Consider the following 144,179-nt stretch of genomic DNA (forward strand, 5'->3'; position numbering starts at 1 on the left):
AGTGAATTCATCAGTTATAGTGGAGAATGTTTAAGGTTTGGAATGACAGCTGAGGAGAATTAGAGAGGGACTGACCAAGAAAAAATGAAAGGATTTCCAAGTTGTGCCAAGTAGTGAGATGAGAAACTAAATCTGTGGTGGCATCAATTTACATTAAAAGGTCAGAGTGATTTTATTCAGAAAAGCTGGAATGGAAACAGGGAACGAGGCTAGAGGGGATAAAGCATATTGATACACAGGGTTCAAGTATCTGGAATTCCAGGAATTACTCCAATAAAGGAGACCCCTTAAGTTATAGGTCCAGATGGAATCTCCAAGGAGCTTTCTCAGAAACTTTATCTAAAGTCTATCCCCAATCCGATATCCTCCCCTTCAAATATGTCTGTCAATTTATAGTATTTCATTTATGTTAATTATTATCTTGCTTTCTTGCATCCAGCTCTTTGGGGTTGGAGCACTGTCTAATATTTGTGCCAGATCCCGAAATCAGTACTAGTACATTGCCCTATTTTAGCCATCAGATATAGACCTTTTCCAAACTTTCTGGCATGGCATTAAAGGCATTTCACAGTTTGTCTCCAATCTACTTCTCTATACTCAACTCCATTACAGCTTATGCTGCTCAGCTCCTAAATACAGATATAGTATGTGTTAAGTCAAACTTTTCTACTTTCAATAAACATATCATGTACTTTCACATTTTCTTGACCTTTGAACATACTTTTTCCTTTGCATAGACTATACTTATTCCCTTCTGGAAAACTCCTACTCATCCATCAACACCCAAAGCAATGAATGCCACCTCTTCTGTGACTTTCTTATTTATTTAAGAAAGACTTTCTCATGGTCTGCTAGGTACCATCTACTGTGTCAACACCGAGTTGTTTTTGAAGAACTCACTGAACTGTAAAGGAAAATATAGGCGAGTAAAGGAGGAAAAGGCTGTTTTCTTCCCCTTCACTTCTTAGAGTGTCTTTTGTGGGGATATAGTGGACATGAATCCTTTCTCTAACTTTTGGAATGTAGGTAAATCATTCCAGGGACTAGCTCACTCTCCTGTTTTATTATGTAGACATGTTCCTAAAGTCATGAGAAATATTCCCCTTTGAAATGTAAAGACAGAATTAATGTGGGAGCACATCTCCAAGTGTAACTGTCTTCCAGGAAGATTCAAGGTATATTTTGGGGAGATAGAAGTTTTATTACTCTTTTGGAGGAATTCAATTAACTAGACAAATAGCCACCTCAATTCCCAAGTAAATTTTGTATTGTTTTACTGTATAAGTTGTGTGGAACTTTATCCTGACTTTGCAGTCTCTTAAGGGCTACCTATATGCATGTACTATGTTGTGCTTACTCAGTAATGAATGTTTTATTTCTTCCCGTATTGATGTGGCTAGGTCTCTTTGTTGATAGGAGTTTTTACTTTGCCAGCATTGTAGAGACAGATATATTGATGTGTACAAAAGGAGCTCAGATTTTATATTAAAACCTCAGGAAAAATGCTGAAAGAGTTTAAGTGCTGCAGTGACACAGTTCTGTATCTAGAATGGAAGAATTAAGGGTGAATATTTCTCTGTTTCACTGTAAATATAATAAATGTGTGCTATAAAATGTAATGAGTTCAATAAGTTAACAGAGAATAAAGATTTTATGTGACTTAATAAAGATTTAGAAGACCTAAGCAAATTGTGTTAGAAGTCTGTTGCTGTGATTTGTTGATGGCTCTTGGAAAAGGACAAACACTAAAGAATTATCTTCTTTTGAACCTGAAAGGCATGTCTATATCATATGAAAGGAAAGGTATGATCTGTGTGAGAACTCTATCCAAGCTCACTGCCATATTCACAGTTGTAATACATATTCCCTAACTTATAGTCTTCCCTGTTAATTAGTTTATCAATTTTTTTCAATCTGGTACTTCCGTTTAATTAGTCTTGGAGTGAGTCACTCTTTTTCACCTTTCCAATTGTTTTTCTCTTTCTTCAATATTTTCTGGCTGTCTGGTCCTCATAAAGTTGCAATTTAGTCTTATATTCCATTTGAGATTCCACTAATGTTTCATTAGCAATTCTTCTGTGGCCTCTCAAACTTCTTACACATGGTACAGCTATTTTTATACTTCCTAAAATGTTTAAAACTTTTATTAAATAAAAATCCAGAAGGGCACAATATGTTTGTAAATATGTTTATGCATTGTATTAAGTTCAAAATTGGTGACATTTTTAGTCATTACACATTATAGAAACTCTAAGCCCAATTTCAAAAAGATCAAGTAAATAAGCCCCCAGAAACCCACAATTTTTGTAACAGTCACTACCTACATGTCAGTTCTCAGTGTCAATAGTTTAAAATTAATGTGTAATTTGGGAAGGACCACTGGATACATGGTCACTAATTGGAGGGTTTATGTAGAATTCTTCCCCAAATGAACCTTGGGGAAATATATCTAAGCACTTTCTAGATCTAAATGTGTCTCAAAAACTGCAGGGAATGGTCTGTTGCTGGGTGACCAAGGGAGAGTGAAAAGTAGCTAAGGGCTAGAACAATACAGGCAAGATCTTAGAAGACCTTGAATGCTAAGCTAGGGAGTTTGTACTTTATTATAGGCAACAAGATCTACTGAAAAACAGCTCTAATTTTTACTGAGTGCTTACTCTGTGCCAGAGTAAGCTATGTATGTTAAATGCTTTACATGTACTCTCTCATTTAATCCTCATAACTAGTCTATAGGCACTATAATTATCCCCATGAGGAAACAGATTTAGAGAAGTTAAGCACCCTAGCTCAAGGAAACATAGCTACTCGGTGGTGGGGCAGAAATTAAAAATTGGCTCTAACTCCAAAGCCCATTCTCTAAACCAGTGGGAAGTGAGAATAGATCTATGTTTTACAAAAATTACTCTGGTAGAAATATGAGAACAGATTGCAGGGAGACAATCTAAAGGCAGAGACCAGGGAGGATGCTGTTACAGTAGTAGTCAAGAACTGTTAGGCCCTATTAAGGAGGCTGTCCTTAACAATCAGAGTTATGCAAACGAGTGACATTGTCAGGTAAGTTATTTAGAAAATTCCTCTGGAAGCCCTTGTGAAGTATGGATTGAAGGAAAGGAGACAATAAGTTAGGAGATTGTTGGGACTGTCACTCTCAACCATCAATGTGTTTGTGGAGGGGCCGGGAGACGGTCATAACCAAAATCCTTTGGCCTATTGCGATCTGCACAGCAGCCTAACCTCTCCCCACCTCACCCCTACCCTGACGTAGCCCCTTTCAGGCCCTAGGAAGTGGGCTTTTGCGCACTTTTCTAGGTCGCGCGGACTGAGCACCAACAGCGGCGCCAGCGGTGACGGCGTTCGCCAGCGGGGGTGGGGCGCATGCGCGCGGTTGCTAGGCAACGGCGGTCGGGGCGCCGCGGCTGTGTGTGTAGGCAGCCGCTCCAGAGAAGGAGGAGCACGAGGATGTCGCTGCGACCGCGGCCCCGAGAGGGAGCCGCTGCTGCTTTGTGGCCGCGGGGGCTGAGGGACGGGAATCAGGCCTCCCGGGGGTCGCGTCCCTGAGGGGACCGGGGGCGGCGGTCCCGCCCGAGCTCGGGCCTAGTACCCGGGGTGGGTCCGGGCCCTTGGGCGAGGGCCTCTCCCCCATTGCCTCCCCTCGCCCCTCCACGTCGATGGTGGTGAAGTTGGCAGCGCCAGGGAGTGCAAGGCACCAGGCTGCCTCCGTTGCACCCAGCTCCTTCTGGCGTGCGTCTCTCGTTCTGGCTCACGGACACCTGCGCCGCTGCCTCCTCTAGCCCGCTGAGCCCACCCCTGGCGGCGGGCGGGGGAGGGGCTTCCCCCTGCAGGGACTGTGTCGAACTGGGCAACGACGGGACCGTAGGAGAGTAGGGGTGAGTAGTGGTCCCGCACTCGCCCGGTGCTGGGGCGCCTTTTTGGCCTCCGGGGCCCCGGGAGGCGCCTGAACCGTTGCTTTCTCCTGCAGAAGGTTCTGATGCCTCTCCTACATCTGTTCGCGGCTTCCCATTCCCTTCGAGGTAGTCTTCCATCTAAAAAGCATCACTCTCTGGTCTCAACCCAGGCGTCTAGGAACGCGGGGTCGGTACTTAAGGCCTGGCTTTGCTTCTTAGATGCCATAGATGTTGATAATTCTACGTACCATCATGCAGCCTAGTCCCTGATTTGGAAACAGACGTTCCCAGAGCCATGCTCATCCCTTTTCCCTCACTCTTTCTCTCGTGAGGCTCAGCCTAACCGCATGCTTCTCAAGAGCCGATTCTCAGGCTGCTGTCGCTCCATGCCTTAAAGCTTGATAGGCAGCTAGCATGGCCCCTTACTTTTGTTTTTCTGCTACTCGTGTGCTGAGAGTTTTTAAAAGCTGTGTGCCTGGCTTCTGAGTCCTGATGTGTAAAAGTTAGGAAGACAGTACTTATATTAAATAATACTAATAAAACAAACTAGCAAACACAAACTCCACTTGATTTCCAAAGTGGAGTCAAACTTAAAGAGTAGTAGGGGAAGAGTGGCTGATTGATAACAGGCGAGACAGGTTTTACGAACTAACTACTCTTTATCCGGAATGACATACCTTTTTAAAAATAGATAATGATGAGGAAACCTGAAATGTCCCTAATAAAAACTAGGATGTGTTATGATCTATCTGTTCTTCCAGGGATAGCCTGTAGTCGAGAATAGTTGCTTCAAAAAGCATTTGACATGAGGGACCTGAAGTGATTTTTCTGGCAGGGTGATTCGATGAGGATATAAAGTTATAAGGTACTTCCTGAAAATTAGCAATATTATCTTTGAGGAGTGAAATTTCTGTAAAAGAAAATGGTTGAAAAAAGTTGCAGTTCACAGTTGATCCCTTTCAAAATAGACAATTTAGATTAACTAGTAATTTTGATTGTAAGGTACTTCTGTGTGCAGACAATGAAAGATGGGTTCCTTCTTTTATTTGGCTCCCTTCCCTCCCTGCTGGTTTTTAAGCCATTTCAGGTTTCTTTTATTCAAAAAAGAAGAAGTGAAGAAGAAGTGCAATAATGGGAAAGCTAAATTTAGTTTTGGGTAAAAGCTTTTAAGCTAAAGATTTTTTAAAAGGATATGGGATGACAATTTTGATTAGATAACTTTATCTAATGAATCAGTCAAGACTGATAACTGTGGTAGTTTTTGATAAAATGCTCTGCTTTAGAAGCTTTCACATTGTTTGAGGTTCTCTTGGGTATGGTTTAAAACACAATATAATTCTGGTATCACTTCAAAATCATCTTGGACCTCAATTAGTATTGTTTGTTTTGTGAATTGGCAAACTGACAGGCTTTTAGGTGCTAGATTCCAAAGTTTTTCTTTTGGAAAAGTTCTTGATGAATTCAAGTCTGAATTATTTGAAATAATAATGTACCATGTGGATGCTTGCTGTTCACTTTCACATACTTTTAGAACCAGGCAATAATTTGGATCCAGCTTAAAATTCTGTTGTAATGAGTATGGCTATGAAGGTGCCACATACGCAAGAGCATTTATCCAGATTGTCATAACCACATTATAAGATAATGTTAATAGTTCATTTTGCAAGGCACTTGACCAGTGAACTCTGGAATGAGTTAGGTTTTTTAAAATTGACTTTCAACAAGCTTTTACTTTCAAGCTTCATTAAAGTACTCATTACTATACTAGATGCTATGGAGAATAGAACAGAAACAGATTCCAGGAATTAAATTGCTTACCCATTGGAGAAAGAAAATAGATACATGAGACATTGCAATCAACAACTGAAACATAGAATAGTACAGAATAAGAACTAAAAGAATTAAGAGTAGAAGGAGATCTTTGAAGGCTGGTGTTCATCTAAGAAGGCATTATAGAGAAAGTCAGACTTGATTTGATAGAAGTGTAGGCTTTAATGGAAGGGCAGGAGTTCATACCATGACCTAAGGCACTTGATTTTCTAATCATTGTAAATATTACTCTCCTGGATAAACCTAAAAGAGGAGAGGACTATTGGTGGCAATTAACTGCATTATAGTGGGCATAGGTTTTTTTTTAAATAATAAATTACATACTAAATTATTAAATTAAATGTAAATAATTTTTCAAATGTATGTACTATAGAAATCAGACTTAAAATAATCATAGTATTTTTTGGGGCAAGTAAGAATGCTTTCTAAGCAGATATAGATAGATTATTAGGTTCACATATTTTTATAACCTGTAGATTTTCACTGTCTCTCAGGATGTTTAAAATCTGTGTTTTGTACAAGACTGTTCTGATTAGTACAATTTTAGATTATTAATACGCTCCAAATACTATTTCTTGATAAAGTAAATTAAGGAAATTCTATAAACAACATGAATTTTAGTCCATTAAAATATATGATAGCTTAGTTTTTAGTACTGCTAATTTGTACTGCTATTTCTATTATTTTCTGAAAACCAAGCAGGGTGTATTACAGTCCTGCAAATTGATGTCTAAGTTCTAAAATAATGTTATTAATAGCACATGTGTTAATAATTGGCAACTAACATCAGTGTTTAAACTGCAATTACAAACCTCTGCAAAACTTACAGTTTTTTTCTAACAACTGTCTGCAGTTTTGAGAATTAGTTATGTGACGAGTCTTCTGGATTTTTCTCAACCATTGTAAGTTGATGTTTTATATAAAAAATAATGGGAAAATATACTGCAATTGTTACATAAAAAAGAGGCATGCCCCTCTCCCCAACAGGAATTCACATATTAAAATTCTAAACACAAAGAATTCTTGAGGTAATTCACAAATTTACTCTAAGGAACAAAATACCCAAGCCTGAAATTTTTTGAGGCTTGTATAGACCATATTGTATTTTTCATTTGGTATCTTTTGCTACCAGCAATAGTATTCTCTGATTATAGTTATTACTAATCAACTTTAACTCAATGTAGCTAATAGTTTCAACAAATATAATTGTTTTGGGCATCCTCTGCTTAGGATATTAGCTGTTAGTTAAGTAAATAAGTTATTAATTAGACAACAGGATGATCCACACAGACACAGCCAGTGAATATCTGATCACTGTTGGAAATTAACCAGTTAACAGATAACAAAATATTTTCAGAAGACATTGGGGTTAGTCTCCTTTGCTAAGCATTATTGCACGTTTCTGTTCTTAGCTGCTTATGTGGTATCAAAAGGAAAGATATTTGGTAAGAGAACTGGTGAATTCAAATGATGGGGAGACTGTTGAGAAAATTAAAATTTCCTTATGTATGTCAAGTTCTAAGTATTATGGTGGTTTAAGGCAGGTACACATCTTAGGTGTATTGTTAAATCTGACTGGTAGCAGCATATGAAATAGGGTAAGGAATTGTCCGTTTTGTTACTAAATAATAGGTAACTCAGTATTTTTACCACCGTATTACTGAGTCTGAAGGTAGAGCAGCATTACACTGAGTATCAATGATATATCTGTAAGTTATAATTTTCTTTACATATGTATTTTTAAAGGTGTTATCATGTGTCTTAAATATGATCTTTATTATGTCAATGGATTGAAAAATTTCCCAGCTGAGTACATCTCTAGATTTTATTGTAGAAGTTTATGGGAAGAAAATGGCTTTTACCCAACAATTATTTTTGGAACATATTTTCTGGAGCATAACCTTTTTAATTAAGTGGAAAATGTAGGAAGAAAAGTGGAGAGTAGAATTCCTTCTTAAAGTGTGGTACCTATAAACAAAATAAAACAAAACCTTCATATATGAGATAAAAACTAATATTTACAGGAACTGTCTCATACACAGTTATCATTCTCTTAATATTCCCATCTTATGTTATGAATTGTTAACTCTCCTTGGACTGTTGACACCCAAAAGTTTCCCTGTGGTCTAATTCATTCCTATTTTCCTAATGACAAATGTACCTCAGGGATTTGATGGTGAGACTGTTACTGAAAAAGAAGCTTTTTTGTAGCAATTTGAAAATGCAATAAATATTAACTGAAAAACCTGAAATAGAATTTTGATATAATTAATAATGAGGAAAATGGACATTTTCTAACAATCTTCATTAAAACTGTTATACAGTATTAGTATCTCTGTAACCTTTCACAATTCTGAATTATATGGGTCCTCATTACGTTCACTTTCTATATCTTTTTTCCACTTTTCCTAACCACTGTGGATATTGGTTTGTTTTGTTAGTTCTGAGCTACTTCTGTGGCCCCTAAATGAGTTTTATAAAATATATTTATATTTTTAAAAAGTTATCCAGGAAAGATTTTCTGTCATAGTCTCAAAAACTGGATCCATATCAGATAAACTGCATTTGAAACCAGTTGATATGACTGGAAGTAGCAACAAGAAGAGTAGCCCAAGTTATTTTAAAATACTGTATCTATCTCAGGCAACTTTTGCGTCACTAGATTTTTACTTCAAAAATAATTTTCTTTATTGTAAGAAGGAAAAAGTCAGAAGTTAGTTACTTCTGGAATAAAAGTGTGGATCATTTCATTCAGATTGATTCAGAGTTCTTCACTACATTTTTATCATCTAAACTGTGTGTGTATATATATACACATACATACTTATTTTTTTAAAAAATTGAATAAAAAGGAATATCTTCCCTATTTTTCCATTCTGTCTTATTGTTAGACTTTATACAGTGTCTTTCAACTGAGGAATTCAAAGCATTCTTTTTACATTCTGTGACATTTCTTACCATCCACCTGAAATTACTTTTCTTTTTCTTTTTCTTTCAAATTGAAAACTAGTTGACATATCAGATGTGACACAAGTAATAAGTTTTATTCCTCAGGTCATATGTAAGCCAGTCTTATTAGTTTCATTACTTATTAGTTGCTCTTTGCCCTTTACAGGGCTGGGCATATATCATATACTAATTCATTTAATTGTTCTTGCTGCATTTAACCTCTCATATCCACACAGACTTATATTGTTTCTTTTCCTGTGTACTTTCAAGGCTGTCATTATTAACTGGGTTGGGTTGTTTTTGCTTATCATCAGTAGATTTAATTATCATGGATTTTGTATAGATACCTGTGATTCCATAGAAGGGAAAAAATAAGTGTATAAGAAAATGGGTATTTGTATGTTTCAAAATTTTCTTAATTTGCAGTAGCTTTGATAGAATATGTCTAAAATGGTTGAAGTTTTGAAGTTTAGAATATTTTTTATGAGCTGCAGTTTTTATGGCTTCCTTGTGCATGTAGTAGCCAGAATTAGATTAACAAAGTGTTAGGTATCTTGCTTTAATAAATAGATGGGAATGATTTGTAGTTAGTATATCCATGAATTATATGAAAGACATATTTCTAAGGTATTTAAAGGTGTAAGCACTTTTTCTTTTAAGTAGTTTAATATCTTCTCTACTATCTTGTTTACACTGTTAGTTTGGTTAGCAAACTCTTTGTTCATAAATAATACTAAAGTCGATTTAATCTCAGCCCCTGTCTGAATTATCACAAATTCTGAATCATTGGGGCCCAAATTACAGTGAAACAAAATTTCCTTAATTCAGGTCCCCCTAATCAAAATATTGTTATAGCCTGGATGTAGTAGTCATGCTAAAATATTTTTTTTAGAGTGCTTACTCCATGCTGTTGATGGATTACACCCTACAGGAGAAGCAATCAAAATCCTATCAGAGATTAGGAAATATCAGATCTTATTTACTGGCTACCAAGCACTGATATTTCATTAAAGTAAGTACTAAAATGAATGTAGGAATATCTAGGTCTTATGTATGTAAGAAGTCTTCTAAATGCTCTATTGAATATATGAGAGTTAAGATATTAATAGCATTTGTCTGTTCACAAGAAAAGAGATTTGAATATCAGTTAATAGTTTAAACAAAATTAGAGAAATAGTTATGGTGAAGTGCTTTTAGATATTTTAAAAACTGCAGTAGCAGTATTATTTGCATGTAAATTCTTGCAGTTACAGATTTTTAATTCATCAGAGTAAGAAAGTAAAGTGTTAAGTTGCACTGAGTAGTATTAATATGTTAATGATGTTGCAGAAACTCTGAAAGTAGTAAAACTTCAGGTCCTCCTTCACTGGTTCATATAATACATACATGCAAATGGATGCAGATTTGTTCTATTTATGTTATGATGCAATAAATTCTAAAACCCAGAATTTCTTGTGTTATGGAATGAAATTCTAACAAGAAGCTGGAGTGAATGTCAAAGTTAACCGAGACAACACAGCTACATCTAACAATAGAGTTGCTAGAGGCTTGTTATTTACTATTGATTCTCTTTTGGAAGAAGGATAAAACCTAGTTCTCTGCTTCAAAGCCTTTTACAGTAATGATAATTCACCTCTATTGTGTAAATCATTGCTCTTCATTTATAGGTCTTAGATCTTAGGAGTAAGAGCAAAGGAAGCAATTAACACAGAGGCTATTGGATCAAGTAGAATAAAAAAAATAGTTCTCTGGAATTTTTCTCATGCCACTTTGCCATTATGGATGACAGGAAGAAAGACTAAGTATTCATGTAACACTTTTCTCATAGCCAAGGATCCAATGCAGAATAAGAATTAGCAAAATCTATTTAATTAGTAGCCTGTGCTAGCAGAAGCTTAGGAAAAAATTTAAAACCGTCTGATTTTGGAAAGTAATTGTATTTCCATTTGAATATGAACATTTCTAATCTGGGTGGTCCCAGCGACTTCAGTTAACTAAAGGCTATTGAATAAAATATCTTGGTTAATGAATTTTCTAATTAACTAAGGATTAATTCAAGTATGTAATGGAACTGGGGCAAGGATGCTTTGCATAAGGTGTCTAGAGCTTTGTTGTGCATAATTTTGTTTGTTGACCACTGACCCAATTGTGTCTGTGTTGATTAAGGATTTTTGGTTGCAAATAACAAAAATCTACCTCAAACTAAATGGAAACAAAAAATAAATTTATATTAAGGTTACAAGAGGTTCTCATGGAACCCAAGGGCAGAAAATATAGCCCAAGCACGTGAGGGAGTATAATAACTAGGACTGAAAAGCTGTCCATGGCTAGGGGAGCTTTCTGCCCTCTTTCTCTCCTCCCTCCCCTCCCTGGAGCCATAGGGTCTCCAGTTTATTTCTGTTTCTTTCAGCTTCTCTGCTTTATTTTTCTCACTACCTCAGCACCTAGCCAAACAGGGCTTACCCTAGAACTCCCAAATTTATGTATTCTAAATTCAGGTGATCAGCAGAGACTCATTAGCATTTCTGAATTCCAGTTCTGATTGACCCAGTTTGGACCAGATGTCAACCCAGTTATCTTATTATCTACAGCTGGAGAGGCATGATCATGTGGTATAAATATGGCTATTAGACCTCAACTCTAAGTGAATGGACATAAAGTTCTTACAGAAAGTGAGGCTGTAGGCTGAACACAATCTCAAATGGTATGTACCATGGAGTGTAATTAGAAATAGAGCACATTAGCCATATGCTTATCTTCATTCATAGAATAAGAAGGAATATTAGATATCATATTATCTAGTCTCTTCATATTAAGGAGAATAAATTTGAGGCCCAGAGATGATTTTAAAAAATTACTAAAGGTCACATGAGAAGCTATGACTAGAATCCTAAGTTTGTGGTTTCCAGTTTTTCCGAAATACTACCAGCCAATTAACCAGAGTATATAATAAAATGTTAATATACTTTAAAAGAGACCTCATAAAATATAAAGTAATATTTGATTAATATTTTTGTCTAATCAAAATGAATGCAGAGAAAAAGCAAAATAATTATCCAATGTCATTACAATGAAGCAGAAAGCATCAGAAGTCCATGGATAGCATCCATTTGTTTTCAAAAGTAACATTTTAAAAGAAGTGTAAAAACAGTGATTTTGAAGAACAGACAAATAATTGGACTATCTGGCTTAATGTTGTTAGACTTAAAGGAATAGTCATAAATATGATATTTTGGCTACTGGGAAATCTAGATTATCAACTAAATCTGGTTTTCCCCTTTTGATCTATTCATTCATTTAACATTTATTTATTGAGTATCTGCTATATGCCTAGCCCTGTTTTAGGCACTGGGGATATAGTGGTGGAAAGAACAAAGTTCCTGCACTCATGGAGTTTGCATTGTAGAGAATGATGCAGGCAGTGAGTACACAAATGATATATAATATATAATGTCAGAGTGATAAGGGCTGTGAGGCTGATAAACCAAGATAAATATGGGGATAAAGAATAATATAAATGGCATTGTTTTAGATAACACTGGTCAGGGGAGGAGCATCTGATGAGGTGACATCGAGCAGAGACCTGAATGATTCAGGACATGTGAATATCAAGAGGATGTACATTTCAGGCAGAGGCTCTGATGTGAGAGCTTGTTTGACATGTTCAAGGAACAGCAAGGAGACCAGTGTAACTACATGTGTGTGTGTGTGTGTGTGTGTGTGTGTGTAATTTTGGAAACAATTTTAGATGCATAGGAAGTTGCAATAAATGTCTAGGGAGATCTTGTGTACCCTTCACCCAGCCTCCCTTAGTGTTATGGTGCATAGCTATAGTATGGTATCAAAACTTAGAAAATTTGCATTGATCTTATTCATATTTTCTTAATTATAGAAGCATTTGTGTATGTATGTATGGGTGTAGCTTCATGTAATCACTGCCATGATACTTAACTGTACCATTATAAGGCTCTCTCATTCCCTTTACAAAGCCACACTCACCTTTGCCCTGCCCTTTTCCCTAACCCTGACTTCTAATCTGTTCTTTATCTCTATAATTATTTCATGAGTATAGTGTAATGTTCCTCTTTATTCCTAGCAATTTTCTTTGTTCTGAAGCCTACTTTATACAGAAGTGCTTTCTAAAAAAATTCATGCTTCAATGGTATATCTTTTTTCCATCCATTTACTTTCAACCTACACGTCTTTGTGTTTGAAATGGATTTCTTGTAGATAGCATATAGTGGACCAAGTTTTTTTTTAATCCACTCTGCCAATCTCTGTATTTTAGTTAGTGAATTTAGATTACATATTAAAATAATTATTGATATGTTAGGACTACTTCCACTTTTTAAAATTGTGGTAAAATACATATGAAATGAGATCTAATCTCTTAACAAAATTTTAATAGTTCAGTATTATTAAACAGGAGATCACTAGAACTTTCTCATCTTGTATGACTGAAACTCGATACCGATTTAACAGTAACTCCCATTTCTCCATCCCTCCAGCTGTTGGCAACCACCATTCTACTTTCTGCTTCTATGAATCTGATTACTTTAGATACATTGTATAAGTATAATCACGCAGTATTTGTCCTTCTATGATTGGCTTATTTCACTTAGCACAGTATTCTTAAGATTTATCCATATGATAGCATCTTACATGATTTCTTTATTTTTTAAAGCTGAATAATATTCCATTGTATGTAACTACCACATTTTCTTTAGTTACGTATTTGTCAGTGAACACTTAGCTTGTTCCCACCTCTTGGCTATTGTAAATAATGCTGCAATGAATATGGGAGTGCAAATATCTCTTCGTGATCCCATTTTCACTACTTTTGGATAAATACCCAGAAGTGGGATTGTTGGATCATATGGTAGTTTTCAAAAAAATTTTGAGGAACTTCCATGCTATTTTCCATAGCAACTGCACACTTTTACATTCCCACCAACATGGCACAAGGGTTCTAGTTTCTAGATGTTCTGTCCAACACCTGTTATTATCTGTTGTTTTGTTTTAATGTTGGCCATCCTAACAGGTATGAGGTAATATTTTTATGTGGGTTTTGTTTGCATTTCCTTGATAATTAGTGATGTTTGAACATCTTTTCACATAATGTTGACCATTTGTATGTATTCCTTGGAAAAATGTTTATTCAAGTCATGTGCTTCTTTTAAAATTAAGTTGTTTTATTTTTTTAACTATTGTTTGTAGGAGTTTCTTACATATTTTTTAAATGAACCCCTTGTCAGAAATATGGCTTGCAAATATTTTCTCCCATTCCATATGTTGATTTTCTACTCTATTGATCATCTATTTTGCTGTGCAGATGCTTTTTAGTTTGACATACTCCCATTTGTCTATTTTTGCTTTTGCTGCCTTGTGCTTTTGGTGTCATATCCAAGAAATCATTTCCAAGGCCAATGTTATAAAGCTTTTTCTCTGTTTTCATTTAGGAGTTTTATGGCTTCAGGTCTTATATTTGTCTTTAATCCATTTTGAGTTGTTTTTTGTGTATATATATATATATATAATGTGTCCAGTTTCATTCTTTTGCATGTGAACATTCAGTTTTCCAACACCATTTACTGAAGAGACTGTCTTTTCCCCACTGTGTATTCTTGGTGCCTGTTCCTGGGCTCTCTATTCTCTTCCATAAGTCTATGTGTTTGTCTTTATGCTAGTACTATACTGTTTTAATTTATAGCTTTGTAATGTGTTATGAAAAGTAAAAAAGTAAAAGTAAGTGTGAGGCCTTCAGCTTTATTCTGTTTCTGTTAAAAAATGCCATTGGGATTTTGATAGGGATTGCATTGAATCTGTAGATTGCTTTGGGTGGTATGGACATTTTAACTGTATTAAGTCTTCCAGTCCATGAACACAGGATGTCTTTCCAGTTGTGTCATCTTTAATTTCTTCCAGCAGCATTTTGTAGTTTTCAGTATACAAATTTTTAGACTCTTTGCTTAAGTTTTTCCAAATTATTTTATTATTTTTGATGCTGTTCTGAGTGCAGTTATGTTCTTAATTTTCTATCAGATTGTTTATTGTTAGTGCATGGAAATCCAACTGATCTTTAATGTTAATTTTGTGTTCTGAACTGTACTGAATTCATTTATTAGTTCTAACAGGTATTTATGTGTGTGCGTGTATGTGTGTGTGTGTGTGTGTAATCTTTAGGGTTTTCTACTTAGAAGATCATGTCATTTGTGAACAAAGGTAATGTTACTTCTTCTGTTCTGATTTGAATGCCTTTTAAATTTCTTTTACTTACCTGATTGATCTAGCTAGCAATAGTCTTCAGTATGGGGTTGAAAAAAGTGGTAAAAGTGGGCATCCTTGCCTTGTTCTGATCTTAGAGAAAAAAATTTCAGTTTTTTACTATTGAGTGTGATGTTAACTGTGGACTTTTTATATATGGCCTTTATTATGTTGAGATAATTTCTTTCCATTCCTAATTTGTTGAGTATTTTTATAATAAAATGGTGTTGAAATTTATCACTTTTTCTGCAACTATTGAGGTAATCATATTTTTTTCCCTTTGTTCTGTTAATGTGATGTATCACATTGATTGATTTTTCTCTGTTGAACTATCCTTGAATCCCAGGGATAAATTTCACTTGTTTGTGGTGTGTGATCCTTTTAATGTTTTATTGAATTTGGCTTGCTAGTATTTTATTCATGATTTTTGCATCTGTATTCATTAGGAATACTGACCTGTAGTTTCCTTTCTTTTTATGACTATGGTATCAGGGTAATGCTGGCCTCCTAAATTGGGTTTGCAAATGTTTCTTCTTTGATTTTTTTGGAAGAGTTTGAGAAATGTTGGTGTTCTTTAATATTTGGTGGCATTCATCCATTAAATCATCTAGTCCTGGGCTTTTCTTTGTTGGAACATTTTTGATTACTCAGATCTGTTCAGATTATCAATTTATTCCTGATTTAGTCTTGGTAGGCTGTATGTTTCTATCAATTTATCCATTTCTTCCAGGTTATCCAGTTTGTTGGCATGTAATTATTCATACTGATCTTTTTATAACTCTAACCCTTTTAACTTATGTGACATCAGTTTCAGTTGTAATGTCTCCTCTTGCATTTCCCTTTTTAAAAATTTATTTTTCCTTGTTACTCTAAAAGTTTTTAAATTTTGTTTTCATTTCAACATCACCAACTTTTAATTTTTTCCTATTATCTGTTTCATTTATTTCTGCTCTGATATTTATTATTTACTTCCTTCTGCTAACTTTGGGCATAGATTGTTCTTTTTCTGGTTTCTTGAGGCATAAAGTTGTGATTATTTGAAATCTGTTTTTTAAACATAGGTGAAAACTGCTATAAAATTCTTTCTTAGTACTGCTTTCGCTGCATCACATATGTTTTGCTGTGTTGTGTTTTCATTTTCATTTGTCTCAAGATACTTTGTTCTTGTTTCCCTGTTTTTCACTTTTATAACCATCTTTATTAATTTTTTGATGAAGTATAATTGACATATAAGATCGTGTAAGGTTTGGGTGTACAACATGTTGATTTGATACATGTTGCAATATGATTGTTACCATAGTGTTAGCTAACATCTCTATCATGTCATATAATTATTTACTTTTTGTAGAGGAACAACTAAGATCTAGTCTCTTAGAAATTTTGAAGTTTATAATACAGTATTGTTGACTATAATCACTATTTTGTATATTAGTTCTCTAGGGCCTATTTATCCACTAGTTTCCAGTTTGTACCCTTAAACCGCATAACCCAATTCCCCCACCACTACTCTCTGGTAACCATGATTCTACTCTGTTTCTGTAAGGTAGCTTCTTTAGATTCCACATTTAAGTGATGTCATACCATATTTATCTTTCTTTGTCTGACCTATTTCACTTAGCATAATGTCCTCAAGGTCCATCATGTTGCTGTAAATAGTAGGATTTCCTTCTTTCTCATGACTGAATAGTGTTTCATGTGTGTATGTATATATGTACATGTGTATATATAAATATATACATATATGTTTATATGTCTATATATTATAATTTCTATATCTAATCATTATTGACAGACACTTAGGTTGTATCTTGGCTATTGTGAATAATGCTTCAGTAAATATGGAGGTGCTTATTATCTCTTCAATATTGTTTTCACTTCCTTTGGATATATACCCAGAAGTGGAGTTGATATTGGTAGTTCTATTTTTAATATTTTGAGGAATCTCCATATAGTTTTCCATAGTAGCTGAAGTAATTAATGTTCCTATCAATAATGTGCAAGGATTCTCCTTTCTCTACATCCTCGCCAATACCTTTTATCTTCTTGATACAGTAACTATTCTATCAAGTGTGAGGTGATAGCTCATTGTGGTTTTTATTTGCATTTTCTTGATGATTAGTAATGTTGATGTTTTCATGTACCTGTTAGCCATTTGGGTGTCTTTGGAAAGAATGTCTATTTAGTTCCTCTTCTCATTTTGTATTGAATTTTTTATATGGAGTTATATTAATTTGTTATATATTTTGGATATTAACTCCTTACCTGGTATATGCTTTGAAAATATTTTCTCCTATCCTGTAGGTTGCCTTTTCATTTTTTTGATTGTTACTTTTGCTGTGTAGCTTTTTAATTTGGTGTAGTTCTACTTATTGATTTCTGCTTCTGTTGCTTGTGCTTTTGGTGTTAAACCAAAAAGTATTAGCCAGTCCAATGTTAAGGAATTTCTTTCCTATGTTTTCTTCTAGTTTTATGGTATCACGTCTTAGGCTTAAATTTTTAATCCATTTCCAGTTAATTTTTGTGAGTGGTGTAAGTTAGGGATCCAATTTAGTTTTTCTGCATCTAATTATCCAGTTTTTCTAATATCATTTGTTGAAGAGACTATTCTTTCCCCATTGAGTGTTCTTGGCTCCTTTGTCAAATATTAGTTGATCATATATGTGGGAGTTTATTTCTGGGCTCTCAATTTTGTTCCACACATCTCTGTGTGTGTATTTTATGCCAGTCCCATACTGTTTTGATTACTATAACTTCATAGGATAGTTTGAAATCAGGAAGTGCAATGCTTCCGCCTGTATTCTTCTTATGTTTGCTTTGGCTATTTGTGGTCTTTTCTGGTTCCATACAAATTTTACATTTTTTTTCTATTCTGTTTAAAAATGCCATTGAAATTTTGATAAGGATTCTGCTTAAACTATAGGTGGCTTTGGATAGTTGGGCATTTTAACAATATTAATTCTTCTCTTTCATGAGCACAGGATATCTTTCCATTTGTGTCTTTTCAATTGCTTTTATTAAAGTCTTGTAATTTTCATTGTACAGATCTTTACTACAGACAGTTGACCCTTGAACAAAATGGGTTTGAACTGCTCAGGTCCATTTATACATGGATTATTTTTTCAATAGTAAATAATACTACTATATTACATGATCCACCGTTGGTTGAATCTATTGATGTGAAACTGGGGATACAGAGGAATCATATACATGGAGAGCCAACTATAAGTTATATGCAGACTTTTTACTACACAGAGGGTTGGTGCCCGTAACCCCCACATTGTTCAATGGTCAACTGTATTTTATTGTTTTTAATGCTATTGTGAATAAAGTAGTTATATTTCTTTTGTTTTAGATGTTTTGTTGTATAGAAATGCAACTGATTTCTGTATGTTGATTTTATATCCTACAACTTTACTGAATTTGTTGATTAGTTCCAATAATTTTCTGTTGACTCTTTAGATATTTTTCTAAATGTAAGATCTTATCATTTGCAGATAAAGACAATTTTTTTTCCTTTCCAGTTTAGATGCCCTTTCTTTTTTTTTCTTTTTTTCTTTTTTTCTTTTTTCTTTTTTTGCCTAATTGCTCTCTAGGGAGGACTAACAGTTCTGTGTTGAGTAAGAGTGGAGTGAACACCCTTGACTTTTTCCTGATGTTGGTTGAAAAGCTTTCAAATTTTCACCATTGAGCATATTAGCTGTGGGTTTGTCATATATAGCCCGTATTATATTAAGGTATGTTTCTTCTATACCCAATTTGTTGAGGGTTTTAATAATGAAAGGATGTTGTATTTTGACAAATGCTTTCTCTGCATCTTTTGAGATAATCATATAATTTTATTTTTTCTGTTAATATTGTATGCCACATCTATTGATTTGCATAATTAAACCATCCTTGCATCCTAGGAATAAATCTCACTTGGTCATGGTATATAATCCTTTTAATGTATTATCGAGATCAGTTTTCTAATATTTTGTGAAGAAGTTTTGTGTATAGATTCATCAGGAATATTGGTCTGTAGTTAACTTTTCTTGTGGAGACCTAATCTGGCTTTGGTATCAGGGTGACTGTGGCCTTGTATGATGAATTTAGAAATGTTCTGTCCTCTTCAATTTTTTGAAAGAGTCTGAGAATGATTGGTATTAACTCTTCTTTTGATGCTTAGTAAAATTCACCAGTGAAGCCATCCGGTCCTGGAGTTTTCTCTGTTGGGAGATTTTTGATTGCTGATTCAATCTCATTATTCATTATTGATCTGTTCACATTCTCTATTTCTTCCTGATTCAATCTTGTTTGCTTGTATGTTTTTGAAAATTTATCCATTTCTTCTAGGTTATCCAATTTGTTAGCATATACTGTTCGTAATAGTCTTTTATGATCATATGTATTACTGTGATATCAGTTATAATATCGTTCATGTCTGATTTTATTTGCATCTTCTTTTTTTTTTAGTTTAGCTAAAGGTTTGTTGATTTCATTAATTATTTTTAAAATAACAGCTGTTAGTTTCATTGATTTTTCTTTACTATTATTTTCCTGTTCTGTTTCGTTTATATCTGCTCTGATCTTTTGCTAACTTTGGGCTTAGTTTTTTCCTCTTTTTATACTTTCTTGAGGTGTAAAGTTAAGTTGTTTACTTGGGATGCTTCTATTTTCTTAATGTAGGTATTTATTACTCTAAACTTTCCTCTCAAAACTGCTTTTACAGTATCATATAGGTTTGGTATGTTGTATTTCTATTTTCATTTGTTTTCAGATATTTTTGTTTTAATTTTTTATTTCTTCTTTGACCTATTGGTTGTTTAGAAGTGTTTTTTTTTTTAATTTTCACATATTTATAGATCTAGCTTCCTTTTTGTTGCTTTCTACTTCCATACCATGCAGTCAGAATAGATATTTGGTGTGATTTCAGTATTCATAAATTTTCTGAGACTTGTTTTGGGTCCTGTTATACTAGTATCCTGGACAAAGTTCTGTGTGCAGTTGAGAAGAACATTATTTTGCTTGTGTTGGATGGAATGGTCTATAAATGTCTAGTAGATCCATTTGGTCTAATGTTACAGTTCAGTTCCATCATTTTCTTCTTGATTTTCTGTCTAATGTTATATCCATTGTTGACAGTGGAGTATTGAAGTCCCCTACTACTCTTGTATTGTTTTCTACTTCCCTTTCAGATCTGTTAGTATTTGCTTAATACATATAGGTGCTTCAGTGTTGTATGCGTATATATTTGTGATTATTATATCTATTGATGAATTGACCCATTTACTGTTATATAATGACCTCCTTTGTCTCCTGTTACTGTTTTTGGCTTAAAGTCTATTTTGTCTGATTTAAGTATAGCTGTTTCTACTTTCGTTTGGTTTTGACTTGCATGTAATATCTTTTTCCATCCCTTCACTTTGAGCCTATGTGTATCCAAAATGAAGTGAGTTTTTCCTAGTCAGCATATAGTTGTTTTTTTTTAAAAAAAATTCATTCAGCTGTTCTGTGCCTTATGTGCCTTTTGATTGATGAATTCAATTCATTTACATTTAGAGTTATTAGTGATACATAAAGACTTAGTAATTCTATATTATTAGTTGTTTTCTTAGTTTTTTTTTAATTTCCATTGTTTTTTCCCCTGTGTTTCTTCCTACCTTTATAAATTGGTGATTTTCCCTGGTAGTATGCTTTGTTTCCCCTCTGTCTATCTTTAGTGCATCTGCTCTAGGTTTTTGCTTTGTAGTTACCATGAGGTTTACAGAAGTTTTATAGATAAAACAGTACATTTTAAACTGATAGCAACTGAACTTGGATCATGTACAAAAGTTTCACCATTTTATTCCCAACTTTTAATATTTTTGCTGCCCTTATTTGCCTCCTTTTATAATGTATATTCATTAATAGATTGTAATGGCTATAATTATTTTAGTACTTTTTTTCCTTTTTACCTTTATACTACAGTTAAGTGGTAAACCACATCATCCTATTTCATATTTAGAACTTTCTAGATCTGACTGTGTATTTACCTTTACTGGTGTGTTGTACACTTTTACATGTTTTCATGTTACTAATAATGTCTTTTCATTTCAGTTTGAAAAACTCCTTTCAACATTTCTTCCAAGGCAAGTCTAGTGGTGATAAACTCTCTCAGCTTTGGTTTGTCTGTGAAAGTCTTTATTTCTCCTTCATGTTTGAAGGATAACTTTGCTTGATGAAGTATTATTGGCTGGCATTTTTCATCTTTCAACACTTTGAGTATGTCGTTCCTCTCTCCTCTGGCCTGAAGGGTTTCTACTAAGAAATCTACAGATAGCTTAATGGGGGCTACTTTGTAGGTTAATATTTTTCCTAACTGCTTTTAGAATTCTTTATTTATTCTTGATTCTTGACAAGTTCATTGTAATGTGTCTTGGAGAAGGTCTTTTTTCATTAAGATAATAGAGTGTTCTCTGCACATACTTCAGAGATATTATAGGTTCAGTTCCAGATCACTACAATAAAGTTAGTATCACAATAAAGCAAGTCACACACATTTTTTGGTTTCTCAGTGCATGTAAAAGTTATGTTTGTACTGTACTGTGGTCTATTAAATGGGCAGTAGCATTATGTCTAAAAAATGTATATACCTTAACTAAATAATATTTTATTGCTAAAAATGCTTATCATTATCTGATCCTTCAGCAAGTAAATCTTTTTACTGGTGGAGGGTCTTGTCTGAGTGGTGATGACTGCTGACTGATCAGGGTGATGGTTTCTGAAGGATTGAGTGGCTGTGACAGTTTCTCAAAGTAACAGTGAAGTTTGCCACATCAATTGACTCTTTCTTTTGTGAACAATTTCTTTGTAGCAATGTTGTTTGATAGCATTTTACCCATAGTAGAACATCTTTCAAAATTGGAGTCAGTCCTCTCAAGCTTTGCTGCTGCTTTATCAACTAAGTTTATGTAATATTCTAAATCCTTTCTTGTAATTTCAACAGTATTCATAGCATCCTCACCAGGATTAGATTCCATCTCTAGAAACCACTTTCTTTGCCCATCCATGAGGAAGAACTCTTAACTGCTAAAGTTGTTTCATGAAATTGCAGCAATTCAGTCACATCTTCAAGATCCACTTCTGATTCTAGTTCTCCTGCTATTTCCACCACATTTGCAGTCATTTTTATCCACTGAATCTTGAACCCCTCAAAGTCATCCATGAGGGTTGGAATCAACATCTTCCAAACTCCTGTTAATGTTGATATTTTGACCTTTTCCCATGAATCATGAATGTTCTTAATGACATCTAGAATGGTGAATTCTTTCTAGAAGGCTTTCAATTGACTTTTTTTAGTTCTGTCAAAGGAATCACCATCTATGGCAGCTATAGTCCTATGAAATGTATTTATTAAATAACGATACTTGAAAGTTGAAATTTCTCCTTAATCAATAGGATCGAGAACACATGTTGTATTAGCATACATGGAAACAGTATTCATCTCATTGTACATTTCCATCAGAGCTCTTGGATGCCCAGGTGCACTGTCAATGAACAGTAGTATTTTGAAACAAATATTTTTTTCTGAACAGTAGGTCTCAACATTGGGCTTAAAATATTTAGTAAACCATGTTGTAAACAGATATGCTGTCATCCAGACTTTGTTGTTCCATTTATAGAGTACAGGCAGAGTAGATTTAGCATAATTCTTATGGCCTTAGGATTTTTGGAATGGTAAATGAAAATCGGCTTCAACTTAAAGTCACCAGCTGCATTAGTTCCTAACAATGGTCAACCTATTATTTGAAGCTTTGAAGCCAGGCATTGACTTCTCCTTTCTAGCTATGAAAGTCCTAAAAGACATCTTCAAATGTAGAACTGTTTTGTTTACATTGAAAATCTGTTGCTTAGGTAACTGCCTTCATTAACTGTCTCAGCTAGATCTTCTGTATAACTTGCCACAGCTTCTACATCAGCGCTTGCTACTTCATTTTGCATTTTAATGTTGTGGAGATAGCTTCTTTCCTTAAACCTCATGAATCAATCTCTTCCAGGTTCAAACTTTTCTTCTGCAGCCTCCTCATCTCTCTCAGCCTTCACAGAATTGTGGAGAGTTAGGGCCTTGTTCTGGATTAGGCTTTCGCTTAAGGAAATGTTATGACTGGTTTGATCTTCTCTCCAGACTACTAAAACTTTTTCACATCAACGATAATGCTGTTTCACTTTCTTATCATTCGTATGTTTACTGGAGTAGTACTTTTAATTTCCTTCAAGAACTTTTTCTTTGGACTCACAGCTTGGCTAACTGGCACAAAAGGATTAGCTTTTGGCTTATCTCAGCTTTCTTTGGCTTATCTCTAAGCTTCCTTACTAAGCTTATTCATTTCTAGCTTTTGATTTATAATGAGATATATATGTCTTTTCTTTTCACTTGGACACTTAGAGGCCATTGTAGAGTTATTAACTGATATAACTAAATATTGATGTGTCTCAGGGAATAGGGAGACCTGAGGAGAGGAAGAGAGATGCAGGAATTGCTGGATGGCAGAGCAGTCAGAATACACACATTTATCAGTTAAGTTCTCTATCTTACATGGGTGTGGTTTGTGGTGCCCTAAAACAATTATAATCACAGATCCCCATAAGAAATACAATAATCATGAAAGAGGTTGAAATATTGTAAGAATTAACAAAATGTGGCACAGAGAAATAAAGTGAGCAAAGTGAGCAAATTGCTGCTGGGGAATCAGCACCAGCAGACCTGCTTGATGCAAGGTTGCTGCAAACCTTCAATTTGTAAAATACACAAGATCTGTGAAGCACAGTAAAGTGAAGCACAATAAAACAAATTATGCCTGTATTAGTTTCATGTGTTTGAATGTCCAGTTGTCTCCCCAGGTTTGGGAAGCTCTTGGCTACTATTTCTTTAAATAAATTTTCTGCTCCCTTCTTCCTCTCTTTTTAGGATTCTTGATTATTCTAATATTTGTTCTTTTATTGGAATCCATATATCAAGTAGGTTTTTTTTTTTTTGCTCTTTTTCATTCTTTTTCTCTTTGTCTGCCTCTAACTGGGTTATTTCAAAATACCTATCCTCTAACTCACTTATTCAGTCTTCCATTTACTCTGCCCCACTGAATATGCTTTCTATTGTATTTTTCATTTCATTTATCATATTCTTCAGCTCTAGAATTTCATTTTGGTTCTTTTATATGATTCCTATCTCACTGGTAAAAAAAAAAGTCATTTTAATTTTTTTTGAATTGTCTTAGTTTTCTTGTAGCTCATTGAGTTCCCTTAAAAAAGCACTTTTGACCTCTTTATCAGCTAGACCACAAAGTTCCATGCCTTTGAGCTCTATTATTGGCAGATTTTTTTTCTTTGTTGATGATATGTGTCCTTGATTTTTCACATTCCTTGTAGTTTTTTATTGTTGACTTTGCATTTGAAGTAGAAGATATCTCCTTAAATCTTGCTAGTTACCTTCAGGTGGGGTATTCTGTTTGATGGTGGTGTTATTATCTGTTTTTTTTTTCTGTTTTTTCTATCAGTATACCTGCACCACTTTTCTTGTTCTCTTATGGCAGAATTCTTAAGCTTTTTGTCTTCTCTGGCTTTTACAACTCATCAGACTGGCTACTGGAAACATCTCTTTTATTTTCCAGAAAGTGAAACTATTGCTAAAGTTTGTGTTTTCTCCCTTTCTCTGGGACCTGTTTTCTGTGCGCACTCCCTTGTCTACTGGAGTTCTGTATCATGCATTGCACAGGCACACATACAGGAACTGGCCTCAGAGTGGGAAGAGGTGTGGGTTTAGCACTCGGGATGTTGGGGTGCCTGTGGATCCAGAAGGGAAATCCTTCGGTGTGGTACTTCCAAAGGCTCATATGGGGACTTTCTGCTGAGCACAATCCCCTTAATGCCCTCTGAAATTCTTACCTGCCTCTTTCCCAATATCCTTCCTCCTAGTCATGGAAGTGTCACCTCAGTACTTTGGATGCTCCTGGAGAAAAATAGGTTTCACCAGCTGCATCCCATACAACTGGGGGAGCCACACTCACTTGCTGCTCTCCTTTTCCTCTGAGGGAGAAATCACTGCAGCCAGATAAATAAGCCCCATGCGTCATATCCTTGGTGGAGGGAACACTTTTTTTTTCTTCAATACCATGCTGAAATCTCCTTTCAGGAAGTTTGGACTTCTGCGAATTCTCTCTTGTGAGTGGGAAGCTGTCTAAGTTAGCACGCTCCATGTTTTTTCCTGACCATCGTGAGAGGGATCTGGGCTGGTTTGTTGTTTGCTGGCTTTGTGGGTTCCAAAGCCTGTACCGAGGTGTTTCTGCCTATTTACTAGATGCACAGGTGGGCGAGACTCCTCCTGGGTCCATTGGTGTATGGTGCTAGATCCCACAACAATTCTTTTTATTCATGGATAGGTGTCTAATCCATTGTCAAAAGGGAGAGATTTAAAAGGAGGGATGTCTTACACCACATGATTCTCTAATTTCTCTTTTGATTTATTCTTTGACACATTGGTTGTTTAAGAGTGTGCTTATTTATATCCACATATATGAGAATTTTCCAATTTTCTTTGCACTATTCATCTCTAGTTTTATTCCATTGTGGTAAGAATAGATAACTTGCTATATTTTCAATCTTAAACTTGTTAAGACAATGTTTGTCACTTTACATATGATTTACCCTGAGAATGTTCCTATGAGTTGTATATGTGTCTGTCAGATCCACAGTGTTCTAAAGTGGTCTGTTGTTCAAGTTCTCTGTTTCCTTATTGATCTTCTGTATTCATTATTGAACTTGTTGTATTGAAATCTCCTACTGCTGCTGTGTTGCTGTCAATTTCTCCTTTCAGTTCTGTCAGTGGTTGCTTAATATATTTGGGTGATCTGATGTTGGGCTCATATGTATTTATAATTATTATATATTTCTGCTGAATTGACCTTTTTATTATTATAAATGCCCTTCTTTGTCTCTTGTGACAGTTTTTAACTTAAAGTCTATTTTGTTTGATAAAAATATGGCTATCTCTACTCTTTTAACCATTTCCATGGAATATATTTTTCCTTTTTTTCTCTTTCAGCCTATATGTAGCCTTAAATATAAAATGAGTGTCTTGTAGACAGTATATATTTAATTTTGTGTTTTAAAATGCATTCAGCCACTCTTACGTATTTTGACTGGAGAGTGAAATCCATATACGTTTAAAGTAATTATTGATAGAGAACTTACAATTGTCATTTTCCTAATTGTTTTCTGTCTAGTTTTTAGCTCTTTTGTCCCTCTTTTCCTCTTGCTAATTTCCTTTGTGTTTCCTTGATTGTTTTTGTGGTGACATGCTTTCATTCTTTTCTCATTTTCTTTTGTGTATTTTTATAGGTTTTTTTTGATTGTCATGGGAATCATATAAAACATCTTATAGTTATAATAATCTATTTTAAGCTGGTAACAGCTTAATTTCAATTACATACAGAAAGTCTATTCTTTCACTTCTCTCCCATACTTTGTTATTGATGTCACAAATTATGTAATTTGTATTCTGTATCCATTAACACATTTTCATAGTTACACTTTTTATACTTTGGTCTTTTAACTTCTATACCACAATTAAGTGATTTACACACCACCATTAGAGTATTAAAATATTCTGTTTTGTTTATATATTTCTCTTTGCCAGTGAGCTTTATGCTTCATATTGCTTTTTAGCATCCTCATTTCTCATGTTGAAGGACTCCCTTTAGCATTTATTTTAAGGCAAGTTTAGTGCTAATGAACTTCCTCAGCCTTTGTTTATCCAGGAAAGTCTTTATCCTTCCTTTTTGAAGGACAGTTTTGCCAGAAATAATTTTTTTTACTTTTTTTATTGAGTTGTAGTCATTTTACAATGTTGTGTCAAATTCCAGTGTAGAACACAATTTTTCAGTTATTCATGAATGTACATATATTCATTGTCACGTTTTTTTCTCTGTGAGCTACCACAATTTTTATACAACTTTTAAAGGTTACTGTCCATTTACAGGTATTACAAAATATTGGTGATATTCCCTGTGTTGTACAATACCTCCTTATAGCCTATCTTAACCCCAATAGTTTGTACCTCCCTCTTCCCCATTACTATACTGCCCCCTCAACATTGGCAGTATCTATGAACAGACCCCCATTCTTAATCACTCTGTTCTACATGGTGTTCAGCTAGGGTACAACTGGTCACATTCTAAAGGATGCCTTATTGCCTCTCATGTACTATTTCTGATACATATCCCATGCTTTTGAATTTAGTCACTTCCTACAACCTGCCCCACAGCATCCCTGGCTACACACACACACACACCTGACACTTGCTTGAACCCTCTCCACCATTAACAAGAGTGGCAAAGCAAGGGTGAACACTTCTCATTCCCAAGCTGGACCTCTAGCTGTTGAGGAATAACTGAGCTTCTTGCCACTCAAATATGGGAAGGTCTGCACTGCACAGCCCTTCTTGTGTCCATCTTGCATGTGGTCATGTCCGGTCTCTGCTTCTTGGTGCGCACATGTAACCCATCCTGCTCTAACTTTGCTGCCGGTTCTTCTGACTGTCTTATTCTGTCCTTCTAAAGACTTTTGAAATTTGCAGTCCATGGCTTCTTTTCCCAAGTGATTTAAAGTCCAAACCAGAATAGATTTTTTTTTCTTAAAATCCACGAAGAATAACAAGTTCCAAGGACAGAATTTTAAAAAAATATTTTAAAATCTCTGGTACTGATCAGTTCATCAGACTGTGGATTTTTTTTTAATTTAAATCTCCACTTTCATGTCATGCTTTCACAAAAGCAAATGCAGTCAGCAGAAATATACCTTTATTTGACTACTGTAGTTTTTCAGATTTGACACAAGTAAATCTTTTTTTTTAAAGGATCTTTATACAGTGTAAGCAGTCAGTTGTCATATACCAAGACAAACCCCCCAAGTAGAACAAAGGTAAATTGCAATTAGTTGTTTTGTAGGCATTGTGCTCAGAAAGCCCAGTGTTTATTTTGGCTTTGCATGTCCTGTATAATGACATAGTGCATCTGGAACCACACACGTTTAGAGACTATAATTATAGCAATTCTGCACTTATCTCCCTTATTCAGAAATAATATTCTTGATTGGCAGTTTTTGCCTTTCAGCACTTTGAATACATCATCCCACTTTTATTGTCCAGCAAGGTTTCTGCTAACATATACCAGTAGTCTTACAAGGGCTCCCTTTACCTGACAAGTCTCTTTTTTTTGATAGTTCAAAATCTTTGTCTTTTTCATGTTTGACAATTTGATTATAATGTGTCTCAGTGTAGATTACTTTGAGTTAATCATAATTGGAATTCACTGGGCTTCTGAATGTAGGTGTCCATTTCCCACTTTAGATTTGAGAAATTTTGCCATTATTTATTCAAATAAGCTCTCTGCCCCTTTCTCTTCCTGTTTCTTCTGGGACTCCAATAATGACTATATGAGTTCATTTGATGTTGTAAGAAGTCCCTTAAGCTTTCTTCACTCATTTTTTTATTATCCTCTGGATAACTTTAAGAGACTTTTCTTTGATTTGCTGATTTTTTCTTCTATTTGATGAAGTGTGCATTTTAACCCCTCTAGTGAATTTTTCAGTTCAGGTATTATATTCTTTAGCTCTGAAATTTGTTTAGTTCATTTTTATATTTTCTCATTGTTGATATTCTCATTTTATTTATGCATAGTTTTCTTAGCTTGTTGAATATTCTTATGATGGTTATTTTCAATTCCTTGTCAGTTAATTCATATAAATCTTTTTCTTTAGGGTCAATTTCTTTTTTTTTTTTTTCATTTGATTGGGCCATGTTTCCCTGTTTCTTTGTGTACCTTTGTAACTTTGTGTTGGAAAATACACGTTTGAAAAGCAGCCTCTTTGAGTCTTTATCAATTGGTTTTGTACAATAAAAGACCTTTATCAATCAGTCCAGCTAGAGATTCTGGTAGTCTCTCAAGTATTTTCTGTGGATATATTTTCTCTGGACTTACACATGTAAATTCCCTATTAGAGAGATTTGCTGGACTCTTTTTTTCAGGAGATAATTTCTTACTCCTAATGTCTGTCTGTGGTACTGCAAGTTTTCTAGAGATACAGTAAGCTGTCCAGCTCTCTTTTGTACTTAGTGGTCCCCAGTCTTCTAGAGTATGCCAGGTCCCATCAGTGCTCTGAGTCTGGGAAACAGGAACCAGTCCCTGGGGCAGCCCCCCACAAAAAGCTAGAATAGTATGTGCTCCAGTCTTCTCTCTTTCCCCCTGCCCCAGGGTAGGGAGGGCCTCTGAGCTGTATCAACCTGTCTGCTGTACAGTGGGCCTCTAGAGCAGCAGCAAACCACGCAGTGCTCTTTTGTTCTCGGCAACCTTCAGGCATCTAGTGTATGCCAGGTCCTGTCAGCATTCTGGGACAGGTGAGCTAGTGACCAGCCCCTCCAAAAGCCTGAATGTTGGACACATGTTCCAATTCTTTTCCTCCTCAAAGAGAAGCTGGAAGCTCAGGATTTTCTCCCCCTTGCTCTGTTTTTTTTTTCAATTCTCCCACCTTTTTTAACATTTTTTATTGATATATAATCATTTTACAATGTTGTGTCAAATTCGTGTTCAGCACAATTTTTCAGTCATTCATGGACATATACACACTCATTGTCACATTTTTTCCTCTGTGATTTATCATAACATTTTGTGTATATTTCCCTGTGCTATAAAGTGTAATCTTGTTTATCTATTCTACAATTTTGAAATCCCAGTCTATCCCTTCCCACCCTCTACGCCCCTGGTAACCATAAGTCTGTATTCTCTGTCCATGACTCTTTAGATTCCACATATGAGCGATCTCATGTGGTATTTTTCTTTCTCTTTCTGGTATACTTCACTTAGAATGACATTCTCCAGGAGCATCCATGTTGCTGCAAATGGCATTATGTTGTCAGTTTTTATGGCTGAGTAGTATTCCATTGTATAAATATACCACATCTTTATCCAGTCACCTATTGATGGACATTTAGGCTGTTTCCATGTTTTGGCTATTGTAAATAGTGCTGCTATGAACATTGGAGTGCAGGTGTCATCCTGAAGTAGATTTCCTTCTGGATACAAGCCCAGGAGTGGGATTCCTGGGTCATATGGTAAGTCTATTCCTAGTCTTTTGAGGAATCTCCACACTGTTTTCCATAGTGGCTGCACCAAACTCTATTCCCACCAGCAGTGTAGGAGGGTTCCCCTTTCTCCACAGCCTCTCCAGCATTTGTCATTTTTGGATTTTTGAATAACGGCCATTCTGACTGGTGTGAGGTGATACCTCATTGTAGTTTTGATTTGCATTTCTCTGATAATTAGTGATATTGAGCATTTTTCATGTGCTTTTTGATCATTTGTATGTCTTCCTTGGAGAATTGCTTGTTTAGGTCTTCTGCCCATTTTTGGACTGGGTTGTTTATTTTTTTCTTATTGAGTCGTATGAGCTGCTTATATATTTTGGAGATCAAGCCTTTGTCGGTTTCACTTGCAAAAATTTTTTCCCATTCCGTAGGCTTTCTTCTTGTTTTATTTCTGGTTTCCTTTGCTGTGCAGAAGCTTGTAAGTTTCATTAGGTCCCATTTGTTTATTCTTGCTTTTATTTCTATTAGGAGAAAATTTTTGAAATGTACGTCAGATAATGTTTTGCCTATGTTTTCCTCTAGGAGGTTTATTGTATCTTGTCTTATGTTTAAATCTTTAATCCATTTTGAGTTGATTTTTGTATATGGTGTAAGGGTGTGTTCTAGCTTCATTGTTTTATATGCTGCTGTCCAGTTTTCCCAACACCATTTGCTGAAGAGACTGTCTTTATTCCATTGTATATTCTTGCCTCGTTTGTCGAAGATGAGTTGACCAAAGGTTTGTGGGTTCATTTCTGGGCTCTCTATTCTGTTCCATTGGTCCATATGTCTGTTTTGGTACCAATACCATGCTGTCTAGATGACTGTAGCTCTATAGTATTGTCTGAAGTCTGGGAGAGTTATTCCTCCAGCCTCTTTCTTTCTCTTCAGTAATGCTTTAGCAATTCTAGGTCTTTGATGGTTCCATATAAATTTTATTATGATTTGTTCTAGTTCTGTGAAATATGTCCTGGGTAATTGGATACGGATTGCATTAAATCTGTAGATTGCCTTGGGCAGTGTGACCATTTTAACAATATTGATTCTTCCAATCCAACAGCATGGAATATCTTTCCATTTTTTAAAGTCTTCTTTAATTTCCTTCATCAATGGTTTATAGTTTTCTGTGTATAATTTTTTCACCTCCTTGGTTAGATTTATTCCCAGATATTTTATTACTTTGGGTGCTATTTTAAAGGGGATTGTTTCTTTACTTTCTTTTTCTGTTGATTTATCGTTAGTGTAAAGAAATGCAACTGATTTTTGAACGTTAATTTTGCAACCTGCTACCTTGCTGAATTCTTCAATCAGCTCTAGTAGCTTTTCTGTGGACCTTTTAGGGTTTTCTCTATATAGTAACATGTCATCAGCATATAATGACGCTTTTACCTCTTCTTTTCCAATTTGGATCCCTTTTATTTCTTTCTCTTGCCTGATTGCTGTGGCTAGGACTTCCAGGACTATGTTGAATAGGAGTGGTGATAGTGGGCATCCTTGTCTTGTCCCAGATTTTAGTGGGAAGCCTTTGAGTTTTTCACCGTTGAGAACTATGCTGGCTGTAGGTTTGTCATATATAGCTTTTATTATGTTAAGATATGTTCCCTCTAAACCCACTTTGGCGAGAGTTTTTATCATAAATGGGTGTTGAATTTTATCAAATGCTTTTTCTGCATCGATTGAGATGATCATGTGGTTTTTGTCCTTTCTCTTGTTGATGTGATGTATTACATTGATTGATTTGCGTATGTTGAACCAGCCTTGTGTCCCTGGGATGAACCCCACTTGGTCATGATGTATAATCTTTTTTATGTGTTGTTGGATTCTATTTGCTAAAATTTTGGTGAGGATTTTGGCGTCTATGTTCATCAGTGATATTGGCCTATAATTCTCTTTTTTTGTAGTGTCTTTGCCTGGTTTTGGTATCAGGGTGATGGTGGCTTCATATAATGGGTTTGGGAGTATTCCCTCCTTTTCAATCGTCTGGAAGAGTTTGAGAAGGACTGGTATGAGTTCTTCTTTGTATGTTTGGTAGAATTCCCCGGTGAAGCCATCTGGTCCTGGACTTTTATTTGTAGGGAGGTTTTTAATTGCTATTTCTATTTCCTTTCTAGTGATCGGATTGTTCAAGTGTCCAGTTTCTTCTTGATTCTGTTTTGGTGGACAGTATGTTTCCAGAAACTTGTCCATCTCCTCTAGGTTATCCAGTTTGGTTCCACAAAGTTTTTCATAATATTCTCGTAAGATATTCTGTATTTCTATTTTGTTTGTTGTAATTTCTCCATTTTCCTTTCTTATTTTGCTAATTTGTGCTCTCTCTTTTTTCTTCTTTGTGAGTTTGGCCAGAGGTTTGACCGTTTTATTTACTTTTTCAAAAAACCAGCTTTTGTTTTGGTTGATTTTTTCTATGGTCTTGTTGATCTCTATTGTATTTAATTCCTCTCTGATCTTTATTATTTCCTTCCTTCTGCTGCTTTTTGGGGCTTTTTGTTGTTCTTTTTCTTATTGATTCAGGTGGTGGGTTAACTTCTTTATTTGAGATTGTTCTTCTTTTTTGAGGAAGGCCTGTATCGCTATCAACTTCCCTCTTAGCCTTTGCTGTGTCCCATAGATTTTGAGTGGTTGTGCTTTCAATATCATTTGTCTCCAGGTATTTTTAAATTTCAGCTTTGATTTCCTCATTGATCCATTGTTTGTTCAATAACATATTGTTTAATCTCCATGCTTTTCTTTTTTTCTCCTTTGTTTCTCTGTTGTTGATTTCCAGTTTCATGGCATTGTGGTCAATAAAGATGCTTGAGATAATTTCTGTCTTCTTAAATTTGTTGAGGTTTCTTTTGTGTCCAAGTACATGATCGATCCTGGAAAATGTTCCATGTGCACTTGAAAAGAATTTATCTTCTATTTTTGGGGGGTGTAATGCTCTGAAAATATCCACCAAATCTAGTTTTTCTATTGTAGTATTTAATTTCTCTCTTGCCTTGTTTATTTTCTGTCTGGAAGATCTGTCTAGTGATGTTAATGCAGTGTTAAAGTCTCCAACTATGATTGTATTCCCAACAATATCCCCCTTTATCTCTGTTAGTAATTCTTGTATGTACTTAGCTGCTCCTATATTGGGTGCATATATATTAACGAGTGTAACGTCTTCATCTTGTATCACTCCTTTAATCATTATAAAATGTCCTTCTTTATCTTTCTTTATGGCCTTTGTTTTAAAGTCTATTTTGTCTGAAATCAGTACTGCAACACCTGCTTTTTTGGCTTTTCCATATGGATGGAATATCCTTTTCCATCCTTTCACTCTCAATCTATCTGTGTCCTTCTCCCTAAAGTGGGTCTCTTGTATGCAGCATATTGAAGGTTCTGACTTTATTATCCAGTCTGCCACCCTATATCTTTTGACTGGAGCATTTAGTCCATTAACATTTACAGTAATTAATGACAGATGTGTGTTTATTGCCATTTTGAACTTATCTTTGCAGTTGAATTGGTATATCCTCTTTGTTCCTTTCTTCTTCCTTTTGTGGTTTGGAAATTTTTCTTTGTATTATCATGGATTTTATTTAATTTTTGTGACTCCCTTGTAAGTTTTTGACTTGTGGCTACCCTTTTTTGTAAATCTATTAACCTATACCTGTTTTTATTAAACTGATAATAACATGATCTCAAACCCATCCTAGTGTTAAAAAAATTTAAAAAAGAAGGAAAAAGAATCTATATTTCCCTGCCTCCCTCTCCCACTCTCAGTGATTTGAATGTCTCCTTTTATAATTTCGTGTTTTCTTTATTTGTAATTCATGAGTTATCACCTTTCCAGTTGTGAGGTTCTCATTTCTGAAGCATCCTGCTGCTTTTCTATTTAGAATAGCCCTTTCAATATTCCTTTTAGCATGGGTTTAGTGTTGCCAAACTCCTGCAGCTTTTTTTTTTGTCTGTGAAACTCTTTATTTCTCCTTCTATCCTAAAGGATAGCCTTGCTGGATAAAGTATCCTAGGCTGCATCTTTTTTTCATTCAGGGCTTTGAATATATCTTGCCACTCTCTTCTGGCCTGTAGTGTTTGTGTAGAGAAATCAGCTGAGAGCCTTATGGGGGTTCCCTTGTAATTCACTCTTTGCTTTGTCTTGCTGCCTTTAGAATCATTTCTTTATCCTTGACTCTGGCCATCTTGATTATGATATGTCTTGGTGTGGGTCTATTTGGATTCTTCCTGTTTGGGACCCTCTGAGCTTCCTGTACTTTGATATCTGATTCCTTCTTTAAGTTTGGGAAGTTTTCAATCATGATTTCTTCAAAAACCTTTTCAATCCCCTTTGACCTTTCTTCCCCTTCTGGGACCCCTATTATGCTAAGATTGGGTTGCTTTATATTATCCCATAGGTCCCTTATGCTATTATCATTATTTTTTATTTGCTTATCTTTTAGTTCTTCTGAATGGGTGCTTTCTATTGCCCTGTCTTCTAGATCACTAATTCGTTCCTCTGCGTTAACTAGTCGGCTTTGCACAGCTATTAGATCATTCCTCATCTCTGTCAATGAGTTTACCCATTCTGCTTGGCTCTTCTTTATAGCTTCAATTTCGTTTTTGACATATTTTATCTCTCTAAGCACTATCTCTTTTAATTCCTTCAGCAATTTGATCTCTCCTTTTTTGAAATCTTGATCTAGTAGGCTATCAATGTCTATTTCATTGATCTTTCTTTCAGGGGATTCCTCTTGTTCTTTTAATTGGGAAAGGTTTCTCTGCTTCTTCATCTTGCTCATACCTCTCTGGCACTGTGGTTTATGGAGTATCAGTTGTCTATTTTGGATCTTAAGGATTTTATCTATCTAATGCCTATTTATGAATAGAACTTAGAAAAAAAAGAAATAATAAGAGAGAGAAAGATTTTTAAAAGAAGGGAGAAAGTGGGTTTGAAAACAGTGTATAATGAATAATAGAAGAGCGAGTTGAAGCAGATTATTAATCGGGTTGAGACGTCCTTTTAAAACCTTTAAAAAAAAAGAAAAAGAAAAAAAGGGTGGGGAGATGAATAGATGTATTTGAAGCCTGTGTCTAATCAATAACAGGACATCAAAACCCAAGAGAAATAGAAATGAATTAAGAAGTAAAAATTAAGAGAGTAATTGAAAATAGGACAGGTAAAAACAGATTTAAGAACAAAACAAAAAACAAACAAACAAAAACAAAACCAAAATCAAAACAAACAAAAAAAGGGGTTGGTGTTCTCCTTGAGTCTGTGTGCTTGTAATGTGAAGTCCTTCTGTCTTCGTCCTGTTTTGGAAGCTCAGCTTGTTTTCATAGGCCCTCAGTTGGCGCCCTCTTCTGTGCTGCTCCCAGCACCTGTTGGCAAGCAGATCGCGTCTCCTCCTAACACGGGGTCAGGTGCAGCTCTCCTCTGCTGTGGGCGGGCGGGTCACTGCCCTTCCGGATGCCGCAGTCAGATGTTGCAGACTGGCCAGGCAGGAGGGCGGGTCGTGCCCCCTCCCAGCACTTCAGTCAGGGGCTGGTTTCCTGCCCGACAGGCGGGGGGGGTGGGGGACGCTCTCCCTTTGCCTGCTCCACCGGCAGCTCCGCTGCTCTGTGCGGCTGCTCGCTCTGCCCTGGACGCTATCTGCGGGTGTGCTCCGGGAAGACCAAGGGGCAGCCTTGTCCCTACTCAGAGCCACGACCCAGCTCATTGTTTGTCTTTGTGGAGCAAGTTCTCTGAGGGACCAGGATGGAAGGATCCCACTTGCCCCGGGCTGTAGGCCAGTCTCAGTCTGGTCCTTGTGGCTGCTAAGCCCTTCGGTGCGGAAGCAGGTTTCGCCTCTGCCCCTGCTTGGGTGCTCAGCCCCGGAGAATATGGCGGCTCTGCCTGGGCCCCGCCTCTATTCCTCTGAAAAGTTTCCGCGGGTTTTCAGAGATGGGGGTATGCACCCTTCCCCCGAGAGCACATCAACCTTGCTGTTTTATGGAGGGCCCAGGTTGTTCTGTCCTGTACACCCACAGCCACGGCGCCCAGCCCCTTGCAGTCCCCCGGGGCTGCCTCTGTGCAGCCGCCCCCGTCCTCTGCCCGGCTTGTGCAGCCTGGCCCTGCCCGCCGCTGCCGGCCTGCGTCTCTGGCTGGGTGTCGGGTGGAGCTCTGTGACCGTTTAACTTAGTTCTGTCAGACAAGGGCTGCTCTGTTCAGATCCAAGCCTCGGAGGCTCCCCCTCCATCCTGCTGGCCTCTCAGTTGGAGAGGGGAGACCCACGGAGCGAGCGCCAGTCCTCCTTTGCCGCTCCCTCCCTACGGGACCCGACCCGCGCTGCTTTGCCTTTTGTTCTTTCTTTGTTCCTTTTTTCCTACCAGATTTTTGGCGTCTTTATCTTTTGAAGAGGGCGATGTTCTTTCGGAGTTCCGCAGGTGCTCTGGTTGGCTGAGTGAGTCTGTAGATGTGGATCTTGGTGTATTTGTGGGAGAGGGTGACTTACAAGCGTCCTTCTACTCCGCCATCTTACCTCTTCTCCTTCTCCCACTTTTATTTTATTTTTTTCAACATTTTTATTGATTTATAATCATTTTACAATGTTGTGTCAAATTCCAGTGTTCCTCACAATTTTTCAGTCATTCATGGACATATACACACTCATTGTCACATTTTTTTCTCTGTGAGTTATAACATTTTGTGTATATTTCCCTGTGCTATACAGTGTAATCTTGTTTATCTATTCTACAATTTTGAAATCCCAGTCTATCCCTTCCCACCCTCCACCCCCCTGGTAACCACAAGTCTGTATTCTATGTCTGTGAGTCTATTTCTGTCCTGTATTTGAGCTGAATGCATGGAACTATAGTGAGTGAACACATGCTAGTCCAGATTTCACCCTGGGGTGAAGCCCAGTGGGCCCCAACCTGATACCTGTTCTCATCAGTGCCCAAATGCATGCAATACAGAAACTAGTACCTTGGGTATTTCCCTGAAAATTCTAAACATTGGCTATATGTTTCTACCTTCTTTCCCTCAGGAAGAAATCAAATGCTGGGAGTTTTCTCTCACTTGCATTACACTGAGACCGTTGAGAGGGACTGTGGTAAATGAGTGACACAGATTTTTCTGCTGCCTTTGATGCAAATGATTTCACACTGAACTAGAATGCAGGAGCCTTTTAACTAATTTCTGGATTTCTTGCAAAGTGTATTTGTGTATTTTTGAAATGGTTTATCTGTGTTTGGGAAGGAGGATCTGGGGTTTCCTATTCCACCATCTTGTTGATATAACTTGTCTCCATTTTATTATTTGTTTTCTGTTTGTTCTCTGTTTTTATTTTCTCTTCAAATATCTTTTCACGTCCACATTCTTTTTTATCTCCTTCTGGGTCTCCAGTGACATAGGTATTAGATCTTTTATTATTGTTTCACAGACCCCTGAATCTCTCTCTCTCTTTTTTTTTTCCTTTTTTTCCATTCTATTTTCTCTCTCTTTTCAAACTGGGTCAGTTGTACTGATCTGTCCTGAAGTTCACTGATTCTATTCTGTCTCATCTGTACTCTAGTATTGACTTCATCTAGCAATTGAAAAAATTTTGGTCATTTAACTTTTTTTCAGTTCTGTAATTTGCATTTGACTCTTTTCAAAAATAAGCTCCTTTTCTCTAATGAGATTTTTTATTTTTTTCATTTTTTCAAGATAATTTTTAATTGTCTGTTGAAGCATTTTTATGATAGCAACTTTGAAATTGTTTTTGGGTAACTTTAACAACTAAGTAATCTTGGTATCGGTATCAGTTAATTGTCTTTTTTTAATTAAAATGTGGTTTTCCTGGTTCTTGGTATGAGGAGTGATTTTTGATTGCCACTTGGACATTTTGGTTACTATTTTAGGAATTTTTTGATCCTACTTAAATCTTCTAATTTAGCAGCAGTCATCCTGTTTAGGTCTAGAATGTAGGTCCTTGCCTATTTTTGTGGACTTTAGGTCCTATGACATTTTAGTTGTCAGTCATTTCAATGTTATTCTGATCTGCTTTGTTTTTCTAATGCTGCTGCAGCTCCTGTTCATTCCACATTGGTACCACCTGCCAAGCATAAAACTTTCTTAGGCTACCTGGTGTCACTGGGCCGCCGTCTTCTGCAGGAGTTAAGGCAGAAGCCACTGTGACTGTATCTTCTCAGCCACTGGATAGAGAACTGGGACATGGTGGTGCCCAGGTGTGGAACAGGAATTGGTTTGGCCTAGTGGATTACTGCTTCCACTGCAGGCAGGCCAGTCTGCAGTTGCCATCATTATTGAGCTGGGGCTGGGTTGCTGTGCTTGGGCTTTGATGATCCTACCATGGGACACCAGTATCGTTTTTTTGTGAAGCAGAAGGTAGGATGACTCATTAGGGTTTTAAAGTTTCTACTGTGGGCAGATCAACCCATGTGCTCATGTCCTGGTTGTGGAGTAGTGGTTGGGTCTGGCAGGGGCTTTACAGCTACCTTTGTGTCCTGATCAGATCATCCTCTGGTAGCCCAGTTGTGAAGCAAGGGTTGGGGCTCCCGACTAGGTCTCTATTGGACTTCCCCTTTCTCAGCACCTTGGCCAAAGAAAGCTGTCTTTACTTTCTTTGCTATGCCTATTGGTAGCTGTGGATTGCAGGCCTCCTGGTGCCTAGTCTGGGATATTTAGGAAGTAAAATGAAAACTCTGGGAACTCACAGCATTGTTGTTCTTCAAAGCTTGAGGTCCCTATCCTGTTTACCTTCTTTCCATATTATGGAATCATTTTTTCTTGTCTGTTTATTATTTCCAGAGTATTTACTTGTATTTAGAGTGAGGGAGCAGGGTGAAAATGAATCTACACTGTCTTGTTCCAGCAACTCTAGGTATATTTTAAAGGCCAAACTAACAAGTTTGCTGATGGGTTTTGCTTGGCATGTGAGAGAATAATCAAGGGTGGTCCCTAGGATTTTAGCCTAAGCAATAAAATGAATGGTAACACCATATACTAAGAAGGGAAACACTGGTGGAGGACTGATTTTGTGAGGCTGGGACTGGGAATTAAGGATTCTGTTGTAGATATGTTAAATTTGAGATATTCAAGTGATGATGTCTAGTACACAGTTGGATTTACAAACTTGGATTTCAGAGATGGAGATATAATTTTGGTAGTCATCACATTAGAAGTGATATTGAAAACCACAAGAGTGAATAAAATCACTTACAGAATGAATGTAGATAGAAAGGAGAAGTCCAAGGACCAACCCTGGCACAATCCAATGCTGAATGTTAGGGAAGTAGAGAATTTAGTAAAGGAAACAAAGGGAATAGTCAATGTGATAGGAAAATAAAGACAGCTTGTCATGAAAGCCAAATGAAACAAGTGTTTTCAGAAAAAGTCAGTGATGGATTGTAACAAATGCTGCTGAGAGATCAAGATGAGGACTGGGGATTTGGTAATATGATGGTAATATGAAGATTATTGGTGATCCTAGTGAGAGATATTTTAATGGAACCCTGAGCTCAAAAGATTGATTGGAGTGGTTCTAAGAGGATGACAGGAAAGGAAATGGAGTCAGGGAGAATAGAATTATTTGGAGGAAATTTCTAAATTGAGAGCAAAGAAATGTACATTAGCTGTAGTTTTTTTTTCTTTTTAATGAGAGATAGTAGAGTATGTTTGTATGCTGGTGGGAATTATTTAGTAGAGAGGAAAAATTGATGATACAGGAGCAAGAAGAATTGCATCAAGTGTTTAAGAGAAGAGTTGGCCTTAGTAGAAGGAACAATTTATCCATAGTAACAGGTAGGGGGGCAGAGTATATCAGTACAAATGCAGGTAGAATGAAGAACTTGTGGTGAAAGGACAGGCAAGTTCTCTTTTGATAGATTTTTTTTTCCTGAAACTAAAAGAAAGGTCATCAGCTTAGAATGAGAAGGGAGGAGTGTTGAAGGAGAGAGGAGAGATAAGATGTGAAATAGCAATCTCAACAAGTGGGAAAGTGAACCAACCAGGGAAACAGAATAGGACTGTTGGACAGCACTCATTGCCCACTTCAGGCTTGTGGTTATAAATTTAAAGTGAAACAAAATCACCATGGTTTTGTGGGTTTCACTTTCATTCTTAAAATTTTGAAAACAATCACAGATTTAGAGAAAAATTGGACATATATAGTACAAAGATCTTTTAAAGACTACCATTTGAGAATAAGTTGCTGACCAGATACCACATCACTCCTGAATACTTTCATGTGTGTTTCCCACAAACAAAGGCATTCTTTTATACAGCCACAAAGCAACCAGCAAAATATAAAAAATTCACAATGATATTATAGTACAGTCACATCATTAGAGCTTATTCATGTTCTAATAATTGTCTCAATAATCTTTATGGAAAAAAATAATTGAGAATCTTGTGTTACATTTAGCTGTCATATATCTTTAGTCTTCTTTAGTCTTGGAATAGTTCCCTACTCTTTCCTTGACTTGTATGACTTTGACACGTTTGAAAATTACATAGTTATTTACATCTATGTTTATTTATATATCTATAAATATTAAAACTCATGAATTCTAAAGCCAATCTAATACCATAGGATTTATTCTATTTTTTTCCCTTTATTTGTAACAGTAAGAAACCAAGCTTCCATTATCTTTAATGAAGCAATCCCCTTGTAACCAATCTCCCATTTCCACCATCATTCCCTTCCTAATGGGGATGGTATAATTTTATTCAGGCTTTGACTTCTCATTCCAGACCACTCCCCCAACAACACACGTGGACACCTACCTCACCATGTTTGGGCTCTAATATCCTATGTCAAGCTACCCTTTGGCATGTACGCCTCCCTCATCCTGCTTTGGTTCTAAGCCCTGGCCATCCCCCTCTATGTGGACTCATTTCCCCAACACACTTCAGCTCTGAGTCTCCTCTCTAAATCTAATGGATACCATGCTTATTACATTTGAGTTCTGATACCCCACAACAGGTACCCACCCCTATACTCACCCCCTTGGGCTCTGACATCACACACCAGGATTCCCTCTGGTTAGATGCCTTCCTCACTCTGTCAAGGCCTTGACATCCCATGACAATCGATCATAGATAACTCTTTCCACTTTGGACACCTTTCTTTTTCTTGTTTTATCCCACTTACTGGCTTTAGGACTAAATTATTTGAGAAGAGGAAAGGGATAATTGAATTCAACTTGGGTTGGTATTCTAACAAGGAAGTACAGTTGTCCCTTGATATCCATGGGGGGATTGGTTCAAGGAGCCCCCACCAGATACCAAAATTTGCAGATGCTCAAGTCCTTTATATAAAATGGCATAGTATAACAAATATAGTTGGCCTTCCATGTCCACAGGTTTCACATCAGTGGTCTCAACCAACTGTGGATGTGAATCCCGCAGATACGAGGGAGTTGAATGTATGACAAAGGGAGAGAGAGGCAGGGGAGTTGAGCTGATACATACAAGGAATGAGTATGGTGATAGACTGTGGGATCTAAGCTGCATAAAGACAGAAGAGTCAGAGGTGATGGAGTGCACAAATTGGATGTACAAAGGATTTTAGGAATAGTGGTTTTCTAGATTCAATAAAGAGGTGGGTGATGCTCAGAGAGTAGTGTGCTTGAAAATGTGATTTTAGATGTAGTATCATAGGTAAAGGTCTAGGATCTGACCATGGGAGATGGTAGCTCAGGTAAGGTGGAGGAAAAAAAATCACTGTAGGTGAAGAAATGCATTAAGGAACTGAGAATACAGAAAAATGTTTATATGCAAACAGTGAATGTATAGCATTAGAAAAATTTAGGAATACTAGGGAAACAACAAATAAATACTATTCTTAGCTTAAATTTTCTATACTGTTGGGTGAGAAACCATTGGTGCTATCATGAAATTAATTTCATGAGTTATGCTCAGTAACTTTTAAAGACATGAAATGGGCAAGAATAGAAAAAATTAGAATATGTGTAAAGGTAAGTGTTATTTATGAAACTCTTTTGCAATTAGTAATGTATTTCTTATTGTGGCTCATGGTTGAAAATGTTTGGAGACCGCTGTCTTAATATAATCTGTGGCCTCCAGATGGCAGGCATATTGTAAAGTAGTAATGGCAGCAAAGTTTGAATTAGGCTGTGGAAGTTTCTTGGGCTGCTGGATAAAACTAACATTTATAAAGTCTTCCAGTTTACTGCTAAATCTTACAAACTATCTTTAGAAAGCATCTGTAATAGTGATTCTCAAGAGGGAGGTACTAAGAAAGCCCTTTGGTGTGGTGATGGAAGATTTCCCCTAGGGGGCTTTTGCAAAGTACACAGGCCTCCTTTCCACCTTGACTGCACTAGTGAGCTTTCCTTAGGGAGCTGTAGTCCTCACCACTCCATCCAGTTTCTAGAATATCTTCAACAGGTGTTTAACTTCTGCTTAATCATTTCCAAGACTCACAATCTCACAAAGCAGATTTAGAATGAATCTGTTGAACTTCTTCAAATGTGTAACTTTTAGCCCTCAGTCTTGGTCTTGACTTCTATAATGATGTAGACTAAGTCTAATTCTTCTACCGAATAATCTTTTAGTAACTTAAGAACATTTTTTCTTACCTTCTGAAATGACTTCTTTCATTCCCTGATGTCTTAGAAAGACAATATAGCATGGTGCCTAAATTTTGGGCTCCAGAGCCAGGTTGCCTGGGTTTGAATCTGGCCTAGTAGTTTACTAGCACATGTGATTCAGAGAAAATTACATATTATGCCTGGGAAATGGGGGCAATTAACAGATAGTATCTACCTCATAGAGTTGTTGAGACCAGTAATTTATTTAGAACAGTGCCTGACATATACTATGTACAAAAGAAATTAGCTATTTATTATAGAACAGACTTCTTAGTTCTTTCATCATATTAGTTATTTTCCTCCTGGATAGAATGTGTCTTCTTAATTGTCTCTTCTTAATTTTAATTGTTTTTTTTAATTGTCTCTTCTTAAACTACGTAATTTATAACAAAGTATAGTAATCCAAGTGCAGTCTAAGACTGTTGTTCTTATTCTGAACCCTCTACTTCTTTTGATGCAGAGCAAAACTGAAATATGTTAGGGATTTTTTCTGTTGTTGTTGTAAGCAAGACACACCAATGATCACACTGATTGTATCAAATAATCTTGTTTTCAAATGGACTTCTGTTGGTCCAGGTTTCTTAACTACCCTGAACTTGAAATAGTTTTTTTTTAAACCTAGATGCTACCTTTATATTCATACCTGTGGTGAGCTGAATAATGGCTCCCAAAGATATCCAGTCCCAATCTCTAGAACCTGTGAATGTTGCCTTATATGGTAAAAGGGGCTCTGCAGATGTGATTAAATTAAGGATTTAGAGATGAGGAGATTATCCTGGATTATCTGGGTAGACCCTAAATGACATCATAAGTGTCCTTATTAGGGGGAGATATGATGTGACCAAAGAAGGCGGCAATGTGACAACTAAAACAAGATGCTACACTACTGGCTTTGAAGATGGAGGAAATGGTCACAAACCAATGAATGAAAGGAACATAGCTCTAGAAACTAGAAAGGACAGTAGACTCTGGAGGGAATATAGTCTTGCTGATACCGTGATTTTGGCCAAGTGAAATTAAATTTGAACTTCTGACCTACAAAACTGTAAGGGAAAAATATGTTTTAACTCACCAAGTTTGTGGTAATTTATTTCAGCAGCCATAGGACACTAATGCATACCTATTATGTTTCATCTTGTTATTTTGAGCCCATTATTCTGGCCTGTCAAGTTTTGTTGTTGTATTTTTTTAAAATAGAACTTTTGCTTTATTAGATGTTGAGTACTATGTATGGATATAATTCAAGATAATGTTAGTAATAATATCTCTAATTCTCTTGATAATACTTTATATAAATATTAACCCCATTATATAGATAAGAAAACTGAGGTTCAGAGTGGTAAAATCATTTGTCCAAGATCATATAATGAGCATCTAGTCTTTAAATACAGGTTTGGAGTAGGGGAGGTTGTATGTGTTTGGGCATAGGGGTTATGTGGGAACCCTCTGTACTTTGCTTTGAACCTAAAATTTCTCTAAAAATAAAATTTATTAATTAAAAATTTAAAGTAGAGCCAGGGCAAAGGAAACCATCAACAGAATTAAAAGATGACCTACTGAATGGAAGAAAATATTCGCAAATCATGTGTTTGATAAGGGGTTAACTTCCAAAATATATAAACATTTCATACTACTCAGTAGCAAATAATCAAACAACCTAATTAAAAAATGGGCAGAAGACCTGAATAGACATTTCCCTAAGACATACAGATGACCAACAGGCATATGAAATGATGCTTAACCTAGCTAGTCATCAGGGAAATGCAAATCAAAACCACAATGAGGTATCACCTCACATCTGTCAGAATAGCTTTCATCAGACTATTTTCAAAATATTTCCTATTTTTTTATTTTCTATTTTCAACAAAATATTTTCAAAATAAATTTTTCAAAATAATGCTAAGACGTTATTTTACCTTTTTTCTACTGTGTTAATATTTCCACTGATAGGACAAAAGCAGTTACATTTTAGCACAAATCAAGGAAGTGGCATCAAACTATACAGTAATTACTGTATTCTTCACCACCACACAGAAAAAAATCAGTTTCACTTAAGAAGGGACTTGATGAGAAAATTTTAAATAATTTTATTAATTCTTGACCCTAAATATATCATTTAGTATTTTGTGACAAAGTAGGAATTACATATAAAGCACTTATGCTACATAAAGAAGTATTATGATTGTTTTGAGGAAAAGCATTTGTATGATTGAGTTGAGTCAAACTAGCAGTTTTTTCATGGAATACCATTTTTACCTGAAGGAACAACAGATCAAAAAAAAAAAAAAACTATGGCTAAGCAAACTTTGATATTTCACAGATATTTTCTCAAAAATTGATGAAGTGGGCCTGCCATTTCAAGACAAATAACTAAAAGTATTGTTACAAATGATAAAATTTGTGCTTTCAAGGGAAAATTAGAATTTTGGAAAAATTGTGTTCATTACTATGAGCTTGATAGCTTTCCAGTACTTAAAGACTTTTCTGATGAGATCATTGGGGATATTAAATGAAGTGATTTTTTTATGTTGTGTAATGAAATAGGTCAAAATTTGGAAGATCTGTATAACTCAATGAGTCACTACAAATGACTAAAACTTGATGTTAGAAAATCAGGCATGGGTAAAAAAGATGCATTCTAAGTTCAAGACAGGCCCTTCTGGTTTCTGGTCTGGCATGTAAATGGTTTGGAAGTCATCACTTCATCTAACAAGTAAAAAAGCTGAATAAACTGAAAAAAATCACAAACTTTCTTAGAGCCACCAGAGACTTGAGGTTACAGGGCAGATTGCTACACTTTACCTCCCCAAATTGGAGAGAGAGACACAGATACAGATACCACAACACACCAAAGCAAAGACCCTCAAGCTGAAATCTCCATGAGAATCAGTACTAGGGTAGGAAAACCTGCACTGTAATTGACAAATAGCTGGGGGTTCAGTGTGGACAAGTGTAAGACTTAAAAACTCTAGGGGTATCCAGTCTTAAGGGGGCACACTCACACTATTATGAGCTTCACCTTCAGGAGCTCTACCAGGTTCTCAGAGTGAAGATTGGAGAAAAATCTTCTGTTGCCAGTAGCGAGGGGAAAAACAGCCATTTTGAAATACACCAGAACATTTTTGTTATTAGCCTGCTCTGAAGAGAAATTGTTTTATAAAGTCTAATCTATCTGGTTTTTCTCAGAGCCTAACTGACTTAAGGGACGAGAAATACCTGACAAGGGAAGAGAAATACCCTCTCACCATCCTGTGCCACCTAAGTGGAGGAGAAAAATGAAAAGGATTTATGAAATTTATAGTCCAGGAACAAAGGCTCAATAAAAGACTGAGACCAAATCATACGACTATAGAACACGTGCCCTCCTCCCCCATTTCCACCACATTACTAAAGGCCTTACTTACCACAGTTCATTTTACCCAGCACTTCATTTCCAGCATTTAACAAAAAATGATGAGACATGCTAAAAGGAAAAAGACACAGTTTGGGTGACAGAGCAAGCATCAGAACCAGAGTCAGATATGGCAGGAATCCTGGAATTATTACACTAGCAATTTAAAGTAATTATGATTAATTATGCTAAGGACTCCAGTGGAAAAAGTAGACAATGTGTAAAAACAGATGAGTGATACAGGAAGACAAAAGGACATTCTAAAAAGAAATAAACAAGAAATTCTAGAGATAAAAAGCACTGTAATAGAAATGAAGAATGCCTTTGATGGGCTTATTATAATAGACTAGACACAACTGTGGAAAGAATCTCTGAACTTGAGTATATGTCAGCAGAAACTTTCAACACTGAAAAGCAAAGAGGAAAAACAAACGAACCAGAACAGAATATCTAAGAACTGTGGGGTAAGTACAAAAGGTGTATCATATTCGTTTTTTTTTCCTTTGGTTTTTTTTTTACATTTTTTTTATTGAGTAATAATCATTTTACAATGTGTCAAATTCTAGTGTAGAGCACAATTTTTCAGTTATATATGAACATATATATATTCATTGTCACTTTTTTTTGTTATGAGCTGCTACAAGATCTTGTATATATTTCCCTGTGCTATACAGTATAATCTTGTTTATCTATTTTGCATTTAAAAATCCCAGTCTGTCCCTTCCCACCACCCGCCCCCTTGGCAACCCCAAGTTTGTATTCTATGTCTATGAGTCTGTTTCTGTTTTGTATTAATTTTTTTTAAATTCCTCATATGAGCGATCTAATACGGTATTTTTCTTTCTCTTTCTGGCTTACTTCACTTAGAGTGACATTCTCCAGGAGCATCCATGTTGCTGTAAATGGCATTATGTTGTCGGTGTTTGTGGCTGAATAGTATTCCATTGTATAAATATACCAGACCTTCTTTATCCAGTCACCTGTTGATGGACATTTAGGCTATTTCCATGTCTTGGCTATTGTAAATAGTGATGCTATGAACATTGGGGTGCAGGTGTCATTTTGAAGTAGGATTCCTTCTGGATATAAGCCCAGGAGCGGGATTCCTGGATCATATGCTAAGGCTATTTTTAGTCTTTTGAGGAATCTCCATACTGTTTTCCTTGCTTCCCTCTCCCACTCTTAATGATTTAGACGTCTTCTTTTATAATTTTGTGTTTATTCTTTTTGTAATTCATGGCAGTTATCTCCTTTCCAGTTATGAATTTCTCATTTTTGTAGCATCCTGCTTCTTTTCTATTTAGAGTAGACCATCAATATTTCTTTTAGCATGGGTTTAGTGTTGCTAAACTCTTAGTTCTTGCTTGTCTGTGAAGTTCTTTATCTCTCCTTCTGTTCTAAAGGATAGCCTTGCTGGATAGAGTATACTAGACTGCATCTTTTTTTTAATTCAGGACTTTGAATAAATCTTGCCACTCCCTTCTGGCCTGTAGTGTTTGTGTAGAGAAATCAGCTGAGAGCCTTATGGGGGTTTCCTTTTAACTCACTCTTTGTTTTTCTCTTGCTGCTTTTAGGAGCATTTCTTTATCCTTAACACTGGCCATCTTGATTATGGTATGTCTCCAGGTGGTTCTGTTTGGTTTCTTCATGTTTGGGACCCTCTAAGCCTCCTGTACTTGGATATCTGATTCCTTCTTTAGGTTTGGGAAGTTTTCAGTCATGATTTCTTCAAAAACCTTTCCAGTCCCCTTTGTTCTTTCTTCCCCTTCTGGAACCCCTATTATGCATAGATTGACATGCTTTATATTATCCCATAGGTCCCTTATATTGTTTTCATTGTTTTTTATCTGCTTCTCTCTCTGCTGCTCTGATTGGGTGCTTTCTGTTGTCCTGTCTTCTAGGTCAGTTATTCGTTCCTCTGCATTATCTAGCCTGCTCTATACAGCCTTTAGGTCAGCTCTCCTCTCAGCAAATGAGTTTACTAATTCTACTTGGTACTTCTTTGTAGCTTCTATTTCATTTTTGACCTATTTTATATCTCTAAACATTATTTCTTTAAGTTCTTTCAGTACTCTGAGCACTCCTTTTATGAAATTTTTTTAAAACATTTTTATTGATGTATAATCACTTTACAATGTTGTGTCAAATTCCAGTGTTCAGCACAATTTCTCAGTTATACATGAACATATATATATTCATTCTCACATTTTTTCTCTGTGAGTTACCATAAGATTTTGTGTATGTTTCCCTGTGCTATACAGTATAATCTTGTTTATCTGTTCTACAATTTTGAAATCCCGTCTATCCCTTCCCACCCTCCACCCTCTTGGCAACCACAAGTTTGTATTCTATGTCTATGAGTCTACTTCTGTTTTTTATTTATGCTTTTTTGTTTGTTTGTTTTTGTTTTTGTTTTTTAGATTCCACATATGAGTGATCTCATATGATATTTTTCTTTCTCTTTCTGGCTTACTTCACTTAGAATGACATTCACCAGGAGCATCCAGGTTGCTGCAAATGGCGTTATGTTGTTGGATTTTATGGCTGAGTAGTATTCCAATGTATAAATATACCACCTCTTCTTTATCCAGTCACCTGTTGATGGACATTTAGGCTGTTTCTATGTTTTGGCTATCGTAAATAGTGCTGCTATGAACATTGGGGCGCAGGTGTCATTCTGATGTAGGGTTCCTTCTGGACACAAGCCCAGGAATGGGATTCCTGTGTCATACAGTAAGTCTATTCCTAGTCCTTTGAAGAATCCCTACACTGTTTTCCATAGTGGCTGCACCAAACTGCATTCCTACCAGCAGTGTAGGAGGGTTCCCTTTTCTCCACAGCCTCTGCAACATTTGTTATTTGTGGGTTTTTGAATGATGACCATTCTGACTGGTGTGAGGTGATACCTCATTGTAGTTTTGATTTGCATTTCTATGATTAGTGATTTTGAGCATTTTTTCATGTGCTTTTTGATCATTTGTATGTCTTCCTTGGAGAATTGGTTGTTTAAGTCTTCTGTCCATTTTTGGATTGGGCTCTTTGGTTGTTTCTTATTAAGTAGTATGAGCTGCTTATATTCTGGAGATCAAGCCTTCATCGGTTTCATTTTCAAAAATTTTCTCCCATTCCGTAGGTTGTCTTTTTGTTTTACTTATGTATTCCTTTGCTGTGCAGAAACTTGTAAGTTTCATTAGGTCCCATTTGTTTATTCTTGCTTTTATTTCTTCTAGGAGAAAATTTATGAGATGTATGTCAGATAATGTTTTGCAATGTTTTCCTCTAGGAGGTTTATTGTATCTTATGTTTGTCTTTGATGCATCTTGATTTGATTTTTGTATATGGTGTAAGGGAGTGTTCTGGCTTCATTGTTTTACATGCTGCTGTCCAGTTTTCCCAACACCATTTGCTGAAGAGACTGTCTTTATTGCATTGTATATTCTTGCCTCCTTTGTCTAGGATGAGTTGACCAAAAGTTTGTGGGTTCATTTCTGGGCTCTCTATTCTGTTCCATAGATCTATACATCTGTTTTTGTACCTATACCATGCTGTCTTGCTATCTGTAGCTCTATAGTATTGTCTGAAGTCTGGGAAAGTTATTCCTCCAGCCTCTTTCTTTCTCTTCAGTAATGCTTTAGCAATTCTAGGTCTTTGATGGTTCCATATAAATTTTATTATGATTTGTTCTAGTTCTGTGAAATATGTCCTAGGTAATTTGATAGGTATTGCATTAAATCTGTAGATTGCCTTGGGCAGTGTGACCATTTTAACAATATTGATTCTTCCAATCCAAGAGCATGGGATATCTTTCTAATTTTTAATGTCTTCTTTAATTTCTTTCAACAATGGTTTATAGTTTTCTGTGTCTAATTCTTTCACCTCCTTGGTTAGATTTATTCCCAGATATTTTATTACTTTGGGTGCTATTTTAAAGGGGATTGTTTCTTTACTTTTTTTTCTGTTCATTATTTGTTAGTATAAAGAAATGCAACTGATTTTTGAACGTTTATCTTGTAACCTACTACCTTGCTGAATTCTTCAAACAGCTCTAGTAGTTTTTGTGTGGACCCATTAGGGTTCCCTATATATAGTAACATGTCGTTGGCATATAGTGACACTTTTACCTCTTCTTTTCCTATTTGGATCCCTTGTATTTCTCTTTCTTGCCTGAGTGCTGTTGCTAGAACTCCAGGACGATGTTGAATAGGTGTAGTGATGGTGGGCATCCTTGTCTTCTCCCAGAGTTTAGTGGGAAGCTTTTGAGTTTTTCACCACTGAGTACTATGCTGGCTGTAGGCTTGTCATATATAGCTTTTATTATTTTGAGATACGTTCCCTCTAAACCCACTTTGGTGAGAGTTGTTATCATAAATCGGTGTTGAATTTTATCAAATGCTTTTTCTGCCTCTGTTGAGATGATCGTGTGGTTTTTGTCCTTTCTGTTGTTGATGTGATGTATTACATTGATTGATTTGCATATGTTGAACCACCCTTGTGTCCCTTGGGTGAAAACCACTTGTTCATGATGTATATAATCTTTTTTATGTGTTGTTGGATTCTATTTGCTAATATTTTGGTGCATATTTTGACTTGTGTGTTCATCAGTGATATTGGCCTATAATTGCCTTTTTTGGTAGTGTCTTTGCCTGGTTTTCGTATCAGGGTGATGGTGGCTTCATAGATCATGGATTTGGGAGTAATTCCTCCTTTTCAATCATCTGTAAGAGTTTGAGAAGGATTGGTATGATTTCTTCTTTGTATGTGTGGTAGAATTCCCTGGTGAAGCTGTCTAGTCATGGACTTTAATTTTTAGGGAGGTTTTTTTTATTGATAATTCGATTTCATTCCTCATGATCGGTTTGCTCAAGTGGTCAGTTTCTTCTTGATTCAGTCTTAGTGGACTGTATGTTTCCAGAGACTAGTTCATCTCCTCTAGGTTATCCAGTTTGGTGCCATATAGTTTTTCATAATATTCTTGTATGATATTCTGTATTTTCATGTTATTTGTTGTAATTTCTCCATTTTCCTTTCTTATTTTGCTAATTTGTGCTCTCTCTTTTTTCTTCTTTGTGAGTTTGGCCAGAGGTTTGTCGATTTTATTTACTTTTGCAAAAAACCAGCTTTTGGTTTCGTTGATTTTTTCTATGGTCTTGTTAATCTCTATTGTATTTATTTCCTCCCTGATCTTTATAATTTCCTTCCTTCTCTGCCTTTTGGGGCTTTTTGTTGTTCTTTTTCTAATTCGTTCAGCTGGTGGGTTTAATTGTTTATTTGAGATTGTTATTCCTTTTTGAGGAAGGCCTATATCGCTATAAACTTCCCTCTTAGCACTGCCTTTGCTGTGTCCCATAGATTTTGAGTGGTTGTGCTTTATTGTCATTTGTCTCAAGGTATTTTTTAATTTCAGCTTTCATTTCCTCATTGAGCCTTTGTTTTTTTAATAGCATGTTGTTTAATCTACATGCTTTTGTTTTTTTCTGTTTTGTGTCTCTGTTGTTGATTTCGAGTTTCATGGCATTGTGGTCAGTAAAGATGCTTGAAATAATCTATCTTCTTAAAATTATTGAGGTTTCTTTTGTGCCCAAGTACATGATCAATCCTGGAAAATGTTACATGTGCACTTGAAAATAAAGTATATCATATTTTTGGGGGGTGTAATGCTCTAAAAATATCCACCAAATCTAATTTTTCTATTGTATTATTTAATTTCTCTGTTGCCTTATTTATTTTCTGTCTGGAAGATCTGCCTAGTGATGTTAATGTGGTGTTAAAATCTCCAGCTATGATTGTATTCCCATCAATATCTCCCCTTTTCTCTGTTAGTAATTGTTCTATGTACTTAGTTTCTCCTATATTGGAAGCATGTATATTAACGAGTGTAATGTACTCATCTTGTATCACTACTTTAATCATTATAAAATGTCCTTTTTTACCTTTCTTTATGGCGTTTGTTTTAAAATCTATTTTTTCTGAAATCAGTACTGCAACACCCACTTTTTTGGCTTTTCCATTTGCATGGAATATCCTTTTCCATCCTTTCACTCTCAATCTATATGTGTCCTTCTCCCTAAAGTGGGTGTCTTGTATGCAGCATATTGAAGTTTCTTGCTTTATTATCCAGTCTGCCACTCTATGTCTTTTAAGTGAAGCATTTAGTCCTTTAACATTTAGAGTGATTAATGATAGATGTGTGTTTATTGCCCTTTTGATCTTCTTTTTGCAGTTCATTTGGTATTTCCTCTTTGTTCCTTTCTTGTTCCTTTTGTGGTTTGGTAATTTGCCTTTGTATTATCATAGATTTTATTTAATTTTTATGACTCCCTTGTAAGTTTTCGCTTGTGGTTACTCTTTTTCGTAAATCTATTAGCCCATTAATATAATTGTTTTTATTAAATTGATAGTTACATGATCTCAAACCTATCCTACCATTAAAAAAATTTATAGAAGAATGAAAAAAATATATTGTATATTTCCCTGCCTCCCTCTCCCAGTCTCAATGATTTGTATGTCTTCTTCTATAATTTCGTGTTTTCTTTATTTGTAATTCATGAGTTAGCACCTTTCCAGTTGTGAGTTTCTCATATCTGTAGCATCCTGCTGCTTTTCTATTTAGAATAGACCTTTCAGTACTTCTTTTAGCATGGGTTTAGTGTTGCTAAACTCCTGCAGCTTTTTCTTGTCTGTGAAATTCTTTATTTCTCCTTCTGTCCTAAAGGATAGCCTTGCTGGATAAAGTATCCTAGGCTTCATCTTTTTTTCATTCAGGACTTTGAATGTATATTGCCACTTCCTTCTGGCCTGTAGTATTTATGTAGAGAAATCAGCTGAGTTACAAGTTCCCTTGTAACTCAGTCTTTGCTTTTCTCTTGCTGCCTTTAGAATCATTTCTTTATCCTTGCCTCTGGCCATCTTAATTGTGATATGTCTTGATGTGGGTGTACTTGGGTTCTTCCTGTTTGGGACCCTCTGAGCTTCCTGTACTTGGATATCTGATTCCTTCTTTAAGTTTGGAAAATTTTCAGTCATGATTTCTTCAAAAACCTTTTCAATCCCCTTTGTTCTTTCTTCTCCTTCTGGGACCCCTATTATACATGTTTTATGTTATCCCATAGGTCTCTTATGCTATTTTCATTTGTTTTTATTTGTTTCTCTTGTAGCTCTTCTGATTGGGTGCATTCTATTGTCCTGTCTTCTAGGTCACTAATTCGTTCCTCTGCATTATGTAGTTGGCTTTGCACAGCTTTTAGATGATTCCTCATCTCAGTCAATGAGTTTGCCCATTCTACTTGGCTCTTCTTTATAGCTTCAATTTCATTTTTGACATATTTTATATCTCTAAACACTATCTCTTTTAATTCCTTCAGCAATTTGATTATTCCTTTTTTGAAATCTTGATCTAGTAAGCTATTGATGTCTATTTCATTGATCGTTCCTTCAGAGAATTTCTCTTGTTCTTTTAATTGGGAATGCTTTCTCTGCTTCTTCATCTTGCTCATACCTCTCTGGCACTGTGGTTCATGGACTATCAGTTATCTATTGTTGTTCGAAAGGTGTTTATCTGTCTAATGCCTATCTACGAATGATCCTTAGAAAAAAAAGAAAAAATGAAGAAAATTTGAAAAGAAGGGAGAAGAAAAGTTTTGAAAACAGTGTATAATGAGTAATAGAAGAGCAAGTTGAAGCAGAATTGCAATCGGCTTGAGACATCCTTTTAAAACCTTTAAATAAAAGGGGAAAAAATGAAAAGATGTATTTGAAACCTGTGTCTAATCAGTAACAGGACATCAAAACCCAAAAGAAATGAAAATGAATTAAAAGTAAAAATTAAGAGGGTGGTAGGAAATTGAACATGTAAAAACAGATTAAAAAGAAAAAGGGCGGGTCGGTATTCTCCTGTAGTCTGTGTGCATTTAATGTGAAGTCTTTCTGTGTTCATCCTGTTTTGGAAGCTCAGCTTGCTGTTTCCAGAGGCCCTCCATTGGCGCCCTCTTCTGTGCTGCCCCCAGTACCTGTAGGCAAGCAGATGGCGCCTCCTCCCAACACTGGGTCAGGTGCAGCTCTCCTTTGCTGTGGGCGGCAAGTCACTGGCCCTTATGATGCTGCATTCAGATGTTGCAGACTGGCCAGGTGGGACGGTGGGTCGCAGCCCCTCCAAGCATCGCGGGCAGTGTCTGCGTTCTGCCCGAAAGGTGGAGGGCCACTCTCCCTCTCCCAGTGCCGGTACCTCTGCTGCTCTGTGCCGCTGCGTGCTCCGCCTCGGTTTGGCGCTCTGCAGGTGGGCTCGGGGAAGACCGAGGAACAACCTTGTCCCTGCTCCAGGCCAAAACCCAACTTGTTTGTCTTGGCAGAGCAAGTTCTCTGAGGGACCAGGATGGAAGGATCCTATCTGCCTCGGGGTGTAGACAAGTCTCTGTCTGGCCTTTGAGGCTGCTAAGCCCTTAGGTGCGGATGCAGGTTTCACCCCTGCTCCCGCCTGGATGCTAAGCAAGGCTGGAGGATATGGTGGCTGTGCCTGAGCCCCACCTCTCTTCCCCCAAAACCTTTCTGTGGGTTTTCAGAGATGGGGGTATGCACCCTTCCCCCCAGGGCACATCAACCGTGTTGTTTTATGGTGGGCCCAGTTTCTGCCCTGTGCACCCACAGCCACAGTTTGCAGCCCCTTGCAATCCCCTGGGGCTGCCTCAGTGCAAGCGCCCCTGACCTTTGCCTGGCTTGGGCAGCCTGGCCCTGCCCCCAGCTGCTGGCCCGCATCTCAGCCTGGGTGTCATCAGGACCCTCTGTAACCATTAAATTTAGTTCTGTCAGTCAAGGGCTGCTCTGTACAGATCCAAGCCTTGGAGGTTCCCCCTCCAACCTGCTGGTCTCTCAGTTGGAGGCGGGAGATCCAGGGAATGAACTCCAACCCTCCTTTGCCGCTCCCTCCCCGTGGGACCCCTCCCGCTCTGCTTTGCATTTTATTCTTTCTTTTTTCCTTTTCTCCTACCAAATTTTTGGCATCTCTATCTTTTGAAGAGGGCGATGTTCTTTTGGAGTTCCTCAGGTGCTCTGGTTGGCTGAGTGGGTCTACGGATATGAGCCTTGTGCATTTATTGTAGAGGGTGAGCTACGAGCATCCTCTACTCCGCCATCTTCTCTCTTCTGCCTTTTTTGAAATCTTGATCTAATAGACCATCAATGTGTATTTCCTTTATTGTGCTTTCAGGGAATTTCTCTTGCTGTTTTAATTGGGGGTGGTTCCTCTGCTTCTTCATATTGCTCATATCTCCCTGGCACTGTGGCTTAAGGAGTATCAGTTATCTAGTTCTCCTGGAGATGGTGTGCTCTTAATGATTTTATCGAGAGGTCTTTGTGTCTTCGCCCTGTTTTGCATACTCAGCTTATTGTTTCCAGAGTCCCTGTGTTGGCGCCCTCGTCTGTGCTGCTCCCAGTGGCTATTGGCTAGCAGTTCGTGCCCCTTCCCAACACTGGGTATGGTGCTGAGCTCTTACCCGGTGGGCAGGCGGGTTTCTCCCCCTCCCGATGCCGCAGTCAGATGCTGCGCTTGGGGGAGGCAGATGGGCTGATTGCACCCCTTCCCAGCACCATGGTCACGTGGCTGTGTTCCTGCCAAGAAGGCGGGTGGCTCCCTGTCCTCTCCTGGTGCCGGTTGCTCTGCTGCTCTGTGCAGCTGCCTGCTCTGCCTCAGGTCGGCACGCCAAAGGCTGGCTCAGGGAAGTCTGCAGAACAACTCCACCCCTGCTCTGTTCAAAAACTCAGTTCTTTGTCTTGGCAGTGTGAGTTTTCTGAGGTGCCATGGCAGAAAGATCCTATCTGCCACAGGCTGTAAACAAGTCTCAGTCCTGCGTGGGAGGGTATGGAGCCCCAGGGTGCGGATTCAGGTCTCAGCCCCACCCCCGCCCGGGCGCTGCGCACAGGAGATGGTGGCTGTGGCTGAGCCCCGCCTCTCTTCTCAGGAGAAGCGCCAGTAATGGCGGTGCAGGTCTGAGGAGATAAAGGCTATGGCACACCAGCCCTGCTGCTTTGCTTATTTTTACAGTTTATGGGGGACCGAGGTGGTTCTGCTCCATATCCCCTCCCAGCCATGGCGTGCAGCCCCCTGCAGTCCCCCGGTGCTGCCTCAGTGCAGCCACCACAGTCCTCCACCCGGGTCAGGCAGCCTGTCCCTGCCTGCAGCTGCCAGTTCATTTCTCGGGCTGGGTGTCACGGGGACCCTTTGTGCCTGTTTAACTCAGTTCTGTTGGTCAAGAGGTGCTTGGGGCAGATCTGAGCCTTGGAGGCTCCCCTTCCATCCCACTGGCTTCTCTGTTGGAGAGGGGAGACCCAGTGAACAAGCGCCAGTCCTCCTTTGCAGCTTCCTCCCCACGGGATTGGTCTTGCACGGTTTTGCTTTTTCTTCTTTCTTTTCTCCTTTTCTCCTACCAGATTTTTGGCGTTTTTATCTTTCATAGAGGGTGATGTTCTGTCGGAGTTCGGCAGGTGCTCTGGGTTGGCTGATGAGGTCCGTAGATGTGAGTTTTGGTGTATTTGTGGGAGAGGGTGAGCTACAAGCATCCTTCTACTCCACCATTTTGCTTCTCTCTCCCTGGTGTATCATATTTGTAATGGTAATACGAGAAGGAGAAGAAAGGAAAGAACAGAAGAAATATTTAAAGCAATAATGACTGAGATTTTCCCCAAGTTAATGTCAGACATCAAATCACAGATCCAGGAAGCTTAGAGAACACAAAGCAGGATTAATGCAAGACAAAAACAAAGACAAAAACAACAACAATAACATCAAAACCCCCAAGGCCCCTACACCTAGGCATATCATATTTCAAATTGCAGAAAATCAAAGATAAGGAAAAAACTCCTAAAATAATCCAGGGGAAAAACACCTGACCAATACAGGAACAAAGGTAAGAGTTGTAGTCAGGAGTCATGCAACCAAGAAGAGAAAGGATTGATATCCTTTAAGTGTTGATATAAGAACACAGATCTAGAATTCTATTTCCTTCAAACTTATCCTTCAGAAGTTAAAAATAAAGGCTTTCTGAGATAAACAAAAATTAAGGAAATTTGTTGTCATTAGTTCAGCCTGGTAAAAATGCTAAAAGAAGTTCTTCAGAAAGAAGGAAAATGGTATAGGTTTGAAACTCAGATCTATATAAAGAAAAATAATTAGATCAACTAATTGATCTAATAGATAACAGTTTGTTCAAAAATAATGATATCAATGAATATATTTTGATTATACCTTCTGTTTAAGCCAGATGAATGACAGCAATGATACAAAGAATGAAGGGAATGAATTAGGAATATTTTCTTACTACTTCCTAAAATGGTGAAAGTAGTATGAAATCCTAGCAAAATTCTGGAGTGAATTACTAAATAGATGGTTGTACTACCTGTGATGCCATAGAGTGTTGTTTGAAAAGTGGACTTGAATTAGTTATAAATGCACATTGCAAACTCTAGGGCAACCACTAAAAAGAGTGAAGTGTAATAGATAGGCTAATAAAGGAGAGAAAATGGAATCATATGAAGACACATACAGATTAAAGGAAAGGAATGGAGAAAGTTATACCAGACTAACACTAACCAAAGGAAAACTGGAGTAGCTGTATTAATTTCAGACAGAGCAGACTTCAATGCAAGGAAAATTATTAGGGATAAAGTGGAGCATTACATAATTCTCTAAGAAAACATAACAGTCCTTTTTATGTATGTGCCTAACATCAGAACTTCAAAATACATGAGACAAAGTGTAAGACTGATCAACAAATTTTAATGTGTTAGAACAATAAAAGGTCATTTATCCCAGTAAAGAAACATTTACATGACTTCCCTTCTATCCTGGTCCCAGGTCCTAAAAAGGTGAACCCACTGGAGCTGGCTGGGGGAGAAAAGAAAAGTTTATTACAAAAGGAACTGTCTGAGGAATCATAAGGATTTCTAAATATGGAAAAAGGAGAAATAATCACTTGTTAAAAAATCAGTTGTATACTTTTTTCACATCTGAAGAAAGAAGGCACATATAATGCAACTGTTGGAAGACATCAAAAGGTAATTTTCTATTTATTGCTTGTACAGTCTAGCTGTTCAAATTATCATACAGTCATTTCAGCATTTTTCTAAATAAAATATTTTTTAACCTTCAAAAAAAAGAAAGTAATTGGTATAGTTAGGGTTCCACATTGCGACCAACCTTTAGGAAACTATCATTTGTCAAATTTTGGTATAGCATCAAAGAATACCCAGAACTATCTGAAAAGAATATTAAAATATCCCACCTTTTTCCAGTTATATATCTGGAATTTTCTTCATAAATTTCAACCTGAACAACATTTTGAAGCAGATTTGAATGCAGAAGCAGATATTAGAATCTCGCTGTTTTCTGTTAAGCTGTATTTTAAGAGATTTGCAGAAGTGTAAAACAGTGCTACTTTTCCCATTATTTTTTGTTTTGTAAAATATAATTATTTTTAAAGGTAGTTTTTTAATAAAATATATTATTTATATTACCATATAATGGGTTTATTATTGCTATTTTAAATATATTAGAAGTTAATTTTTTTCTCAGCCCTAATATAGTTAATATTGATAAAATCCACATTCAGAACATTAGAACAGCTAGTTGTTCTGTTAGTCTTTCCTCAATTATAATGCACCTCATTTCTCTCATAACCATGTTTGTCTACCCTATCTAGCTAGATAATCATTCTTTTTAAAGAGGAAATAGAACAAAATAGAAGTAAAGCAGTTCTGCTTTCTTATATGATTATGATAGGATATTTCCCAAAGAGTGAACCTATTATGTGGGATTTGTTGTTGTTGTTCTGATCCTACCTTTAATAAGCCATTTTGTATTGTACATTTTTGTATCCCTTATTTCTCTATGAGCTGTAGTCTTTCTAAGGAAATTCTTATGATTATTGGTTTTGTTAGTGGATAGAAGGACTCCTAAATTAGGAAGCCCACCAAACTGTGGGTCCTTGCTGCTGGCTGTGAAAGAATTTGCACATCAGAGGCAGAGGAACTAAGTGAACAGCCGCTTTATTGCTCATAAGGGGAAATAGAAGGAAAGTGCTTGAGCAGTGAGAAGGAAAGAAAAATGCTCAAGTGAAGGAAGGAAGCACTTGTGCAGGGAGCCATCAGCCAAGATGGCCAGTAGAGACAGTTCTGGCCTGGGTCGGGGCAATGCAGATTTTTATGAGAGGTTTCTGCCATCAGGTCCTCCTGCATGTGATGGAGCCAATCAGTCCTTGTATGGGCTTTACTGTCCTTGTGTGGGCTTTTCTGGTTGTTGTCATGGCAATTGTTGACTGTCATGGCTCTAGCAGGGTGTGTCACTAAGCATGCTACTACATTACAATGAACATATGAGGCTCAAGGTCCACTGGAAGTCAAATCCTCCATCATCTTGAGCTCCACTGATCCTAACCAGTTCTTGTTTCTTCTCATTGCAGCTTCCTCCTGAGACTTAGATAAGAGTAATTGGTTTCTAGTCGAAGGGGGGCCAGGGGTATGATCCTGGAGCAACAGCCTTGGTAACAAAAAGGACAGTTGCTTTTAATCAGAATGCCAGCAATCTTGTGGACCTAGTGTTCCCCCCAAACAATGGTCTCTGAAACTTCTACTCAACCATAAGCAAGAGTCAGGGGTAGGGGGAGCCTTAGTTCTTGTAGAAGAGCTTAAAGACATGTATATTCCTTGAGGAGGAACCAGGACCCTGCTCCAGGGCTGTACTATTATTTCTTGACTGCTCCTCCCTAGTTTATGCATTTCCTCCCTTCCCTGATTAGCAACTCTTTGAATCTACTCTTTGGAACTAAGGGAAGGTCAAGGAGACTGCATGAAGCCTATTTTCTACAAAAGAGAAATGGGGGACAGAAAGGATTTGTATCAGGGAGGGCCCACAGGGTCCTGCTCCCTTTCAATCCCCCCTTTTCTTTGATATTCCTCAATCTTGAAGAGAACAGATGTTGGGCAAGAAAGGGATAAAATTTTGAATAGAGAGGTTAATCAAACTTGGTAGAGGAACTCAAGTTTTAGCGGGGCTCGGTTTCAGTTTTACATACTCATCCTTTGTCAAATGCCTTCTCTTCCATCTTTTATACATTTTCTTAAGTCTGACTTCATTAAAGAATTGAAGGAACTATTTGCTTAGTCATAATGGCTTATTTAAGCATGCTTTTCTTATGGAGATCCTATTAAATGATCTTTTTCAAAATTTTGCTTTTGAGAAATACCCTTCCTTTTTTAACCAAATTTTAGAGCCTGTTTTCACTTCACTGATTGAATGCCCATTATCCATGTGGTAGATCTTTGAGAATGGATCTTATGATTATTGTTGTGGGCCACAATGTGGCAGCCAGTTGGTGAGCCAGTGAAACATGGGTTGGTAAAAGAATTTACCAGAGATAGAGTGTGGAAACAGAAAAAGAGTTCATTAGGGGTACCCTGCCATAGACAACAGTGGGACACACAATCGAGAGGTGCCTGTGTAAGCACCCAGAGCCAGTTGTTGGGGTGTTTTATAAGGTAGGGTCGCAAGGTGCCTGATCAGCTTGTACATAAGGCTCCAATTGGTTGTAGGTGAGGTAAGAGGTTTAGGGTCTGTGAAGGGCAGTGGGGTTTATGACTCTGATAAGGTGGGCTGAATCAAGCCAGCCTGAGCTATTGTGAGGTTAGGCAATACCTAGGGCTATTTGTTAGGGGAAGGATGCACAGTAAAGAATGTACTTTATCTGTTGAAGGGTCACAGGCAGGCAACTGAGAACCCAGAAATGAGGGTCCTTGGACTTTGAAGGACGTCATTTGGCCCAACAGTTATGACCTAGTACACACACACAACTGAAATGAAAGTTTCACAAGATAATACTTCCTGTGGTAGGGCTCAATTAAGAGACAGAAACCAGAACAAGGAAGGTTAGTAGAAATAATTTTTAATTATAACAAGGAATTGTAGTAGTGGGTGATTGGCCAGTAAGGGATAAATAGAACTCTTATGAATATAGGAATAGCAGATACAAGGTGCAGCTTCTACTCTTGGGGATGAGATAGAGCACCCAAGGAAGGAATAAATCTGGAAAACCCTCCTTCCCTCTGCCCTTGACAGAGAATCCAGACCTTGTTGGAAAGGGCATGGCTGTGGCTTACCGGACTGTGGAGAATTTAGCTGAGGTGCCACACTGGAGTGACTCCCAGGGAAGCTGAGTTAATTATTTTCTGGAATACTAGGGGAAGTCATCCATGAGGAGGTGTAGTACCTTGAAATTCATAGCAAAGCTGCCTGAGGACATAACAGAGAAAGCCATCCATAGGGAGGTGCCACGCCAGCAACATTAGCTGGAAAACTGCTTGGGTGTGTTTGGGAAACCTTTTACTGGGAGGAGCCACACTGTGACACTCCACACCTAAGGGTGTATCATGAGGAAGCTTATCATGAGGAGGTGCTGCATGCTGCTTGCCACATATTCTGTCACCAGCTGAGAAGAGCAATTGAAACTGAAAACAATGAATTGAAAGCACTTTATCCTTACTATGCTCAATGTTCTCTGATTTTCCTATTCTATTTTATTTTTTCCATTTTTTTGAAATCCACTAAATTGATTTTATTGGCTGTGATCTGCTGTCTAAAAAATAATGAGGTAAAGGATGTAAAAAGATATAAACCAAGGTCCTTGACTTTGAGGAGCATAACACCCAATTGGGGTAATAGAGTATTTCCATAAGGAAATGAACTTCAAGGTAATATAGACCGAGGGCTGCATAAATGTTACAGGAAGTCTTATAGGTATTTGCTAATCATTAATAGTTTTGAAAGTTAGAAATTAAAGAAGTAAATAAGTTAGTAGATATTAATGAATTAGACAAGTAGAGAGAGATGTTATGAGCATTGGGCTTGGACCTGAGGTACTTGGTACATAGATAATGAATTGCCATTGCAGAGTTATAAATAGGGGCATGACTTGGTTAAGTTAGCATTTCATTTATTAGTTTATTTTAAATTATCTTTTATGTATATTGCTTCGGTGGTAATTTAAATAAGACAAGATCATAGGAAGGGAGAGTGGAATGTGTAGTAGACTATTATAGTTTTTAGAAGAAGGCCTGAAATAGTATATAGGTAATAGGGAAAGTGGGAAAAAATGAAACTAAGAATCATACAGGGGTAAAATAATCAGATCTTGGTTCTTGATTTAATACGTATTAGAAAAGGAAGGAGGAATTAGGAGTCCTGAGTGTTTGGCTACAGCAGCTAGCAGGATGATGGGCAAGGAACATAGGAGAAGGACCAAGTAAGATAAGAAGATGATATATTCAGTTTAGTGAATAATAATTTTAGCCAATAACATTTGTCAAGCACGTACCATATAACAGGCACTATCCTAAGCAATTTCCATGTATTAATTAACTTAATCCTCACAGCGACCTAGTGAGGTAAGTGCAATTATTATTATCCCCAATTTTAGATGAGACTACATAATTTTTCCAGGTTCACACAAATTGCAAGGGCTGAAGGTGAAATTCAAACACAGTCTGATTCCAGAGCCCATGAAGTGCTTGTGGGAGACATTCAAATGAACATGGATATTTGTACTCAGAATAAAGGTTAAGACTAGATTTGAATGCCATTAGTTGTTTAGGTAGTAGTTAAAACAATTAGAGTCAGTGATCTCACCTAGGGCATAGATAAAGAAAATGCAGAAAGGTAAGTGGTGGCCATATTAGGAAGGACCTTAAATGCCAGGGTTGGATGTGTAGACTTTAGCTGTTAAGAGTAGAGTGCCAATGGAACTTTTTAATACATTAGGATGTGAAGTAGAAATGTGCAAATATGGCTATAAATATGATTTGAATCACTTTGGGGGATAAATTAAAAAGGGAAAAGACCAATTATGAAATCTTAGTAGTCCATTATGAGGTGGTAAGGATATAGGTGGGCAGTTGCAAAGAGGCCAGATAAGAGAGGGTCTGTAGGCATAAGATATGTAGCTTTTGGATATACATGTCAAGGTTTTCTGGGTTATCCCCAGTTTTTACCTAAAGCTTCCAGTTTCATTGTGGTGCCAGTACTTCAGTAATTATACTAGCACTTTGATTAACTAGGACCCTGAAGTTATTTTTTTTAATTTTATCTCATTGAGTTATAGTCAGTCTACAATGTTGTGTCAATTTCCAGTGTAGAGCACAATTTTTCAGTTATACGTGAACATACATATATTCATTGTCACATTCTTTTTCACCGTGAGCTACCACAAGATCTTGTATATATTTCCCTGTGCTATGCGGTATAATCTTGTTTATCTATTCTATATATACTTATTATTATCTACAAATTTCGAACTCCCAGTCTGTCCCTTCCCACCCCCCTCCCCCCGGCAACCACAAGTTTGTATTCTATGTCTATGAGTCTGTTTCTGTTTTGTATTTATGCTTATTTGTCTTTTTTCTTTTCTTTTCTTTTCTAAGATTCCACATATGAGGAATCTCATATGGTATTTTTCTTTCTCTTCCTGGCTTACTTCACTTAGAATGACATTCTCCAGGAGCATCCATGTTGTTGCAAATGGCGTTATGTTGTCATTTTTATGGCTGAATAGTATTCAGTTGTATAAATACACCACATCTTCTTCATCCAGTCATCTGTCGATGGGACATTTAGGCTGTTTCCATGTCTTGGCTATTGTAAATAGTGCTGCTATGAACATTGGGTTTTGAAGTAGGGTTCCTTCTGGATATATGCCCAGGAGCGGGATTCCTGGGTCATATGGTAAGTCTATTCCTAGTCTTTTGAGCAATCTCCATACTGTTTTCCACAGTGTCTGCACCAAACTGCATTCTCACCAGCAGTGTAGGAAGGTTACCTTTTTTCCACAGCCTCTCCAGCATTTGTCATTTGTGGACTTTTGAATGATGGCCATTCTGGCTGGTGTGACATTAGACCTCATTGTAGTTTTGATTTGCATTTCTCTGATAATTAGTGATACTGAGCATTTTTTCATGTGCTTATTGATCATTTGTATTTCTTCCTTGGAGAATTGCTTGTTTAGGTCTTCTGCCCACTTTTGGATTTTTTTTTTCTTCTTAAGTCGTATGAGCTGCTTATATATTCTGGAGATCAAGCCGTTGTAGGACCCTGAAGTTTTAGCTAATCAAAGTGCTAGTATAATTAAAACTAAACTACCTCCTTCAGTGCATTGATAGATAACATACTGACTAAAACATATCACCAGATTATTGTTGTTTTCACCACAGTATTTTATTTTTGAAACAACTTTACCAAGTTATAATTCACACATCATACAATTCACCCATTTAAAGTGTATAATTCAGTGACTTGGTATAGAGTAGTGATTTCATCACCACAGTCAATTTTAGAACATTTTTATTACCTCCAAAAAAAATTGCACACTCGTTTGTCTTCATCCCCTAATTACCCCATTTTCCCCAGCCTTAGGCAACCACTAAACTGCTTCCTGTCTTGAAAAAATTGCCTATTCTGGACATTTCATTGAAATGGAATCGTAAATGTTATGGCTCTTTGTGTTTGGATTCTTCCACTTAGTGTGATGTTTTCAAGGTTCATCCATCTTGTTGCATGTATCAGTACTTCATTCTTTTTATGAATGAATAATATTCCATGGTATGACTATACCAAATTTTGTTTATCTATTCATTAGTTGGTGAATATTTGAGTTGTTTCTGCCTTTTGGTGATTATAAATTATCCTGTTGTGAACATTCACATACAGGTTATTGTGTCAATGACTGGATAAAAAAGTTGTGATGTATTTATACAATGGAATACTTCTCAGCCGTAAAAAATAATATAATAATGCCATTTGCAACAACATGGATGGCCCTGGAGAATGTTTCTAAGTGAAGTACGTGAGAAAGAGAAAGAAAAATACCATATGATATCACTTATATGGGGAATCTAAAAAAAAAAAAAGACAAATGAACTTATTTACAAAACAGAAACAGAATCACAGACATAGAAAAGAAACTTATGGTTACCAGAGGGGAAGAGGGTAGAAAGGGGTAAACTGGGAGTTGAGGATTTGCAGATACTGACTGGTACATATATAAAATAAATAAACAAGTTTATACTGTATAGCATAGGGAACTATATTTGATATCTTGTGTAGCTTCTGGTGAAAGAGAATATGAAAATGAATATATATATATATTCATGTATGACTGAAGCATCGTACTTACACCAGAAATTGACACAATATTGTAAACTGACTATACTTCAATTAAAAAAAAGTTATTGTGTCAACATACATGAGTAAATACCTAAGAAGAGAATTGCTGGGTCACATGGTAACTCTATATTGAACTCATTGTGGAACTTCCAGACTGTTTCCCAAAGTGGATACACTATTTTACATTCCCTCTAGAAATACATAAAGGTTCCACCTTTTCCACATCCTCATCAATACTTGCTATATGCTGTCATTTTGTTATTAGCCACCCTAGTGGGTGTGAAGTGGTATCTCAGTTTTGATTTATATTTCCCTAATGACTTATGATGCTGAGCATCTTTTCATGTTTTTATTGGACTTTTCTTTTTTTTTAAGTCCTTCTGATAGGTATGTCATGATATCTCATTGTGCTTTTAATTTGCATTTCCCTAGTGGTTATTGATATTGAACAACTTTTTATGTACTTATTTGCCAGCTGTATATTTTATTCACTAAAATGTTTCTCCATGTCTTTCACCCATGTTCTACTTGGATTTTTTTAAATTTTGAGGTGTTTTTTAAAATCTAACATGTCAAGTTTTATTCATCTTAGTTTTGAGTGCTTTATCGTCAAAGACATTTCTATCACTGTTTGGATTTCAATGTATGCAACTAATAGAGAAGAAGATAGTATTCATTCTGATAAGAATGGACTGACTCACTATTTCTGGTTACTAAATCTCTCATGTGTCAGAATGCTGATAGAGGAATGAGGAAGTGGAAGTAGTTTGAACTTTGGATCTCATAATTTCATTATAGTTTTCAATTTCTTCTGTTGAACATGAGAGATTTCTCAAGTGTATTTTTCTTAGAAAATTTGAAGTTCTTGTATATTAAAAGGAATGTTTGATTTTTTTAATTTCACTAAAATTGCCCTGCAAATATTTTAATGTAAAACCTTCTAATTTTGATTAATGTTGTTTTATTTTCCAGTCTAGTATACGTTTAATGGTGGTAATCCCATATTCTGTTTCATTGCCTTTGTCAGAAAATTTGGAATTCTTAATTGTAAACATCTTAATGTCTATAATTTGTCATTCTTATTAATTTTAGATTTTGTGGGGCATTTTCTAGCATCTACCTGGAGTCCCATTTTTAGTAATAAAAGCACAGAGATGAGGATTCTTTATTGTGTATTCAAATGTCCTTTTATAAATTTAACATTCTTTTACACTTCACACTGCTTAGACTATATTCTGTGCAACATTTCAATAATAGTTACTTTAAATTTATATACTCTTAATTTTTTAGAGTACTTTCTATATCTAGATATTAGTCCTTTATTGGATATGCAGTTTTCAAGTATTTTCTCTAAGTCTGTAGCTTTTTTTCATCCTCTTAACAGAGTACTTGACAAAGCAAAAGTTTTACACTTTGATGAAATCCATTTAATGATATTTCCTTTATAGATTGTGATTTTGATGTCAAAACTAAGAACTGCATAGTATTAGAGCCTAAATAATTTCTTCTGTTTTTTTTTCTAAAAGTTTTATAGTTTTACATTTTACATTTAAGCCTTATCCATTTTGAGTAACTTTGCTATAAGGTATGAAATGTAGGTCAGGATTCATTTTATTGTGTATATATGCCCAATTGCTTCAGGAACATTTGTTGAAAACCATCATTCCTTTTGTACATCTGTCAAAAATTAGTTGAGCATATTTATGTTTTTATTTCTGTTCCATTGACCTATCTATCTCAGCACCAATTCCATATAATCTTGTTTACTGTAGCTAGGTAATAAATGTTCAAATTGGCTGGAGTGAATTTTCCACTTTATTCTTTTCACAATTGTTTTAGCTATGTTAGTTCCTTTGCCTTCCCATATAAATGTTAGAATAATCTTGCCTACATCTACCAAAACTCTTGCTAGGATTTTCATAGAAATTGTTAAATGTGTATATCAATTTGGAGAGAACTCTTAAATATTACAATCTGTGAATTTACATCTCTCCATTTATTTAGATCTTTGATATTTTCATCAGCATTGTATATTCAGCATACAACTGCTGTATATATTTTATTAGATTTATACCTAAGTATTTCATTCTTTGAACAGTTGTAAATTTTAAATTTTGGTTTTCACATATTCATTGCTAGTATATATAAATGCATTTAATTTTATATTTATCTTATATTCTGGGACTTTACTAAATTCACTTTTTATGTCTGTGAGGTCTTTTTTTTGGTGTATTCCTTGGGATTTTTTACATAGGCAATCATGTCATCTCATAATAGGGTTAGTTTTATTTATTCATTTCCAATCTATATTTCCTTTTCTTACCTTATTGCATTGTCTGGAAATTCTAGCAGTATGTTTAAATAAGAGTGGTAAGAGCAGATATTCTTGTCTTGTTCCCTATTGTATGAAGAAAGCATTCAGTCTTTCACCACTAAATGTGGGAGGTGAGTCCCCTTTGCCCTGCAAAGCAATAAAGCGGTTTCTTTTCTTCTAAACTCTAAGACGCTGTCCCTGAGTTATTTGGCTCATCAAGGACAGGGGCTGATATTTCAGCAACAAGTATATATGGGTGTTATATATGTTCCTTATCAATTTGAAGAGGTTCCCCTGTATTCCTAGTTTTCTGATAGTTTTTCTTCTCATAAATGTGTATTAAATGGTGGCAAATACTTTTTCTGCATTGATGGCTATAATTATATAATTTTTCTTTTTTTGTCTGTTAATATTGTGAATAACATTGATTTATTTTTTAATAGTGAGCCAAACTTGTATGTCTGGAATGAACCCCACTTGTTTGTGATATATAATTCTTTTTGATATACTGCTGAATTCTATTTGCTAATAATTTGTGAAAGATTCTTGTATCTAAGTTTATGAAGGATATTGTTCTGTAGTTGTCTTGTTGTATTGGCTTTGTCTAGATTTGGTGTCAGTGTAATACTAGCTTCATAAAATGAATTGGAAAGTGTTGGGGTTTTTTTTTCACTTTCTGGAAGAAATTGTGAAGAATTCATGTTAATTCTTCTTAAAATATTTAGTATATAATTCTCTGAAATCATCTTGGATTGGAATTCTTTTGGGCGAGTTTTCAAATTATTATGTCAATTTTCTTAATAGTTATAGTGCTATTCTAACTATCACATATTGGATGTGTTGTGATAGTTTTTTAACTAGTTGGTCCATTTAGTCTACGTTGTGAATTTTTTAAAGTGTTGTTTTATTTTTTTAAATTTTATTATTTTATTATTTTAATGGAGGCACTGGGGATTGAATCCAGTACCTCATACATGCTATGCCTGTGCTCTAACATTGAGCTATTTCCCTCCCCACTAAGTTGTGACATTTACATATATAGAGTTTATCATGTATAATACCTTACTATTCTTTTGATATTTACAGGGCCAGTAGTGATATACTGTTTCATTCCTGATGTTGGTAATTTTTGTTTTTTCTTTAACACTCTTAAGGTTTATCAAAATTGTAAAAAATTTTATTGTGACAATAACGTTTAACATGAGATGTATTCTTTTTTAACATTTTTTATTTACTTATAATCATTTTACAATGTTGTGTCAAATTCCAGTGTTCAGCACAATTTTTCAGTCATTCATGGACATATACACACTCATTGTCACATTTTTTTCTCTGTGATTTATCATAACATTTTGTGTATATTTCCCTATGCTGTACAGTGTAATCTTGTTTATCTATTCTACAATTTTGAAATTCCAGTCTATCCCTTCCCACCCTCCACCCCCCTGGAAATCACAAGTCTGTATTCTCTGTCCGTGAGTCTATTTCTGTCCTGTATTTATGCTTTGTCTTTGTTTGTTTGTTTTTGTTTTTGTTTTTTAGATTCCACATATGAGCGATCTCATATGGTATTTTTCTTTCTCTTTCTGGCTTACTTCACTTAGAATGGCATTCTCCAGGAGCATCCATGTTGCTGCAAATGGCATTATGTTGTCGGTTTTTATGGCTGAGTAGTATTCCATTATATAAATATACTACTTCTTCTTTATCCAGTCACCTATTGATGGACATTTAGGCTGTTTCCATGTTTTGGCTATTGTAAATAGTGCTGCTATGAACATTGGGGTGCAGGTGTCATCCTGAAGTAATTTCCTTCTGGATACAAGCCCAGGAGTGTGATTCCTGGGTCATATGGTAAGTCTATTCATAGTCGTTTGAGGAATCTCCACTCTGTTTTCCATAGTGGCTGCACCAAACTGCATTCCCACCAGCAGTGTAGGAGGGTTCCCCTTTCTCCACAGCCTCTCCAGCATTTGTCATTTGTGGATTTTTGAATGACGGCCATTCTGACTGGTGTGAGGTGATACCTCATTGTAGTTTTGATTTGCATTTCTCTGCTAATTAGTGATATTGAGCATTTTTTCATGTGCTTTTTGATCATTTGTATGTCTTCCTTGGAGAATTGCTTGTTTAGGTCTTCTGCCCATTTTTGGATTGGGTTGTTTATTTTCTTCTTATTGAGTCATATGAGCTGCTTATATATTCTGGAGATCAAGCCTTTGTCGGTTTCACTTGCAAAAATTTTCTCCCATTCCGTAGGTTTTCTTCTTGTTTTACTTCTTGTTTCCTTTGCTGTGCAGAAGCTTGTAAGTTTCATTAGGTCCCATTTGTTTATTCTTGTTTTATTTCTTCTAGGAGAACATTTTGGAAATGTATGTCAGATAATGTTTTACCTATGTTTTCCTCTAGGAGGTTTAATATATCTTGTCTTATGTTTAAGTCTTTAACACATTTTGAGTTGATTTTTGTATATGGTGTAAGGGAGTGTTCTAGCCTCATTGTTTTACATGCTGCTGTCCAGTTTTCCCAACACCATTTGCTGAAGAGACTGTCTTTATTCCATTGTATATTCTTGCCTCCTTTGTCGAAGATGAGTTGACCAAAGATTTGTGGGTTCATTTCTGGGCTCTCTATTCTGTTCCATTGGTCTATATGTCTGTTTTGGTACCAATACCATGCTGTCTTGATGACTGTAGCTCTATAGTATTGTCTGAAGTCTGGGAGAATTATTCCTCCAGCCTCTTTCTTTCTCTTCAGTAATGCTTTGGCAATTCTAGGTCTTTGATGGTTCCATCTAAATTTTATTATGATTTGTTCTAGTTCTGTGAAATATGTCCTGGGTAATTGGATAGGGATTGCATTAAATCTGTAGATTGCCTTGGGCAGTGTGACCATTTTAACAATGTTGATTCTTCCAATCCAGGAGCATGGAATATCTTTCCATTTTTTAAAGTCTTCTTTAATTTCCTTCATCAATGGTTTATAGTTTTCTGTGTCTAATTCTTTCACCTCCTTGGTTAGATTTATTCCCAGATATTTTATTTCTTTGGGTGCTATTTTAAAGGGGATTGTTTCTTTACTTTCTTTTTCTGTTGATTTATCGTTAGTGTAAAGAAATGCAACTGATTTTTGAACGTTAATTTTGCAACCTGCTACCTTGCTGAGTTCTTCAATCAGCTCTAGTAGCTTTTGTGTGGACCTTTTAGGGTTTTCTATATATAGTAACATGTCATCAGCATATAATGACACTTTTACCTCTTCTTTTCCAATTTGGATCCCTTTTATTTCTTTCTCTTGCCTGACTGCTGTGGCTAGGACTTACAGGACTATGTTGAATAGGAGTGGTTATAGTGGGCATCCTTGTCTTGTCCCAGATTTTAGTGGGAAGCTTTTGAGTTTTTCACCGTTGAGTACTTTGCTGGCTGTAGGTTTGTCATATACAGCTTTTATTATGTTGAGATATGTTCCCTCTAAACCCACTTTGGCGAGAGTTTTTAATCTCAAATGGGTGTTGTCAGTTGTCTATTTTGGATGTTAAGGATTTTATATATCTAATGCCTATTTAGGAATAGAACTTAGGGAAAAAGAGAAAAAAATAAGAGAGAGAGAGAAAGAATTTTAAAAGTAGAGAGAAAGAGGGTTTGAAAACAGTGTATAATGAATAATAAAAGAGCGATTTGAAGCAGAGTATTAATCAGGTTGTGACGTCCTTTTAAAACTTTAAAAAAAAAAGGGGGGGAGATGAATAGATGTATTTCAAACCTGTGTCTAATCAATAACAGGACATAAAAACCCAAGAGAAATAGAAATGAATTAGGAAGTAAAAATTAAGAGACTAATTGAAAATAGAGCAGGTAAAAACAGTTTTAAAATAAAAAAGGGGGGGTTGTCGGTGTTTTCCTGGAGTCTGTGTGCTTTTAATGTGAAGTCTTTCTATCTTCGTCCTGTTTTGGAAGCTCAGCTTGTTGTTTTCCGAGGCCCCCGTTGGCTCCCTCTTCTGTGCTGCTCCCAGCAACTGTGGGCAAGCCGATCGCGCCTCCTCCTAACACGGGTTCAGGTGCAGCTCTCCTCTGCTGTGGGCGGGTGGGTCACTGCCCCTCCGGATGCCGCAGTCAGATGTTGCAGACTGGCCAGGTAGGTGGGCGGGTCGTGCCCCCTCCCAGCACCTCTGTCAGGGGCTGTGTTCCTGCCCGACTGGCGGGGGGCCGCTCTCCCTCTACCTGTGCCACTGGTAGCTCTGCTGCTCTGTGCAGCTGCATGCTCTGCCCTGGTCAGCGCTCCGCAGGTGGGCTCGGGGAAGACCGAGGGACAGCCTTGTCCCTGCTTCAAGCCAAAACCCAGCTCCTTGTTTGCCTTTGTGGAGCAGGTTCTTTGAGGGACCAGGATGGAAGGATCCTATCTGCCCTGGGCTGTAGGCCCGTCTCAGTCTGGCCTTTGAGGCTGCTAAGCCCTTTGGTGCAGATGCAGGTTTCGCCCCCGCCCCCGCCTGGGTTCTCAGCGCCAGAGAATATGGGGGCTTTTCCTGAGCCCCGCCTCTCTTCCCCTGAAACAAACGTTTCCCCAGGTTTTCAGAGATGGGGGTATGCACCCTTCCCCCGAGAGCACATCAACCTTGCTGTTTTATGGAGGGCCCAAGTTGTTCTGTCCTGTACACCCACAGCCACGGTGCCCAGCCCCTTGCAGTCCCCCGGGGCTGCCTCCGTGCAGCCGCCCCCGTCCTCCGCCTGGCGTGGGCAGGCTGGTCCTGCCCGCTGCTGCTGGCCCTCATCTCAGCCTTGGTGTCGGGGGGACGCTCTGTGCCCGTTTAACTTAGTTCTGTCAGACAAGGGCTGCTCTGTACAGATCTAAGCCTCGGAGTCTCCCCCTCCGTCCCGGTGGCCTCTCAGTTGGAGAGGGGAGACCCAGCAAGTGAGCGCCAGTCCTCCTTTGCCGCTCCCTCCCCACGGGATCCGTCCCGCGCTGCTTTGCCTTTTGTTCTTTCTTTTTTCCTTTTCTCCTACCAGATTTTTGGCGTCCTTATCTTTTGAAGAGGGCGATGTTCTGTTGGAGTTCCGCAGGTGCTCTGGTTGGCTGAGTGGGTCTGTAGATGTGGGTCTTGGTGTATTTGTGGGAGAGGCTGACTTACGAGCGTCTTTCTACTCCGCCATCTTCTCCGTCCCTTATGAGATGTATTCTGATACATTTTAAGTGTACTATATGTTATTGCAGACTATAGATATAATATTGCATAGCATATCTCTAGAGCTTATAGATCTTAACTGAAACTTTATGCCTGTTGGATAATTACTCCCCTTTCCCCCTACATTCAGCCTCTGGTAACTACCATTCCAGTCTTAGATTTTATGTATTTGACAATCTTAGATACCTCATATAAGCAGAGCCATGCAGTATTTGTCAATCTGTGTCTGGCTTATTTTACTTCACATAATGTCCTCAGAGTCCACCCATATTGTTGAATATTACATAGTTAGCATGTATTTTAAGATTGAATTATATTTATTATATGTATATACATTATTTTCTTTATTCGTCAGTCTTTTGACATTTCATTTATTTTCACACATTACCTGTTCTGAATAGTGCAGCAGTGAACATGCAAGAACTAATTTCTCTTTGAGATCCTGATTTTAGTTTTCTGGATTAAATAACAAGGAGTGAGATTGTTGGGTCAATTCTATTTTAAAATTTTGAAGATCCTCCATAAAGGTTTCCATAGTTGTTACAAAATTTTACATTCCCACCAACAGTGTTCAAAGGTTCATGTTTCTTCATATCATCACTGAAATTTGATTTTTTTATTATAAACATCCTGATAGGTGTGAAGTGATATCTCATTGTGGTTGTGATTTGCATTTCCCTGATGATTAGTGATAAGGAACCCTTTTTCATATAGCTGTTCTCTATGTTTATATCTTCCTTGCAGAAATGTCTATTCAAGTGCTTAGCCCTTTTTTTGAACTTGGGCATTAGTGTTTTTGTTACTGAGTTGTACAAAAGTCTTATATATTTTGGAGATTAACCGCTTACCAATTATATGGTTTGCAGATATTGTCTCCCATTCCAAAGGTTACCTTTTTACTATGTTAAGTGTTTACTTTCCTATGCATAGGATTTTTAGCTTGATGTAGTCTCTCTTGTGTAGCCTTTGGTTGCTGTTGCCTGTGATTTTTGTCTGATATCCAAAAATGTTATTGCCAAGACCAATGCCATAAAGCTTTTCCCCTATGTCTTCTTCTAGGAATTTTAACATTTTTGGTTTCATGTTTCAGTCTTTAATCCATTTTGAGATGATTTTTCAAATGGTGTAAGAGAAGGATCCAGTTGGATACTTTTACATGTGGATATCTGATTTACCCCACACTATTTTTAAAATATTGTATTTTATTTATTTCTTTATGATTAACATTTTTATTGATTTATAATCATTTTACAATGTTGTGTCAAAACTAATGTAAAGCACACTTTTTCAGTTATACATGAACATATATATATTCATTGTCACATTTTATTCTCTGTGAGCTACCATGAAATCTTGTGTATATTTCGCTGTGCTTTAGAGTATAATCTTGTGTATCTATTCTACAATTTTGAAATCCCACCCTCCACCCCGTTGGCAACCACAAGTTTGTATTCTGTCTATGAGTCTGTTTCTCTTTTCTTTTTATGCTGTTTTTTTTGTTTGGTTTGGTTTGGTTTGGTTTGGTTTGCTTTTGTTTACATTCCACATATGAGTGAACTCATATGGTATTTTTCATTCTCTTTCTAGCTTACTTCACTTAGAATAACATTTTTCAGGAGCATCCATGTTGCTGCAAATGGCGTTATGTTGTCAGTTTTTATGGCTGAGTAGTATTCCATTGTATAAATATACCACATCTTCTTCATCCAGTCATCAGTTGAAGGACATTTAGGCTGCCTCCATGTCTTGGCTATTGTAAAAAATGATGCTATGAACATTGGGGTGCAGGTGTCATTTTGAAGTAGGGTTCCTTCTGCATATATGCCCAGGAGTGGGATTCTTGTGTCAAATGGGAAGTCCATTCTGAGTCTTTTGAGGCATCTTCATAATGTTTTCCACAGTGTCTGCACCAAACTGCATTCTCACCAGCAGTGTAGGAGGGTTCCCCTTTCTCCACAGCCTCTCCAGCATTTGTCATTTGTGGATTTTTCAATGATGTCCATTCTGACTGGTGTGAGGTGATACCTCATTGCAGTTTTGAGTTGCATTTCTCTGATAATTAGTGATATTGAGCATTTTTTCATGTGCTTATTGATCATTTGTATGTCTTCCTTGGAGGATTGCTTGTTTAGGGCTTTTGCCCATTTTTGGATTGGGTTGTTTGGTTGTTTCTTCTTAAGTCATATGAGCTGCTTCTTTATTCTGGAGATCAAGCCTTTGTTGGTTTCATTTGAAAAAATTTTTCCCATTCCGTAGGTTGTCTTTTTGTTTTACTTATGGTTTCATTTGCTGTACAGAAGCTTATAAGTTTCATTTGGTCCCATTTGTTTATTCTGGCTTTTATTTCTATCGCTTGAGTAGACTGTTCTAGGAGAACATTTTTGAGATGTATGTCAGATAATGTTTTGCCTATATTTTCTTCTAGGAGGTTTATTCTATCTTGTCTTATATTTAAGTCTTTGATCCATCTTGAGTTGATTTTTGTGTGTTGTGTAAGGGAGCTTTCTAGCATCATTGTTTTACATGCTGCTGTCCAGTTTTCCCAACACTATTTGCTGAGGAGACTGTCTTTATTCCATTGTATATTCTTGCCTCCTTTGTCGAAGATGAGTTGACCAAAGGTTTGTGGGTTCATTTCTGGGCTCTCTATTCTGTTCCATTGGTCCATATGTCTGTTTTGGTACCAATACCATGCTGTCTTGATGACTGTAGCTCTATAGTATTGTCTGAAGTCTGGGAGAGTTATTCCTCCAGCCTCTTTCTTTCTCTTCAGTAATGCTTTGGCAATTCTAGGTCTTTGATGGTTCCATATAAATTTTATTATGATTTGTTCTAGTTCTGTGAAATATGTCCTGGGTAATTGGATAGGGATTGCATTAAATCTGTAGATTGCCTTGGGCAGTGTGACCATTTTAACAATATTGATTCTTCCAATCCAGGAGCATGGAATATCTTTCCATTTTTTAAAGTCTTCTTTAATTTCCTTCTTCAATGGTTTATAGTTTTCTGTGTCTAATTCTTTCACCTCCTTGGTTAGATTTATTCCCAGATATTTTATTTCTTTGGGTGCTATTTTAAAGGGGATTGTTTCTTTACTTTCTTTTTCTGTTGATTTATCATTAGTGTAAAGAATGGCAACTGATTTTTGAACATTAATTTTGTAACCTGCTACCTTGCTGAATTCTTCAATCAGCTCTAGTAGCTTTTTTGTGGACCTTTAAGGGTTTTCTATATATAGTAACATGTCATCAGCATATAATGACACTTTTACCTCTTCTTTTCCAATTTGGATCCCTTTTATTTCTTTCTCTTGCCTAACTGCTGTGGCAAGGACTTCCAGGACTATGTTGAATAGGAGTGGTGATAGTGTGCATCCTTGTCTTGTCCCAGATTTTAGTGGGAAGCTTTTGAGTTTTTCACCATTGAGTACTATGCTGGCTGCAGGTTTGTCTTATATAGCTTTAATTATGTTGAGATATGTTCCCTCTAAACCCACTTTGGCGAGAGTTTTTATCATAAATGGATGTTGAATTTTATCAAATGCTTTTTCTGCACCGATTGAGATGATCATGTGGTTTTTGTCCTTTCTCTTGTTGATGTGATGTATTACATTGATTGATTTGCATATGTTGAACCAGCCTTGTGTCCCTGGGATGAACTCCACTTGGTCATGATGTATAATCTTTTTTATGTGTTGTTGGATTCTATTTGCTAAAATTTTGGTGAGGATTTTTGCGTCTATGTTCATCAGTGATATTGGCCTATAATTCTCTTTTTTTGTAGTGTCTTTGCCTGGTTTTGGTATCAGGGTGATGTTGGCTTCATAGAATGATTTTGGAAGTATTCCCTCCTTTTCAATCGTCTGGAAGAGTTTGAGAAGGACTGGTATGAGATCTTCTTTGTATGTTTGGTAGAATTCCCTGGTGAAGCCGTCCGGTCCTGGACTTTTATTTGTAGGGAGGTTTTTAATTGCTGTATCTATTTCCTTTCTAGTGATCAGATTGTTCAAGTGTTCAGTTTCTTCTTGATTCAGTTTTGATGGACAGTATGTTTCCAATAAATTGTCCATCTCCTCTTGGTTATCCAGTTTGGTTCCATATAGTTTTTCATAATATTCTCACATGATATTCTGTATTTCTATTTTGTTCATTGTAATTTCTCCATTTTCCTTTCTTATTTTGCTCATTTGTCCTCTCTCTTTTTTCTTCTTTGTGAGTTTGGCCAGAGGTTTGTCGATTTTAATTACTTTTTCAAAAAGCCAACTTTGGTTTGGTTGATTTTTTTCAATGGTCTTGTTAATCTCTATTCTATTTAAATCCTCTCTGATCTTTATTATTTCCTTCCTTCTGCTGCTTTTTGGGGCTTTTTGTTCTTGTTTTTCTAATTCATTCAGGTGGTGGGTTACCTTGTTTATTTCAGATTGTTCCTCTTTTTTAGGAAGGCCTTTATCACTAGAAACTTCCCTTTTAGCACTGCCTTTGCTGTGTCCCATAGGTTTTGAGTGGTTGTGCTTTCATTGCCGTTTGTCTCAAGGTATTTTTTAATTTCAGCTTTGATTTCCTCATTGATCCATTGTTTTTTCAATAACATATTGTTTAATCTCCATGCTGTCCTTTTTTTTCTCCTTTGTTTCCCTGTTGTTGATTTCCAGTTTCATGGCATTGTGGTCAGTAAAGATGCTTGAGATAATTTCTATCTTCTTAAAATTGTTGAGGTTTCTTTTGTGCCCAAGTACATGATCGATCCTGGAAAATGTTCCATGTGCACTTGAAAATAAAGTATATCCTATTTTTGGGTGGTGTAATGCTCTGAAAATATCCACCAAATCTAGTTTTTCTATTGTAGTATTTAATTTCTCTGTTGCCTTGTTTATTTTCTGTCTGGAAGATCTGCCTAGTGATGTTAATGCAGTGTTAGAATCTCCAACTATGATAATTTTCCCATCAATATCCCCCTTTATCTCTGTTAGTAATTTTTCTATGTACTTAGGTGCTCCTATATTGGGTGCATATATATTAACGAGTGTAATATCCTCATCTAGTATCACTCCTTTAATCATTATAAAATATCCTTCTTTGTCTTTGTCTATGGCCTTTGTGTCTGAAATCAGTACTGCAATACCTGCTCTTTTGGCTTTTCCGTCTTCATGGAATATCCTTTTCCATTCTTTCACTCTCAATCTACATGTGTCCTTCTCACTAAAGTTAGTCTCTTGTATGTAGCATATTGAAAGTTATTGCTTTATTATCCAGTCTGCCACTCTATGTCTTTTGACTGGAGCATGTAGTCCATTAACATTTACAGTAATTAATGATAGATGTGTGTTTATTGCCATTTTGAACTTATCTTTGCAGTTGAATTGGTATATCCTCTTTGGTCCTTTCTTCTTCCTTTTGTGGTTTGGTAATTTGCCTTTGTATTATAGATTTTATTTAATTTTTGTGACTCCCTTGTAAGTTTTTGGATTGTGGTTACCCTTTTTCGTAAATGTATTAGTCCATTATTATAACTTTTTTTTATTAACTGAATAGTAACATGATCTCAAACAAATCCTACTGTTAAAAAAATTGTAAAAAGAAAAAAATATATATATTCTATATTTCCCTGCCTCGTTCTCAGTGATTTGTATGTCTTCTTTTATAATTTCGTGTTTTCTTTATTTGTAATTCATGAGTTATCACCTTTGTAGTTGTGAGTTTCTCATTTCTGTAGCATCTTTCTGCTTTTCTAGTTAGCGTATTACTTTCAATATTTCTTTTAGCCTGGGTTTAGTGTTGCTAAACTCCTGCAGCTTTTTCTTGTTTGTGAACATCTTTATTTCTCCTTCTATCCTAAAGGATAGCCTGGCTGGATAAAGTATCCTAGGCTGCATCTTTTTTTCATTCAGGGCTTTGAATATATCTTGCCACTCCCTTCTGGCCTGTAGTGTTTGTGTAGAGAAATCAGATGAGAGCCTTATGGGGGTTCCCTTGTAACTTACTCTTTGCTTTTCTCTTGCTTCTCTTAGAATCATTTCTTTATCCTTGACTCTGGCCATCTTGATTGTGATATGTCTTGGTGTCGGTCTGTTTGGGTTCTTCCTGTTTGGGACCCTCTGAGCTTCGTGTACTTGGATATCTGATTCCTTCTTTAAGTTTGGGAAATTTTCAGTCATGATGTCTTCAAAAACCTTTTCAATCCCCTTTGATCTTTCTTACCCTTGTGGGAACCCTATTATGTGAAGATTGACATGCTTTATGTTATCCCATAAGTCCCGTATGTTGCTTTCATTTGTTTTTATTTGTTTATATTGCACTTGTTCTGATTGGGTGGTTACTTTTTTCCTGTCTTCTAGGTCACTTATTCGTTCCTCTAAATTATCTAGTCTTCTTTGCACAGCCTTTATATCATTCGTCATCTCAGCCAATGAGTTTACCAATTCTACTTGGCTCTTCCTTATAGCTTCAGTTTCATTTTTCATATATTTTATATCTCTAAACACTATCTCTTTTATTTCTTTCAATACTTGAATCACTCCTTTTTTGAAATCTTGATCTACTAGGATATCGATGTCTAGTTCATTGATCGTTCTTTCAGGGGATTTCTCTTGTTCTTTTAATTGGGAAATGTTTCTCTGCTTCTTCATCTTGCTCATTGCTCTCTGGCATTGTGTCTTATGGAGTATCAGTTATCTATTGTGGTCCTTAATGGAGTTTATTTATTTATCTATCTAATGACTATGTAGAAATCAAAGTTAAAAAAAAGTGTGAGAGAAAGCGAATTTTAAAAGAAGGAAGAAATAAAGATTTGAAAAATGTATAATCAGTTATAGAAGCAGAATTTGAATCAGACTAGCTTTCAAGTTTAGATGTCTTTTTTTAAAAACCCTTCAAAATAAAGTAAAATATATCAAAAAAACATATTTGAAACCTATGCATAATCAATAAGTGGAGATCAAAACGAAAATAAATTAAAATGAAATCAGGTGGATTTAGAAATATATATAACTGCTTTAAAAGGAAAAATTTAAAGAGGAATTAAAGTAGAAATATATACAAATGTTTAGATAGTAGAAATTAAAAAGGTAATAAAAATAGAACAGACAAAGATATGATGAAGAGAGAGTTTTGAAAAAGTGAAGAAAAAATATTTGAAATCAGTGTATAATGAATAATTGAAGAGCAAGTTCAAGCAGAATAGCAATCGGGTTGAGATGTCTCTTAAAAACCTTTATAAAATGAGTAAAGAGGAAAAAAAAATATTTGAAACCTGTGTATGAGAAATAACAGGAGATCAAAACCAGGAGAGTTAAAAATGATATAACGTAGATTTTTTTAAAACATTAATGTTATTTTGAAAGAAAAGCTTAAAAGGAATTAAAACTGAGGATATATAGTTGTTTAAAATGTAAAAATTAAAAAGGTAATAGAAAATACAACAGGTAAAAACAGATTTAAAGAAAAAAAGAGGGGGGAGTGGGTGTTCTCCTGGAGACTATGTGCTCTTAATGAGTTGTCTTTCTGTCTTCACCCTGTTTCTCGAACTCAGCTTGCTTTTTCCAGAGGCCCTTGGTTGGCGCCCTTGTCTGTGCTGCTCCCGGTGCCTGTTGGCAAGCAGACCGTGCCCTCTCCCAGCACAGCGTTCCTGCCAGAAAGGCAGGGAGCCACTCGCCCTCTCCTTCTCAGGTCGCTCCATGGCTATGTTCCGCTGCGTGCTGTGCCTTGGGCCGGGGGGCCACCCGCCCTCTTCCTGTGCTGTTAGGTCTGCAGCTGCTCGCTGCCATGTGCTCCACCCCAGTTCGGTGCTCTGCAGGCATGCCCTGGGAAGGCCGCAGAACAGTCCCACCCCTGCTCCATGCCCAAACTCAGCTGCTTGTTTATTCTGGCGGCGTGAACTTTGTGAGGCACCAGGGCGGAAGTATCCTATCTGACTGGGGCTGCAAACATGTCACTGGCCTTTGAGGCTGCTGAGCCTCTAGGCGTGGATTCAGGTTTCTCCCCTGCCTTCACCTGGATGCCAAGCGCTGGAGGATATGGCAGCCGCACCTGAGCCCTGCCTCTCCTTGCCAAAAACCTTACTTGGGTTTTCAGTGATGGGGGTATACACCCTTACCCCCAGAGCACATCAACCATGCTGCTTCATGGAGGGCCCAGGTTGTTCTGCCCTGTGCACCCTCTCATCCACTTTGCACAGCACACTTCAGTCCCCCCAGGGCTGCCTCAGTGTAGCTGTCCCCATCCTCTGCCCATCTCAGGCAGCCTGTCCCGGCCCCCAGCTCCCAGCTCGGGTCTCAGACTTGGTGTCGCAGGGACCCTCTGTTCCCATTTTACTTAGTTTTGTCAGTTAAGGGCTGCTCCGTACAGATCCAAGCCTCGGAGGCTCCCCCTCCATCCCGCTGGCCTCTCCATTGGAGAGGAGAGGCTCAGTGAACGTGCTCCAGTCCTCCTTTGCTGCTACATCCCCGCGGGACTGCTCCCGCACTGTTTTGCCTTTTCATCTTTCTTTTTTTCCTTTCTCCTACCAGATTTTTGGTGTGTTTGTCTTTTGAAGAGGACCATGTTCTGTCGGAGTCCTGCAGGTGCTCTGGTTGGCTGAGTGTGTCTGTGGATGTGAGTGTTGGTGTATCTGTGGGATAGAGTTAGCTATCAGCATCTTACCACTCCAGCATCTTGGCCTCGTCCCTTATTTTACTTATTTTTAAATTGAAGTATAGCTGATTTATTAGTTTCAATATAGTAATTCAATATTTTTATAGGTTATACTCCATTAAAATTATTATAAAACATTAGTTATTTTTTTCTGTACATTACATCTTTGTATCTTATTTATTTTATGCCTAGAAGTTTGTACCTCTTAATCTGCTTTCCTATCTTGCTCCTCACCCCATCCCTCTCTTCACTAGTAACCGCTAGTTCTCTATATTTGAGTCTGTTTCTGTTTTGTTATATTCATTCTTTTTTTTTAGATTCAAAAAATAAGTGAAAGCTTATAATATTTGCTTTTCTCTATCTGATTTACTTCACTAAGCGTAATACCCTCCAGGTCCACCCATGTTGTTACAGATGGGAAAATTTCATTTTTTATGGATGAGCAATATTCCATATGTCAGCTGAGGGAGGCTGACATGTGGTTCTAGAATGTGAGTGGCCCAAACGAAAAAATGCACGTGGAGTTGCCATACTGCTGGACAGACTTCAGCCGGAGACACCATGGGGTTAACAACACTTTGTTGCCACTGAGAGATGCTCGCCTATGATGCACCTGACCTGCTTTTATCTGTTTTCTGCCAACACATGCGCAATTTGAGTTTCTTTGTTCATTAGGCTTACAGAATATCTATAGCACATGTGTACTTCTATTTTCTTTGTTCTAAATCTTATATAATTGACACATGTGTGGAGCAATTATTTACTGCATACTACAAACATGCTCTGATCATGGCCTTGGGTCCCATGGCCTTAACTCACCTCAAGACCAGCTCACACCATATATGTATAATTCTATATATTCTATATTTTACATGTGTATATATGTATACGTATGTATATATATGTATACGTAAATATCTCACAGCTTTATTCATTCATCAGTTGATGGACACTTAGGTTACCTCCATATCTTGACTACTGCAAATAATGCTGCTAGGAACATTGGGGTGCGTATATATTTTTGAATTAGTGTTTTTGTTTTGTTTGGATATACACCCAGGAGTGAAAATGCTGAATCATATGGTATTTCTATTTTTAATTTTTTGAGGTATCTCAGTCCTGTTTTTCAGTGGCTGTAAAAATGTATATTCTTACCAATTGTGTATTAGTGTTCCCTTTTCTCCACATACTCACCAGCACTTGTCTCTTGTCTTTTTGATAGTAGCCATTGTAGCAGTTTGAGGTGATATCTCACATTGATAATGATTTGCATTTCCCTTATTATTAGTGATGGTGAACATCTTTTCATGTACATTTCATGTTGTCCGTCTTAATGTATTCTTTAAAAAATGTTTATTCACTTCCTTTGCCTATTTTTAATTAGATTATTATTTTCTGCTATTGAGTTACATGCATTTCATATATATTTTGAATATTAACAACTTACACATTTGGTTTGCAAATACTTTCTCCTACTCAATTGGCAGCCTTTTTGTTTTTGATTGTTACTTTTGCTGTGCAGATTTTTACTTTGATGTAGGCCCCTTGTTTACTTTTGATTTTGATTTTCTTACTTTTGCTTTTAGGTATTATGTCCAAATTATCACTGAGCAAACTGATGTCAAGAAGCTTTTTTGTTATGTTTTCTTTTAGGCATTTTATCATTTAAGGTGTTAAATTTAGGTCTTTAATCCATTTGGAGTTAATTTTTTGAGTGTCATAAGATAGGGGTCTAGTTTACTTCTTTTGCATATACATATCTAATTTTCCCAGTACCATTTTTAAACATTTTTAATTGAAGTATAGTCGGTTTACAGTGTTGTGTCAGTGTCTCTGTACAACATGTTTCAGGCATACATATACATTTATATATTCCTTTTCATATTCTTTTTCATTATAGGTTATTACAAGGTACTGAATTTGGTTCCCTGTGCTATACTGTAGAAACTTGTTGTTTATCTATTTTATGTATAGTAGTTAGTATCTGCAAATCTTGAACCCCCAATTTTATCCCTTCCTACCTCCTTCCCTCCTTGTAACCATACATTTATTTTCTATATCTGTTATTTTGTTTCTCTTTTCTAAATGAGTTCGTTTGTGTCTTTTAAAAAAAATACATCTAAGTCATATCATATGGTATTTTTCTGTCTCTTTCTGGCTTACTTCACTTAGAATGATGATCTCCAGGTCCATCCATGTTGCTGCAAATTGCATTATTTTATTATTTTTATGGCTGAATAATTTTCCATTGTATATATGTACCATATCTTTTTTTCTCCAGTCATCTGTTGATGGACATTTATGTTGTTTCCATGTCTTGGCTATTGTAAATAGTGCTGGTATGAACATTGGGGTGCATGTATTTTTTCAAATTAGAGTTACCTCTGGATATATACCCAGGAGTGGGATCACTGAATCATATGGTCAGTCTATTTTTAGTTTTTAAAGGAATCTCTATACTGTTTTCCATAATGGCTGCACCAAACTACATTGGAACCAATAGGGTAGAAGGGTTCCCTTTTCTCTACAGCCTCCCCAGCATTTATTGTTTGTGGACATTTTACTGATAGCCATTCTGACACATGTTAGGTGATACCTCATTGGTTGTTTTGATTTGAATTTTTCTGATAATTAGCAATACTGAACATTTTTTCATGTGCCTATTGGCAATTTGCCCAGTACTATTTATTGAAGAGAGTTTCTCCAATGAGTGTTCTTAGCTACTTGTCAAATATTTGATTATTTAAGCATGAAGTTAATATCAGCTCTCAGTGTTGTTCTGTTGGTTTATGTGTTTGTTTTATGCTAGGACTATACTGTTATGATTACTGTAGATTTATAATATAGTTTGAAATCAAGAAGTGTGATGCCTCCTGCTTTGTTCTTCCTTCTCAGGAATTCTTTGGCTATTCAGAATCTTTTGTGGTTGCAAATAAATTTTAGGATTGTTCTATTTATGGCCTATCTTAAGCTAATAGCAAATTCAATATCATAAATAAACTTTATTCTGTTCCTCAGTTTGTTATTAATGTTATAATCTATATATATGTATATATATGTATGTATATGTTGTATGTCTAATAACAAATTATTATAGATATGGTTGTTTTGAATACATTTCTTTTTTTAACTTTTAAACCAGAATTGTAAGTGAATTGTGCACCACTATTCCAACATAGGAGATTATGCCTTTGTCTCTATGTTTAACATTACCAGTGAATTTTATACATGTGTTTATATGATTCTATGATGTTGATTATCATAAATTTATTTTTGCTTGAAAAATGCCATTTGACATTTCTTGTAAGACAGATCTAGTGGTGATGAACTCCCTGTTTGATTGCTTGGGAACGTCTTTATGTTTCCATTTCATAAAGACGGCTTCACTGGGTATAGTATTCTTGGTTGACAGGTTTGTTTTTCAATATTTTGAATTTATCATTCCACTCCTGCCCCACAGAATTTCTTTTGAGACATCTATCCATAGTCATGTTGGGGTACCCTTGTATGTGATGAGTTGCTTTTGTCTAGCTTTCAAATCAAAATACTGTCTTTTTGACTTTTGACCATTTAATAATAATATGTCTCAGTGTAGCCCCTTTGAGGTTTATCGTGTTTAGGGGCATTTTGTGTTCATGAATCAGGATGTCCATTTTTCTTCCCACCTTTGTGAAATTGTCAGGCATTATTTCTTTAAATATAGTTTTTGTCCTTTCTCTTTTCTTTCTTACATTTTCATAATGCATATATTGTTTCTGTTAACGATGTCCCATAATTGTTATAGGCTTTATTCACACTTTTTCATTTTTTTTTGGTCTTCTCTGACCAGATAATTTCAGTTATTGTCTAGTTCACTGACTTCTGGTTGGCTGAAGCCATTTTTAAAGATTTCTGTTGAATTCTTTATTTCAGTCATTGTATTTGTCAGCTCTAGGATTTTCTTTGAGTTTTTATATGGTTTCTATTTCTTTGTGGAACTTCTAATTTGTTTATGCACATTTCCCATAATTTTGTTTGGTTTTTTGTTCTTGTATTTCACTAAACTTCTTTAGGAAGATCATTCTAAATTTTTTGTCAAACAGCTTTAAGATCTCCATTTATTTAGTGTCAGTTATTGGAGTTTTATTTGTTTCTTTTGGTAGTGGTGTCATTCTTACCATATTCTTCATGATTCTTGATTCCTTGAGTTAGTATCTGTGCATTTAAGTAGGCAATCTCCTATTCTAAGCTTTATAGCTTCACTTCATCAGAGATAATTTTTCACCAGCCACCTCAGCTTGAGGTTCTGTATGCTTAACTGGTGCATCCTTGGACAAGTGGGACTTCTTGTCAGCGTCTCTTTTATGGTGAAAGCACTGCCTTGTTCTGAGGTCAAGAAGCTTGCTGCTGGCTAAGAACATTGTATGTATTTGTTAATTAGTTCCTTGATTAAGTACAGCTGAAGGATTAGCTCCACAGTTGCTTGGATTCTCTGATCACGATTCCTAATTGAGTGAGAATGGACGCTATACGTAGCAGTTGGGCAGGGCTGCATGTTTATTTCCTTGCCCATGAAGGGCTGTAGAATAAATTCCACTACCATTATGGCTCAATGGCTGGTAGCCCAAGTCAGGAAGAACTGTTTCCAAGCTCCTTGGACTGATGGGGTCACCAGTTCAGTTTTGCACATTGGCAAAGCCAGTGGCTTGGTTCACTGCTTGTGATGTTGTAAACAGGACTCTGGGATGGACTTTGTCGCTTCCCAGGTGCTCTGGTTAGGCTTCTGGATTGGGCAGAGCTAGAAGCTACATTCAGTCATTGGCAGTGCATCACATTGCCTTCCCAGCCCAGGTGTGGCTATAACATGCAACATGGCCAGTACAGATCATTGGCTGGGGACTCAAATCAGGCAGAACTCTGCACTGAGCTTCTTGGCCAGATGGGGTCACCAGCTTGATTCTGCAGTTGGGCAGACCAATGGTTAGTATCTCTATTTGAGTGCTGCTGTGAGGAAGAACTGTCTGCCAAGATCCCAGTTCTGGTTTCTGTAAACCTTTTATTTGTTCCAATTTGATCTGTGTTGGTCAAGCCACACAGAATCTTCTTGTGATCCTTGTGAGGTGAGACCCAAGTGAGCCTGCTGGAAAACATCCTGTAATATTGGTGGAGCTGGATGTTTACTTTGGGTTCTGTTGTTCTGATTGGAATAATAGTAGGCCCAGTGGGGGCCTTTGGCTGGGGAAGAGGCAGTGTTGCCAGCATGTAGCCATTTCTCTTACCTTTCTAATGAGGTCATTTTCAGTCTCTGAGATGTAGAGGGTGGCACCTCATCTTCATTTTCGTATTCTGGGATGTCTTTTCTATGGATACTTTCTAGTTGGTTCTGTTGTGAGGGGGACTGAAATAGGGAGTGATTTTGTCACCACCTTGATGATGTCACTTTCATAATGTACTTTGAAATTGGGAAGTGTGATGACTGCAGCTTTGTTCTTTCTCAAGACTGACAGCTATTTTTGGTCTTCTATGATTCTATATAAATTTTTAATTTTTTTTTCTGTTTCTATAAAGAGATACTTTTGGAATTTTGATGGGGGTTACATTTAATGTGAAGAACATTTTGTATAGTATGGACATTTTAACAATATTTAGTCTTCCCACCAATGAACATGGGCTGTGAACCCATTTGTTTGTGTTTTATTTAACTTCTTTTATCAATGTTTTGTAATTTTCAGCATAGAAATCTTTCACCTCCTTAGTCAAGTTTATTCATTAACATTTCAAACTGCGGTTTTCCATAGTGGCTCTACCAATTTACATTCCCACCAACAGTGTATGAGGGTTCCTTTTTCTCCACAGCCTTGTCAACATTTGTTATTTGTATTCTTTTAGATGATTGTCATTCTGACAGGTGTGAGGTGTTATCTGATTGTGGTTTTAATTTGCAATTCTCTGATGATTAACATTGTTGAGCATCTTTTCATGTACCTGTTGACAATCTGCATGTCCTCATTAGAAAAATGTCTATTCAGGTGTTCTCCCATTTTTCAATTTTATTTTTCTTTTGATGTTGAGTTGTATGAGCTGTTTATATATTTTGAACATTAGCCCTGATCAGTCACATGATTTGCAATTATTTTTTCATTCAGTAGGTTGTCTTTTTGTTTTGTCATTGGTTTACTTTACTATGCACTTTTATGTTTAATTAGGGCCCATTTGTTTATTTTTTATTTTATTTCCATTGTTTTCAGAAACAGATTTAAAATACTGCTGCAATTTATGTCAGAGTGTTCTGCCTGTTTCTTCTACTTTTCTAAAGGATACAGTCAGTGCAGTAAATTTCTCTCTTGGGCCTGATTTAGTTGTGTGTTACCAATTTTAGTAATATATTTTTATTTTCATTCAGTTCAATGTATTTTTCATTTCCCTTGAGATTTCTTTTTGGCTCATGAATTATGAACTAGCTTATTTAATGTTCAATTGTTTATGTATTTTCTTGTTATCTGTTATTTCTAGTTTGGTTTCATTGTGATTGGTAAACACAGTTTACCTATTATTTGAATTATTAAATGAAATTATTATTATTATTATTATTATTTCAGTTTTAAATAATTTGAAGTTTGTTTATGGGCTAAGATATGGTATACCTTGATAAATTTTTTATTGGCACCTCAAAAGAATTTGCAGTCTTGTTTTTGAGTGTAGTGTTCTAAATACATATGAACTAATTCTTGTTGGTTGATAAGATTTTTTGCAGTCTTCTATAATCTTGCTTATATTCTATCTCACTTGTGAGAGATATATTGAACTCTCCAGTTATACTTGTGGTTTTGTCTATTTCTCATTTGAGATCTCTTATTTCTTTCCCATAGTTTGTAGCTCTGTTTTTTTTGTGCATTGACATTTAGTGTTGCTGTGTCTTATTGGTGAATTGACCTTGTTACAACTACATCATTTTCCTTTTTGTCTCTGGTATTTTATTTGCTCTGATATCTACTTCATCTGACATCAAACACAGGCACTCCAGCTTTCCTTTCAGTAATGTTTCCATGTTATACCTTTTTCCATCCTTTTACTTTCAACTTGCCTATATTTGAAGTGGTTTTGTTGTAGACTACAGATAGTTGGGCCATATTTTTAAAAGTTATTTATTTTTATTGAGATTACGTTAGTTTATAACATTATGTGAGTTTCAGGTATACATTACATTCCTACTTCTGTATGTACTACAGCTTGCCCTATTGTTAACCATTCTGTATTTACGTACTTTTGTTTTGTTTTGTTTTTCATTTATCTTGCTCTTTGATTGGTTTTTTTGTATTCCATATATGAGTATATGAGTGAAATCATATAGTGTTTTTCTTTTTCCATATGAGTGATTCTTATTTCTCTTGGCATAATACCCTGAAGGTCCATCTAGGTTTTTGCAGTTGGCAAGATTTCATCTTTTTATGGTTGAGTAGTATTCCATTGTGTGTGTCTGTGTGTGTTTGTTTATGTGTATCTCATATCTTCTTTATCCGTTCATCAGTTCATAGGCACTTAGACTGTTTCCATATCTTGGCTATTATAAATAGTGCTGCAATGAATATAGGATTGCATATATCTTTCTGAAAGTGTGTTTTCATATTCCTTGGATAAAATGCAAAACTGGGATAGCTGGATCATATGGTACTTATATTCTTATTTTTAAAGGAATCCCCATTCTGTTTTCCATAGTAGTTGCATTAATTTACATTCCCCAAAAAACAGAGCACAGATATTTTCTTTTTCCACACCCTTGGCAACACCTATTATTTGTTTCCTTTTGGATAATAGTCATTCTTACAGGTTTAAGGTGATATCTCATTGTGTTTTTGATTTGCATTTCCCTGATGATTAGTGATGTTGAGCATCTTTTCATGTGCCTGTTAGCCATCTGTATGTCTTATTTGGAGAAATGTCTTTTCAAGTTCTCTGCTCATTTTTTAATTGAGTTGTCTTTTTTTGGATGTTAAGTTGTATGAGTTCTTTGTATGCTTTTGGTATTAACCCCGTATTGGTTATATCATTTGCAAATATCTTCTCCCATTCAGTAGGCAGTCTTTTTGTTTTGTTAATTTACCTTTACTATGCAAAACTTTTTAGTTTGATGTAGTCCCATTTATTTATTTGTGCTTTTGTTTCTCTTGCCTGAGGAGACTTAATCAGAAAGATTTTTGCCAAATTTTATATCAAAGATCATAAGGCCTGTGTTTTCTTTTAGGAATTTTGTTTCCAGGTCTTAGTTTTAAGTTTAATTAATGAGTTGAGTTTTATGTATGGTGTAAGATAGTGGTATAGTTTCATTTTTTTTTTGCATGTGACTGTCTAGTTTTCCCAACACCATTTATTGAAGAGACTGTACTTTTTCCAATGTGTATGTTTTTGCTCCTTTGTAGTAAATTAATTGTCCATATATGTGTGGGTTTATTTCTGGGCTGTCATTTCTATTCCACTGATCTATGCTCCTGTTTCTCTGCCAATACTTTGCTGGTTTGATTAGTAGAGCTTTGTAATATGGTTTGAAATCAGGGAGAGTGACAAATCCAGATGAGTTCTTTTTTTCCCCTCAAGATCGCTTTGGCTGTTAGAGATCTTTTGGATTTCCACACAAATTTTAGAATTTTTAGTTCTTTCTGTGAAAAATGTCCTTGGGATTTTGATAGAAATTTCCTTGAATCTGTATGTTGCATTACATAATATGGACATTTTAACAATGTTAATTCTTCCAATCCATGAGCATAGGTTATCTTTCCATTTTGTTGTGCCTTCTTCAGTTGCATTCAACAGTGCCTTATAATTTTGAGTTGTATGTCCTTTACCTCTGAGGTTAAATTTATTCCTAAGTATTTTATTCTTTTTGTTACACTTGTAAATGATATTGTTTATTTCACTTTTTACTAGCTTATTATTAGTTTATAGAAAGACAGCAGGCATTTGTATATTGGTTTTATACCCTGCAATTTCACTGTATTCTTTCATTATTTCTAATAGATTTTTAGTGGAATCTTAAGAGTTTTCTGTAAATAAAATTGTATTATCTGTAAATAATGAACAGTTTTACTTCTTCCTTTCCAATTTGGATGCTTTTTATTTATTTATTTTACTTGCCTAATTGCTCTGGCTAAGACTTCCAATACTATGCTGATTAAGAGTGGTGAGAGTGGGCCTCTTTGCCTTGTTCCTAATCTTAGAGCGATAACTTTCACTTTTTCACCATTGCATATGATGTTAGCTATGAGTTTGTCATTTATGGTCTTCATTAAATTGAGGTACAGTCCTTGTATACCCACTTTATTGAGAGTTTTTATTGTAAATGGGTATTAATCTTATCAAATAATTTATCTTCACTGTTGAGATGGTTGAATGTTTTTTATTCTTCATTTTTTGAAAATGGTGTAATGTATTTTTTAATTGTAGTTGATTTACAATGTTAGTTTCAGATTACAGCAAAGTGATTCAGTTATACATATATATATATATATATATATATATATATATATTCTTTTTCAGATTCTTTTCCATTATAGGTTTATTACAATATATTCAATATAGTGCCTTGTCCTGTACAGTAGGACCTTATGGTTTATCTGTTTTTGTATCTCTTAATTCCAAACTTTTAATTTCTTCCTCTCCTTCCCCCTTTTGTAACCATAAATTTGTTTTATATGTCTGTGAGTCTATTTCAGTTTTATAACTAAGTTCATTTGTATCACCTTTTTAGATTGCCCATATAGGTGATATCATATGACATTTATCTTTGTCTGACTTACATCACTTAGTGTGATAATTTTTAGGTCCATCCATGTTGCTGCAAATGGCATAATTTCATTCTTTTTTATGGCTGTGTAATAGTCCTGAGTGTGTGTGTATGTGTGTGTGCGTGCGCACGCACACAACATCTTCTTTGTCCATTCATCTGTCAGTGGGCATTTAGATTGCTTCCATGTCTTGGTTCTTGTAAATAGTGCTGCTATGAACATTGGAGTGCATGTATATTTTTGAAGTAGAGTTTTCATCTTTTCTGGATATATGCCGAAGAGTGGGATTGCTGGATCATATGTCAACTCTATTTTCAGTTTATTAAGGAACCTCCATACTGTTTTCCTCAGTGGCTGCACTAACATACATTCCCACCAACAGTGTAGGAGGGTTCCCTTTTCTCCAATGGTGTATTGTGTTGATTGATTTGTTCCCTCTAACCATCCTTGCATTCCTGGAATAAATCCGATTTGATCATGGTGCATGATGCTTATAATACATTGTTGTATTTGATTTGTTAATATATTTTTATGAATATTGAATCTATGTTAATCAGAGATATTAGCCTGTAACTTCCATTTTTGTGTTGTATTTGGTTTTGATATCAATGTTATGTTGACCTCTTAAAATGAGTTAGGAAGTGTTTCCTCCTCTTCAGTTTTTTTTTGGAAAAGTTTCAGGAAGGTAGGTAGTAAATCTCCTTTGAATGTTTACTAGAATTCACCTGTGAAAGTGTCTGGTCCTGGGCTTTTTTGAGGGGTAGGGAGTTGATTCCTATTTCCTTCTCTTTGCTAGTGATTGTTATATTCAGATTTTCTGTTTCTTCATGATTCAGTATTTAAAGCATGTATGACTCCAAAAATTTGTCCATTTTTGTGTTGTCTAGCTAGTTGGCATATAGCTGTTTATAACATTCTCTTGTAATTACTTTATTTTGTGGTATCCATTATTTCTTCTCTCTCTTTTTTTTTTTTTTTGGATTGTATTTATCAGACTTCTCTTTTTATCTCAATGAACCTATCTAAAGACTTGTCAATTTTATTTATCTTTTCGAAGAATCAGCCCTTAGTTTTATCGATCTTTTCTATTGACTTTTAAATCTCTATTTCATTTCCTTTCACAATGATCTTTATTATTTTTGTTAACCAAAGAAAATTTACAACTTAAAAGTTGCAAGTTATGTTTTATCCAGGGATATTACTGAGGATTGTAACCTGGGATACTGCCTTTCAGATAGCTCTGAGGAACTGCTCTGAAGAGGTAAGGGAGGATCCAGGATATCTATTAGATTTTTTTGCTGGAAAAATCATGTAGTCAAACATCAGAAGATTATTGCTGATCACAAAGAAGAGACATCTCAATTTAATGATATTAGTGCTTTTCTATGTATGGGAAGATGCAAGAACTTGGGTTAATTGAAATGATTCCTTAGATATGCATCTTAACTATCTAGGGTCAGTATCCAAAGCACAGAAAGCTTCCTAGTTTTCTCCATCCTGAATTCCCTTCAGGGTGCACAGTTGATCAGAGACTGTCTTGGCTAATGGCTTGATCCTTGTAGAACTGGAATGGTAGATGGCATTCTTTGTTTGCTGGAATGGCAGGCAACATTCTTTGTTTGTAGTGCCCCCTGTTGGTCACAAAGTCCCATCCAAGGTTTGGGAGCCATTTCATGACCAATCTGTCCCATAGCACTAGGAGGTCTCATTCCTGCATCAGACCAAGATCTCAGTGATAGGCTATTTATGTCTGGATTACTCCCTGTTAATAACCAAAATCTCCAGGTCATCTGTTTTACTAGTCTATTGTCCAAGAAATGTTCTTCCCTTTTTATTTCTTCCCATATCTAGAGTTGCACTATTGCAGTTAATTTTATAGAGAGGTATATATGTGATCAATTGTCTCAAGACATTTAGCCATCATTAATTTTGTTGGAGACCTGGTTGCACATTGGGGGATGCAAAAGACAATAATCTTATATAATAGACATGATATAAGTAATACAGCTACTAACATTAATAAAGTCATCAGTAGGGATTTAAGCCATGAGTTTCCAGAACCAATCCAGCTCCATAAAAGATCACCAAGACTAGGAGACCTCACTTAAGGCAGAAATCTGATTTTCCCTGTTATTCATAATTAGCATAAGAGGAAACATGTTCCAGAAGATGAAGATTAAAAATCAGTAATACTTTAAAGAAAAAGTCATAAAATTATAAATCATATTTACCAGTTTTTTCAGACCCGTGTAATTAATTCCTGTTGATCTGGATGAAGCCAGATCAGGTTTTCAGGTTTTCCTTTGGAGTTTTGGAATCTTTTACCTAGTTCAGTTGTATTATATAAAAGTCATTGGAAACATATTTGTCAGAAAGTTCTTTTAATGGATCTTCATGAAGATCTTCATTTGTTTAAGGATCAGAGTAAAACAACGACTGCCTATAAACTACAAAGGACTTAATAATGTTTGGTTAAAGATATAATGACAATGCAGTTGACAATGAAACTTGGCTGTTTCTGTGGCATACAACATTTTAAGATAATAGAATTAAGACATATTATAGCAATGCATACTAGGTTTTTTTTATAAATTTCATATAATTTTTGGAATATCTGTATTAATGACATTTACCCATACAATATAACCTAAGAAGGCTTTTCACCACTTACTTCTCAATATTTCCCATGTAATTTAACATACCAAATAAACCTAATTAATTTAATAACTCACTTTGGAATATTTCAGGGCCCTTTGAAGCATCCCAAAATTATCTAGAGATTAAAAGAACTTCATTTAGAATTAGACTTGGGAAGTTTTGTCAAGATGTTAAAAGATTTTAAAACACTTGTTCAGATAGAATCATAGGTCACTGTAAAAAATACTTATTCACTTAACCAAAGTGACAATAAAATATTTTAAAGGAAAATACAGAAAGTTACAACAGATTATTTAAAAGGTACAAAAACTTGTCAATCTGTTACCAAAAGCAGATCAGTATTCCAAGAAAACTTGGTTCTCTTAACACAGAGAGAAAAACAAATTCTAGTTTTGTAACAGCTTACTTTTATTATTTAAATTTGTTTATTCAATTAAATTTTGTTTTAATCTTAGCCATCATGACCATGCACAAACTCTGTTTTCAGGGTTCCTTTTCCACAAACCTTCTATAACTTCTTTTACTTCCAGAGTTTGTCCTATGCTTTTTCCTTTTTTCATCTTTCCAGGACAAAATTACTTTCTTTTAACAAAATTCACTTCCATTCTTTATACCCTTTTCCTTTTGTACACATATGTTTTCCTTATTAATTTTAGTAGTTTTAGGTACATATATCAATAGAACTCTTAACTTTAAAAACCTTAATTTCTGGTGAAAACTGAGAAGTAAGCCATTATGAACTTTTAGTTTAGCATTCTATAGATTGACAAACTTATAAATATTATTTATAATTTCTAAACAGTGCTTTTTATAGAAAAATGTTCAGTGTGATACTAAACTTTTTTTTTTAAGGGGTGGGGGGTGGGAAGGGACAGACTGGGATTTCAAAATTTGTAGATACTGACAGGCATATGCAGAATAGATAAACAAGATTATACTGTGTAGCACAGGGAAATATATACATGATCTTGTGGTAGCTCACAACGAAAAACAAAATATGATACCAAACATTTTTATTCTTAGTTTTAAATATATTTTTTTCTCTGTAAAAGGAAGCCTTTGTTCAGTAATTAATGTTTTAGTATCTTACTTAATTTTGGAATGATCTAGGTAGGTATTTAGTAAATTTTTATCATTTAACTTAGCATAACTGTAAAGTTGCAAGTTACCAAAAATCTGAAGAAGCTATTTTTAAATAGGCATATCATAAAATATAATTATTCCAAGTAAGCCAAAATCGCCATCCAAAGCTCTTTTTCTTCCTGATAAATTTTATAACAGAGATAATATGACCTTATTTGACTTTTAGTAAGCCTAAGTTCAATAAAAGTAAGACATAGCTGTATTAATTCAACCAACAAACTTGAATTTTAATACCAAATGTTAATTTAACATTGATTTTTTCCCAGATCATGTGAACTTGCAATTCATTTAGGTTAGTTTCTGTTACATTAAAAATAATATGTAAGTGCTTACTTTTAAGTCTATTAAACAGCTCTTTATAAATTTAATTTTCATAATATCAGAAAGAAGAGACATAGCACATGTATAACGTACACACAGACATATAAACAGGCATAACAGGAGATTTCATAGCTTCATTTTAAAACTTAATCATGAATCATGTATTGCAATATAATCTTGCTAGTTTATAAATAATAGTTGTAGTAAGTCAAGTTGAATTGCTCAGGTGACTAAAGCTTTTTACTATCTGTGGAAAAGACTTTTGAAATTTGTGTTTATCCTTGATAAGTCCTTATGGAGGCTGTGAATTAGACTTTGGGTGAGGAAGCTTTTTCAGCAGTTTAAGTTTAAAAAGCACTTTTCCTCCTTTTTTACCACTTTTGGTTTCAGATTCTACCTGACTGAGCTAATTAGGCTTAGTCTTAGGTCATTGTGGGCTGTATTTACATTTCTGACTTGTAAAAGATATACAATACAAAGACCTTTGCTTTTAATTCCCCCAAAGAACTGATCTGCCCCTAAATGATATTGAAGATTGATTTACCCAAATATACTTTCTTTAATTTACCTTTTTAAATATCAGTGAGATTTCCAGTTAAACTGGGAATCAAGAGTTCTATATTTTAAAAGTTTAAGGTTAATTTTATCATGCTTTCAAAAATTTGTACCAGGCATTTAACAAAGGCTCTCTTTCTGAGTGTACAAGTTAAACTCAGAGTAATTTACCCTGGGGGTAAAAATACTTCCATTATTTCTTTTAGTAGCCTCTGAATATTATCTCCCAGTTTTTATTTCATACTCTGTGGGCTCAGGTAACCCTACTGGTTTCCTTTTATATGTTTAATTAATATCATCTGAGAGGAAGATTTATATGCCCTGTCATATAATACCAGGCAGGAGAAGCAGTGCCTATTGAGACATAATGTCCATACTATAATATAATTAGGCAAAACACATGTATCCATCTTACATAAAGCCCATTTTAAATATACCAATTTTATAAACTGTTATTCACTTCTGTCAACTCTTATACTTTTAATTTTAGTTTCCATTAAAACCCCATCAACAAGTCTTACTCCTACAAGGAATCCCAGACACTTTTCTTTTATCCCTGGGCCATTTTATCTGTTTTTATATGAATATAGTAAGGGGTCGAGCTAAGGGACTGAGGCCCTTTTGTCAGTCTTAAATTTGATTAGTTGACCTAACTTTTGCCCCAAGCAATTACTGGTCAGGTATCTCAGTGTGATTTTTTTCTGGGCTTTCAAATATATTTTTTGAACTTGGATAAATAGAGCAGACTTGTTTAGGGCCCTTTAATGTTGAGGAGACTGACAGGGAGTTCCTTTGGTCCATCCAACCTTAGGTAGTGTTGTATCAAAAGCTTTGTTTTAATCCCACTAACGTCTATTTTATTTATCCCATTTTTAATAACCATCTAGAGATTTCCATTCTACTGGGACAAGTCCATTTATAATGTCCACCTTGTTGGGAAGAAGCCTATTGACTTTCCCCTCATCTTCTTCAATTCCTGTTAACCTAATTAACATTAATTAATCTAATTTTTTATTAGCATTTGTAAGACCCATTTGTAAAAAGCCAAGACCACAACAGATAAGGCTTCCCTTTTTTAAAATTGTTGTTTGTTTGTTTTAAATTAAGGAAGTCCTTAAGGTTAGCCAATATAATTTTTTATATCTACTTTATAATTTAGTCTTTCCATTTGTACTAATATAACAGCTGTTTATAATGATAACTCTTTTAAAATGTATCAATTTAGAAGTTTCTCCAATTTACAGGGTCCCTTGTCTGGCCATTCATGAATAATATCTTAATAGCAACTCAAACCAGTAAGATGCAAGAGATATCCTCACAAGAGTGTGCAAGGCTTCACAAGGTAAAGAATGTTTACTCATCAAAATAGTCTAAGAAAATAAAGGACTTGTGGAAGTGATGCAGCAAAAGTTGAGATGACAAAGGCCCCTTATGGGCTGGGACCCCTTATGATGCATTTCCCTAAGAGTTGCCACAGCCAGACAAAAAGACTGCTCATAATCTCAGTCTATTTAACTGGCTTCCAAATGTACACCATATGTGTACCTTCGGGATGGCAGAGAGCAAGATTTCAGATCACAGAACAAAATGCCTTAGATCAAGTAGAACATTTATGTCTTAAAGGCAAAGGGAGAGGAAGGCAAGTACCTCCTTTATTGCAGGAAAGGAAGCAGCAGGAGGCAGAACTAACAGAAGAGAGAAAAAAGTGTCTGGGTTAGGCTGTTTAGGTAAAAGAGAAGATGAGGCAAGAATAAAGGGAGAGGCAGGATTAACACTAGTGGGTTTTTTAAATTCCAGTATCATTTCAATTAATTTGTTTGTTTCCTGCAAGGAAATTACTTTATTATTTTCTTTTTAGAAAACTTCTAAATACCAATAGAAATAAGCATTCCAGTTATACATGAACATACATATATTCATTGTCACATTTTTTTTCGCTGTGAGCTACCACAAGATCTTGTATATATTTCCCTGTGCTAGACAGTATAATCTTGTTCATCTATTCTACATTTTGAAATCCCAGTCTGTCCCTTCCCACCCCCCCTGCACCCTTGGCAACCACAAGTTTGTATTCTATGTCTATGAGTCTCTTTCTGTTTTGTATTTTTTTTTTTAGATTCCACATATGAGCGATCTCATATGGTAGTTTTCTTTTCCTGGCTTACTTAAATTAGAATGACATTCTCCAGGGACACCAGTGTTGATGCAACCAGTGTTGATGCAAATGGTGTTATGTTGTCATTTTTATGGCTGAATAGTATTCCATTGTATAACTATACTGCTTCCTCTTTATCCAGTTATCTGTTGATGGATATTTAGTCTGTTTCCATGTTTTGACTATTGTAAATAGTGCTGCTTTGAACATTGGGGTGCAGGTGTCTTTTTGAAGTAGGGTTCCTTCTGGCTGTATGCCGAGGAGCAGGTATCCTGGGTCATAGGGTAAGTCTATTCCTAGTCTTTTGAGGAATCTCCATACTGTTTTCCACAGTGGCTGCACCAACCTGCAGTCCCACCGGCAGTGTAGGAGGGTTCCCTTTTCTCCACAGCCTCTCCATCATTTGTCATTTGTGGATTTTTGAATGATGCCCATTCTGACTCGTGTGAGATGATATGTCATTTTAGTTTTGATTTGCATTTCTCTGATAATTACTGATATGGAGCATTTTTTATGTGCCTATTGATCATTTGTATGTCTTCTGTTGAGAATTGCTTGTTTAGGTCTTCTGCCCATTTTTGGACTGGGCTTTTTTTTATTATTATTAAGTTGTATGAGCTGCTATATATTCTGGAGATCAAGCCTTTGTCAGTTTCATCATTTGCAAAAATTTTCTCCCATTCCATAGGTTGTTTTGTTTAACTTATGGTTTCCTTTGCTGTGCAGAAGCTTGTAAGTTTCATTAGGTCCCATTTGTTTATTCTTGCTTTTATTTCTATTGCTTGGGTAGACTTCCCTAGGAGAACATCTTTGAGATGTATGTCAGATAATGTTTTGCCTATTATTTTCTTCTAGGAGATTTATTGTATCTTGTTTTATGTTTAAGTCTTTGATCCATTTTGAGTTTATTTTTGTGTATGGTGTAAGGGAGTGTTCTAGCTTCATTGCTTTACATGCTGCTGTGCAGTTTTCCCAACACCATTTGCTAAAGAGACTGTCGTTATTCCACTGTATATTCTTGCCTCCCTTGTCAAAAATGAGTTGACCAAAATTTGTGGGTTCGTTTCTGGGCTCTCTATTCTGTTCCATTGGTCTATATGTCTGTTTTTTGTACCAGTACCATGCTGTTTTGATTCCTGTAGCTCTATAGTATTGTCTGAAGTCTGGGAGTGTTATTCTGCCAGCCTCTTTCTTTTTCTTCAGTAATGCTTTGGCAATTCTAGGTGTTTTTTGATTCCATATAAACTTTATTATGATTTGTTCTAGTTCTGTGCAGTATGTCCTGGGTAATTTGATAGGGATTGCATTAAATCTGTAGATTGCCTTGGGCATTGTGACCATTTTAACAATGTTGTTTCTTCCAATTCAGGAGCATGGGATATCTTTCCATTTTTTAAATTCTTCTTTAATTTCCTTCATCAGTGTTTTACAGTTTTCTGTGTATAATTCTTTCACCTTCTTGGTTAGATTTATTCCTAGTTACTGTATTACTTCGGGTGCTATTTTAAAGGGGATTTTTTTGTTTTACTTTCTTTTCCTATTGATTCATTGTTAGTGTAAAGAAGTGCAACTGATTTTTAAATGTTAATCTTGTAACCTGCTACCTTGCTGAATTCTTCAATTAGTTCTAGTAGTTTCTGTGTGGACCTTTTAGGGTTTTCTATATATAATATCATGTAATATATATACACACACACACATATATATATATATTTGTATAACGTATATACAGTGTATATATACTATATCGTATATATAATAGCAAAATACAATGAATAATACATACCATTATATTACATAAAACATTTTATACTATGTATTACTATATATATATATATATAGTATATATTGCAGCAGTCTATTGTGTTCATTGTTGTACTAATTCTGTTGATGTGTAGGCACTAACAACTTTTATGTTACTTAGCTCTCTCACATATATAGTTTCCTGAATATTTCCTCTGCATACATTTAGAAGAACATTAAGCAGTGTTATGACTTTGCTTGTAACATTAAACATAATTTAGAAAAATCAATGGGATAAGGGAAACTTATTTTATTACTGATAGTTTTCCTTACTGTCTTCTTCCTTCCTGAAATTTCAGGTTTCCTCCTCTTCTTTCCTTTCTGTTTACAGAATTTCCTTTATTTATTCTTCTAGGATAAATCTGCCTATGACTCAGTCTCTTCATTTTCCATCATTTAACAATATATTGATTTCCCTTTCATTTTGGAAGGACATTTTCACTTATCATAGAATTTCTGTTGAAAATCTTTTTTTTTTTACTCAATACTTGAAATATATTGTTCCACTTTCTTTTGGGTTTCATCATTTTTGAAAGGAATTCCACTGTCATTTTAATGTTTTCCCCTGTCAGTAAGGTGTCTTTTTTCATTGCTTACTTTCAAGATATTTTTTGTCTTAATATTTACAAGTTTAATTATTATGTGTCCTGTCATGGAATAATTTGGATTTATCTTATTTGGGTCTCCTTCAGATTCTTGAATCTGTAGTTTTATATTTCTGGCCAAATTTATGATGTTTACAGTGTCAACATAAATAAAGAAGTAAACTGAGGCAAGCTTACATTACCAAAAATTGTATTTATTCAGGAATAGCAGAGGAATTGCAATTCAGGAAACACATGCTATAACAAACTACATGTAAGTCCATTGTGTTCGGGGTGAGCTATATTTATTCGGAAGGAGTGTAAAGAAGGAGAAATCCAGCCCAACTCTAAGCAATAAGTTCACTGGTTTGAGGATGGGCAGCAATACTTGGTAGATATTCATTGGTCAGAAGTCTTGGACTTCTGTAAATTAGGCATTTATGGAAATCAGCTTATCAGTCCTGAGGTTCTGTTCTTCTGAGGTCACATTTGTGAGATTATCCGTCTTCCAGTTACATTTTAGATTGAAATCCTTTCATATTTCTCTCTCTTGATCACAGTCTTTCGCAGAAAGCTTTGCTGATCAACCATGTCTCCAGGTATTGTTTTCCTCCTTTTTTGATCAAATCATTGTATGGAGTTCATATCCCTTGGAGCTGAGCAGGGCCATCCTCAGGCATCTTGTCTCATGGAGGAGTGGATGACAAGTGAATTTCATTGTCCTCACTTGGACAACAGGAAGTCAAAAACCAAATTCTGCATATTTGGATCAGAGTAGCTTACTCAGGGGAACAAGGTAGTATAAATAGAGTTGACGTTTGGAAATTAGCTAGTGTATTCTGCTGATTTCTGAGAAAGCTGTAAATTCCTGTAAGGTCAGGTTAATTTTCCTTTATGAGTCTGTGTTTGCTATCTCCTTTTCATCCCTGCCGTAAGTGACTGCATTTTAGTTTGGTTCTACATTTTCCCTTTTTTATCAAGTCCCCATTGCAAGGTACTGATCACCTAATATATCACTAGCTGTTTCCTCTGCATGGACCTCACTTTTTGACTAGTGATTCATTTTGTTTATTTTTCTTCACCATACTATGATTGGACACCTTTCTTCAGGATGAAAGAAGTTTTGAGGGTTACTAATAATTTCAAAAGTCTACACTTGAATGACTTCTTTATATTGGGTCTAAGTGGAGGGTCAAGGCAGGGAGACTTTGTCAAGATTATAGATGGTAGATGTCAATTTGAAGCACTGGTTAAGCAACAGTTTATCAGTTTTGTTATTTTTACAGAGGCTGACTAGACAACAGCTGAGTACTTTAAATATCACAAAATGACATATAGAAAGACCAAACTGTAGTTTAGATATGAACTATGAGCCCAGTACTGTTGGTAACCAGCTGAGTAAATAACAGTTCCAAGATGAGTCAGATTGGACTTGCAACCAATGGATTTATTCCCAGATTTTAGATAATTACACCTCCACTTCCCTAGAAGTATTAATCCAAGTATAAGTGTGTTGTCTATAGCACAGACACTTCCTTGTTCAGCTAAGAGATAGTCAAAGACTACCCTATTGACAAGGACAATTTAGCTAGTCTAAGGGATTTTATTGGGCAACTATGGCCTTAGCAGTGGTGGTGGTGGTGATGTTTCCAAGGGTTAAAAAGACTTTTCTGATTATAGCCTCATTCATACTCGCTCCTAACCAGGGAAGTAGGGAATCTGCCAAAGGAAGCAAATCCTAAATCCTGAATGCTTTCTCATAAATCCTTTCTAATCTGATGATGTAAATTCAGGGGAATTGACCAATGATATGTCTCAGTTTGATTGTAGATAGTTAGATGGTACAATTAGGTAACCTAAGAAAGATTACCTGGTTACATGTAAGCTATCTAGGCATTCATAGACCCAAGGAGAGTGACAATCACCATGGACAAAGATAAACCTTGTCAGGGCACAAACTACTGCTCAAGTGGCATTGTTAATGGATTCATTTACAGGGATGGTTACATATGCTCATTTAAGCCTGGGGTCAGTTAGGTTTTCAGTACATTTAGGAAGTAAATACTTTAGCCTGACATAAAAATTCTTCTAAATTTCTTGCAAAGATGGCTGCTGCTGACATTTTTATGTGTGTGTGATTGAGGTCATATCTGATTTAGATAATCATAATAATCTGGGGGTGCAAATGTAATCTGGCTTGCATAGATATTTGTGTCTTATTGGGGAAGCACATTCATAAGCAGAGAAAGAGAGAAGCAAGTCACTGGGAAACCTGGCTGCAAAAATTTAACTCAGTAGCTGACATCGAAGGGAATTTGGGTGTCATTTATGGTGGCACCAGAGATAGAAGAAAAATCATTAGAGGAAGGACCAGGGAGTCTCCAACATCATGGACAGGTCGAAGTTTTAGATGGCAGATCCAGCAGTCTGAAAGTTTACCTCCTTTGGCATTTGCCTGGGAAGACATGGATAAAGACATTATCTCTTCAGGTCAGGGAGCAAGAGAAAAGAGCAAACGGGAGCACAAAACATAAATAGAGGAGTCTGATTCCCCACTTCCCCACCATAGTAATTTTTCATAGTAAAAGAAAACAGTGGAGGTATACAAGCCTGGTCTGTTGTCTTGGGATAGCTGTCTTCATCAGATGTCCCTGCTTCTGGCCACTGGGAGAATTTCAGTTTGAGACTGCAGTGGCTTTACTGGGCTATTCAGATCCTGTGATTCTTTTAAGTTGTGACAGATGAATCCGGGGTCATATGTGTATGTTTTCAAGTTTGAGTACACAGGAATTGGTGAGCAGTACTGGAAAAGTTCCTTTCCAGTGAGGGGAGAGGGAGTCCTTTAGTTGGTGTCTTTTCCAGTAGACACATTCTCCATAAAGTAGGTTATGAGGGGAGTCAGGTTGTATTCTTACTCAGTATATTTTTAACTCGTGAAAGATGTTTCTGGGGATAGAGAATAGGTGACTGGCAATATTTTAATAGGTCCTGCTGGGCAATTTGAGGATCAGGGTATGGGAAATGAGGAAAATGCATGGGCCTTCCAGTTATTATTTCATAGGGAGTGAGCTTATGCTTTTCAAAAGCTAAGGACCTTAGATTTAAAAGGACCAGTGACAGCATTTTGGTCCAGGGAAGCTTCAGTCTCACAAAATTTTCCCAATTGGGTTTTAGTGATGCCATTAGTTGTTCCTACTAGTCCTGAAGATTGAGGATGATATGGGTAATGCAGCCTCTGTAACACAGAAAATACTCTGCAGAGTTACTGGATTATCTGGTCAGTAAAATGAGTTCTGTGGTCACTGTGAAAAATGGTGGGGGTGCCCCATGTAAGCGTGGTGTTTTTAAATAATTTCTTTGTTAAAAAAAGGCAGTTGCTTGTCCATAGGAAAAAGCTTCTACCTAGTGAGAAGCATGCAAACCATGACCAATACATATTTGTTCACTTGTTCTCAACAGTTATGTTTAAATTAGTTTTAACGGTTATGTTTTGATTAGTAATGTTTAATTAGTCATCTAATTTCTCAAGACAGTAAACAGGTAAACAAATAAGTTATCTTCATTGTTGACAAATTTTGTAACAGAAATAACATGAACTTATTTGACTAGTAAACCCAAGTAGATTAAAAGTTGTATGTCTGTATCATATTTAATGCTGATGACTTTTAAGACATACCTATTTTAATTAAACCAACAAACTTAAACTAACTTTTATTTAGTAATAATTTATCCTAGATCACATGACCTTGAAGACCATTTGCATTAAGCTTCTTTATTTCTGAGAGTTCTAGAATACTTAATTTGATAAATGCTTATTTTTCTTTTAACCAATTAAATAGAGCCTTTTTGCAAATTAATTTTGACAATACCATATAGAGGTTGAAAAATATCACACATTTACAATAAACACAAACAGATACAGAGATCTTATAGCTTTTGCTGTAATATTCTAGCCATGAGACAGAAATTATAATGCAAAACTCACCAGTTAATAAAATAACAGTTGGATCCAAATCACATTTCTGGAAGTTGGAATAAATTAAAGTTACCTTCTCAGATGGCTAAAGCTTTTTATTATTTGTGGAAAAGGCATTTAAGATTTTGCATTCACCGAAGTTCCAAATAGTTTTTTGTTTCCTTTTTCCCTTCTGACAGGAATTACCTCTCTGAAATCTGCATATACGATGTCCTGGAGAAAACAAGGTAGAACATTTACATCTCAAAGGGACAAGGGAAAAAAAATACAAGCTCCTCCCAGAAGGTCTTTTGTTTCCTAAATTCAGATCTTTTACAATATCTGTAAGACTTTGGAGATGAGTAGGGGAGGTTTTGGGACTTTTTTTTTTTTTAAGATAGATGGACTTTGAATTGCTGCAAGAGCTGTATTTCTGTTCTTGTAAAAGGCTAGATTTATAAGACTAGTACAGTTGTTTTTAATTTTTCAAGGAATTGGGTTGAAACTTGAATGGCATCATATGTTGACCCACCCATCTAACATTATCTTCAATTTACTTCTTTAAATCAGGGAGATCTTCAACCAAGATGAAAATCAAGATTTCTATGTTCTAGATTTAGAGCTTTGTCTTTGGAGTGCTTTAGTGAATCCTTCCATAAAAGTCTTCAGAAAGTTTTTCTTTCCCTCTGGGTATATAATTCCATTTTAGTTTATGGGAGAAAGCCTTAAAAAATTTCCTATCAAGCTCTGAATATTAGCTTCCAGTTTGGCCAACTTCTGACTGTAGACAACCCAGACAAACAGCAGATATTCCTGGCAGTATTGAATGACCTCATGGACGCATCTCCAGAGAGGGTGCGATGGATATTAGCCTCCCAATATACAAAGCCACTACCAAAGACAACCAAAATAAAGACTTAAGACAACTCTCCTGAGGGCTGGCAGTAATTGAAAGGATCCTAGCTGCAAATGGAGTTCACCACATTTCTGTCCAGCCATATCTAGCCACAAATAGCATGCAACTCACACTTCTGTCCAGCTATATTTTGGGTCCCCCAATGTGATGATTTCCAATCCAAGTTCTTAGGACACAAAATAAGGCAAACAAGAAGGCAGCAACTGTCCCTGGGAGAGAAAGGATCAATACCAATGGTTTTAAATTTGGTTCAGACTACAGACATACTCAGGAGAATTGATTCTCATAAGAATTCTCACCCTTTGCTGGCTTCTGCCAGTTTACAACCAGGATTTTATCTGCATGCTCTGTAGTGAGTGGGATTTAAAGTAGAGAGTGCAGCTCTGTTATCTACCAGAATTTGGCAATGTTTTCTATTAACTGTAATTTTCATTTCCCTGTGACTATTTAAGGGAATAACTGTTAGTAGTTACAGGAAAATCTGTTGGTGTCCCATCCAACCTGAGAGGGGCCCATACGGTGGGCCCTCCTTCAAAGGTAAGTTTGGTGGTGTCTATAAGACTGTGAACTTGGAAGACTTTTGCTTACGGTCGTGTGGTCTCTTCAGAGTATAAAGATAATATAGAAAGAAGATTAGTAGAATGTGTGCTCAAAAAAGGATAGAGTGGAGCAGTAGGAGTTAGATCAGTCTTATAGTCATTTGTTTTAGGTACCTAGTATATCTTTAGTATTTTGTTAGCATTTTGCAATTAATCTTTCAGTGAAGCTATTTTGGAATTTTGAGGCTTTTTGGAGGCTTCTGAATGCAAATTAAAATAGATCTCCCATTTTGTTTGTTGGATTTGGGAACCCTTGCTTTCAAGTACTCATCTTAAATGAATGATCTTGTGTTATTGGAACATTTGTAATAATGACCATTGTAAATCTAGGTTGTCTTTAGTGAGACTGGTCCATGCATATGAGGAGAGACTATAATTTTTTTTAACTTAAAACTTGCCAGGTTCCCAAAGTGGAGACTACCCTTACAACATTTAGATGACTGAGATCGCATTTTTGAAATTTTCTTGAGGGCAAAGAAAAGAATCATAGATAGCCTAAGGGGTATGCTTAGGGTTTGGACTTGGATTTTACTTGACAGTGTGCTTTTTACAAGATGCCTCTTTTTCCTGGTAGACAGTCTGCCCTGTTTTTCTAACCTGTAACCAGGTGTCCTTCATTGCATAGAATTTTCTTGTGAGTGGTGTGTAAGCCTACTGTGAAATTTCCTCATCCTTGGCCACCTTATCCTTACACAGGAGTCTTGTGCTTCAGAGACAGTTGTCTCTCATGAAGGTGGCAAACACTCTGGCATCATTTAGGTGCTCAATACATGCCCACTGATTTAATTTTACTCTTTCTCTCAGGAAAAATCCACAAGTTTTCATTTAAATCAAGGCATTCTAATTCAGAAACCAAAGGAGTACTCACCAAAAGGGCGATCTGTACTTATCCAAATCCCAAGTAAAATTGGAGAGCTCGACCAAAAGGGGAGAGTTCTAAATCCAAGAGGAAAGTCACCAAGCCAGAAACAGAAAGTGACTCACAGAAGTATTGAGTGCAAGGGGCTACCTCACTCAATTCTGAGGGTCACCATCCCTCTAGGGGTCATCTCCTTTGTATCCCACTTCTGATGCCATGATATGTCAACCTAAATAAAGAGGTATACTGAGGCAAACTCGAATTATCAGAAATTGAGTTTATTCAGAAATAACAGAAGAATTGCAGTTTGGGAAACGCACACTGTAGCAAGCTACAGACAAGTCTGTTGAGGGTTTGGGTTGGGCTGTGTTAATGGGCAAGGAGTGTAAAAAGAGGGAAATCCAGCCAGAGTCGAACAGTAAGTTCATTGGTTTGATGACGTGGAGAGATTCTTGACAGATGTTCATTGTTCAGGAAATAAGTCACAGTCTTCTATAAACTAGGCATTCAGTTTTTCAGTTCTTAAGTTCTGTTCTGAGTATACATGTATGAGAGTCTCCATTGCATATCCACTGGTTCCATTGTTTTGAAATTGTTTAAGAAAATAAATTCTATTTTATATAGAGTGATACCAATTTACAGAGGTATAATAAGGACTAAAAGGGAAAAATAATTACAGCTATTCACAAATTACATTAACAAAGCAAAAACACTGTGATAATTCATTGAGCTGTATAGGTATAATTCATGTACATTTTTATTGAAGAACAGTTAATTTGTAATGTGTTAGATTCAGGTACACAGCAAAGTGATATATACTACATTTATATATATATAGATATATATCTATATATATAGATATATATATATCTATCTCCATCCATACCTTTTCAGACTCTTTTCCATTATGGGTTATTACAAGATATTGAATATAGATAGTTCCCTATTCTATACATGTCCTTGTTTATTTGTTTTATATATAGTAGTGTGTATACGTTAATCCCAAACTCCTAATTCCCCTGCCCTCACTTTCCTTTTTGGTAACCATATGTTTGTTTTCTATGTCTGTAAGTCTATTTTTGTTTTGTAAAAAGTTCATTGGTATTTTTTTTTTAGATTCCACATACAAGTGATAACATGATATTTGTCTTTTTCTTTCTAACTTACTTCACTTAGTATGATAATCTCTAGGTCCACCCATGTTGTTGCAAATGGCATTATTTCATTGTTTTTATGGCTGAGTAATATTCCATTTTATATATTTACTATATCTTCTTTATCCATTCATCTGTCAGTGGACATTTAGTTTGCTTCCATGTCTTGGCTAATGTGAATAGTGCTGCTATGAACATTGAAGTGCATGTATCTTTCCAAATGAGTTTTTGACTTTTCTGGGTATATGCCTAGGAGAGAGATTGCTGGATCATATGGTAACTATTTTTAGTTTTTTAAGGAACTTCCATACTGTTCTCCATAGTGGTGGCACTAATTTACATTCATAACTGTGTAACGGGGTTCCTTTTTCTTCACACCCTCTCCAGCATTATTATTTATTAACTTTTTAATGATGGCCATTCTGACCAGTGTGAGGACATCTCACTGTAGTTTTGATTTGCATTTCTTTAATAGTTAGTGATATTGAGCATCTTTCTATGTGCCTGTTGGCCATCTGGATGTCTTCTTTGGAGAAACATCTAGTTAGGTCTTTGCTCATTTTTTCTTTTTCTTTATTTTTTATATATTGAGCTGTGTGGGCTGGTTGTATATTTTGGAAATTAATCCCTTGTCAGCAGCATTGTTTGCAAATATTTTCTCTCATTTCGTAGGTTGTCTTTTCATTTGGTTTGTGTTTTCCTTTGCTGTGAAAAAACTTTTAAGTTTGTTTAAGTCCCTTTTGTTCATTTTTGGTTTTATTTCTATTACTCTAGGAGATGGATCCAAAAAAATATTGCTGTGATTTATCTCAAAGACTTTTCTGCTTATATTTTCCTCTAGGAAGTTTGTAGTATCTGGTCTTACATTTAGGTTTTTAATTCATTTTGAGTTTATTTTTGTATATGGTGTTAGAGAATGTTCTACTTTCATTCTTTTACATGCCGCTATCCTGTTTTCCCAGCACCATGTATTGAAGAGACTTGTCTTTTCTCCATTGTATAGTCTTGCCTCCTGTGTTGTAGATTAATTGACCAAAGTGTGTGTGTTTATTTTGGGGCTTTCTGTTTTGTTCCATTGATCTATTTGTCTATTTCTCTGGTTCCATTTTAAACTGAAATCCTTTCTCAATAGTCTGAGTACCTTTTCAACCCCACTTTTTTTTCTCCTTTAGGAACTCTAATCACACAAATGTTAGTGGATGTTTTGTTACAGTCCTACATGTTTCTGAGGCTCTATTCTTTTTTGTTTTTGATTTTCTCTCCATTGTTTAGAATGAATAACTTCTATTGTTCTATCTTCCAATTTTTTCCTCTTCTCTGTTCTGCTGTTGAGCCCATCCAGTGAGCTATTTATTTCAGTTACTTTTCAGTTCTAAGATTTCCATTTGGTTCTTCTTTATAGTTTCTGTTTCTTTCCTGAGACTTTCTATTTCTTTACTGAGGCTATTTCTATTTTTTTCAAGTGTCATCATAATAGTTCACTGAAGCATTTCTATCACACCTGCTTTAAAACACTTGTCATATTATTCTAATTTCTCAGTTTTCTTCCTATTGCCATGTACTGATTATCTTTTTTTCATTCTGGTTGATGATGTCTGATCTTTGTATGATGAGTGATCTTCAGTTTTAACCTTGACATTTTTTCATTATGTTCTGAGACTTTGAATCTTATTTAAACCTTCTCTTTCAGCTGATTTTCTCTGACAGTGTTCCAGCAACTAAGGGGAACTAACTATCTAATTATATCCAGGTGGAGGTAGAAGTTCGCATTCCACTCTCAGCCTCTGTTGACACAAGATGGGGAGGGCTCTTTACTACTGCTGGGCAGGGGTTGGAGTTACAGCTCCCTACATGGTCCCCACTGACACTGTGGTGGGAAGTGAGGTTTGTTACTAGATGATGGGGATGAAAATCCTGGCTCTCTACTTGGTCTTCTCTGATACAAAATTTGCAAGAGTGGAAGTCTAGGTTTCCCACTTGGCCTTTGCTTGCATGGGCTGTGGTGCTTGACTGGACTAAAGCCATTATTTATTTATTTATTTTTGTCTTGCTAGGTTACCCTTTCTTTGTCCTTTGGCTGCAGAGAGCAGACTTTTGTTGGGGATTTTATTGTCTGTGCCCATTTGTATTTTTGGAATGTTGGTTTATTCCAATCAAGACTGGGATATATAAGACAAATGTAAACACAAGGCACTCACTGCCATGTTGTTCCTAATATTCCAAAGTCTCTAGTTTTTCTACTTTCTTCTCTTCTTATGTTTGTTTTATGTATAATATGCAGGGATTTTAGTTGTAGCAAGCAGGAGAAATAGGAGGGAAAAAAGCATGTCTTCTCCATCTTCCTAGAAGCAAAAACTACAGCACATGATTTAAAAATACATTCTATTGCTAATTTTTTGTGAGGTTACAAAATCTAAATTTCATCTTTTCAGAGTCTTAGATATCGGTAATTTACCAATTCATTAAGGAAAAAAAAGTGCCACTTAAAAAAAAACCCTTTTAAGGCAATATAACAAAACAGTGCTATATTATTTACTGTTTAGATTATTTCAATTTAAATATTATTCCAAATGTAGAACAGTTTAATTTAGTTATAGTTCCTATTTGTATATATTAAATGTATATTTAGAAGTCTTCATTAATGTAAACAAACCAAGTAGATTTTACTTAAATTTCTCTGACTCTGAGGATTTAGGAGTATCACTTATCTACTATGGTCTTGAAGGGCTTTTTTTTTTTTAAGTGAAAGTGTTCCTGTGTAGACTGTGCATATCTAATAGTTTTGTCATGACGGCTGTTCTTAGTATGGATGGTTGCCACGTTTTACTTCTGTATCTGTTTGCTGTTAATCCCTTTGATTGGAGGTGTGGTTTGTGTTTTGGTGATCAGAGCCTGCCCTGGTTGTTGTTGTTGAACAGGGCCTCCTTTTTTGTTCTGTGGTTGTCACAGCCCTGACGGGGATCAGGTCTGCTCCCCTGTTGTTGAAATAGAGGCTTCTAGACCCGTTTCTGAGCTGAGGTGTGTGGTAGCGGGGTTGAAGGGCTTCCACTGGAAGAGGAGCCACTGAATATACCTCCACAGGATATGTCCACCAGGAAGTGCCCTCTGTGGTGTTGTCTGTCACTTCTTTTGTGGTCTTACAAAGTACTCTTTGCTGATGCTGTCTACTTGTTTCCACCTCAGCAATGGGAATGTTGGCAACCTACTCTAGTGTCCCCCAGGTTCTATGCCCTCAGAGCCACCAGTGCAGATCTACTGACTTCAGGTACTAGGACCTGCCATCATGTGTTCAGTCACACACCTAGATCTGCATTGTGCTATGGGATCAGTGTAGACCCCAGCCCTATGTCCTTGTATGGTATGCTGTCCTGCTGTTAATGCCAAACCTGTCCCTGCCAGAACTCTGCTCATTGCTTAGAGGCAGGTCTTAGAGGGTGGGTCCACAAAGGCACCAGCAAGTCTGCTACCACTGCCTGGGGCTAGAGTCAAATTTCAGTCCCACTGGTTGAGTTGTGGGACCCCTAGCTATGGATTCAGGTTTCAGCCCTGTCTCCACCTGGAAGCCATGCTCCAGGGATTGTGTTCCTCCAGAGCAAGCCAAGAAGATGGCTGCATCTGAACCCCACCTCTCTTATGAGAACACATGCCAACAATAGTGCCAAGCAATGACCTCTGGGCTAGTGGAGATGGTGGCTATGGCCTGGCTGCATTGCACCACTCCTCACCGTGAGAACTATCAGTGGTACATTTTTATGTGGGTCCCAGGGTGTTCTGCACACAGTCACAACCACAGCCCACACCATGCTCCAGCCCCCCTACCCCGGCTGCCTCTGCACAGTCAGCCCCAATTCCCTTCTCAGACTCATCCGAGGAAGCCTGATTCTCAGCAGCAAGTACTGGCCTGCCCCTGCTGGCTTGCGTCTCTGTGTAGTGGTCACAGGAACCCCCTGTGCTGGTTTTTCTCAGTTCTTTCTGCTTCGTGGCTGCTGCTTTCTCTTCTGAGAAGCTCCCTTTCTGTTCCCACTGACCTCCTTGCTGGATAGGGGGCATCCCAGCATGACAGCACTTTTCCTCCTTTGACACTCCCTCCCCACAGGACAGGTCCTGCGCTGATTTCTATTTTCTTTTGTTTTTCCTCTTACCAGCTTTTGTGAGGAATCTTCTTATATTTCCAAAGTAAGAGATATTCTGCCAAAGTTCAGTAGGTATTCTGTGCAAATTGTTCCATCTGTGGGTGTAATTTTTGGTGTATTCGTGGGAGAGATGCGCTATGCGTCCTTCTACTCCCCAAATAGGTTTTAAAATATTTTCAAATTGAAAAGTCTTAGTATACCTGTTTGAGAGAGACACAAATAATTTATTTAGATTTTAAATTAAGAGATGCAAATATATTTCTATATCAAAGAAGTTTTTAGGCTTTATGGGAAAAGAGTTAGCATTATGAATATACAATACTGCACTGTCAATTATATGAGAAAACATTTGTTTATGCTTAACCTTTGCTATGGATATTGTTTGAATATTTCTTCATTATGAAATTCTATTATTTAGAGATAGAATAATGAGAAGCAAATCATCTATAGTTAAACATGCTAACACTACATTTCATGCAAGGTAAATAACTCAGTAATACAACTCTGAATAACAAATAATTTTATGTCCCATCAGGAAAAATTGTAAAATAATGAGTCGGGACCTAATTATCTTTCTATTTCCAAATGTAATAATTTGTTTGGACTAGAAGCATCTTGTCATTTTTAGATGTTATATTTATTTTAAAATTAAAAATAGATTCTCATATTAACTATTTGCAGGTTGATTTTTTAAGTTAAGAACATTTGGCTTGGGATTCAAGATGATGGTATAGGAAGATCCTGAACTCACCACCTCCCATGAACACCAAATCTATAGCAACATGAAGAACAATTCCCTCTGAACACTAGCTGGACAGCATCTCCACAACAAAGGATAAAAGGACAACATCGAGATAAGTAGGAGAGGAAGAGATGTGGTCTTGCCAAAAACCCCATCCCAGGCACAGTGACCCACAATTGGAGGAAACTCACAAATATGTGACTTCTCCCTATGGAGTGAGGGGTTTGTTCCCCACATTGGGCACTCCAGGTCCCAAGACAAATCCTCAAAATGCCTGGCTTTGAAAACCAATGTAGCTTTTGTCCAGGAGATCCAAAGGGTTGTTGGGAACTAAGATCCCTCTCTTAAAGGGGCTCACAAGCAGACACACTTACTCCAAGAGCCAGCACAGAAAAGACAGTTTGAAAAGCTCCTAGACCATATGGGAAAGAGATTCATTTACTAACCTTAAAGCATCTAGCAAAGGGGCATAGGCCCACTGGGACTCTATCCAGACATAGAGGCACTGATGGATGCCTTTTTTTTTCTCTCCCTCTACTTTGCTACTGCTGGCTGGCTTGGCCTGCCCCTATGTTTTTCCATAGCCCCACTAAAGCTGGTGGGTACATCCTGCACCCTTGTTCTCCCATAACTCTACTAAAGCTGGTAAGTGCATACAATCCACACAAGTGATGCCCCTTGAGTGCCTGGCACTGGTGGCCAAGGGACCTTGCATTTCTGGGCCCCATGAGACTGAAACAAAGAGACAGTTCTTGACAGATTGTCACCTGCAGAGCACAGGCAGCATACTGAAACACAGCCCCAGTCCACCTGTGAAAAAGTCCTATTCTCCTGGAGCTTCAGCCTGAGGGTCAGACTTCAGGTTTATCACATATCTAGAGGCTCCAGAGTTGCCATCAGAGAACATAAACTAGTGGACACCATCTTTGTGCTTTCTGTTAGTCTTACTACAGCTCAACAGTACTTCCTTTAATGGAGCTTAAACATTCACCTGGAGCCCCAACTTTTGCAACTGTCACTACGGGGACACATCTAGATGGTCTGATCTAGAGGCCAGTAGGGTTTATGATTTCAGTCCCAGAGGACTGTACGTATTTGCATACTTTAAAAGCTCTTGTCTGAGTGTCTGGCTTCCAATCAGCCTGAAATTAGGTGCTTACTGAGACCCTTCCCTTTGGAACACTGAACTGTCTTGGCACAACCTCAACAACTATGACCTGTCAAGAATAAATTAGGTTGCTTAGATAATAACAAAGATTCTAGAGACAACCAAGAGCTAGGGCAAGGTCGAAAGATAAGTTTCATCATCTACATGAGGCTACTCCTTCAAGATTGGGAGAGGTAGCTGTTTCACCAAATGCATAGACTCAAACATGGATAGTCAAACAAAATGAGGAAACAGAGGAATACGTTTCAAATAAAAGAACAAGATAAAACTCCAGACAAAAATCTTAATGAACCAGAGATAAGTATTCTTGTCTGATAAAGTTTAAAGTAATGGTCATGAAGATGCTCACCAAACTTGGGAGACGAATGGATGAAAACAGTGAGAACTTCAACAAAGAGCTAGAAAATATAAGAAAGTACCAAAAAGAAGTCACAGAGCTGAAGTATACAATAACTGAACTGAAAAATACACTAGAGGGTGTGTTAAAGACCTTAATGTAGGACCTAAAACCATAAAATTTCTAGAGGAAATCATAGGCAATATGCTCTTTGACATCAGTCTTAGCCATTTTTTTTTTTGAGTATGTCTCCTCAGGCAATGTAAACAAAAGTACATGTAAGCAAATGGTACTGCATTAAACTAAAAGTCTTTTGCACAGCAAAGGGAACTCTCAATGAAATGAAAAGGCCACCTACTGAATAGAAGAAGATATCTGATAAAGGGTTAATATCCAAAATATACAAACAACTCATACAACTCAACATCAAAAACAGACAACCCAATTAAAAACTGTGCAGAGAACCTGAATAGACATTTTCCAAGGAAGATATACAGGTGGTCAACAGACACATGAAAAGATGCTCAGCATCACTAATCATCAGGGAAATGCAAATCAAAACCACAGTGTGATTTCTCACACCTGTCAGAATGGCTGTTATAAAAAAGACAACAGATAACAAGTGTTGGTGAGGATGTGAAGAAAAGGGGACCCTCGTGCACTGTTGATGGGAATGTAAGTGGGTGCAGCCAGTATGGAAAACAGTATGGAGGTTTATCAAGAAATTAAAAATAGAACTAACTTATGACTCAGCAATTCCACTCCTGCATATTTACCTGAAGAATAGGAAAACACTAATTTGAGAAGATATTTGCACTTTTGTTTTCATTGCAGCATTATTTACAGTAGCCAAGATAGGGAAGCCACCTAAATAAATAAAGAAGATGTGATAGCACACTCTCCCTCTCTTTCTCTCTCTCTCTCTGTCACACACACACTGGAATATTACTCAGCCATAAAAATGAAGTCTTGCCATTTCCAACAACATGGATGGACCTAAAGTATATTATGCTAAGTGAAATACATCACACTGAGGAATACAAATATCATATGATTTCACTAATATTTAGAATCTAAAAAACAAAATGCCCTAAGAAAACAAATCAAAAGAAAACTAATAGATACAGAGAACAGATCGGTGGTTGCCAGAGGGGAGGAAAGTGTGGGAATTGGTGAATTGGTGAAGGGTGTCAAGAGGTACAAACTGACAGTTATAAAATTAATAACTTACGGGATATAATATACAGTATGGTCAGTATGGCCAATAATTTTTCTTGCACATTTGAGCTTTGCTAAGAAAGCAAATCTTAAAAAAATCTCATTAGAAGAAAAAATCATGACTTTATGGTGATGGATGGCAACTAGACTTATTGTGGTAATTATTTCATGGTGTGTGCAAATATTGAATCATTATGTAGTACACCTGAAACTAATATTATGTTATATGTCACATATACCTCAATAATAAGAGAACATGTATACAGATATTTTCAAGTTCTGAAGCTTTAAGAACATTAAATTAAGATTTATAGTTTCTATTTAAATTAGTATTTATTAATCACAGTCACATCACTCTTAATAGTTTTATAAATAGGTTGTGGTAGACCTTGGATAATCTTCAGATAATTTTCTTGGGGAAATGCGAGATATGTTGTACCTCAATGAAACATGCTGAAACAAAATTGTGAAAGATAATTTAGTTTACTGCCAAATTGACTTGGAGCTTGTGTGGGCCAAAAACCTGGAGTAATTTTGAATGCAATTTGTCTTTGGCATCCTCTATTGAGTACTCTTTTTCTTCTTGATGTCTCCCTCTCTCATTTTTTGGTCTTCTTTCCTATTCCCACTAATCCATGCCAAAATGTTAACTGGTTAACAACAGTTTTAGTTGTTAGTGTTTATATTTGGTTAGGGCTTATGGAGGAAGGAATACCCAGCCCCATTACTTTCCTGTTTCCCACTGTCAATTCCTGTCTCAGAGACCCCAGGTTTCCAAAGTCTCAGGAGTCTGAAGCTTGAAGGAATGATGCATCCAGGTGTTCCCTATGTGATATTTGCATAGAGTCCACCAGGTCCACATGACCTCCAATCATTTAAGAAAGCAACTGCTCTCTTGAGCACCAGCATCTGGGTACATCCAAGCCTGACCTACTGCCTTTGTGTGTGAACTTGTATGTATACTTTTCTGTGTCCCAGGGGTTTTTTTTGTCAGTAAAAATAATAAGAAAAAGAAGAATACTTGTCTAGCTCTTGATGTTGTTATAAGATAAAATGACATAGTGGATAGTTATTTAACATTAATTCAGGATAAAGACACTTAAAAAATTAAGATATTATGACATGAGCATCACTAGCAACTACTCTTCTATAATGCTATTGTAATAACTTTCAGCTCTTAAGAATAAAGCCACTTAAGAAATATACCATACATTTTCTAAGTAAAAGAGAAAGCCAGTGAACTGATAGAATTCCTTAAGCACCTACTGAGTTCATAAAAAAACATTAATATAAAAGATTAAATACCTATGAGTGCTTGCTTTATTTGAAACCCCAATTTCAGGTTTTCTTTTCTTTTTTTTCCCCACCATATCTAAGTAATTTAGAAATCCTTTGAATTTTTCACTTTAAGTGTCATTTCCCCTTTCATTCTCACTGCTACTGTTCTATAGGTCTTCATTATTTAGTCCTGGACTATGGCTACTGAGATGATAGAAATCTTTAAGGAGATTTCAGAATAAAGCAATGTGGACATTATTCATTTAGATCTATAAACAAATTTTTTTTAGCACTTAAACAAACCTACTTTTTCTAGACCTTCACATTTGCCAAGACAAAGACTGAATATTTTAGTTTTTTTTAAATGTGATTAGTTAACTATAAAACCATACTGGCCTTTCTGTTTTGGAGATCCAAGGCCACTTGTCTCACCTCCCTTGTTTCCCTGTTTTTCCTTGAGGATGAGGCTCTGCTTGCTTTCCCCTTCTATTGAAACCTGTTACTACTCATTCTGTCTTTTGGGGTTCTGTTCTTAATAAATATGGCTGAAAAGTGGCCAAGTCATCTTTCCTGTATCCTTTTCCTATATACTTCCAAAGAGAAGTTTACAATCCATTTTTATTATGAAATTTTATTCTAATCACTTTTGGGAACAGATAATTGAAAGAAAAAACATTAACAATTCAGCTAATTTCTGCAAGCATTTGTTGGATGTTTATAATATGTCAGACACTGTGCTAGCTCTTGATATGTAAAGATGGATAAGGTCTTAAATATATCACAACCTGGCAGGGAACATTTTACAGCTCTTGAATAAATTACAGTATAGTAGATGAGTTATAAGTGTTATAGAATCTAGTAAAATTCTAATAGTTATTGTCCTTCTTCAGTTCCTGCATCACTTCGAGATAGTAGATAAAAGCTCAGCCAGATTTTTACTTTCTACTTTTATTTCTGTCTGTGGAGCTTATTAAATCTCCACTTCAGCTTTCCTCTGAGTTTTCTAAGTGCCAAGAGCACACTGGCTCCTTTTTCCACAAAGCTTCCCAACTTGGGAACCTGAGGAGCAGATTTAAAAGAATAATATCTTTGTCTCAATTGGGTATTCTCCTCAACTGTAAGGTCCTCTGGATGGGCTGACGTCATCTCTTGAGTCCTTTGCTCTGCCCATGATTGCTACCTTCTTAATATTTCCTCATATTATGTTATTTTCTGAAGAATCAAAAATACTTAATAGAGAAACAAACTATGACTGGCTATACTACAGATTTACTTCTTTTATCATTTTGAGGATTATTTCCACACAAACTCCATAGTTCACTATTATAATTTAAATATTACATCTTATAAATGCTACGTTTGAAGCTATTATTATTATTAAAGTGGGTCATATAAAGTTTCATGTAATTAACATATTTGCTTCTAAGAAATTTATGGTATAAGTCAATACAAAGTATTTTCCTCTACCTCCGATATTTTACAGGTAGTTAACATGTATACTAGTAACCCAACAAGTGGAAAAAGTTCATGGGAAGCTGTTTCTAAAGACTTCCACCCAAACTAGAAAATTAATATTAAAAAAATAAATTAACTATTAAATTAACTATTTTTAAAGACAGAATGTGAAAGGAGAGTTGATTGTTTATATAACCACCATATGAAAAACAGCTTTATTTTTGTTTAAGCTACAAATTACTGTATCGCTTTATAACCAATGCTCTTTTTGTTTAAAAAAAAATTACCAGATGGCATCTCCCCTGTAGTACCTCCCCATTAATATTAAATTTTATTATTTACATCTTATTTACTGGAAGTTTGACATTTAATTTTTAAAAGTCCAATCAACTAATTATATTTTAAAAAGTAATATGTTTTACTATATATCCATAAGGATATAAAATATCTAAAGTATTTAATTTTATAGCATGATACCCATATTTCTCATAAATACACTTATAAAACTATTACCTACAAGAAATGCAATGGCTTGTGTTTCCATTATTGTAGCTTTCATTCCATTTTTTCTTTACTTTTAGAAAAATGCAGATAAATTTATCTTATCAAACTCCCCAGCTAAACTGAGAGAAAAGAATAATTGGAGAGAGAACAGTTTATGTTAAACTCCTACCACCATCCCATCTAGTCCTCCTTAGACCTAGTAGATTCTAGGGGGAAAGGCAAGTTATCACAAACTAGTAAATCTCTAAACTCCCCCATTTTTCCTTTTCTTTTTCTTTCCCAGCTTTTCACCACTGAAATAGATTGTGCAATATATTTCTTGTATCAAATTTAGGAGAAGTGGAAAGTAATACACTTAAGAAAAACATGTGGAATGTATAAAATGCCTTTTATGTAGGAAGATTTTAAATGCATGTCAATATTTTACTCTACTTGAATACTGAATTTATCCTACTTTGTTAAAAACTTAGCTATTAACATCTATCATAAAGAGATTCCAGATTTTGGTCTGGCTTATGTGATTTTGTGAAAGAGGTACTGGCATCTTTCCCCTCAAAAGTAGCCCTACATGTATATTTATGTGCTTGCATATGTTTAAGGAACATAATAGCACAGGACTAGGAAGCTTTCTAGGAAAATCTGAGCAAGAGTCCTATGCTAAAGTTTGCCAGATATATCAAGAACAATTATATACAATTGTACCTCAGCATCTGTGGTATCTGTGGGAGATTGGTTCCAGGACCACCTGCAGATAACAAAATCCACAGATGCTCAAGTCCCTTGTATAAAATGGCCCACATGCATCCTCCGTACACTTTAAATCACCTCTAGATAACTTATGATACCTAAACAATATAAATGTTATGTAAGTAGTTGTAAATATAACATAAATGCTACATAAATAGTTGCCAGCATGCAGCAAATTCAAGTTTTGCTTTTTGGAACTCTCTAGAATTTTTTTCTAATTTTTAAAAATAATTTGTTTTTAATTTTTAACTTTATTTATTTATTATTATTTTTAAGGGGGGAGGTAGTTAGGTTTACTTATTTACTTTTAGAGGTGGTACTGGGGATTGAACCCAGGACCTTGTGTATGCTAAGCATGCACTCTACCACTTGAGTTTTACCCTACCCCCTTCTAATATTCTTGATCAGTGGTTGGTTGAATCTGCAGATGCAAAACCTGTAGATATGGAGGGCCAACAGTTCTATTTGCCATTAGGCTTATAATTTAGTTGGGGTTGGAGATGAGAAAAAATGTATAAGAAAAAATAGGGAACGTAACAACACCTTAATTAAAGGAAAAGAAGTTCTTTAAACAAAGTTCTATTATGGTTATAAAAATAACACATTTGTTGTAGAAAACATCAAACAATATAAAGAAAAAATCAATAAATCATCAGTAAATCCTCCCCAATGCTCGAGATAACCATTGTTATCACTTTGGTAAGTGTGTTTCCTTCTCTTCATATTGCTCTACATTAATTGAGATCATACTGAAAAAGAACTTTATTCTCTATTTTGCATTAACATTCTTCTTACTTATACATTTCTCCCATGTTATTAAAATTGTAAACATTCTTGATAGCTGCATAATAACTAATGTAATAGCCATACTATGATTTACTTAATCACTTCACTATTATTAGACATTTAGTTCAGTCATTTTTTCTTTTGCCATTATAAATAAAGCTGTGTTAAACATTTTGGGGGCACAAACCTTTGCATTTGGATATTTCTTTATCATATATTCCAAGAGGTAGATTTAAATTTGTGATAGCTGTCACTGAATTTCTTTCCAAAAATATTGTATGAATTTACAATCCCACAAACTATATATAATTATTAAGGACTGAATAGTTTTCAGATGTTTTTAGTCCATTTGTATGTCCTCTTCTGTGTTATTTTTCCATAACATAACTTTTAACATATTTATTCCAGAACCAAAGAGCTACAGAAAACCAAAAACCAAAACACCACTAGAGTACTCATTAATGAGGCAGTGAGAAAAGCCATGCTGGAAACACACATTCTTATTTCCTTGATACATTTTCTAAGTATAGTTAGGTTAACAAAACTTGTGATGATAAAATATGTAATTGAAAACCATTGTTGTACTCTAATAATAGAGATAGAAATAGTGCATGAATGAGTAAAAGCTAAGCTGATTATTATAGGATCAGGTCAGAGTATAAAATATTTTGGGAGAAGGTGAGCCTTGGAGCATGTATTGGATGAAGTCGTGATTATTATTTTATTCATTCACTCAACAAATTTTTTTTTGACAATTACTATATGCCAGGCACTGTTCTAGTCACTGGAGTACAGTAGTGAGCAGAACAGATAGAATTCCCTGCCTTCATAGAGCTTTTTATAGAATAACCCTTGCTTCTCAAAATCTACAGACTAGCAGCATTACCATCACTTGGGAGCCTGTTAGAAAGCAGATTCACAGACCCAACCCTAGACTTCCTCAATCTGAATTTTAATAATATCCCTAGATGGTTAACATGCACATTAAAGTTTGAGAAGCACTGATCTAATAGATTTGATAGGCAGTAGGAGAGTAATCTGAAAAGAAATAGCATGAGCAAAGACATGAGGTGAGACTAAGCAAAACATATTGAGAATGATAAGAATAAAATAGTTTGTTAGAGGAAACAGAAAGGTTTACTAAGTGCTATGATCTGAATGTTTGTGTGCCTGCCTCCCAAATTCCTCTGTTGCACTCCTAATCCCCAAGATGAACATATAAGTAGGTGGGGATTTTAGGAGGTGATTAGGTCATGATAGCAGAGCCCTCACGATTGGAATTAGTGTTCTTATAAAAGAAACCCTGGAGAGCTAGCTCACTTCTTTGGCCATGTGGGGTTACAGTGAAAATATGGTCATCTAGGAAGAAGGCCCTCACCAGACACTGAATCTGCCAGCACCATAATCATGGATTTTCAGCCTCCAGAACTGTGAGAAGTAAATGCTTGTTATTTATAAGCCACCCAGGCTCTGTTATTTTGTTATAGCAGCCCAAATTGATTAAGGCAATAAGAGATAAGATTTGTGAGAGCTTGAATGTTAAAAACTTAGATTCACTCATCATTGGGTGGAGTTCCAGTGGACAATTGAATGTATGAATCTAGGATTCAGAGGAGTAGGTAACACGGGAGAAGTATCCTTGAGAGTTGGCAGAGTAGAGGTGGGATTGGAAGCTATACAAGTGGATTAGATCTCCTATGAAGAGATTTTAGAGAGTGACAAAAAGGAAAATAAGAACAGAAATCCATGAATTACCAACATTTAAGATGCAGGACCCCATGAAGGAGACTGAAAAGGAATTAGCTAAGGTAAAATGAGAACTACAAGAGCTAGTCCTAAAGTTAATGGTATAGTTTCAAGGAGTAGGGAGGGACTACAGTATGTATTACCATGGAAAAGGTAAGTAAGATACAGTCTGAAAAGTAATTATAGGATTTGCAAATTAGGAAGTCGTTGATGACCTTAGATCATTATTAGTGGAATGGTGGAAAGGAAAGTCACCTTGCATTCGTTTGCAATATGAATGAGAGGTGAGGAAGTAGAGACTATGAAATTAGAGGCTTTGAAGAAACATGGCTATGAATGGAGAGGAATAATAGATATAGGTAAGATACAGGGGTGGAGAGAATCTCTCTCTCTCTCTCCTCTCTCTCTTCCCCAGTACCCAACCCATACCTCACCTGGTTTTCAGATGGGTGAGAATTGGTCATGTTTACATGCTGAGAGAAAGGATCCAATAATAAAAGTAATAGTAATGCTAACATCATTAAGTAGTTGATCTGTGTCAGGAATTCTGCTATGTACTGGCATGCATTATGTAATTTAATCATTATAACAACCTTATGAGAGGGACAAAGGTAAAGTGACATTTCTGAGATTGCACAACTGGTAAGTAGTAGAGTTAGATTTGAACCTGAGCTGTCTGATTATTTAGTCTATACTTATAATCATTAAGCTATATTCATAATCATTAAGCACAAATGAGGGGGAAAAGAAAAGACAGGGGATAGAGTAAAGTCCTTAAAGGATATTGGAAGACATGATATTGAGAAGTAGAAGCATGGACCTTATACAATAGGGGGGACATCTCTTTCTCCCATGTAAGAAAGATGACAGTAAGGATAGGACAAAATATATAAATTTTCGTGGATTTTTATAATTATTTGCTTAATTAAATTGCAAACCTACCCTTCAGCACTCTATGCCCTTATATTTGTCATCTCACATACTGTATATTTACTATTTTGTCTTATTTATTATTTGTATCCCAACAAAATGTAATTGACATTCTTGATTAAAACAGGAAAAATGGTAGTGGATGACAAATTGAGCAGTTTGGGACAAAATTATAATTGAAAAAATTAATACAGTGAATGTAGAACACTATTTCAACAAGGTTTGTGGTGAATCATAGAAGTGAGGTGGAACAATAGCATGCAGATGAGGTATTATCAATGGGAAAATTTTCTTTTAGACTAGGGAAGATTTGACTATGTTATAGGCTGAGGAAGAGGAGCTGGTTGATAGAGAAAAATGAAGAATACATGATGAAGTAAATCACTGACAGAGAACAGTCTTATGGGTGTGGAATCAAGATCACATTTGGAGAAGTTAGCTTTACTGATGAAAGGATATATAGCCTTTCCTTTCGAAATGAAGATAAACAAAAATGGATATATCTTTACAGTTACAGGTATATTTATTATCCATTTCTCCCAGTAGAATGTATAAGGAGTTTATCTATATTGTTCACTGTTGAATCCTCAGTGCCTGAATCATTATTTAGCAAATAGTAAATACATACTTATTTGGGGTTGAATGGATGAATATTTATAGATAAGTTAGCAGTTAGAAAGGAAAAACTGAAAGTGTTCCTACATCTACTACAACCTAAATTTATTCATCTGCCCCAGCAACAGTATTTTCTATGGCTCTTAAGGCTGGAGTCACAGTTGGCTATTCAGTAGCTCCTGGAAATTTTACAAACTGTGGCAAAACTCTTGTTTTTACAATTATGTGAATGACTCCATTGGACCGTCAGTAAGATAGGACATAGCTCAGCAAATATCTCTAAGTACTTCTTGACAGTCATTATGCAGGAGATAAACTAAAGCAGAAAGAATTTGCTTAATAGCATCTAATGTAGGGAATAGAATTCATATTACAATAAAGATTTGAAAGTATCCAGGTAAGACTATTTAAATAACCATATGCTAAGGATGATGAATCAGTAACTGTGAGTAGAATTAACAGTTTATTATAGCATTCTTGATAACCAAATCATTGGAAGTGAACCATTACCTGCAATGTTTCTGAGAGCCCTTATAGCTCATTCACTGATGTGTGAATGAGGAGATGACAAGAGAGCAACGAATGCTGATATAGTACCTCAATCTACCACAGTATTAGTCTATTCTGATTCCTCAGAATTGATATTAGCAAGTGTACCTAAGCAGATTAAAATTCAGTCAGAGAAAGGCACACAGTTTAGAACCAAAGTACCTTGGATTATAGTGTCTATGGAAGACTGTTTTCCCATACAAAGAAGTTTTCTAGCAACTTGGGTAGGTTGGAGTTGGCTTTCCAAATTATTGCTGTTTGTGTCTTTCACAGTGTCATCAACAGAACAACTTACAAAATCCTAGATGCTATGATTTTCCTTTAGTGGAGAAGTAGCAGCATCAAGAAAATAACACATTTCTTCTTTTCAGCATCTGGTCATTTTTCTTAGCTTTCTTCAGTTTCACAATAACCTCTATACACTACTGTCTCATTTCTGTTCTGTCTTTCCCTTTGTCCTCCAACCTATTAAGGTGGGGAGTTAGTGAATTAACATTCTTATTGGTGGACATGTTATTAGACAGTGGGAGAAAGCTTGAAGATAGTTGTGGATCTGGCTCAGGTTTTATGGGTAGCAGCATATGGGTATACAGTCTTAAGGTTAACATTCACTGAATGACTGAAAAATTACATTTTTAGATTCTAAACTATGAAGTTTTCAGAGATTGCCTTTTGATTTTATAATGATGTGTGGAAAGTTGATAAAAGACTATCCATTTATGGTGGGAAAACACATACATTTCTAGTTAAAGAGGAGATCATTTAAGGGAGAATGATATCCACCAAAGAGAGGCAAAAGGAATTTGGACAGTATTGTGTATTCAAGTCTATAATAGAATTATTATAGAATTATTTTATTTTTAAATGGTAAATTAGAGGTTTAAGGAGAGGAGTTTTAGACTGAACTAGAATTATGTGCATTATTTCCTGTTCCTTCTACCATGCTTGTCCTTTTTCAAAATCATAGTATTTATTATAATCATTATTATTGACAGAGAAAATTGCAGTTCCATTTTTCCTAGAACTTAAGCATTAAAATACAAGTAAAGACACACTGCAAATTCATACAAACAAACCATGGACGTTGTTTTCCCTGGCAAAATAAAACTTAGAATGAGTAGGCAACATATAATTAAGATTTAAGTTACTAAATGGCAGCCAAAAACCTCTGAGAGATGTTTCCCTGCTCATAAAAAGAGCTCAGTTTCTAAATTGAGGATAGGTAATCAATGTTAGCAAACTTAGCTACCCCCCATATTTTGGAAATAACCCCTCCCTTTCTTTATTTACTAGTGGTGTTTCACTGGATTGTCCTTTTATTTGAATTTGAGCAACTGCCAGCAAAGTATTATCTGCTGCTTGTTTCTTGCTCCATTTGGTCTGCAGCCTCTATATGCAAGCTTTTGGGAAGGTGCAAAATCTACTTTTTAAAGGCAATTTAATCTTACTTTTTTACAATTTTTATTCACAACTACTCTTTCTAGCCTTAAAACTACAGTAATCCATTATCTGTCTAGGCTTATTGGAAAATAAAAATATATTTTAGGAACTGAAGATTTCCACTTCGTGGGGAAAATTATTCTAACAATTTTTGAGAGCTAGTTATAAAATGTAGATTTTTAAATAAAAATACCAAATATATTTTGACTTTTTCTGATTGAGCAGGATTATCATTATTAGCATGTGTTATTTGTCTTTTCCGGTTTCTCTCTTCTTTCATAACTGTTATTTGTCATTATTTTCTACCCACTTCTAGTTTGTTTTATCTAATCTAGCTCTTAACAGGAAAAGGTATAACCACAATTTTTAAGAGTAGTGTGTTAATAAAAATTAATGGGCTTGAATGACAGGCTTAATAGTAATGATAGTAACTATTTATTGAGCACATACTATGTTCCAGTCTCTTTCCTACCCCCCATACGGTACCATTCTAATGTGTTCAATGTATTCTTTTTAATGTGTGTGTTCTTGTAAATTGTGTGTGTGCATTTATTTTAAAATTTGTATAAATGGTATTGTACCATATTTATTCAGCACTTACTATGCAACAACTAAGGCACTAGAGATACAGTAGTGAGCAAAACAAAATTATAACAATAAATAGCAATCTAGAAGAAAATATATATTTCATTCTATTTCTTCTTTTTTCTTATGCAGTACTGTTTTTAATATCTACCCATGTTTCTGTGGGCATACCTAGTCCTTTGTTTTGCCTACTGCCTAATATTACATACTCTGCATTTATCACATTTTATTTATTCACTCTTTCAGTGATGGACACCTAGTTTGCTTCTAACACCCCAACATCACACTTTTGTAGTGAACATCCTCATACACGTCTCCTTACTGTGAAAATTTCTCTGATACACACACATACACACACACACACACTGGCGCATACACACCCCTACTCTACAGAGTGAGATCACTGGGTCCATAGAGTATATTAATTTAATTTGAGTTAGTGGTGCCAGACTGCTCTCCAAGAGGGCTTCACCAACAGTGAATGAGGGCTGCTATCTCCCCTTTAATGTTTGTCACTATCTTTATAATTTTCGCCAATCAGATTACTATGAAATGGTATCGCATTACTTTTATGTATATTTTCCAAATTGCTAGTGAGCTTGAGTATCTTTATTATTTTAGTTTTGGTGAGTTTTTCTTTTATGAAATACCTGTTTATATTTGCCAGTTATTCTATCAGAGTTCCTTACTATTTTTACTGGTTTATAGGATTTCCTTAAATATGTTACGGATTATAGTTTCTCATAGTTATCACAAGTGTTTTTGATTAATTAATGATGAAAAATCCAAGTCTTTCACTGTTGTACCATACTACCTGATTTTGTTACAAAGCTGTGTTGTTAGGACCACTGTCTCAGGGGCTTATTAGAAGTCTTTTCTCTCTTTACTGTTGATTACAGTCACCTGAAATCTGACTTCCCAATAGGTAGAGTGTATATTATATTTTTATTTTTACCTGTTTTGAAATTCTTAACACATCTTAACAATTTATAATGGAAGACATATTTGAAATTATTTGGGAACTTGACAAAATTATACTAACATTCTATTTGGAAGAATAATAATATTAGCCAAGAACATTTTAGAAAAGAAGAGTACTGAAGGGAGCTTCCCTTATCAGATATTAAAGTGGATTTTAAAGCTAAGTGACTCAAAATAATTTAGTGCTGGAATAAGAATTAACAGGCCAATCAATGGATAGTTATTTAGCTCACAAACAAAACATAGTATATCAGTTCACCAAATATTTATTCACTGTTTACCATACAACCAATATGTAAGGCACTAGAGACACAGCAGTGAGCAAAAGGAGAACCTTGCTTTCATGGAGCCTACAATCTAGTGGCATATATTCAATGCATAAAAGACATTTTTCTTTGATATGTTTTATATATATATATATATTTACTGTATGACGTAGATAATTATGTATGTCTTTAATTTGTGAAAAATTTGTTGGAAAATATTTCACAAGTCATTGGGAGAAAAGCAAGGATTTTTCAATAAGTGGTGTTAATTCAGTTGTTTAGGGGGAAAAAGATAAATCCTCACTTCTTAAATCAAACTAGGTGGATTAGGGCATTAAATATTTAAGATTAAATTAAATTAAAGTAAATCAAATTAAATTAGATGACAGCAATCTAGAAGAAAAAACAGGTGAATAGTTTTTGAAACTAAGAGAAAAGACTTTAAATTTATAAAGCAACAAATGGTATCAATGGGGCCCAGTGAGGTGTCGAACCTCTACCCCTACATGAGCATTAATAAGACAGAATTAAATGATATGAGTTAGGCTAGTTGATATTATGCTTCCCCCCACTTTCCTTTCCCTTAGTGTCAGTGGGACCCACAGCAATCTAAGCTTCTACTTCTACCCAGCATTCTTGAGGAGCAATGAGGTGGCAGGAGGTTAGTCTAGTTTGCATTACACTTACCTCCCCTCCCATAGTGTCAGTGGGGTTCAGCAGGAAGCTGAGTTTTCAATCTCACCTTGTAACAAAGTGGTGTTGATAACTCTCAATACCCTCTACCACTTACACCCACACTCAGAGGCAATGAGGTGGTGCATGTCAGGAGGGTGTCCTTACTTTTGTCAGGAATGGATCAACAGGGCCAAGGAGATTGCTGAACTTCCACCTTACCTGTCTGAAACAAGGCAGTGGGAGTCAAAATTCTGCTTTTGCTAGAGTTGTGTTGGTGGGACCCAGCAGAAAGCTGAACATACACACCCACCCAGTCCTCATACTACACATCAAACAGGGGGACTGCTTGCTTAGGAAAAGATTAAATAGGATCTAGAGTCTCATAATATAATATCCAAATTATCCAGAATACCATGAAAAATCATTCATCATACAAAGAACCAGTAAATCCCCAAATAGAATGAGAAAAGACAGTAGATATAATAGATACCAACACTAAGATGAATCAAATGTTGGAACTATCTGACAAAGGTTTTAAAGCAGCCATCATAGAAAATGCTCATCAAGCAATTACAAATTCTCTTGAAGCAAAAGAAAACAGAAAGTCTCAGCAAAAAAATAGAAATTATTAGAAGGAGCCGTACTTCAGGATGACACCTGCACCCCAATGTTCATAGCAGCACTATTTACAATAGCCAAAACATGGAAACAGCCCAAATGTCCATCAACAGGTGACTGGATAAAGAAGAGGTGGTATATTTATACAATGGAATACTACTCAGCCATAAAAACCAACAACATAACGCCATTTGCAGCAACATGGATGCTCCTGGAGAATGTCATTCTAAGTGAAGTAAGCCAGAAAGAGAAAGAAAAATACTATATGAGATCGCTCATATGTGGAATTTAACAAACAAAAACAAAAACAACAAGAAAACAAAGCATAAATACAAAACAGAAATAGACTCATAGACATAGAATACAAACTTGTGGTTGCCAAGGGGGCAGAGGGTGGGAAGGGATAGATGGGATTTCAAAACGTAGAACAGATAAACAAGATTATACTGTACAGCTCAGGGAAATATATATAAGATCTTATCATAGCTCACAGAGAAAAAAATGTGACAATGAATATATATATATGTTCATGTATAACTGAAAATCTGTGCTGAACACTGGAATTTGACACAACATTGTAAAATGATTATAAATCAATAAAAATGTTAAAAAAATAAATAAAAGGAACCAAATAGAAATTATAGAATGGAAAATTTCAACAACAAAAAGCTCAATGGAATCAAGAGTAGACATGATAGAGGATAAAATCAGTGAACTTGAGGAAATATTATTAGAATTTACTCAATCTGGACAACAGAGAGAAAAATAGACTGAAAAATAAATGAACAGAGCCTCAGAGACCTGTGTAAAAATAACATAATACTTAACATATCTTCAAAGTCCTGGAACTAGAAGAATAGAGTAGGGCTCAAAACTTATTCCAAAAGAATAATATAACCAAGGCATAGAAACAATGTAAATGGCCATTGATCGGTAAATGAATACGGAAAATGCTATATACGTATTTTTAAAATAATGTAATAGAATATTATTCAGCCATAAAAAAGAAGGGAATTCTGCCTTTTGTGACAATATAGATTAACATTGAGGGCATTATGCTAAGTGAAATAAGTCAGATGGAAGAAAAAAAGATAAATACCAAATGATCACACTTACATGTAGAACATAAAAAAGTCAAATCATAGAAACATAGTAGGTTGTGGTTACCAGGTGGTGGGGGAAATGGAAAGATGTTGGTCAACCGGTACAAACTTTTTCTGGGGGGTTTAGGTTTACTTATTTTTTTACTTTTTGGAGGAGGCACTGGGGATTGAACCCAGGACCTTGTGCATGTTAAGCATGTACTCTACCACTTAAGCTATATCGTTCCACCCAACTGGTACAAACTTTCAGTTACGTGATGAACAAGTTTGGGAGATCTAATATACAGCATGATGACTATAACTAACAATATTGTCTTATAGACTTGAAATATGTTAAGAGAGTAGATCTTTTTTAAAACATTTTTTATTGAGTTATAGTCATTTTACAATGTTGTGTTAAATTCCAGTGTAGAGCACAATTTTTCTGTTATACATGAACATACATATACTCATTGTTACATTTTTTTCTGCTGTAAGCTACCACAAAATCTTGTATATATTTCCCTGTGCTATACAGTATAATCTTGTTTATCTATTCTACATTTTGAAATAAGAGAGTAGATCTTAAATGTTCTCACCACACAACCTTATTGTTGTAATCATTTCAAAATATACACATATATCAAATCACCACATTTTACACCTTAAACTTGCACAATGTTATTTGTCATTTATACCTGAATAAAGCAGGAAAAGAGAAGAAATAGCTGAAAACTTCCCAAATTTGTCAAAAGATAAAAACCTATAGATTCAATAAGCTAAATAAACCTTAAATAAGATAAACTAAAAATAAATCCACACCAAGAATCATCAAAATTAATTCTGAAAACTTCTTGCAAAGAAAAAAATCTCAAGGATGGAGAAAAAAGACACATACCCATAGGGGCAAAGCAATTTTTAATGACTTCAAATTTCTCACCAGAAAGCATAGACAGCAGAGCAAAGTTGCAAAACATTTTTCAAGTACAGAAAGAAGCTACCAACTGCAACTCCCACATTTGGCAAAAAGTTCATTCTGGAAAAAGGAATTTCCAAAGGAAGAAAAGGTAGGAATATGTTGCTAGCCTACCCTTAAAAAATGACTACACACACATTTATGGTCAATTAATCTACAATGAAGGAGACAAGAATATACAATGGAGAAAAGGCAGTCTCTTCAATAAGTGGTGCTGGAAAGCTGGGCAGCTACATGTAAAAGAGTGAAATTACAACATTTTTCTAACACCATATACAAAAGTAACCTCAAAATGGATTAAACACCTAAATGTAAGACCAGATGCTATAAAACTCCTACATGAAAACAGGCAGAAAAATCTTTGACATAAATAGCAGCAATATTTTTTTGGATCTGTCTCCTAGAGTAATGGAAACCAAAGTAAAAATAAACAAATGTGACCTAATTAAACTTAAAAGCTTTTGCTCAGCAAAGGAAACCTTAAACAAAACAAAAAGACAGCCTATGAAATAGAAAATATTTGCAAACAATTCTACCAACAAGGAATTAATTTCCAAAATATACAAACAGCCTGTTAGCTCAACATCAAAAAAAAAAAATCAAAAAGAAGCAGACCTAAATAGACCTTTCTCCAAAGAAGACATCCAGATATCCAAGAAGCACATGAAAAGATGCTCAACATCACTAATCATTAGTGAAATGCAAATCAAAACTACGATGAGGTATCACTTTATATCAGTCAGAAAGGCCATCATTAAAAATCTACAAATAATAAATGCTGGAGAGGGTGTGGAGACAAAGGAACCCTCCTACATGGTTGGTGGGAATGTAAATTGGTGCAGCCACTATGGAGAAAAGCATAGAAGCGCCTTTAAAACCTAAGAGTTACTGTATGATCCTGTAATCCCGCTCATGGGCATATATCTGGAAAAGACAGAAACTCTGATTCGGAAAGATACATGCACTCCAACATTCATAGCAGCACTGTTTACATTAGCCAGGACATGGATGCAACCTAAATGCCCGTTGACAGATGAATAGATAAAGACGATGTGGTATATAAATACAATGGGATATTACTTAGCCATAAAAATGAATGAAATAATGCCATTTGCAGCAACATGGATAGACCTAGAGATTATCATACTAAGTGAAGTAAGTAAGAAAGACAAATATAGTATGTTATTACTTTTATGTGAATCTAAAAAAAAGATACAAATGAACTTATTTACAAAACAGAAATAGACTCACAGATGTAGAAAACAAATTTATGTTTATAAAAGTGGGAAGGGGAGAGGGATAAATTAGGAGTTTGAGATTAACATATACACACTATTATATATAAAATAGATAAACAACAAGGTCCTACTGTATAACACAATGAACTATATTCAACATCTTATACGAACCTATAATGGAAAAGAATCTGAAAAGAATATATATATGTATAATCACTTTGCTGTACACTTGAAAGTAGCCCAACATTGTAAATCAACTATACTTCAATAAAAAAATGAAAAAAAAATGACTAAAGGAAGTTCTCTAAACAAAAAGGAAATGATAACAAAAGAAAGCTTTCAACTTCAAAAAGGAAAGACAATAGAATAGGTAAACATAGGGCTAAATATTATAGACTATCCTCATGAGTTTCTTAAGTCATATTTGAAAATTGAAGCAAAAATCATAGCACCATTTGGTGTGATGCTCAAAATATGCAGAGGAAATAATTAAGACAAATATATTTGGAAAAGTAGGGAGGCTAAAAGATCAGAAGTGGAAGTAAGGTTTTAATCTTCACTTGAATGGTTAAATGTTTATGACAGTAGAGTGTAATAAGTTACATATGTATTTTGTAATACCTGGAGCAACCATAAAGATACTATACAAAGTGATAGACTCTAAAACACTACAAATAAATCAAGATGGAATCCCCCTAAGTGTCCAAATAACCCACAGAGGAAAGAAAATAAAGAAATGGCAACCCAAATAAACAAACAGAAAATAGGTAGTAATGTGACAGGACTTAAGTCTTAGCATGTCAATAATTGTCTTAAATATAAGTGACCTAAATACATCATTTAAAACAGAGATTGATAGCTGGAATAAAAGAAAATCATACAGTAATATGCTGTCAACAAGAAGTTCTACAACAGTATAGGTAGAGTGACACTAAAAAGATTGGAAAAAGATATGTCATGCAAACCTTAATTGAAAATAGCAGAAGTGGCTATATTAATTTGAGATCAAGTAGACTTCAGAGTAAAGAAAACTGAACAATAACATAATAATAAAAAGATCAATACACCATGAAGGCATAAGATTAAAATATATAAAGAACTCTCAAAAAAAAAGGTAATTAAAAAAGGGCTGATTAGAAAATAGGCAAAACACTTGAGCAGACATTTCACTGAAGAGGATATACAGCTATCAACGAAGCTGTGAAAAGATGTTCAACGTCATTAGCTCTTACTCCTCTGGTTCTTGCTATTGTATGTTACCAAATGCTTGCTGCTCCTTGGAAGTATAATCTCTTTCCTCCCTTATCAGTCCTAGCATAATTTATTCCTAATTTTTAGCCTGGAATCCAATAGGAGAGATGGGACAGCCCCTGAGGGGGTACCATTGCCTTGCAATGGAGAGGTTTCTACAACATCTTGCATGGAGGAAGTGCTATCTCTCTTTAGGGTTTAGGTTTATTGAGATATAATTTACATACAGAGGAATTCACCCTTCAAAGTATATAGTATGGTCTTGTGCATGCATTTGTGCACTACCAAAATCAAGATATAGTAAAGTCCTATCACCTTAAAAAATTCCCTCATTTGCCTTTGTATTCAACTCTTTTCCCATCTTAGCTTCCAGCAGCCACTTATTTGTTTTCTCTCCCTATAATTTCGCATTTTTGATAATGCCATATACAGGAAATAATATAGTATGCAGCCTTAGAGTCTGACTTTTTTCACTTTCTGTAATCCATTTGAAATTTATCCATGCCATAGAGCATAACTAGTTCTTTTGATTGCTGAGTAGTATTCCATTGCCTGTGTGTACTACATTTTGTTTATCCAAATTCAACAGTTGAAGGACATGTGGGTTATTTATGAATTTTTGTGATTATGAGTAAATTTACTGTAAAAGTCAGTGTACAGCTTTTTTTGTGAAAATAGTTTACATTTCTCTCATATTTACATACTTAGGAGTGGAATTGCTGGGTCATAGGGTAAGTGTATGTTTAACTTTGCAAGAAACTGCTGGTGTTTACTAGCATTTGGCATTCTACCAATAATGTATGAGCCTTCTGATGACTCCACATTCCTGCAGCATTTGGACTTGTTTGTTTGATGTAGTCATTCTATTATGTATTTAATAGTATATCAATGTGATTTAACTTTTTCATATTAACATTGTAACCTTTACTGAGACCTTACTGTGTATCTGACACAGCTTCAGTATTTTATGTATATCTTATGTAATCCTTTGTGAAAGACAAAATACAACAGAGAATTAAGGAAATGATTTTTATTCAGGCTATTGCAATAGGAATAACAGTCATTAATGAGGACTATCTCAAAAAAGAAAAGGAAGGGGGCCCTCAGTTTTAAAAAAGCACGTTAACAAGGGAGTCAGTCATTGAGGAGGGTGAAGAGGGTTTTATTTTGGATATGTTAAGAGCAGAGAGGGTCTTTCTTGGTTCAGTTACCCCTTTCTCACAACATAAAAGTATTGTTCCTGTGTTAACAGAGGGCTCAAATAAAGTACAATGTCACTTCTCACATGATTTGTATAAAGTATGTGCTATTATCATCTCCATCTTATGGATAAAGAAACTGAGGCTTAGGGAAGTTAAATAACTTTCCAAAGATTACTCAGCTAATGAATGGCTGAACCTGTGTTAGACAAAACTGTTTTCTAGAACGGAGGCTATATGTATATTCCCAGAACTTTATACAATGCCTGGAATATTAGGGGTCCAATAAATGTTAGGTTGTTAAATACATGAATGTCAGGCAGTACTGATATATTGCTGATTAGCAATTTTAAATATATATCAGAAGATTTCAGACCTTCCTCTTTGGCATGTTGACTGGTTTTTTGTATTTCTTTATAGCAAAATGTTTCCAAAGTTGTAAGAAAAAAGCGATTTAAAAAATAGTTCTAACTTGTGACAAAGGGCTCTGTGTTCCTGACAGATATTGGTCTGTAGTTTTTTTTTTTTTTAATGTCTTTGACTGTGGTGTGACGGTAATGCAAGCCTGATAGAATGAGTTGGGAAATATACCCTTCTCTTCAATTTTGTAAGAGTCTGTAAAGATTTGATAGTATTTATTACTTAAATGTTTGGTAGAATTTACCATTGAAGCCATCTGGGCCTGCGGTTTTAATTTACAGTTCCCAAATGACTAATATTTTGAGCATTTTTTTCATGTGCTTTTATTATCCTTATATCTTCTTTGGTAAAGTGGCTGTTCAAATCTTTTTCCATTTTGTATTAGGTTGTTTTCATATTATTGAGTTTTTAGAAGTGCTTTATGTATTCTGGTATAAGTTGTAGAAATGTATTAACATTGGAGACCTGAGACTGCTATCCTTTAAAAAAAAAAAAAAGCCTGCTCGTAAGATTGGCCATTTGCCAGCTTCTGAGAACTTGGATTTTGGGAAGGTTCTCATCATTCCCTTATAAGAATGACTCTTACTGTCAACTGTTTCTGGAAACAATGCTCAATACCTGTTTTCCTTCTGGGAGTCTGGAATTATGGAATTATGGTACATGCAGAGGATACCTATGTGACCAGCTTCCCCCTGCCCCAACTGCCACCCCACAAAAAACCAAAATAGGCACCAAGTCTCAAATGAACTTACCTGGTAGATAAAATTTCACATTTGTTATCACAGCTTGTTGCTGGAAGAATTAAATGTGACTTCACTGGGAGAGAACTTTTGGAAGCTTGTGCCTGGTTTCCTCTAGATTTTTCCTCCCATACCTTTCCTTGGCTGATTTTTTTTCTCTTTGTCCTCTTTCTGTAATAAGTCAAAAATATGGATACTATGAATCCTCCTAGTGAATCATTGAAATTCTGGGGGCTTTTGGAGACCAATGACACACAAGTCCTTTGTCAGATATGTATTTTCGAATATTTTCTTCCAGACTTTGGTTTGTCTTATTTAATTTTACAGTATCTTTCAAAGAGAAAAATATTTAGTTTTGATGGAGTCTGATTTATCAATTTTTTGTTGTATGGTTTATACTTTTGGTGTTCTATTTAAGATACTTCTGCCTTTTCCAGGGTCACTAAGATTTTTCTCCTGTGTTTCTTTCAGAAGTTTTAGAGTTTGAGGTTTTATATTTAGGTATGACTCATTTTGAGTTAATTTATCTATATGATGTGAGGTATGGGTTGAAGTTCATTTTTTTGCATGTGTTATGTCCAATTTTTCAAAACTTTTTGTTAAACCTTTTTTTTCATTGAATTATTTTTATACTGCCGTCAGACAGCAACTGACCACACATGTATGGATCTGTTTCTGTACTCTCTTATTTTGTTCCATTACTCTATGTGTCTATTCTTTTAACAATACTGCATTGTCTTCATTACTGTAGCTTTATATTAAGTTTTGAAATCAGGTAGTGTGAGTTCTCCAACTTCCTTAGTCTTTAAATTTTTTTCTGATTTTGTTAGCTTTTTTCTATTCACACATTCACTTTAGAGTGTACTTGTAGATTTATATAAACAATGTTGCTGGAATTTTGATTGGGATTGTGTTAAATCTATAAATCATTTTGGAAAGAATTGATGTCTTAACATATTGAGGCTTTTGATCCATGAAAATGGTATATTTCTCTATTTATTTAGGCCTCCTTTGATTTCTTTGATAAGTGTTTTGTAATTTTTAGTATAAAGACCTTGTACATATTTTCTTAGATTTGTAACTAAGTATTTCATGAATTTTAGTGCTATTGTAAATGGGGCTGTTTGGTTTATATCTGACTCACTCATTGCTAGTGTGTGTAAATATAAAAATATATTTGATTTTTGTATATTGAGTTTTGTATCCTGTGACCTTAATAGAACTGTTGATTAGTTCTAGTAGTATTTTTGTAGATTCTTTGTAATTTTCTAAGCTGAGGGTAGAGAAAGTTTTGTATCTTCCTTTCTAACCTTTTATTTATTTATCTTTTTTATTTTAGCCTTTTTTATTTTTAGCCTTTTATTTATTTTAGCCTTTTATTTATTTATTTTTTGTCTTATTGGATGCGTTTTGGTATCTAGTATGATGAAGAATAGATGTGGTGAGTATGGACATCATAGGCTTGTTCCCAACTTAGGTACATTTAACAGGCAATAAAATGCATGTTTACAATGTACAGTTTAATATATTTTGACATGCATACACCTATGAAGCCATCACCACTATTAAGTATCAAGTACACACAAGACAAAGCCAATGCTTGTTGATCAACTGGTAAAGATACAGTGAGCTACTTTTAGATTCAGACAGTTGATTACTTCATATATACAATGAAAAGAAGTATAGCCAAACACACTAGATCCCCATGGTCTTTGTCCACTCACTGAAAAAATGAGGTCAAAATGAAAGGTGACAGATGAGTATAATGAGAGTTGTAGTGTACCCCACTGCTGAGGAGCCAATTTTAGACTACAGCCAATCTGTTTTATAGTCTGCAGATTTATTCTGAGGGGTGTAGAGCAAAAGCCCCATACCTCACTGGAACACAGGAAGTGATGTGAAATTCTCATGACAGCCTCCCAGGGAAGGTAGGGAGGCATCTGGGAGATGGCACTGGAACAGCTCCTCACAGACCTTCCATCATATTATGTTCCAGGAGGATCACAAGGCATTTTTCAAAGACACAGAATGACTGTGGTTCAAGCCTTTACATGCATGGCTTATGTGGATATATGGAAAGTTGATGCTATGACTGAGCTTTTACCCAGTTATGTATGCACCCATGAAACCATCATCACTATCAAGATAGTAAGTACATCACTCCAAAAATTTCCTTATGCCTATTTGTAATCCTTGCCTTTCACCCTATCCTGGGCACACAAATCCCCCTACACACATAGTCCTCAAGTGACCACTCATCTGATTATGGTTACTATAGATTACACTGCATTTTCTAAAGTTTTATATAAACAAAATCACAGTTTGTAGCCTTTGGAGTCTGACTTCTTCACATTGCATAATACATTTGAAATTCATCCACGCCATAGATTATAATAGTTGTTCATTCCTTTTTATTGCTGTGTAGTATTCTATTGTATGGCTATATTACAATTTGTGTATCCATTCATCTATTGATGGAAATTTAGATTGTTTCCAGTTTTTTGGCTATTACAAATAAAACCAATAGAAATATTAACATACAAGTCTTTATATGATCATTTCTATTCTTTCTCTTGAATATATCCCTGGAAGTGGCATGGTTAGTTCATGTTGTAGTTGTATGTTTAAGAAATTGTAACTGTTTTCCGAAGTGGTTGTACCATTTTACATTTCCACCAGTAGTGTATAAGAGTTCCAATTCCTCTGTATCCTCACCACCACTTGGTATGGTCAGTGTTTTCAATTTCAGCTAATGTAACAGGTGTGTTGTGGTATCTCATTGTGGTTTTAATTTGCATTTCTGTAATGACTAATGACATTGAGCATCTTTTCACATGATGCTATGAACTGAAAGTTTGTGTTCCCCCTAAATTCCCCATACACCATTTCATTGGTTTATCCCCAATATCACGGTATATGGGACCTTTGAGACATAATTAGTTCATGATAATTGAGGCTTTATGATGATATTAGTGCCTTTATAAGAAGAAACATGAGAGCTCTCTCTCTTCTCTCTCTCTCTCTCTCTCTCTCTCTCTCTCTCTCTCTTTCTCTCTTGGCCATGTGAAGATACAGTGAGAAGGGAGCTATCTACAAGGTAGGAAGTGGGCCTTCACCAGACACAAGATCTTCTGGTGCCTTGATGTTGGCCTTTCCAGCCTCAAGAACTATGAGAAATTAATTTATGTTGTTTAAGCCACCTAGTCTACAGTATTCATTTATCACAGCCTAAACTAAGAAATTTGTATCAAGAAGCAGGGTACCTAAAAATGTGGAAGCTGCTTTGGAACTAAGTAATTGGTATACATTGGAAAAGTTTTGAGATACATGCTAGAAAAAGCCAATATTGCCATGAACAGAATTTTGAAGGTAATTCTGCTGAGAGCTAAGAAAGAAAAGAAGAGACGTGGAGAGAAATTTTCCATCTTATTAGAGAGTACATAAGTAATTAGGTACAGAATGTTGGTAAAAAATGTGGCCAGTAAAGCCCATTCTGATGAAGTCTCAGATGGGAAATGAGAAACATGTTTTTGGACAATGGATAGAAGTCGAACTTGACTGAATTTTGTTCATGTTCTAGTGTTTTGTGGAAGGTAGAATTCGTGAATGATAAAATTAGATATTTAATTGAGGAGGTTTCTAAGCAGTGTTGAAGGAGCAACTTGGTTTCCCCTGACTGCTTATAGTAAATTGTAAGAAGAGAGAAATAAATTGGAAAAGGAATTGTTAAGCAAAGTGGAACTAGAACTTAGATGTTTGGAAAATCCTCAGCCTGTCCATATTACCAAAAAAAAATTAGAAAGCATGTTCTAAAGAGAATACCAGGGATGAGGCTAACATACCATTTGATAAAGACATTAATATGGGTAAGAACAAAGGACCTAATCAGCTGCCCGCCAGGAACACTGGCATTTTGAACTGAAAGGGACAGAGACAGGATGAAGTGAAGGAAGGCTGTCAGAGTTCTTATTCTGTACAGTACTGGACTATAGAGCTATTCAGCTGTGAACACGCACTGTTCTTCAAGACAAGGGAAGAATGACCCTGAAGGTGATTCAGAGATCAACAGGGCTACTCCTATGGTTTCAGTAGGACAGACAGCCTCCAACCAAAGCTATGAGACTGAGATCCCTATCCATAAGAGCCCTGGGGGCATGACACTTGCCTGGCAGAGTTGTGGCATGGGTGAGGCCCTTGCAATGACACATAGTGTTGGTGGCACCCATGCGGGTGACATTGCTACCCCGCTGGGCCTGGAGGGCAGAACACTGAGCCAAAGAAAAATATCCTCATGCCTTAAGATCTAATGGGATTTGCCCTGTTAGGTTTTAGACTTGCTTAGAGCCTGTCATCTCTTCCTTCTCTCCTGTCTCTCTTTTGGAATTGGAATGTCTACCAAGTCTGTCCCACTACTGTATTTTGGAAGTGCGTAACATGTTTGATCTCACAGGTTCATAGCTGGAGAGGAATTTTGCTTCAGGATGAATCTCATCCATATCTGACTTAGATGAGACTTTGAACTTTAGACTTTATGGTTGATGCTGGAACAAGTTAAGACTTTTATGGCTGTTGAGATGGAATGAAAGTATTTTGCATGTGAGAAGTACATGAATTTGGGGGAGCCAGTGGTGGTATGCTATGGACTGGGTCATTGTATCCCCTAAAAATTCATATGTTGAAGCCCTAATTCCAATGTGATGATATTTGTGGGTGGGAACTTCAGGAGGTAATTAATTCATGAAGGTGGAGCCCTCATGACTGAGACTAGTGCCCTTAAGAGAAGAGACACAAGACAGGTGATCCCTTTCTGTCATCCATGTGAGGATACAGTGAGAAGGCAGCTGTCTACAAGCCAGGAAGCAGGTCCTTACCAGTCACAGGATCTGCTGGCACCTTGATCTTGGACTTTCCATCCTCCAGAACTGTGAGAAATAAATCTTTGTTATTTAAGCTACCTACTCCATGGTATTTTTGTTGTAGTAACCTGAACTTACTAAGACATGTGCCTATTTGTCATCTTTAACTCTTCTTTGGTGAAATGTCCATTCAATTATTTCATTCATTTAAAAAGATTAGGCTATTTGTTTTCTAATTGTTGAGTGATGTGAGTTCTTCATGTATTCTGAGTAGAAGTCATTTATGAAATATATACTTTGCAAATATATTCTCCAGGTCTGTTGCTTATTTTTTGAAGAGCTGAAGTTTTAAATTTTGATGAAGTACAATCTATATTTTTTAATGGACTGTGTTTTGGTATTGCATTGGACAAGGATTCCCTCCTTGTGTTACTGAACTTAGGTTTAACTGCTTGCCCCTCAAAAGTCAATAATCTAGAGAGGCAATATTGATAGAAAAGAAAGTTTCTTTTAATCAGAATGCCAGTCTGGGGAGATGGTGGACTCAGTGTTCCCCCAACACCATCTCTGAAGATTCGTTTCGACTATGAAAGTTAAAAGAAAAAGAGGAAGTAATCTCAGTTAATCATTGAGCTAGGGGTTCAGAGTCATTGCCATCCCCCACTGTGTGCAGGCTTGTTGACTTGTGATCTTTCTTTAGATGCTATCTTGTTCACACAGTTTGTTCATGAGATTACTGAAGGGGAAGCTAGGGAAGAAATCTGATCATCTGTTAATTACTTATTCTTTCTTTGATCTATGGAAGAATCAACAGATTAGGCAAGGTATCGTGTGATCAAAAGATCTGAAAAGTGTGCTTGGACCAGAGATGAATGAGCATGGGGCCCCCTGATTTAAAAGTTAGTTACAGTGTAGCTTTGCTAAAGTGACAAGAAAAGGGGTTTCCTGCTGAGGGTGGTATCCTGCAAAGAGCTGTTTACAAATCAGATATAATTCAGATATAATTCCATTTCCATGGGATTATGGGTGAAGATCTGTAACTTCTGTAACTGCTTACTTCTGAGAAAGAGCATTGAGCTCTTAGGGTGAAACATATCGACATGGGGTTGAAGCATCTCTTTGCTGACAGTTTTAGTTGTCCACTTACATATACGGGCAGAACATATTACAGTTATTTTGATGCCCACAAAGATATAGATTATTATGAGCAATAGTGTTAACCTTATTCTTTTAAGGCCAATTCTTAGAATTATGCTAGCCATAGATTTAGTACTGCTCAAGATGTAATAGCTTATGTCCTGGCTGCAGTCTGGTCATCATGCAGTTAGCTTTTTCCTTCTGGTAGGCAGTTACAATGTCTGTAAAACAACTCAGGAATATGCATCAGACAGTGTCTGTGGCTCTATTGCCTAATCATCAACTGCTTGAGCCTGCTCTTTTGTTACTCAGGGAGGCCTGGGAGATTTCAGCTTTTCTACAAACAAGAGGCAGGGGGAAAAAGAGAGGCTTTTGTATTTGGGGGGCCCTGCAGGGTTCTGCTTGGTTCCATTTGATCAAACTTTAGTCTGACTTCTTTGAATCCACTTCTTGACTATGCTTCATCTTTAGCCTGCCAACCAATTTTAGAAACAATATTGCTGTATTAGTTTGCTAGGACTTAATTAACAGTATTACATACTGGCTAGCTTAAACAAGAGAAATCCATTTTCTCACAGTCTTAAAACCTGTAAGTCTGAGGTTTTGGTAAGTTAGGTTTCTTTTGAGGTCCTTTTCTTTGGCTTATAGATGGCCATATTCTCCCTGTATCTTCCCATTGCCTTCCTTCTGTGTTCTAATTTTCTCTTATTATAATGACACCCGCCATATTGGATAAGGCATAACCTAATGACTTCATTTTACTTAATTACCTCTTTAAAGACTCTATCTCCAAAAAACAGTGATGTTATGAGGTACTAGGATTTAGGACTTCAACTTATGAATATTGTGGAGACACAATTCAGCTAATAAGAACTGTTGAGCCAGTTTATATAGCCTGCCCCATCCTTTATCATGTTATTTTTTTCCTTCAGACCCTTGATGCCTAACCAAATTTCTGTTAGTAATTTTTCATCTTCTCTCTCACTCTGCTGTTGGCTATAAATCTTCAGCTGCCCTGTTGTATTCAGAGTTGAGTTCAGTCACTCTCCCTTATTGCAATAGTCTTTCCTTTATTGCAATAGCCTTGAATAAAGTCTTTAACAAATGTCAGAATAATTTATATTTAGCAGTTCTGATGCCATAACTGGAATAGAATAGAATTCATCACTGGATCCCTGGACCTGTCATTGAAGACCCTATGTATACACCTTTGAAACTTTTGTCTTCAGTTCTGACTGAATGGGGATCCATTGGTGAGTTTGACTGCTTATCCAGGGCTCCAATGACAGTCCATTGAAGCACAGTGAGGACGGATTTTGATTCTTATAATTCTGTTTGTACTACTACTGAAGCTGGGTTAAAGTCCTGGATTTCTTTGTTTGAAATGTGCAATTGGTGTAGAATAGGGGAAATTCTAATTGAAATGTTATTTAGTTGAACTACAGTTCATTGTATTTAGAACACTTTGTAGAGATTTCATTTGTATTTTCTTTCTTTGTTGCTGTACTTTGGCACCTCCCATCCCCATGGGAAAATCTCATTCTTCTGTTTCTGCTTCTCTGAAGATGCCTGCTTCTTTTCTGTCTTGAGAGAGAATCATTCTCAATAGAAGGATAGATCTCTTCTTTGCTCTTTTAAAGTAGAGATTTACTCTGTGCTACTTGAGCATGAAATCCCTGGCTCTTTTGTGAGGCCTCTTTGTTTTTATGGACTTCTTTTTTGGACTTGTTCAGAGATATTCTTTTGTCTCCTTAAGGAAAATTTCATGGAAGAAACCCTTTAGCTTCCAGACAGGATTGTATGTGAACCTGATTTTTCATACCTGCCTTCTTTCTCTGCTTGACCTTGCTCCTCCCATGGGTAATTTTTAGTCTACTGGGATCCCTTTCCTCAGCTCCAGCTGAACATATGCCTAAGGAAAATTTGGAATTTCACTGGCTTCTTTAGGAAACTTTAGATCTTCCCAAACTGGCTCATTTAATTCCTCTCCCTTTCCATTACCTCTGCTCCTCATTCCTCATTTTACTACCTTTTATCTTCCCTTCAGCTCCCTTGAAATTTTTGATATGCTCTTCAAAACCTATATGTTCCCATCCCTCACTCCCTAGACTTTAGGCTTCTTACGCCCATCAGAAGTTCTCAAGGGACTCAGGGACCTCAAAAACAACCACCTGAGGGTTAGTCTAATTAGAAATAAACTGGATATTTTATCCACTCAGATGAGCTTTGGAGAAACCCAGACACACATTTGGTATCTCTTAGCCCTTCAACCAAAATTTAGCCCACAACTTCCATAAGGTTATGTTCAGGGTGAAACAAAATCTTAACAGGCTCCTCTACATATATTGGTGGTGGTGGTGGTGAGAAGGTTCTTATATCATCACAGAAAGAATTCAGAATAAGACACAGAAGTCAAGAAAGCAAAGCAATGATTCATTAAGAAATAGAATGCTCTCTAGGAAAGAGCAGGCAGAACCAGGTGGGTAGCTTCTCCAAGTTACTTTGGCAAGCTTGTTGTATGGGTGTAAAAGTGAATGGGCAGAATATTCATTGGCAGGGAGGGTTTTGGAGTCATCTTTCCTGATCTTCATCCCAGGTCTACCTTCCTAGGTGGGGAGGATGAATTTTTGTCTTTATTTAGTCTTGATCAGGAAGTTGAATGAGATGATAATGAACAAAAGGTTACATTCAGATGGGGTATC

At 36.0% G+C, this 144,179-nt stretch overlaps 1 long non-coding RNA gene, 1 other non-coding gene and 1 pseudogene across 3 annotated transcripts; 2 read left to right on the forward strand and 1 right to left on the reverse strand.

Moving 5' to 3' along the window:
* The first annotated feature begins 11,304 nt into the window (after positions 1-11,304).
* Positions 11,305-105,181, forward strand: LOC140691972 (uncharacterized). 2 transcript variants are annotated; one of them, XR_012067578.1, is made up of 5 exons: positions 11,305-11,388; positions 57,876-58,075; positions 97,025-97,122; positions 104,478-104,525; positions 104,848-105,181. It is a non-coding gene; the product is annotated as an uncharacterized lncRNA (long non-coding RNA). The 2 variants fall into 2 exon arrangements; XR_012067577.1 differs by lacking the exon at positions 104,848-105,181 and having other exon boundaries at positions 104,478-104,560.
* LOC116279224 (small nucleolar RNA SNORD22) lies at positions 57,828-57,953 on the forward strand. The gene has a single exon (XR_004188602.1). It is a non-coding gene; the product is annotated as a small nucleolar RNA SNORD22 (small nucleolar RNA).
* Positions 105,182-122,349: 17,168 nt separating the features above from the next.
* On the reverse strand, positions 122,350-124,525 carry LOC116279209 (importin subunit alpha-1 pseudogene; annotated as a pseudogene).
* Positions 124,526-144,179: the final 19,654 nt, after the last annotated feature.

Source organism: Vicugna pacos, chromosome X (assembly GCF_048564905.1).
Source record: "Vicugna pacos chromosome X, VicPac4, whole genome shotgun sequence".
Lineage (NCBI taxonomy): Eukaryota > Metazoa > Chordata > Mammalia > Artiodactyla > Camelidae > Vicugna > Vicugna pacos.